This window comes from Manacus vitellinus, unplaced genomic scaffold (genome assembly GCF_001715985.3).
Source record: "Manacus vitellinus isolate BGI_N305 unplaced genomic scaffold, ASM171598v3 scaffold_17_pilon, whole genome shotgun sequence".
Lineage (NCBI taxonomy): Eukaryota > Metazoa > Chordata > Aves > Passeriformes > Pipridae > Manacus > Manacus vitellinus.
This window is the reverse complement of record NW_021939256.1, coordinates 1,871,183-2,015,361: the sequence shown is the minus strand read 5'-3', so window position 1 is coordinate 2,015,361 and position 144,179 is coordinate 1,871,183. Positions and strand designations below refer to the sequence as shown.

At 42.7% G+C, this 144,179-nt stretch overlaps 2 protein-coding genes across 4 annotated transcripts; one reads left to right on the top strand and one right to left on the bottom strand.

Annotated features, from left to right (window-relative positions):
• Positions 1-59,529: 59,529 nt before the first annotated feature.
• RIPOR2 (RHO family interacting cell polarization regulator 2) lies at positions 59,530-127,768 on the top strand. Its single transcript, XM_008919647.3, has 22 exons — positions 59,530-59,715; positions 92,998-93,124; positions 94,338-94,493; positions 95,132-95,210; positions 95,411-95,434; positions 96,541-96,594; positions 98,833-98,982; positions 99,933-99,996; positions 104,051-104,094; positions 105,380-105,505; positions 106,898-107,046; positions 108,072-108,201; positions 110,195-110,884; positions 113,508-113,692; positions 115,472-115,640; positions 117,041-117,176; positions 118,082-118,243; positions 119,226-119,384; positions 120,431-120,633; positions 122,163-122,246; positions 123,831-123,921; positions 126,145-127,768. Exons 1-22 carry the CDS (start codon positions 59,655-59,657, stop codon positions 126,243-126,245), a joined length of 3,144 nt encoding a protein of 1,047 aa, XP_008917895.3. The 5' UTR covers positions 59,530-59,654; the 3' UTR covers positions 126,246-127,768.
• Positions 127,769-130,099: 2,331 nt separating this feature from the next.
• On the bottom strand, positions 130,100-138,522 carry GMNN (geminin DNA replication inhibitor). 3 transcript variants are annotated; one of them, XR_001920331.2, is made up of 8 exons: positions 138,482-138,522; positions 137,819-137,883; positions 136,044-136,142; positions 135,535-135,667; positions 134,756-134,838; positions 134,572-134,682; positions 132,729-132,990; positions 130,100-130,235 (listed from the first exon to the last, which is right to left on the bottom strand). XR_001920331.2 is itself a non-coding variant. In XM_018070153.2 (7 exons), the coding sequence occupies exons 2-7, from the start codon at positions 137,873-137,875 to the stop codon at positions 132,805-132,807; spliced, it is 669 nt and encodes a 222-aa protein (XP_017925642.1). In that variant the 5' UTR covers positions 137,876-137,883; positions 138,482-138,522; the 3' UTR covers positions 132,521-132,804. The 3 variants fall into 3 exon arrangements, 2 of the variants coding, with proteins under 2 accessions (XP_017925642.1, XP_017925643.1); XM_018070153.2 differs by lacking the exon at positions 130,100-130,235 and having other exon boundaries at positions 132,521-132,990; XM_018070154.2 differs by lacking the exon at positions 130,100-130,235 and having other exon boundaries at positions 132,521-132,990; positions 135,535-135,664.
• Positions 138,523-144,179: the final 5,657 nt, after the last annotated feature.

The window sequence follows — 144,179 nt, the reverse complement described above, 5'->3', positions numbered from 1 at the left end:
TGGGGAACTACAGATCAGTCAGCCTGACCTTGATGGCAGAGAAGGTCATGGAGCAGATCATCCTGAATTCCATCATGTGGCACATGCAGGACAACCAGGGGATGAGATGCAGCCATCATGGGTTTATGAAAGGCAGGTCCTGCTTCATCCAACTGATCTCCATCTATGACAAAGTGACCAACTCAGTGAATGAGGGAAAGGCTGTGGATGTTATCTACCTGAACTTTAGTAAAGCCTCTGACACCATTTCCCAAAGCATTGAGAAACTGGCTGCTCATGGGATGGCACTGTTTCCTGGGTAAAAAACTGTATGGCCAGGAGAGTTGTGGTGAAGGGAACAGAAATAGTGTGGCCAGCAGGACTGATGAGGTCACACCTCAAATCCTGGGTTCAGTTTTGGGCCTCTCATGACAAGAAAGGCACTGAGGTACTCAGAAGAGCAACAAAGCTGGGGAAGGGGTTGCAAGAAAAATAGGATGAGGAGTGGCTGAGGGAGCTGGGGTTGTTTAGGCCAGAGAAACGGAGGTTCAGGGGGAATGTTATTGCTCTCTAGAACTATGTGAAAGGAAGCTGTGGTAAAGTAGGGGTGAGTCTCTTCTCCCAAGTAGCAAGCAACAGGATGAAAGGAAATAGCCTCAAGTTGTGCCAGGTGAGGTTTAGACTAATATTAGGAAAAATTTCTTCACCAAAAGGGTTGTCAAGAATTGAAACAGACTGCTCAGAGAAGTGGTGGAGTCACCATACCTGGAGTTATTTAAAAGATGTGTTATTATGGCACTTAGGGGATTGATTTACTGGTGGACTTGGCAATGCGGGGTTAACAGTTGCCCTTGATGATCTTGGAGGTCTTTTTCAACCTAAATGAATCTCAGATTCTCTGATTGTTTTATCATCTATTTCCTTATTCCTCTTCCCTAATTCATTTTTAGCAGGCATGTTTGTATAAAACCAGGGTCATTGTTGCATTGCTGCTTAGCTCTCACATGAAAGCATAATCCTCTGCATATCCCAACATATTTAGTTAGACACAATTTTTATAACTTCAGATGTTGAACTAGGGGCAAAAGCACATGATTCCTAAATATACAATCTGTACTAGTGTCCTTTTTTTCTCTGTTCATTACAAGCAAATAGCAACACATGGAACCCACTTACCAATATACTGAATGGAAATGTAACATTGTAAAACATTTAAAATAGGTATGTGAGTGTTGCAGCTCCTCGGGACACCTGTCACTAAGTCAAGCTACACCATTTTCCGGGTAAGTGAAATTTCATCTCTCCTCTACTGGAGACTTTCATCATGTCAGGTGCCTCAGCAAGCCTCTTTTTCTTGCCATTGACTCCAATTTAACCTATCAACATTCCTTAATTGGGTTTCTGTCAGCCCCGTGAGATTAAATAGTCCCCACAATCCCCATAAACATGCTCCACAGACATTATTTGTACTGGCTGAGATAACTGAAGGAGAACACAAATCTTTTTACCAGTGAGCCAGATGAAATGAACCTGTATAAAAATAAATCTGAAGTAGTTCTGACCTAAATTTCAAACTGAGCATGATTCTCTCTCCTTTTTAGAAGTTTGAGCTTCTCTCTCAGCCTTTACTATTCTAATAATTCTTACTTCTTTCCCCGCAGAAACTCCTAACAGCCTTTCCATCAATAACAATACCTTTCATTCAACCTAGCAACCTCTGCTGCAAAAAATATGTTCTTTAAATCTCAAAAAGCTTTCTCTGAATCAGAACATTCTGGAGAGGTTATTGACCACATGGTAAGTCAACAAGAACCTTTAAGAGAGCATGCTAAGCCTAAATGGTGAGACACATAACTCTTTGGCTCACACTGTGATAGCCAGAGAGAAAGGGAATGGAGGACAAAAAGTGTGGAGGACAAGACTTCTTGGACAAGTCTTCTTGGACTATACTGCTTTTGGACCAGACAAAGTTGAAGATATAAGTGACTAAAGAGAAGAATGGCAGCAAATACATGTGCATTTTAAATGCAAAAAAAGCTTTCTAGCTACATTGAACTATGAACCTTTTGAATGTCAGCCACCTTTAGGAAAAGTCTGGGATATGGCTAGAACATTCAAGAGTCTCCTCTTTCACAGACAAGACCTGAACTCTGATGTGGGCTGTGGCAGGAATATTTTGTATGGTACTTCTGCTCCCTCTGCGCAAGGTTTTTCCCATGGAGGAGCTTGCACAGAATAGTCTGAGAACCTGTGCACACTTCTGTTGGTAAACCATTTACAGAACTCTAGAAGGATGGTGTTCAAAACTAAAAATGTATTGGTCTTTTTCACAGACAGGAGTATTGCTAGGCTTGGTACAGTGCTCTTCTGGGGGACTAACTTTTTTTTGCACTCAGGCTTGCACTCACCTTGCAAAATCCACAGTTATCTCTAGCTTCAGGAGAACTCCATGCGAGGATGAGGTCTTTCTATAGGATTTCCTTGCCATTTCCATAGTGTACAGAATTGTCCTAGATGTTTTGTGAAACAAAGTAAGGAACATCTGTCATCCCTGGATAACATATGAAAGTTTTAAAAATAAAATATAGAAGATTTTGTAAGCAGGGAATGTATTGTGAGCAAACAGCATGAATGTCCTAGCTGCATGTTCATAATATAAAACAGCATCAGATGTGGTATTACAATGTAATAGGAATTTACTGGCAAAATGAGATTGCTCTTTCTGGGTTTTGCCATAACAGGATATTAATATAAGGGTTGACTAACCCAGTAAAGCTGGGGTCACATCAGGTTTTCTGGATGGATATATGTCACCAATTATTTCGAGTAAATTATCTAAAAAGTGCTACTTTTCATGTTCAAATCATCACTCTTCAGATCAGAAAGAAAATCCTGTGCAATAGGATTATTACTAACACACAAAACCTTCTTTCATCAGTGTACATGCATGTGTACGTGCATATGTTCCTCTGAGTAATTTTGCTTCCACATACAGCCATTTCAGTCTTACTAAAAAATAGTGTCTTTAGACTATTAATTCCAAGCCCTATTTCTTATTTCTAAAAGGGCTTTATCTGAGGACAAATGCCACCACTGAACCAAATGTGGTGAGAGGTTTTGGTTTGCTAAAGGGGCAAGCAACAGTTCTTGCCATTCACTGTGGCCCTCAGGGTACCATAGGGAAGCCCAGCATCTACTGAGGGGCCTCATTTCACATCCCAGTTAGGTGTTCTGTTCATGAGCAAAAAAGAGGTAAATTTCTCATCAGTAGCTTTAAAAAGCAGGAGGATCGTGGCTACACCACATGTGAGAAGAGAAAGGCTGTATTTCTATTAGTAAATTGAATGGCCCAGTGATGAGTACTGAGACCAGCTCTGTGTCCCCCAACATAGAAAGCATGGGGACCTGCTGGAGTCCACGTGGTCCAGAGGAGGACCGTGAAGATGATCAGAGGGCTGGAGCACCTCTCCTATGAAGACAGGCTGAGAGATTTGGGGCTGTTCAGCCTGAAGAAGAGAAGGCTCCAGGGAGACCTTATAGCAGCATGCCAGTACCTAAAGGAGGCTTGCAGGAAGGTCAGAAAGGGACCTTTTATAAGGGCATGTAGTGGGCATGTAGTATGACAGGAGGGGTGGCTTTAAACTGACAGATGGTAGGTTTAGATTAGATATTTGGAAGAAATTCTTTATGATGAGGTGGTGAGGCACTGGAACAGGTTGGCCAAAGAAGTTATGGATTCCTCATCCCTGGAATTGTTCAAGGCTAGGTGGATGGGGCTTTGAGCAACCTGGTCTACTGGTTGGCATCCTTGTACATTGCAGAGGGGTTGAACTAGATGATTTTTAGGGTGCCCAAATCATTCTGATTCTGTGTTGCTGGATGATAAGAATGATGAGCATGTTGCATCTGTGCTAATGAGCTCCCTTAGCCTTCAAAAGGGTATATGGATCATCTTAGTCACTATGCAGTAATGGAAAGTTGCTAGCTGGCATTTGGAAAACTCAAATGCAGGGGCAGCTTTTTAATGCAATGCTTGTTTTCCAGGGGCTGAATAGTGTTCCTGGCACGGTTTATTTCTGGAGTGTACACTAAGCCTAAGCATGCTCTGTCTCTCTCCCCCTACATGGTGAAGGGGGCTCAGAGAAATTCTCTAATGCAATGAAATCAGTGGACATTTTGCTGAAGAGGCAATGACCTCAAGACAGCAGCACCAAAGGAACACTTTGAGAACAGTAGAAGGAAAAACACTTGTAAAATTCCTGAGATAAGCCACAAATATGAGGAGGTTGCAGAAGGAAAGCCTGCCTTGAAGTTCTACGGCACGCCATCAGCAAAAACAACCTAAGACATTTTTGCTAACCCTATTATCACTTTTCATAGTTACTTATCTGGGTGTACTGGTTTTGGCTGAGACAGAATTAACTTTCTTTGTAGAACCCCTACAGTGCTATGTTTTGGGGTTTTGAAGAAAATTGTGTTGATAATAACATGGATATGTGTTAACTGTTGCTGAGCAGTGCTTACATAGCGTCACAGCTGCTTTCATTTCTCGCATTGACGCACCAGCGAGTGGGCTGGGGGTGGGCAGAAGGTTTGGAGGGGACAGAGATGGGGCAGATCTGAACCCTGTGAAGAAAGGGACTTCCCATACAGTACAATGTCATGATCAGCAATAAAAGCTGGGTAGGAGTTTGCTAGGGCTGCTATTGCTTGGGGACTGGCCAGGCATTAGTTGGCTCATGGAGAGCAATTGCTGTTTTCTGCATTGGTTGTTTTTCTTGGGTGTTTTTTCAGGGATTTTTTTTTTTTTTGGTGGGGCTCGTTTGTTTGTTTCCTTTTTTTTACTTATTAAACTGTGTTTATCTCAACCCCGATGTTTTCTCATTTTGCCCCTCCTATTCTCTCCCCCGTCCCACTGGGAGAGGGAGTAAACAGCTGTGTGGGGCTGAGCTGACCACCAGGGTTAAGCCACAATACCAGGTTGCTCCAGCTCTTTGCAGGCCTGTTCTGTAATCCAGGGACAAGGTCCACATGAAAAACAAGTCAGTATATCATGATATTGAGATCACACTCATAAAAAGCAGCTGCTCCAGAAAAATCACAGCTGATCTTTTAACTTGCTGTGAATGCTTTAGACCACTCTGCCATTTCTCTAATTTCAAATCACCATTGGAAAGACCATACACTAACTGAATGTATCTATTTTTAGGAAAGAACTGCCCACATACTTCTTCAGAATATAATCAGCAATCTGCAAAGCACAAGTTTATGAATAACTATTAGGCAGTTTCTAATCTCCAGCTAGTGTTTTGATCTCAATTACAGATGTCTCCCAGCTAGGGGAGCAGAAACAAGACTGCATTATTTAAGACAGGACATAAAGATTGCAAATTGGGAACTGTATGGTTGGCTGTAACATTCATGATTTGCAAACTGCGCTATTCAGTCAGTGATATGGGTCAAATGGTATTATTTTTGTTGCCCCTCTGGATAATTTACATAACAAACTAGGACGACAAGAACAGTTTATTTCACAATCAGACTGAAGTTTGCTTTTAGCATAGGAGCACACAGTTCTCATCAAGTTCAAGTGCTCAAATGATCTCTGAAAACAATTATGAAATGGTTACTTCCCAAGTGGAATCAAAATCTACTCATGAATTTCATTACAGATTTTTGGAAGCATTTTCCCCAGTCAACAAACCTTGACTATCATTTTCTGTAACATCTTTCTCAAAGCACAAATATATCATATTATTATGATTATGTGCAGTAAAATAAAACAGTGCCAAGGATGAGTTAATCTTTAATTTTTTGAATCTTCCTTTCAACAGAAAGGATCCATTTCGCAGTCTTCAGTCTGCACCTAAGTGGTTAATTTAGTGTTCAGAACAGGTTTTTATTACCCTTTCTTCCTTCACTGCCTCACTACACACATGCTCATCTTTTATTTTCCTTGCAACTTGATGCTTTTGGTTCCTTTCACTGTGTATTATCTGCTGCTGGCAGTAATCTTAGCTCTTCAACTGACAGCAAAATTATGAGGTGCTCAGTACAAGATGACAATTTTCCTTCCCTCATTCTAATTCATTTGCGCTGCCATCAAGGAATCAGCGTCATCTTTTCAACACATTAACAGCTCTCTGCTGATAGAAAGCATCAGCTCCCCATTCTTCAGCAAGAGGTCAAAAACGATTTTTGTTTTGTAACAACCCATTAAATTTTGTACTTTGGAAAATTCCATTGCTCTCTGATGTCAAATACTTAGGCCACTGTCTCAGATGGCAGAGAGGGAAGAGGGGGTTTGCTGTGAGATATGAAGTGACACAGGCAGCCTAGAGAGGATCGTGATCTACCATCAGCCTTGCTTGGTTGATTACTTTCTTTCTTTCTTTTTTTTTTTTACATACTCTTAAGAAAGTCTCTTTGTTTCAGTATGCACACAAAGGCTCCTGGCATTGTTTTACTAGCTTTAAAATAGTTCTTTAGCTAAATATTGCTGTAGGCTTTTTGAAAGAAAAAAGGATCTGGTTTTATACATTACCAGACAAATCGACACAAAATCCTATCAGAGAAAGACCTAACTAACTTTATGCAAATATTGAAGGTCACCTCTCTATCTTCCACAAGGTGTTCACTCTGACTTGATATAGCATCATGTGACCAGTAAAAACTTACAACATAATTGTGTGCCTCAATAGGAAAAGGTATGTACCTGCACTATTTCTGTATACATGGCATGACTTTATTCAGTTTTCTGTACAGATGAACTTATCTGGTTAGACAAGTGAGTTCCCTTATCCCCAGGTAGCTTTGTAATAGGAAACCTCGGTCAGTGTTACACACACTCCTTTACATTCAGTGTAAGAGAAGCTGAAAATCTATGTCAGACAACTGGCATTAAATTGTTCAGTGAACACAGTTGTGTTTCTGATGGGTGTACAGGTAGATTACAAATAGGACCTTAAGTAAGCCTGGCAGCAGATAGAAGAGTCGGTAGAGATTGAGAGGCTGTGCAGGGGACCCTGCCAAGGTCCCCAGGCACTGGAGCAAGCCCAGCTGACCAGTTTAGTTCAAGGACACATGAAGCTGCCAGTGCCATTCCTCATGCTGCAAGAAGACATATGGTCCTGGGTTTTCTTACCTCTCTTTTAATTGAAGCACATTTAAATATGAAGGGTAAAACTTGGAATAACTCAAAACCAAAATAAGGAGAATGAGAGAGAGAAGCAAACTGGTTAAAAATAACCCAAAGTGTGAGTACAAAGTGCGGTACAATAGACATACTGCAATATTTGCAGATAGGGCTGGGAGGAAGCAGAGGTGGAAAACTGTGGGTTTGGGTGAAAAGTTGAAGAACTAATTCAGCATTCACCTCAGCACTGTCAGAGCTCTGATAGAGAAACCAGCAGGACTCCTTGAAGTCTGCAGCAGTAATAGCTCCTGAAGGACAGGGTTTGGAAAAGAGAAGCCCGTACTTTTGGGGGAGAGGTGAATGACAGTAAAAAACCCCACCAATATCTTGAAAATATTGAGGAGATTCAGCTTTCTTCTACTCCAGCTATAAACAGAACAGCCCCCATTGTCATCATCGCTTCATGCCTCTTCAGGGCGTGTTGGGGGGTTCCTGGGGAGGGGTATGGGCACTTCTTCCCCCTGCTGAGCAGGAACAGTCTGACACAAACCAGGCTAACTGCTGCTTTCCAAGGGCAGTGTTGTAGGCACATTTCCCAGGAAACTAGGAGCTCCTTTATTTTATTGCTGCTACCCTGGGAATAGCTGTGTCTATTTCCAGTTTTACATCAGACAGCATCCAAAATTAATGTTCTTTAATAAACAGCAAAATGTGTGTTGTCAGTATCTCAGGGTGAACACACATACAATTAGACCTTTGGCAGACCTTATTTACATTTTGCACCTAAAAGTGATCTTCAGATTTTGTCCCATGGCTGTCCTGTATTGTTTGATTTATTGTTTTAGCCACGATTCAACAAAAAGAGGGAAAAAACCGCAACAAACACAAAGATTTCACTCCTCCTCACTCTTCCCAGCTGCACACACCCGATCGACTCATTTCCTTTCTCAGCAAAGGAATTAGGCCCCTGTGATGCTGTATTTCCAAAACAAGGATGTTCAGCCATAAAACTCTTGCCTCTGTGTCAGGGAAAATATGCCAGAAGTCCTTGCTGCACTGAGAGAGGGACTAGCCTGGACACTAGCACACAATGAACAGCAGTTAGTATGGGGAGGTGCAATACCTGCCAATGTACTTAGTGCAACACATGCCTGCACACGGAGTGCAGTATGTGCCAAAGCTGCTGGGCTGTGAGGGAGCAGGAGATGCACACCCCTCCAAGCATGGATGCTCTGGCCAGATAGGGGTAGAAGGATATGGCAGGGGATGGAAGCTGCTCAGTGAAGTCTTTTCAGTTCCCTATAGCATTTACACAAAGTAATATCTCCTGAAACAACCCCCTGCTTCATCCAACTTAGGATCCTCCTTTCTTTTTTTCGAAGGGCATTAAATTATCATTTGCTTCTCATTCCCTTGGAAGATACACGTAGTTTTTGCAATTCCTTTGTGAAGTGCAGCTTCTCCCTAGAGACCCTTCACAGAGCTTGCAATGTTTTCTGTCCAACAATGATTTCCCCATGAAATAGGCTTGATTTGAAAGGGAAAGTGTTTCCTTGAGCTGCCAACTCAGTCAAGTCTCCAGCAGCTGAGCTGGCTTTCTTCCATCTTAAGCATCATTGCTACTAATCGAGGGTCATGCTGACAAGCTCCAGACTCTAGCTGTGCCTGTGTGACCATGTGGCCATCAGCTGACGCTATCAGTGACAGCTTGCTGGATCTGGTGGCTCTGCTACAGTCACATGGGGGAACCTACTGCAACGAAGGTAGCAGAGCTGAGGATTGTGTGTGTTCAGAATGGTGCTAAAAGGCATAAAAATCACTAAGGACTAACAGATCAGGAGATACCTACCCAGGTAGAAATACAGCATCTTTAATCAATATTCAGAGCGTGGATGCACTAAGAGATTATTTTGCTGTGGATTGGACAGAAAGAAGTTTTTTCCCCTTTACAGCTTTTTCCAACTGTGGAAGAAATCCCTAAAGAAAGACCAAAATGCCTCCCTCCCTTCTAATCTGACACCATGGAGCATAAATTCATGCATATTCACACAGGATTTTACTCACAGGGGAAAAAAACAGCAGCACTGAAAGAGACAGTTCAGAATACCACTAAATTACATGTGCCATGTAATTCATATTTTTCCTCTTCAGCAAATCAACGCTATTCTCTCCTGCTAGTACTCAGTGTCAGTACTTGAATGCAGAACTGCCACTTGGAGCAAATAAAGTTTACCAAGGAAACCCAGCAGGAATTCAATGTCCAGTAGCTATGGTAAAAAGGAAAAATGTTTTTTATCATATTTCAGCTGGACTATTAGTGCCCTGTTAGGATTTCTGAGGACAAAAATGCTGTTTATACAGCATCAGTTGGCAAGAAGGTGCTTCATTACTAAAGCCCTGTTGAAAAATCTGGCTATTTATCAGATGTGTAAATGGTGCCGAGTTTTTTGAAAGCCTGGCTTTTCCTTTTCTCTTTTGTCACTTTTTTTTTCTTCTGTCACTTGTTATTCCAAAGTGTTAAGTGTTTCTGGATGTGTCTCTAGAGCTTTCTTGTTTTTTGCTGATCTTTTTCACATCTTCATGAAATAGACACATGTTGAGGACAGTGCCACTTTTTAACATATTAAAACTGAAATATTGCAGAAAAACAATAATGGAATTGAGTTTTGATTTAATCCATTAGCTATGCAGAGCTAGAGCTGTGTATCTAATACTACAAAGCATGTACGTGATCTCCTTACAAGATGAAAGGAGAAGACTTTGCAGTTGAGCTTTATGCTTGTCCTTTGCATTACTGTCTTTTCATTCTCTTTTTTCCTAACTATGATTGCCCCTGGAGGAGCTGTAAACTTTGTTTCAGCTCTGCCTGAGAACAATATACCAGCCACTAGTTCTTCTCATGAGTAAGGATTGACACCTTGTGGCCAGAAAGAGCAAAAGAAAAAATAATCCTATTACATTTTGAATCATCTAGCTGTTCCCTATTAGGCAAAGTTTTCTTTAAACATCATTTATTTAGCTCTTTAAGGAGCCTAAGAAATATCAGTACCAATATGGGCTTGTGCTCTTTTGCTTATGTTTTTATATGGTTAAGAATGATTAAACTTCTGGTCTCTAAGAGAGAGAAAACACCTTTGGAGGCTTTACTCCTCTAGGAGTCTAGGCCAGATAGGGGTTTTCTACTCCAGCCAGACTATCCTTCAGGGAGAAGATAGCTTAAGGATCATCTCACTGGGAGACTTAACTCCCAGTCTTTTGCCAGAGTTTGAGGAAGATGTTTTCCCCATGAAAGCATTTGCAAGAGCTGGGTGAGTAGTAGTAGTATGATCTCACAGTGGACTTTGCTGAGACTATTAGCCCTGGGTCCCCAACCCCTCGTCAGACTCTTCCAGGACAGACCTCGACCAAAGGAGCAGAAGAAATGTGTGAGAGAGCCATCATTATCTGGGAACAGGATGAGTTCTGGCTTCTTCGGGATGCTGTTTTCACTTCTGCCATAAAAGTTACCTATAAACTTTGAGATTCTCTTTAAATCTCTGGTTTCTTAGTTGTTGTGTTAGCAAAAAACAGGAGTCAAAGTCTTTTTAGTTCAACAAAGTGGAAGTCTAATGAGCTTGAAACACTCCTCACTCCGACCCAGCATTTCCTCCTATGTGGTGATTTATTGTTGTGGTTTAAATTGCTGTAACTCCCAGGAACTCAGTGTTCTCGTCTTTGTACTAACAAAGTATTCAAATGTAATTAGACATCACCTCATGTCCTCTGTGTCTACGTGGTGGACAAGAAGTGTCAGCTAGGCAAAGCAGGTTAAAGCCACTGATGTGAGCTGGGAAGACAAGACAATAAGACTGGAAAGGGGAAAAAACAGACATTCCTGCTCATTCATTGTGTTTAGGTGATGTTAGATGAGAATGATTTATACATCAGCATGGGAAAGGTGAATTTAGAGCAGAGATGCTAGAGAGGGTATATCTAACTTCAGATATTGGCTGAAAGCTTTTCCCAGGAAAAAAGGATAGTGAAGAAGACAATGCAAAAAGCATCTTCCCGATCTTGAGAAGTTCAGTGGGCTAGTCCACAGACTGGCAATGAAAGTGTTACCTGACTCAAGGTCAGTGTGTTTTGCCTGTGCAGAGTGCACAACTTCTCCCAAAGTACAACTGCCATCTCTTGAAGATGCCCAAGAAAAAAATAACTGACTTTTTCACAGGTGACCATTATAATGATGCAAATGACCATTTGACCACAGTGACAATGTCAGCCACTTTAACCTGTGCAATAGATGTCAGAGTGACACAGATTTCTCAGCTGTGTTGCTTTTTGGGTTTAAGATCACTTTCGAGTGAACCTTTATGAACTTAAGGGCTGAAAGACTCATCCAAACCTCCTTCCTAAGAGAAGAGCAATGCATGTTCTCAACTTCCCACTTTGGAAGTATTTGCTTTGCACAAACATTTAGCTTGTGCAGGAGCCCTTCTGGACATCACACATTGTCCCAAGATACACCAACCACATTTCAGGTCAGTAGCAGTAATATCTCTGTTTGTAGGTCTTATGTGCATTACATAGTACATTACTCTATTTTCTCTCTGTTAGTTGATGACAGCTCCTTCTCCACTCACATATCACATCAACCAAGTCAATTCTCCTGACTGGAGCCAGCTGTGCTCAGGATCCATTCAACATTTTGGAGCCCCTGAAAAAGGCTGATCCCAGCACTAGTCTATTCAACTGCAATGAACTGGATATTTCCAACACCGTGCGTATGCTTTCACATACGCTGAATCCCATGTCAGCGTAAAGCTGTGGGGCTTGCACGCACAGCTGTATGTCTGTCAGTCTGTCCAGAGGGTGTCAGATGGATTGATTCTCTGCCAAACTAGCTGGCAGCAGCAGGTGGCACTCGAGGCTATTCCACTGCGCACGTGTGGTGATGCTCCTAAAGGAGGACAAAGGGTGAAACACCTCTTGATGACCAGCTCAGGGAAAATGTACTGATGTGGGGTTTGTGTACAATTTTGGTTATGGCCAAACCTGAAGGGAGAGGAGCCTTAGCATTTCAGAAAATGGGTCTAGGACAAGAACCCGGAGTTGTTAATTTTCAGGACTGAAAGGGCCTTAGGTACATGGCACGGCTTTCTTAGCTTAATCCTTGGAAACCTTTGAAAGCACAGCTGGAGAGGGCCCTGAGGAACATCATTTGACCCTGATTTGAACATGGAGTTAGAGCAGGTGACTTGCAGAAGACCCTTCCAACCTTGATTTTTCTATCATTCTCTGAGCAAGCTGTGTGACATGTCAAAACAAGCCTCAGAACAGAAAGCTTTCAATAAAGCTGTGATCAGGGTCTTCACTTTGAGGAGAAGCTCAGGCCTAACTCACAGTTTATTTACATCATATTGTAAATGCTATCACTCTGCTGGAGACATGGGATGCCTCTTCTGGCAGTGTTGTTACAAATATTTGAAATGTAATTTTCAAGTTTCACCTTTTGAAACCTGTAAATGTCAGAATTTCAGGAGGAAATGAATGTGCCTATGGGGTGGAGGCAAACTATTTTTGAAAGTTGACTTTGCAGACTTAATGATTTGTTTGTATTTTCTGGATGACCACTGATGTGCCTTCACAGCAGTGTGCTGAGTTGAAGTCTTTGATTCCCTGCAATAAGCCTAAAAGGTTATTTTTATACAATCACTTGTTCTTGAGGGGGGCAAAGGTGAGGAAGAAACAATGCCCAGAAATTCTTCATCAGACATAGTTTTCTAGGGCAGTCAGTGCGTAAAAGCATTTGAGTCATGAGACAGCGTACGGAAAATTTTCTGTCAAACTGTAGAGTAGTTTGAATCCATTTGTCTCCTGCCAGGTCTCTTGTGCAACCTCAGTTTGGGAACACGACAGGTTAGAATACAGGTTTGGAGTTCTTTGGCTTTGAGTCATGACATTAGAATATCCATTAGATGTATGAAGTCAGAAATCATGAAGGCAAATGACTGCACTGAGGCTCCATATGATATTAGCTGCAATAGGTGTGGACCCTTTGTTTATGTCCATTCCAAGAGGTGAGCTGCACCTTCTGGCAGATTATTAATACAGATAATTTATCGTAAGAGGTAGTGGAAGGTAAATAACAACTCATCCTTAAAAATCCTATTATTTGTCTATGTGCTCCCTCTTTCTCTGGTTTAAGGTAGCCAGATATGTTATGATTATAGGAGATAATTAACCATTCCTTATTCTATGGGATATTATTAAAAATTCTTAAAGCATAGGAATAGTGTGAGCTTTCTTTGTGATATGGGATTATATACCAGTGTGCTTAAAAAGCATAATTGTACAATAGAAAGACATAAATTTCTGGCCTGCGAAGTTTCTGGAGTGCTGTGTTTGGTATTGGAGTCACAACTGCCAAAATGTAACTTTAAAGAGAAAAATACAGAATAATAAAAATATAGTCAGGGCTGGAGAAAGCAGTGATGTGTTAACAATCAGCACATATTTTAAAAGAATAAGAAGAGAAAAAAATAGGAGAATAGAGGGTACAGCTACAACCAGGAAATTTGAGATGAAATTAATAGAAGAGACAATTAAGAAAACTATCAGAAATTATACTTTAAAAAGTAAGTAAAGGATCAGGCTTCAAAGGAAAAGACAGAAAGCAGCTCAGTAAATTTGGGAATGGATATCACTTAAAAAGCATACTTATTCTTGATTAAGAGGCTTTTAGAGTGAAACCTACTTATCTAATAAAAGCATAGCTACAATATCATTGTAGTAAAGTGTTCTAAAGGTTCTTAACAGGCACAAATTTGCTGTATACTTTTTGGTGTTCTGCTTAAGTGCATCTTTTCAAGGAGGAAGACTACAGTACAGTCATATTGGGAGCTTCCATATGAGCTCCACTTTTATTTTTAGGCATCCTATTTTGCAGAAACGCAATTCTGTCCACCCTGAGTTTATCCATCTGAAAGGGTTTAGCAGCTGGTTTAGTTCTCACACCTGTGAAAGTCTGGATAGCCTGAAAGCCCAGCTTAATGAACTGGCTTCACTGCACTGGGTAGCTGTCTGCAAGTGGAAAAAAGGGAAGTTTGGGAAAAGATTAAGAAAACAACAGATTTTTGCCTTGAGTAGAATATTTATTTATTGACCCATAAGTGGTGCAGCTGTATTTTCAATGATTGATGAGAAAATGCTAAGATAAATATTTCAAGAGTTATGACTGTCTCCTGCTGTTATTCTGGGCCAGCAACCTATTTTGAAAGCTTTTTTTTTTTTGTCAGAGGTGAGCTTCCTACAGTGTTTCTGACTCAAATCTTTGTACGCAAGTGGGAAGCATCAGGTTATTTCTAAATCCTAAATGCTCGATGCTTTGTGTCTCGTAGGACAGCCGAGCACAGAACAAGAAATCTCTCATAGCTACCTAAAAAACCTTCTTTCTGTACAATGGTGTGCCAAGTTTATTGGCAGCAAAGTCGAAATGCTTGCCAATTTCTGACATCGTTTCTAAAAATATTTTGTATATACGTAATCATTCAGTTGAGATTTCTGGAATGATTAATCTAATTAATTTTAGAAGAAATTGCCCACAGGCCTACAAGTAAAATGCAAGGAAAAAATATTAATTAAGATCACATAGTGAACTTTAAATAATTAAAAAGAAAATGTTGTGTCCCCAAATACAAAATTTATCCATGGTCTCTTTGTCATCCCTTTTGAAGAGTATATGAAATTTCCATCATGCTTTAAGTTAGTGTGAATAAGCCTGCCATCTCATCTTCCCATTTTTACCTTTCCACTGAATAAAGAGTTGCAAGAGGCAGTCCATTTAGCAATGATGAAAACTGAAAGCTTATTTTCCACATATTTTTAAAAATACACATTGAGGTCATGGCCCCACTGAAATGTGCAGCTGGAGGAGAGCATGAGTGGGAGGTAGAAACTGCAGCTGGAAGCAATTTCTCCAGTGTCACACCCTGGCCTGGCCAAGGCTGCTTTGGCCCTGAAGAAAAATAGTCATTTAAAATCATAGGTAGAAAAGGGTGCCGCTTGGACCACCCCTTTCCTCGTGAGAAGCTCTAGAATTAGAAGCACCCACAACCCACTACAGCCTGCACGGTCCACTGATGATATTATTCTGGAGAAATTATTTATTGATGCCACAGTCATATACGATTCTCAGCCTTGTCCTATCCATGTGTTACTCTTCACAGGTTTCAGTCAGTCCTTCATGAGGGATGGAGTAACTCTTTCTACCCTGAACCCTTCAGAGGGTTAACTACCACAGTCAGAGTGAGGAAGACAAAGACTATCACAAACATTTGCAGAGCAATACTAATATTGAGCCTACTACGATTGTTGAAGCCACTGTTGCACCACTGGCAGAGCATCTCACAGTGTTAGGTCAATATGGGGTTTATCTACCCAAGATAGATGCAAACAGGTAGCTTTAGGCTAAACATATACAGGGTATGTGTTTTGCACTTTAAAGCACTCCAGAAATGTCCCAGGTGGGGGACATACATCTATTTAGCCATTGCCTTGACTTTTGATAAAAAAGTTGAAAGTATTTTCTTAATTTTGCAGAATAATTCCTAATTTCAGAGAGATGGAAAGCCAAAAGAAAAGCACTTCTCTATTAACACACACGGTAGGTAAGGACCTGAAGCCTGCACTTCAATACTTCCCCCTGATGTTGGAATGAGAAGTCATTCCTTGTCATAGCTCAGCTATGTTGTAGAAAGCACCTCTGGACAGAGAGCGAACTCTCCAGGTAAATTCTGATTTTGAACATCTGTGCAATCTCAGTGATTTCAGCAAGGAATTAAGTATTTAAGGAGAGAAAGCATTGTTGGACTTGACATGCTGGATAACACAGACCATCCCATCCCATCCCATCCCATCCCATCCCATCCCGTCCTGTCCCGTCCCGTCCCATCCCTTCTCCTTGTACCAAGCCAACTAGTGCAGAATAGGTTGGTTCAGCTCTAAATTAGAGCTTGTTATCAAAACCTGAAAACTGATTGCATTCATTAGCTAATAATTTCTTGGGCAAAATTCAACATCAAAGAGTTGCATTTAAAAATAAACTGGAAAAAGAATTCCTTTTCTGAATTGAAAACCAGAGGGAACTGGTCAGTAGGTGGCACAAGAAGAGCACAGGACTGCACTGCAGTATGAGAGCTGAGCAGCCGGGGTTGCATCCTGAGCCAGCAATGTGGCCTTTCCCCTGCTCCCTTAAGTACACTGAGTGAAGGGCTTAAGTGGAAGCTCTCCCTGAAATGCTACTTAGTCCATCCCTGAGCACACTGTGTGCTTTTGACATCCACTACCACCACTACATTGACTGCTTTCAAGCATTAACTAAGATTGAATGCCAGTGTACATCAAAATAGACACCTGACAAGCCAAAGTACAATGCTCTGACATTTAGCAAGTTTGGGGTTTGCTAGCTTGAAAAATTTTTGCTTATATCTCAATCAAAGCATCTCATAGTCTTTTAGAGTGATGGGGGAACACAGCCCCACAACAGATCCCTTCTGCTGAAGAAGAAGGTTCATTATCTGGTTTGTTTATCAGCAGCATGTTAAGGAAGCAATTAGTAGACCCACAAGTCAGGGCTTGAAGCACCAATTCGAGGCCATCATGATCTGCAGCAGGTCTCTGTCTTGCCAGAGAAATAGCAGCAGCTGCTAGAAAACCACATTGCACTGGGAGGTCAATGGTGAGCATCGGATTGAGCAATTATATTTAACCTTAGAAACGCTGTGATGACTGAAGGATGCTGCCTTTGTCGGCTGCCGCCTTCATTGACTGTTGCCAAGGTTTTTCTTGCTGTTTGCAGTTACAGGAGCAGCGTGACTGGGTGTAAACTGGCTCAGCAGTTCCTCTTTCTTCTGTGCAACTGCATGTGTCTTCCTCTCCACCAAGACTTTAAAGTAAAATGCAGAAAGACACATGTACTTGGTGTCCTGCCTTGTCACTCTGACATATCATCATTCATTTACAGAAAATGAGTTGGAGGAAAATTGAATGGGTAGTGGTGTTGAAAATGGTGTGTATAATTAAGCTTTTCTGAATGTCTCCTTTGCACTTTGGTGCCGGACGACTGCACACATATGACTCAGAATGTTATGAAGAAAATAATATTTAATTAGAACCAATCAAGTGTAAAAATTATGACTTCTGCCTACTCTTTTACTAAGGTAAAAATACATCTACAAACAGCTTATTCTCATCTTAGGTGTGTTTGTGATTAAAAAAGAAAAAAAAGGAGGAAGGCAAACATCAAACACTGAAGAAAACAAGCTATCATCAGCACAAATATACTTGTCATTGTAATGTATTTTCCTTAAACAAGCAAAATTGAATGCTACATAGCCCATCTCTTGTATTATTCTATTTGTCTGTACAATTCTAAAAAGACAATTATAAGCAGTATTTAAGCATAAAATACACCAAACCCATCATACCTTTCTCACTTCAAATCTAATTTCTCTTTTCAGCCCACACATACCTGCTGTTATATCTCATTTAATGCTGTAAATTATGTGCATCAGCATCAGTGTAAGTAACTGATGACACTGAGAACACAGCCGTACTGAATTCTAATCAAAAAGTGATTTTTCACCAGTTAAAACTCTCTTAACTCCTATTTCCTTCTTCCTCAAGTAAAAGAGGACAGGAAGCCTAATTCTGAGATATAATTTATTAAAGACTGGAAACATGCTGGGATTGCCAAAGCAGGTGAGACTGGACACGGTGACCCAGGAATCCCTTTCAGCCTGGTACAGCAATGATTTCAGCAGACCTGAAGCATCATATGAGTCCTTCTTGACAGGAACAGAAATAGGTGATGGTGCCCATTGAAATACTGGTGGAGAAAATAACCTGGGTCAGCTGCTCCCTGTTAACGCCAGCGGTGTTGTCCACCACAGTATATGGTCAATTCAGTCTGACCACTCTCCAAGCATCCAGCAATACAAGACTCAAAGCGAATTCTTCATATTTTTCAAAGTATTTCTGCACCACCCTTTACTTTCATTTCTGATGAGCTCCAAACAAATAATCTGACCTGACTGTTGCCTGGCAAAATGTAATGGATGTCTGTGGAATTTCTTATCTTGACTTGACAGTGATTTGTCGTTTTGGTTTTAAATCTCTAGACTGTTTGGGGTTGTCATATAGAATCTAGTGTGAATTCCCAGTGTGGATGAGCTATGCATGGGCATTAACACAGCCATCGGGTGCAAATAACAGTGAGTTTTTCATATTCCCCGTAGGGATTCAAAATCCTACATTTAGTCCAGATCAGGATGAATCAAAGAGCTTTAAAATGAAGCTCAAATACATCTGCTGGGTTTTATCTATCATTACAATGACAGCACAAGATTTACCTGCCTACATCAGAAGCAAAAAATCAACGATGGCCCTTTGGATGACCCTACTATGAGATTCAAATGGTAAGGAAACCTGAAACCCTGCCATCCACTGCTCTCCAGTTACACTGGCGCATGTGGCAGGGCTTGCTGTCCTGAGTCTAGCCTTTAGTGGTCTCAGTTGCATGTGGCAAGACCTGCCATGGGAAAAGCTTCAGGAGTCCTGCTGGGGAAGACACAGCTTATGTATTTGCAACATGGCTCATGGATTTGCAACACAGATCACATGCTCCAGACCTCTTAGCTTTGCTCTTCACTGGTAAAGGGTGTGCAGGGGGTGTGTGTTGTGACCTCTTTCTTGTGATATAGGAAACATTTGAGGTAAAACCTACAAATGTGTTTGCTGAGGCAAAGCTTATAGGTGTGAAAGCAGGGGCCCAAATTGTCAACTCATTGGAGAAGAGGCCAGTGATAGGATTGCGAATGGTACTCCAGGGATTACTGTAATAGCAAAACTGAAATTAGAATGTAATTGAGAAATGCTGACCACCCCTACCAGTGCAGCACTGACATGGACGTACTAAAGCTGTATTGCCCTCAAACACTCTTGGCTCCACTGTTTCCTCAGAAGGCAGCAGCGAGGTTGAGGTTTCAAACACAGGCCAGAGTGCACATGGGTTTATGCAGGGCTTTCTAACACCCTTGGATCCCTCCTCGTTCAGGGATCCACACAGCGCAACATCGACTTACAGACGGGTGAACTTCAGCCCATTCTGCAGAGGCTGGAAAAGGCCCCGTTCTTCCGACGGGCACCTTCTCTCATCCCAGGAGGGCTGCACACTCCTGGCCTCCCCCTTGAGCTCGCTCTCCCCAGGGACTGATGCCGTGGCTCCTCCACGTCGCAGGTGCTCACGTACACAGCGGGCGCGGAGAATCAGGATGAAATTACGTGCCATCACCTTCATGCATAAAACATGGCATGGCGACAGAGGGACGGCAGGGCCTCGGTGGCCGCCCGCCGCATCCTCTCCGGCGGCCCGGGGCTTGGCCCGGGGCTGCCGCAGGCTTGCCCAGCGGGGAGCGGGCCGTGCCAGGTGGCCCCGGGGACGGGCGGCCCCTCCAGCCATGGACCTGTCCCCGTGCCTGCACTGGATGCGGAAACGGCTCTGGCGATGCAGGGTCAGGCGGCGGCGGTTCTGCAGTAAGTGTCGCGTCTCATGGCCCCGCGCACCTTCCTCCTTTTCCACCCCCGCGCCCTTTCCCTCACTGCCTTGCACCCATCCCACCACGCAGATGGGCCAGCATGGAGGGAGACCCTGCGGCTAGGCCGAGGTCCACGGCCCTGGGCTTGGCACGACGGGAGGGTGGGGGAACAGCCATCTGTCCCCATCAGCCCTGAGTCGGAGGAGCCCCTGCTTAGCAAAACCCTACGGCTGGGGGACTTGGTTTGAAAGGGTCCCTTCCTAACACGGCTAAGAACTTTTTCACATTTGTAAGAGAGTTTTAAGAAGGGGTGGTTTGTGCGTTGGAAGGGGAATGTGGAAAAATGCAGAATAATACCCACCCCTCTTTTTTTGACAAGCTGCAGGAATCAAAAAGGTGTGATTGAAAGGAACAAAAGTGGATCAGTGACTTGTGAAATACCACAGTGGAGAAGATGTCCTGAACCTTCCCACTTCTTTGGCTGGTAGAAGCCATGCACACCCCTGATAAAAATGTAGGCACACACATATGTATCTATATATAGATATAGATATATAGATATCCTTACTGCAAGTTGCTGGGGTACATTGTCCACCATTCCACCATGGTTTTACTGGAGGTGGTTTGCTTGACTTCCTTGACAGACTACATATACAGAGATCCAAACACTTCTGGCTGATTTATTCAGGATCCCTTTCAGCTGGCACCTTGGAGAGAAATGCTGCCAGTGGTTCTGCAGAGACTCTGGAAGGGTAATGCATCTGTGATGAACTGGGGAAAGAGAGGGGATTTCTTTGGTTTGGTCAACTGCAGTGTCTAATCACCCCTGAGAAGATGCAATGCAATGGCTTGGGAAGATAGGCTGGGTTGGCTGGCCAAATGAAGCATCCTCTCTCCCATCAAGCATGCGACATATTGTGAAAGGGATCTTGGAATGAGAATGCCGTTCAGAACACAATGCAAGAGGATGAATATGATAAAATGAGCATACTGTCTGTCAACATCTCTGCCTTGAATTCATGTCATTTTACTATCCTAGTTTAGCTATGGAGATAACAAGGTCTGCTTGAATTTTTCTGACTCATAGCATTGCAGCGTAGACATGCAACTCTCACAGCTACCTTCTTAAATATTGTTTTGTCATGAGTTCAACTCCAGTTTCAGATGCAAAATATTACTGATAGATGTCAGAAAGACTGATTTTCCTAGTTGTCGGTTGACTGTACTCAGAGTTCACTGGTTTTAAATGCTTTTATCTTTGTTAGTATTTTGGTGTGCCACAGCTTTATGGTCAATTTTCTGGTTGCTGATGAAGTAGAAATATAGAAGCACTTTTGTTTCCTGTCCACTTAGAATTATGTTCACCTTTTCCATATGAAGTACCCTACTCTTCAAAAATATGTATTTGGCAGATAGTTTGTGCATATATATGGAAACTTCTTACCACAACATCCACTTTAAATAAAGTGGATAGATAATTAATTATCTTGTGAGTACATATGTTCCTTACTTGTGCTGTCCTCTGAGTTAGTAAGAACTACTGCCAAATGTATGCGGCACCACTTAGCTGGAGCTCTAAGAATGGGAAATTTGAGAAAGGCAGATGCTCTGAATAATTGAAGGAGGTTTCTTTAGTTGACAATGGTGCTATCTTTGCACATCTCTCAAAGCCTCTCTTTTTAGCTGTTCTCTGCCTTAGGGAAACATTGCAGCACTGAAAAAGAGAGGGATAAAAATTTTTTATTTTTATTTCTTAATGAGTCTGAAAAATGCTAATCGCTCAGAAGAGTGTTTGTTGGCTTTGTAACTAGAAATAACTTCTGTCATCTTTAATTGGATTGCTTTAGCCTACCTCAGTGAAGAAGCACAGCTTTCTGTGATCTGTGATGAGGCCAGTTGCAATGGCCTGCTCCTTGCAAGTTCCTTATCTCTGGACTCAGCTTGCCCTTCTTAGCTGCCTTCTGCTGAGGGACTGCAAGCAAAACTGCTGCAATTACAGGAGACATGCTGCTCTTCTGTTTTAAAATGTGCAGTTTAAAATTTTAAAAAAGAATTCTAGTAAGGAAACTACTGCTGGCTGGTTTCCAAAGTCCCTATGAGCACAGGCTGTCACTGTACCTTCTTGTTAAGGCAGTCATTCAAAGAAACAGCCGGTGGACTTTGCAGTCCTTCTGTACCTGCCCTTGTGGCCTCATTTTACAGCTGAGTCCCTGAAGAAAGCTCCCTGCAGGCACGTGTGCTCATGGCAAAAACAGTGCTTTGAACAAAGGCACTTTTTCAGATAGGGAGCAATACTTTCCTTATTTTCCTCACTGCCTGGCTGAATGTGGTTGTCCCTCCAACCAAGGGGAAGCAACTGCAGCTGGTGCCAGAGAAGCCCTCTGAGAGGCTTCTGACATTCACAAAATTTATTCTCTGTTTTCACCTCTCAGCAAGGGCTGGTTCCAATACTGTGTGAGACATTGGACAGAGATTGTAAGTTCATGATAATGCCGTAAAAAAAAACGATTCTAGATCTACCAAAATCTGCTTTACTGCTGGATGCTCCTGTGTCCATGCAGATGGAAAATGTTGTAAAGCTTTCCTGGAGCAGGGCATCTAGTCTCCCTGGGCCCTCTCAGGGTGACCTGCTTTTACTTTTATTTCCCTTGGCCCAGCTGCACATATGGTTCATGAACTTGGGGTCTCCAAGACTGCTGCCTGGCTGCTAGGCTTGATTGAAGCTGGCCAGTGGGTTAAAAAATGTTAATGATCACAGTGTCATCACGTGTACAATGTTTCTTTAGGAAAACAGGCTAAAAGGGCCTGCTCACGCCAAGGTTGGAAGCTGAATTTGGATCATGCTAGTAATAACTGCATGGAGCAAGTCTTAAAACTGTATTGGGAAGAGACTGAAAAGCAGCTGTTTGCTGCTACTCCCCAAAATGTACTTGGCTTCTGGCCACCAATGCATGTTAAAACCCTGGGGATCTGTGGGGAGGATGTTTCTCTGGGTTTTCCTGAAACCTAACAGATGGGGTTTGCACAGAAAACTCTAAGACTTCACACAGAGAAAAAGGATTGTATGTTCCTAATGCAGGACAGCAAATAGGGAAATTCAGCTGGCTGTGTGCTAAGGGGTGTTTTGGATGGCCTTTGCTGGCTGGCTGTGCCAGCCCAATGCTCAGAGTTTGCAAGGTCCCTGATCTTGAGTGGTCTCTGCAGCTCTGCTGGATTGGACCCATCCATACCGTTTCAAATACCCCTGAAAACATTTGGTAAAAGGAAAGAGCTGGGGAAGCTGCAGCAGAAATATTTAGTGACTTGTTTAGAACCATAATCCCAGCTGGGGCTGGGGGGGCAAGACACAGGGCATATCCATATGCTCATCCCATGAGTGCTGGCCACCCATGGCACTGTGCTGGGTCTGAGTCTGGGTCCAGTCCAGGTCCAAGTCTATGTCTGGGTCTAGCCCTTGCCAGCACTGACTGTCAGCCCCACAAACTCATCCTGAAGCACTGCCAGGTATCGGGGATCCAGCCAGAGCATCTACCCTGCAAGGGTGGGCCTAAAAAGCTGTATCCCCTGGTGCTAATGTAGCTTTCACAACCTGCAACATTTAGGGCAAGGAATCGATGGCAAGCTTCAATCAAATCTCATTAAGTATTCATCGTTAGGCACATTTTCTCCTCATCAGAAAGACCTACTAGAGTAATGCTGTGAACAGCCCCTTATTATTTCTGATCCAAACTGGCTGTGCAATTGAGACAGGAAAAGGTCTGCTGTGTACTTCAATTTGTTTCCAAGTGAAAAAAAAATCAGTTGCCACAAAAAAATCAGAGAAAAGCAAGAAACCAGGAGAAAAAATATAATCTGGAAAAAAAAATGGCAAAAGCATAACTTGTACATGAACTTCATAGCCTCACAATATGAAAGCCTACTTTATTTTGTGGTACATGCAATTGGTTCATAGGAAAAAAATCCCGTACAAGTCACTGGGGTTACGGAAAGCAGTCCAGAAATATTGTTGATATTCATAAATGGAAATAATCTATAAGCTAATAGGTGAGTCTGGATTTAGACTATACTTAAGTGGCAATAAAAAAAGTGTGTGCTGTTTGTCCTACTCATTCTTGGAAATAATGTAGTTTTAAATTATGTTTTCGTTATGGAAAGAGAGGAGGAGAATTGTTTTCCTGCAGATAAGTAGACTTTATGTAATACTGGATACAAGATCCATACTTTTCTTCTTACCTCAGGGAAATGTTCTTTGGAAAACATATGCTAACGTACCTGAAGGCATGTGCCCCGTGCAGTGCTGTGATACTTGTGTGGGCAAAAAGCCTTCCCACTCACAGGGATCCATTCAGGACTAGTGGAGATTGATGGATTTCAAAACCATCCAAGGCACAGCTCTTTGTCTTCTCAGACCTTTGACGTGTGGAAAGAAGAATATGCAAGTATGACTAATATTCACCCATTGCTGTGCAAAAACTCTTCCCACAGAGCTTTTGTTAGCTCTGTACCCATGCAATGCTTAGACTCAATCCTTCAGTGACTGGAAAATCTTAATGGGTTTCTAGGTACACTTTGAATAATAATTAAAGTACTGAGAATTTCACATCAATAAGTCATTCAAAACAACCTCAAGAACATTTGCGTGGTTTGGTTTGTTTTTCTTAATATCACCCCTCAACCATTCATTTTTTGATGTATTTCAGAAAAGCTGGAACTGCTTTGTCATTATTCATTACAACCAGGGAACCTGACAGCTTAATGGTGAGGGCAGTTGGTGATGAAGATGTAGTAGATAAGTTTGTATAACATGCAGTAGTTCACAGGTACCAATATTAAGAATATCCAAGGAAAAGGGTGATAATTGCAGTTACCTGAGGAAGACAGACAGAAACTTTTGTAACTTAAACCAGTAGCAATAGTTATTTTGTTTGTCATGTCTTACCCCTTTCTTTGAAGGGCTATACTCTGTCTTATTATTATATGCTTATTATATAAGCCATCCTCCATTTCATCCTTCTGGATACAACAAAACTTTAGTGCTTCTCAGCTGTATTATCAGCAAATCTGGTAACCCTCATGCAGAGTAATAGAGGTCTCATGCTCAGCATCAGTTACGAAGTATTGTGCTGATGCAATAGCTCTTATTGGGACAACACTACTGCTCCTCACTCTCATACGACATGAGCTTACAGATGTCCTGTGAAGCCTTGTCAGGGACACCTTGACCTTAGGAGACAACTACTGAATGAAAGGAAGGTGTTCAGTCACTAAACTTCTCCCAGCATTCATGGGACTTAGGATGAGTCTGGGCATAAAACCACACTTGCCAAACACTAGGGGCAGTGCAAGGAAATAACTGCCCAACAACCAAATATTTCCCTTTTTCTTTGCATTAAGACTTATATTCATGAAGTGAGAACTTCACTGTTCTGCTGAACATTCGTAAAACCCACAAGCCCTACATTTGCAGAGCAGGCTGCATTGCCTGATGCTTTGTGCCAAATAGCTTTTGTAAAATAAAATCCATACATAAATCCAAAGGAATTAAATTCCTCAGTGGGCCTAGGGCCAATGTCACTTAAATCCCACTTAGACTGTACTTAGAGGTGGTGTGTGAGCCTTGTGCTACGTGGGGGAGATAGGAACTGCCCCACAGCATCTTTTCCAAAGCAGAGGGCACAGCATGACCTCCAGGTCTGAGTATGACCCTTAGCTCCTGCCCTGAAGACAAAGGGAATGCAGCAATCTGGACATTTTGTACTGCCTGCTGAATTACCCCACTGACAAGCCCTAGTTCCTCCCCTCTCCTTCCTGAGAACTGTATTGGCTTAATCTAGTCCCAAAACTTTCAGATGACTAAAATTTTTTAGTCGAGATATATCCCTCTTGCAGTGATCTTCTAAAGAGGGTTTCAACCCTAACTTTTTTACAAAATAGGTAAGGATTTAGTAGTCACCTGAAAATAATACTGAGCTGTTCCAAAACTGGTCATTTAAACAGAGTGGTTACAGTGTCCACTGCATAGGCACTTGCAACCCTGTGCCAAATATAATGACTACTTTAGTTAAGCCTTTTAGCTCTGTTAATCCTTTCCATCTGAGTAAGGAGTGGCATATTGGAAAACTAAGCTGAAAAGCAAACAGAAATGATGAAAAGGAACAACAGATTATGCCTGCACAGAGTGGAGGACGTCAGGGCAAAAGAAATGCAAAAGACACCTAAGAGCCTTTAAAAGCATTAGTAGCATCACCAGGTATGGAGTGGTCACTATACTGAGCATCTAGTTTGAGAAGTCCAGATAAAAGCATGTAGTTTATATTTTAAAATATAGGAAATAAGTAAACTTAGCACTTGTCACATGAAGACTTAAACCCAAGCAGCATAAATTAACCATTGAGTTAGACGCTGTGGCATGGTGTTTATGATGAAATGGTTTGTAATACCTTGCGGGTTATGATCCAGTGCCACAGGCAGAAGTTGCATTTTTCAAAGCTTCTGAGTGTTGGTGGCAGCTTTCTAACAAAGCCACTGGATCCTGAAGTCCTCTTTACCAGTCATCCTCAAAAGCCAGCATGGGCTGTAGTTGCCCACAGCTGAGCTCTAGTGCCTCTGCAAGAACTGGGTGTTTCTCGTGAGGAGAATGCAAATTACAGAAGAACATATGTATTAAATAATGGAAAGCAGCTACTTTCTAAGTGATGGACAGCTTTAAGGAATATCCCTATATGTTATACAAATTCTGGGAGGAATACAGGCCTCCTGTGGAATATTACCATCACACTATTAAAATTGAAAAATACTTTTCATTTTACTTAGAGTTGCCAAATTTTTTGAAATGAACTCTTCACTTCTAGTTTTCATATCAGTTGTTCTTCAACATACTCAAGCAAAAGGTGCTCTCGTGTTTGTGGCAAGTAAAGCTCTCCACTTTCAAAAATGTTACACTGCTTGCTCTGATACAGAAGTCAAATTGCTGGGGTAAATTCTCTGGATGCAAACTGTTTGAAAACAACACAGAAACGAAGCTCAAATTTCCAGTTTTGCTTTCAACATACAGATTTTAGAACACCAAGACAAAACTGAAACAAGATTAACATATTCCAAGTATCAAGGAACCAGTCTGCAGTAAAATAATAGCAATAATCTTGCCGCCAAGTTTGTAAAAACGCTTAGTAGAAATATCCATTATATGCTTTTGCATAAGATGAACAGTCTTGTAATGTTTTCACACAACTATGCTTCAGTGAAGCTAGGCCTTTAAATTTAATATAAAATCTGAGATAAATCTTGAACCCTTATATTAAAACAACATCTGTTGCATTCACCAAATCTCAACAGAACAGCAGATAGACCCACAGTTATGGAGGAGAGCTCTGCAGTGCAGAAGTGTCTCCGTTTCCCGCTCCTGATCATCCACAGAGCACAAGAAGATTGGCATGTCCCAGCAGGAGAAAGCACAGACAGGGACCTGAGAGTCTGGCCAGGTCAGAGGATTCATCTTATGGAAAATATGGAAGATAAACTAACTCCCACAACCAGCTTTACCCTACTTACCCTTTCTATTTAAAACCTGTACTGAAGGGAGTTCAGTATCTGAGAGGGTTTAGTTTTGGGGAAGGGATGGGCTGATGCATAATTAAATTATTTCTAGTTTGGAGCGGCAGTACAAAGCCAGGCTCCTGCACTGGGTTCCTAAAGTCTAACCCAAAAATGTCAAATCATCTTGAAGCAGAAAAAATAAACTTCTAAGAAGAAGGTAGACAGAGCAATTCAGTTTGCCTGTAATTGCTTGTATTTCCTTTGCTTTTCTAGTGCAAGACTGCTGGATAAATCCAGTATAATTTAAAACAGAACTAATTAATATTTTACCTGCACATGCATATGGGGGCTTTTTAATATACCCATGCTCTTTAGAAACACTGAAGCATTGTACCAAGTTTTTCAGCAGGAATTGAGAAACTGCCAAATCTTGTCATAGACAAGGGACAGTCTTACAATATTCTGAGTTGAAAGGGAACCACAAGGATCACCAAGGATCATCCAACTCCTGGTCCTGACAGAACATCCCCAAGAACCACACCATGTGCCTGAGAGTGTTGTCCAAACACTTCTTGAACTCTGTCAGGTTTGGTGCTGCAACCACTTACCTGAAGAGCCTGTTCCAATGCCCAGCCACTCTCTGGATCAATCATTGAATGGTTTGTGTTGGAAGGGACCTAGTTACAACCCCCCTGACATCTTCTTGATGCTGAGATGGTGTCAGCTGGTCATATCTCTGTAATGAAAATTGGCAGTGTATTAGTCCTTTTTACATACATAAGTTCTTGAGTGAACTATTTATTGCTCATTAACACTGTTCCTGTGGTAGTAAGCTTCATTAAGCCATTTCCGTTTGCCCTTTATACAACTCATGAACTGGTCTGTCTGCTAACAGGGACTAATTTGGGAGCTTGACTCAGATGTGTACTTTCATGGTGCTTCCTTATGCACCTGTACTAGGAAAAAAATTAAATCATTGCAGCCTCAAGAAGACAGAGCTGCTTAATACTGAGAGGTGTGCTGCCATGGCCCTAGCGGAAGGAGCCTAGAGGAGGATTGCAGAAAAATGCCATTTCTGTGCAATATGTAGGTGAAATGCAGAACTAATCTGTCCAGCCCAGCCAGCCTGAGCTTCTTTTGACAGACATCTGAAAAACTGTAAACTGTCAAGGAGGATAAGGAGAAAAGCATCACGATGTTTTGCCAGCTACATGGACCCCCTCCCCTGCACAGTGACCAACAGCCACAGTGAAAGGCAGCAGATATGCAGGGAGAAGTTTCCACAGGAGATGCTTGGTTCACAGTCCAAAGCGATCCTATGTGAGCCTGCCATGCTGTCGTTCCCTCCAAGCTGATAGACAGTCGGTGGAAGGGAAGGATGGACTTTACTAGGAGGTGCCACTCCTCACTCCAAACTGAAATGTTATCTGCTCTGGTCATTTGCTTGGAAACGTTTTCAGGTGTATATGAGGTGATACTCTCTCTGTCTTCTCTATGGATTTCTGTGGGGCAGGGGAGAGAGGACTGGGAACTTCCTCAAGCAGCTCTTAGCTTGGGCAGATGTTGCTTGGTTACACTCTGAATAATTTTCAAAATTGTGTTAAAGTCACAAGGGTAAGAGATTTTAAATACATATATAAATTATAGCTGAGATTGCAGGGAATGAGCAAACAAATGCATACAAATGCATACAAATATGAGTCCTAGCTGACCTGACTAAGCTCCAGACATGAAAAAAATACTTGTAACTTCTTTAGTGAAATTTTCCACAGTTCCAGGTCCTGATGGCACAGGTTGGACCTGATAATACAGCTGAGCTGATCAAAGCCAACCACCCCTGGAAGCTGTGAAGAGAAATCACATTAGCAGGTTTAGACCCTCAAAAGATGTCAAAGTAACAAAATCCCTTTGCAAATACCAGCAGAAGGTACTTAAATACCTTTGATGAGCATGAGTTTGCATGCTTCCCCTTCTTGCAGCGCTCGCTAGTCTAGGCAGGTCCCACCAAGCATATGATGTGTATTTAACCTCATATTACGGGTGTCAGGAAGGACAGAGGTTTCCTTCCCTCTCAAACTGGGGACTGGCTTGTGTCCTGCTTATCCTGCTGAGTCCTCAACATGCTCAACTGCCCCTGCAGACGTCCATGCATGATATACATGTCATCCTCCCAGCCCTGGCTTAGGACAGGAGCCCAGGGAAGCTAAGGAGCTTCCAAAAAGCCGTAAATTCATCAGGAAGAGTTTTCCTTCAGGACAGAAGACTGTGGTGACTCACTTGCCATGGGACCGAGGGGCTCCTTCGCATCCACTGCCTTCCTCCTCTGTTATCAGCACATCAATAGTGTATATGAATACTCTGGAAGCGCAATGAAATGGTTATTTCTGAGACTACGAGAAATAGGCATTATCCAGCAAAGGAAGGGCAGTAAAAACACCTCCCTTTGCATCAAGTCTGCATGGCTTCTGAAGGTGGGCCAGAGCTGCATCAAGAGCTTGCCTGAATCAAGTCTGAAGGATCAAGCACCTACAAATCGTCCTCCTTGTTTCTCATTTGGGTATTTCATAACTATGCGTCTTTAGCGCAGCTATCTCCTGCCCCCAAACTCCATTTGAGTGGCAGAAATATCGACCCATGCTCCTTACATTTTTTATGTTGATTGGCAAAGTAAGGGCAGCTTAAGTTTATGTAAGCATTGGTAATATACATGCCCTTGGTTTGGTTTGCAAACACTGCATCAAATCCAGGTAAAACAGGAAGCTAACCCGATGACCTAAATAAAGTCCTACTGTGTTTTTTTCTACCCTTTCTAATAGTCCTTATCACCATGTTTGTTACACCTCATCATTATCTAAGGAGAACACAGTCTTATATTATTTGTGAGTCAGATCAGTCATTTGAGATCAGTCATTACTACTGACACTAACATTGCCACTATTCTAAAGGTACATTTGTTTAAAAATGCTTTGGTCTTTGTGGCATCTTTAACCCGTTGCAGTCAATGTGATAAATTAAAATTATGGGAATTTGGGTGCTATTGTAATATTGCCGTTTGTATTTGAATTTTTTCAATTCTACTGTTCATCAGCAGAGGCTCTGAAAAGGTCAGAGGGAGGTCTGGTAGACTAAAATCAATCATTTTCATGGTGCTACCCTGCTGAATTAATCAATTAGAAGTGTTTTCAAGGATCTTTCGTGCCGCTTCCAACTCTTGCGTATTGCTAGACTGTATATTCAAAGAGTCATGCTGCATTAATTAGCTTTTGTGGAGGACATGCCTTTCTTAAAAAAAGGACTGTTTAGTTGGTTGCAGGAAGTCAGTCTTGTCCAAAGACTGCTTCCCTGGATAAATGGTCAAAGGTGTCTATATGAAGGCACTAAGTAAAGAAAATCTATACCAACAAAATTACATTTTATACTTTATATATAGTATATATAATAGAAATATTAGATAGTGTATATATTTTAACATATAGAGAAGATTTGAAACCCAAAAAAAAGTGAGGAATGTGAGATCACTTGAAGCTGATTCTTTGGCTAATTGTGTTTCAACTCTAAGACAAGGGATAATTGTGATCTCTCCCTCCATCTTTATGTGACATAGTGTCCTGCCCATATATCAAAAATTACATAGTTCTCTCTCTCATTGAATTAAGCTGTGCAAAAATTATTAGTAAAGTATAATCTCTTCTGGAACTATGGCTGGAGATAATAATCATGTTTTTCTGGCACAGACACTTTTGAACTATGACACAATTGTTTTGGTATTGCTTTAATTAGCAACCATAATTGGTAATTAAAATGAAAACAAGGTACTTTATGTCTCAGGTATTTTCATTAAATGTAATTTACTTTAAAATAAATCAAACAGTGGCAATAACAGATTACATGTATCTTCTGAGCCTGAGTTTCTTCCACCATGGGCTCGGTGTGTGTGTATGACAATAATTTGAGCAAGGTGGCTGTGTGTGCACCAAGGGCTGGCAGGGTGCTCTGGTGGGCACACCCGTGGGAGGGGGTCATCTGGGAGGGTGCTTTACTCCCCATGGGAGAGGACTGGGAGAGATGCCCTTTGATGCAGCCACAAAAAACCCCTCTCCTGAGATTGCTCTCTACTCTGTAAAAGAGCCTGTCCTGCAGCACATGCACCTGTGGGAGGCTTGTGCTCTGATTTTTCATCTCTTTTGCAGGTTTTGCTCTTGCTGTTGTTGAAAAGCAGAAGCTTAAAACCCTCTTGCTGTGGTGGCAGATGGAATTTGGGGGGCATTGATTCCTTCAAGGCAAAAATGTGCGTTCAGCTTACGATTTCATTTGCATGGAAATCTTAAAATGTAGCTGGGGAAGAGATGCTGTGTTGTTTATGCCAGACCTCTCTCACCAACTTCTCCATAGAAAGTGCCAAAAATAAGAGGCCGTTTTTTTGTCTTGGTTACTTGATGAGAATTGTTCAGTAACAGTATGTCTGAACAGAAATATGCACACTGGTATTGCAAATATTCAATTGGAGGCAAGATAAGGCTCAATAAATGCAATAAATTTCATGCCTGATAAACTTATATGTGCTGCTAAATCCACTTGAATTACTAACACAATATAGAGCAAGTCCAGTGGTCATAGCTCTTCAGTGGCACATTTTTGATACAGCAAACAATCGTGGTCCAATTGAGTGGTCCATGACCCCTGCCCTTTGAGATAAACCTGCCACCTTTTCCTTCCACTCGCTGTGAGTCCCACCAGAGACTGTGACTGCTTATTTTCCCCAGGAAGGAGTGGAGGCCCGCAGCCTGTCCTGCCCAACCTGCAGCCATGCTATCCCTTATACAGGGCCCAACCCTGCTCTCCCAGGTGCTGGGAATGAGGATCACTGGGCTTGCAATCAGTTCATCACAGATGCAGCGCAGTCCTAAAGTCTCACAACAGAATGTTTCCCCTCTCTGCAGGAGAAGAGAAAAAGGTACTCCGGAGGCTGAGATTTTCAGCGTGATACATCTGGTGATCAGCCACCTCCAGATTATGTAGAATTAAGTACAATTTGTCCAGCATTTATGTCCTTGAAAGTGAAACAACCCAAAACAAACAAACCCCGTGAAACTGAGAAAGAGTGGTGTAATTCTCCCGTCCTTTGTTTAGCTGAGGCCATAAAAGGACTAAGGACTTTTAACATCCTGCTCTGTCTGCTGAAGGTTAAACTTGTTGTGACCTCCTTAGTAACAATCACAGTCAACTCCTTTGAGTGAGCCTGTGTATCAGGCCCACTGGGGGGAGATCAGATCTTCTCTCAGATGAAGCCAAATCCTGCCAGTTCTGTCTGCAGTCTGTTATTGCCGAGGTTTCTGCAGGTTTCTGCCGTTGACTGTATCTCCTGTGTGGCTGTATGAAACAAGAAATTACAAGGTAAAAATGCTTCTCAAAACTTGCACAGACTCTTCTTTCAGCTATAGATTTCTTTTAGCTATAGATTTCTGAAAGGAGTCACCAAAGTTCAGCTACTACAGAGGCCACTTTCGTTACAGTGGCTCACCCCCCCTTTGGGCTCCAAACTCATGCCCACCTCCTCACAGATGCTATGATCTTCTGCCCACTAATTCAAAAAGGAGAAGATTGTCTCTATGAGGCTCTTCCCAAGCCATTACATAGCATCTAGAGGAACATATTTGGGGAAAACAAGAGGACAAGACATCAGCAGCCTTACAAAAATGAGCTTCTAAGATACTGTGCCCAAGTGGACCAGTTCCAGCTCCCTTTCCTGACCCTGCAGAGAAAAAAGTCCTACCATGTTCCCAATGTCTTTATATTTGCTAGCTATAAGAAAGACAGCCAACCATAATCACAGTGGGATTTGCTCATAGTATTTATACAGCATTTCTCTAATACACATCATAATGTGACCACTTTTTGTCCCTAAGCATTACACTGCTTAATTTAGATGGAAAAATTAGCACAATTATCAACTGAAGCCAAAAAAAGCCATGCTGGGATGCTTCAGTACATAAAATTAAAATGCAAGATAGAATAATTGCATATATTTTTATTCAGATAATATGGCAGCCTATAAGCAAGGTATTTCTCATCTCATGTGAGATTTTTTTCTGAGAGTTATGATTTTTATGGGATAACAGCTCCCCAACAGAGTAGAGGCATGGCTACTGCTGGTAGCTGCTGGATGCTCTGTGCTGGTCCTGTACCCGTGCAGGCAGCCAGACCCACTGCCCAGGGGTGATTCATGTCCCAGAAATACCCATTTTCAGAAAGCAGAAAAGGATAAAAAGTGTGCAGGAAGCAAAGTAGATTGACTGGAGCAGTGAACAACATTGGGTACCAGGGAATGGTCTCTGGTCTCATGTTAGCACTGGCCTGATCCTGCTCAGGAAAGACCTTTATGCACAGGTGGAAAGTAAATGCACTGGGGTAGTGCTGAAGAGTTATTAATGCTGGTGCTCCTCCACATTAGTTCAGTTTCTATCTCCTTATTACTGTGGTCAAGGTTTGGCGTGATCTGGAGGAAGCTGACTTTGGTCTCATTACCTTCATTTCCTGATTTCATGCTAATTAGCCGCAATAGTTTAATGCAAGTCCTGTCTTTTTCTGTTAATAATTTACCGCTGATATTCCTTTGTTAAATACCCAGAGAGACTATAAATAGAGATGTTGATAAAAATTAATTCTTTAGCTTGTTTGAGTGAGGCTATACTAGACACTCATTAACACCCTGCTACATTTTCCCTTACAAGACGGGGCTTCTGGCACCATCCCGCCTTGTCTGTAGGCACCTATAGCTGTCATCTAGAAGCACTCAAAGTATTTTGGACATGTTGCTAATTAAAGCCCAGAGCTACAAGGGGATTTAGGTGGAACAGGCATCCCTGACAATTGTAAATGTTGAATAACGAAGTGATACAGCTGCTTTGTTCTGTGCCAAAACACATGCTGGTATGTGTGTGTTAAGAGCACCATGACCCACCCAGAAGAACCAGCTGCTAGGGGGAATTGTTTGTTGCTTAGGTTTTCCTGACTGAGCTCCATTAAAGGGCTCATGGTGGGAGTAGATGAATGCTGGTGTCAACAACAGGGTGGACGGGCCCACCACAAAGCCCATATAAATGGCTTTATCCTGTGAAAGAGCCTCCTCCTACTGCCTGGGAACATCAGGCTGCTGCACTGAAAATAGTCTCATGTCTGAGAGTTACTGAGATATTCAATAGCCTTTCTTGAAGTCAGTAGTGAAACTTTGTGGGGGTGTGCTTACTGGTGAAAATTTTGATGCCTGTGACTTGAAGAGCTTTGAGTAGTCTGAGTCTCAGTGCTGCCAATGGACTAAGGAGGTCAGGTTCCTTAGTGCAACCAAAGTTGCACTGTGGGTCAAACAGTTTTTGTTCTTTTTTGTTTGTGTTTGATGTTGGGTTTTTTTAGCCTTTCCATTATGCACAAGCACACAGGACCACGCAAGAAATCAGGAAATTTTGATTTAACAATACTTTTGAGATCTTTGTAATAGCTTTCCACTGCGCTTCACTCAGTTTGTTTTTATATGTCTAAACTGATGTTTGTAACAACTCTTGTAATTCTGAAAATAGTCCTTCCTCTTCGTTCCCTCTGCCACTCCATTAGCATTGCAGCAATAGTCATGAGGGATTCAGGAATGGTAAAATTAACTTTGAAGCCTCTTTCTCTTTGGAGGATGACAAAAAGACAGTGTAACTGGTAACCTCTGTATTATCTAGTGACCTATTGCAAAGAGACAGTTTTAAGGTGTCAAAAATAAGACCTAAGGTTTGGTTTGGGTTGGAAGGCCTCCTGCTGGGAATACATTTGTCTGTGAGTGGTTTTACTTGCTAGCTGATGACATTTAGTATTCAGCAATAGAAATAGTTAGGAAGGAGAACCTGGAAAAGCTATGAAGCTGTAGTGTGTTACTGAGATCTGTGGTAGGACTGGATTCCAGATACAAAGTATTAACTTTGTCATTGTGTCTAATTATATAAACTATATAATGGGGGGGACAGGAATATAACCCAGGTCTTCTTAATTTCAGCATCTTCTAAGTCTGTTCTGTCAATGTGAGGTAGTTGCTCTGTCTGAAAGAAGATTCCTTGCAGGAGATAAGGACATATACTCACTCCCTTGTTGAAACTGCTTAGAGTCAACAATGATGCTAGTTAATAAGTTCAAAGTATATAACTAATTGTTTCAGTGAGACAAGACCAAAGGGGACCTTCTCTTGTCAGCCTACAGATACAATTGGAAATGCAAAAAACGTGGGTTTGGGCACAGAAACTCTTCTTCAGGCTGGAAGCAACAGACTGACACCAAGTCATGTGTAATGGAGTTGAGTAATAGCTTCAGAAAACTGCAGAGTTTATCCCAACGATGCTAATCATTTAGATATCTCAAGGGAAGAGCATGTCTTGTAACTGTGGAGCAATGGGGAATGCTAGACAGAAAGAGGGTGATTAAGTCATTAGCCCCATCATACAGAGAACAATAGGTAGCCATTACATTAAGGGCTTAACTAGGATAAGACAAGGGAGAATCGTTTTGTGCAACGAAATCAATTTCTCAGTTACATTTATTCTTTTTAATAACAGTGGATTTATGAATTTTACTTCCCAGCCTAGTATTTGGAAATATTTTGTGGACTTACATTTGGTTTTTTATGTTTATGTCATGATATGCATCAAGAAAGACCCTGCAGGATGAAAACAGAACACAGATGCAGAGAGTGCTGATATTGCAGTGTTGTAAAGAATAGCACACCACCTTCCTGCTGTGCCCTGTGCAGACACGTGGCCTTTGGGACATTTTTCTATTTTAGATGATGTGGTGGGCACTCGTGTGAGAGGAACTGATAGTGCTATTTAACACCTAGCAACCTGGTTTCAATAACAAGTCAGCCCACGAAGCAAGAAAATATTCCTGTTATGGCTACGTCTTAAACCTCAGTCTCAAATGTCCTCAACCCCAAAACGATCACAAGCGGATCATTGTAGCTAAGTTGCCCTCTCTGCATGTCAATGTGTGAGAGCCTGGAGCCAGTGAAAGGTGTGTGTTATGTTAATGAGATTGATGAGAAATTAAGAATACTGAGAATTTATATGAAAGGGGAGGAAAGACTGTTAGACTAGTTAGATCCCAAAGAAACCCTCACTGGCTGCAGCAGACTGACAGATGAGTTTTTCTGCTTGGCTACAACTGGGTTTTTATAAACATGTTTGATAGGTTCAAGGAGGAAAAGGGTGGTAAGGGAAGGAGTGCCTGTAAATGCCTTCTCCAAGCATTGACTTCTACCCCTATGTATATTCTAGCAGTGGGATGATTTCCTTTTCCCCCACCTTTTTTCTCCTTCTTTTTTTCTTTAAAGAGGGTGTTGCCAAGGGGTGTGCTATGACAGCAGGATCCTGCAGCATGTTATTTGCTTCCTTCCTAATCAAAATATTATGGAGTTGTTATTGCATATCCCTGCTGTAATTTTGGAAATGTAATCCTCAGCATTTGGGGGATCACACTCCTCCCTGCCATGTAAACTTCCTAAGCAAATTCTCTGCCAAGTTTTCAAGTGTTCCAATTTCAAGTTATTTTGATCTTATCTCTGTTGTGTTTCCTTAGTGTATTTTGCTGTTAAAGATTCTTTATCACAGTCAGAAATTACGTACAATTACACTCTGGATCTGTGAACGCAGGCCATGCAGTCCAGAGCTCTCTCATTTAGGAAGACTGAGCAAAAAGTTACCTCTGCTGCTCCGGGAACTCACTTTGAGAAGAGGCACAGACTTTATAGCTTTGGTTTGAACTGCTGGAATTTGGCTCACCTAAATTTAATATTCCACATATTACATACAAAGGTGACCCCTTTAACTTCAGCTAGTTTGGAGTTTAAGTCTTACTAAAGATTGCTAGAATTTTCTAGTCTAAAAGCTACAACGTTCTTTCGATAGAGCCAAGCTGACAGGGGCATAAAAATAAAGATGTTTTGAGTTGTGACTAGTGCCCCTAAATGATACAATAACAGAAATGGGTAATAAATCTCACTTTGCAATTCCTAAAATCTTTCTGTAGAGGGAGGGCATCCTGAGGGAGTTCCCCCAGCAGCTGCTTTTCAGTGGCTGTTGAAATGCCTGCCATGTGTAGCAAGGGCGTAGCTGGTTTGAGACCCCTTCACACAGACTTGCCTGTCAGTTGTCAGCTGTGCTGCTAAAGATGGCTCCCCTTGGTGCCTGCCAGCTACACGGCTTGGAAACTCCAGCAGCAGCTCTGGCACAGCTGCACTGCCTTTGCTGCTGGCACATAGATTAATGCAAAGATGGAGAACATCATGTAACAGCCCAAATCTTTATGCTGATCCTGGGGCTCTTCCTCCATACTGGGGAAGAACTTTGTGTACTTTAGGATGATTACATATCTGATGATTTTTTTTTAAAACATCTTTTCTTAACTGCTTGCTGTTCTGCCCTCTTTCTTGGATGTCCAGGCTCTTGCAGCCTGGTGCTCCTACAGCAGCACAGAGTACTGGGGAGCAACGAAAGACACATTCATCCTGGTGAGACTCAAGTGGTGTAACCCAGGCATTCATTTGCACTCACACTCAGAGACCTATTTCCACAGTCTGAGTTAAATTCAGGGAGTGGCATACAAGATAGGAAGCATACCTTCTAGTATGGCTGTTTGGAAACCTCCATAGCATATCTTGGGTTAATGAAACACTTCACACACTAAAATGATGCACTATGCACGAAGTGTACTTGCTTCGATATGCTGAGGTAGATGGGGGCAGAGACTATAATTGATAAAGCAATGAAAAACTGGCTTTAGGAGAAGAGCTTTGACAACTCTGAGCATCCCATGGAGCAGGCAGGAATATGAGGTGCTAAGGTCGCAGACAAAAGCACACAGTAAAGCACAAAAGCACAAGTAAAAGCACAGACAAAAGCACAAGTAAAACCAGAGGGCTTAACTTTTGTACCTTGGAAGCAGCTAAACTTGCTGCTCCAGAGCTGATTGCACTTTGCCCCATGACAAGGTGAGCACTGCATTATCCACAGGTCACCGAATGAGAGGCTAAAGAAGATACTCATACGCAGTAGGACATCAGTAGCTCCACTGTACCACATGCTAGTGAGGAATGACTACTCCCATCTCCCACTAAAACTGAGCTTCACACCTCCGTGAAGCAAGCCAGCAGCCATGAGGTCCACATGGTGATTCTGAGTCCTGCCTCATCTTACCATGCAGGAATGGCTTTTAAAAAGCTTTAACAAACATTTTACATCAGCCACAGTCTTGATAATGCACAGAAAGGCTTTGTTTGTGTCAAAAGCTCCCTGTGATACTGTTGAGACAAGTAGAACGTTCATTTATGAGCATTTTTCTCCTCTAGGGGCTGCTGGGGTTGCTGGACCATACTTTGCAACCTTGAGTGAGCGTTCCCTGGTTTATATTGTGTTCTTTCTGGGATCTCAGACCTCATGCAAACCAGCATTCTCCTGCTGGGACAGTCATGCAAATAAACAACTCACTGTTATTTTATGACTCTCCTTGATTTTCTCAGCGAGACATTTCTAAGCAGCAAATAATGAAAGCAATACCGCATAGCATCATCTCTCTGTGCTAAGCTGGAGTGCTCTAGCACTTGCAGCTGGGCATTGCACATCCCTGAATGTTGGGCTGGCTTAGATATGAACCATCCTGCCTTCCAATTTCTTTATTACTAGTTTTAAAAAGCCTTTACTTACGTAAAGTATTTCCTTTGCATATGAAAACTACCAGCAACAGCTGATGCATGATGTTATTCAGCTGAATCAACCCATTCATTCCCCACCACAAATAGCACATGTTTTGCCCCTCTATGTCATATACAAAGAGAGTTTTCCCACCAACTCAAAGCTACTTCATCTGGACACAGTTGCTCTCTGCCTTGCCCTGTACCTCTGTACCTCCCAGCAGCTTGTGTGCTTGTTACATCTCATGTACAGTGTGATATCAGATGCTTGCTAGCTGGAGTGGCCAGCAACAAGCAGAGCTGAAACAGTGCCAAGCATGAGGGCTGAGGCAACACTTAAGCATCCGAAACTTCCCCTGCTGGCAGCAACAAGTATCAGGTGTGGTTTGGGTTTTTTTTTGTGCAGACCCAGCTGTGAGGTCAGGGCAGGACAACAGGGGACAATTCTCTATCAGGGCATGGGAGGCAGGGAAAGAGGTGCTTGGGGGGTGCCAAGTAGCACTGGGCTTGGGGGACTGGGAGCAGCTATGCCTTGGTTTCATCAAGGGGGCTGCTCACCCATAGCAGTCATCCTGCTGCCCACCTGGTTGAGATCCCAGACCCTGCGGCAAATCTGTCAGACCAACCCATAGGATCAACCCCTTGGCACAAACCCAGCAGATTCTGCTCTGCAGTCCATTACTATTATAAAATTGAGAGTATGATATGAAACTACAGCATTCATTTCACTTTAGAAAGGGGATGTTGGACTCAAAACCATAACTCTTCTGGACAAGTACGTATTTTTGTTTCTTGAATCAATCAATCTTTGCCCGTGTTATCCCTCTGACAAGTGATCCAATAAAATTCAGGAAAAGGCTTGGCGTTATTGCAAATAAAGGCTTCCTAAATATCTTGCTCAAGAAAAACAAGGAGAAAAATCCCTAATCAATATATTTCCTTTAAAATGTACATAAATTCAAAGTATTTGCTAAAAGTAAATGTTGTGTTGATGTTTAATATTGAATTGCAGCAGGGCAGAACAGGGTTAGACTTTAGGCAACATTTTTTAACGGTTCAGATCACAGAGCAGTGGGACAGGCTTCTGGGAAAGGCCAAGATCCCCATCACTCGAGCTCTTAGGGACCAACTTAGCCAATATCTGTCTAGAGTGGTCTTGCCTTGAGGCAGAAGAATTAATTTCTGCAGGTCGCTTCCAGCCCTATTTAATTTTCTGTACTTCTAGATTTTTCCTCTGTATCTCTGCCCTTTACTGATGTCCCCAGCTAGTGTTGGGTGGCAGCCACCAACAGCTCACAACATGGTGCCAAGGCAGGAAGCGGATGCCCTGTGGGGTACAGGGGGAACAAGGAGGGAAGCTTCCAGGTGCTCACCTCCTCCCTGAGCCGAAGGAATGGTGATGGAGGCAGTAACACTGTCTCCTGCTCAGGAGATATGGCTGCTCCACTTCACACATCACAGATGGGGACCCCATCCCAGTCAGCACCGAACAACATCTTCGCTGCCTGGGTGTACTGCTTTTATAATCAGGCATTTTCTGTGTTTAGAAAAACAAACAAAAATACTGAAGTGTTCTCCTTTTAAGTTATTCTATGAATGAGATGCTTATCTTTTAGTGCACTTTATTTTTCTGGATTGCCAAAAATCTGCTGACGAGGAAAATTGCTGAGGGTTTATTTTGTGATGAGAGGACACACGATGTAGAACACACCCTGAGATTTGCACAGGGTGACTGAGCAGCAGCTGCAGTAATTTGCAATTATTTTATTGTGTCATCTCTAACCATTTTTCCTGCTCTTTAAAGACTGACTTACTGTCAGGAGGAGTAAAGTGTTTTCCATGCAGCAGCGAACTTGCTGTCAGGCAGTGACCTCCTGGCAATTGCACCACCATGCTCAGTTTCTGCCCTGAAAGGACATTTTGCAATGTAGTTTCAGCAAGAAATCACTCTCTTCCATTCACTGCCACAGATTTGTTTGATGATTGTGGGTAAACATTTTCCTGGTCTGTGCCTGAGTTTTCTCAATTCTCAAATGTTCATGAGACAGTTATGTGGCTACTGAGTGTTTGCTGCTGAAACAGGATTTACCAAGGCCACATAATTTTCAAATCAAGTGGAAATTATAATTGATGATCATTTCTGCCTTTACCAGAATGTTGCTTAACTTCACTGAGATGGTTTTGTAAGGTTCAAAATGTCTTGTCAGAAAGTTACTGGGGATCTACTCTGAGACAGGGATTTTCAACTTCAGGTTAACTTTCAGTTAGGATTTCAGCATCTCCTTCTGTAAGGAAGTGTTTCTCTGAGGTCTCCTACACAGCTGCTGAGGCTTATCTGGGCCAGGGACTTTATTTAGGTGATGCTACTTGACTTCTCCAAACTCCTTGCTTCCTTGTTCCTTTTCTCCTCCTCCTTTCCTTCAGTGGAAAAATTTGGCACAGATGTACCCAGTTTAGCTGGTGTACCCATGAGTCTGTCCCACTCTGCTTCTCTCCTTCTGCAGTCCCATCACTTATCTACAAATTAAAAATAGTCTGCTCGAGATCCATGTTTCCAGTCCATAACCAGATTAAGTGATTGCATAGCCAGTATGAACTGGTGTTTGGCTAACAGCAATTTCATGGGATTTGTGTTTGCTCTGTTACTTGACCTTTTTCAAAGAGAAAATATGTCTTCTCTGCCTAGATAAAAATATTAACTGTATACCGAAAAGTTGTACAGCTCTGTATTCTCACCATGGGCATTTTGGGCATTCTTTTTTCTGTTCTTCGTTGTTGATTTTTTTGTTTGCATCCTTTCAAAGTATAGCAATTGAAAATTTGTCTTTGGAGCTCAATTCCTGCCACCAAAGTAAAAAAAAACCTCCCACTGTTTGATAGCAGGGGAGAGAATTTGCACCAGCAAAGATGTGCTCAGAAAGCAATAGCAATATATTTTTTTTCTCACGTAGCTTGTAACTTCGCTCCTTTTCGTAGGGCTGATCCCCCAGGCGTCAATTCCCAATTACTCTGGAGTGATTAAAGATACATGTAAGCCAACTCCTTCTGCTCTCCCTCATCCCTTCCCATCATATTGAAAGCCATAAGAGGAAAAGCTGTTTCTCCACCCACCTTCAGTCCGTTGTTGATCACGAAGCTGTTTTGTACCCAGTGGTTGTGGATGCTGCTGTCAAGGTTGTGATGCTGTAGCTTTCCACAAATTCCTCTGAAAGCAGCTGAGATGGATGGAGGCCATCATGCTGGACTGCTCTGAGGAATGTCACTGAGACCTTGTTGAAAACCTCTGGCTGAGGCACTTGTTTGCTGGTTACATTTTGCACAGTGTCTGCAAGCTCCAGGATGGGCTTGGGGCAAAAGCAGAGGGTGGGAGACTAGAACTGCTTCCTCATCCTGAAAAAAAGCCAGGAGGGTAGCCCAAAACCAAAATGCTGACAAGCGTGTGCGTGGTGCACACTTATATTGGTGGGATTAGTGTTTGCTCAAGTCTCGTTTCTATCTACAGTGTTTTGTGTCTGATGATTTTTTGGCTCGTGCATGGCTTGGTAGCAGAGGAAAGCCTCTAACTCCAGCAGCCCACATTGACTTTTGGTGCATCGGGCCATTAAAAGCAGGTCTTTTTGTGCAGCTTGGGATGCCAAACTTTGATGCTTCCTAGCCTCCAGGGACAACTGAAAAAAGGGTATGTTCTACTCATAGATCTTCCTGTTCCAGCCCTTTCCTCAGGTCTAAGACACTCCACAAAAGAGCCATGCTAGTAGTATTTTGAGAAACAAAGTGCCACAATTAATTAAGGGGAACATTATGAACACGATCAGAAGTGAAACCATGCAAGCAAAGCAGAGAAAAGCTCCAGGCAGAAATGACTAATGCTGAGTTCTTGGGCCTGGGAGTGTGCTTCTGTCTGGGGCAGGTGACGGTAGAGCTATGGGGCCCAGGCAGAGAGGTGTGTGGAGCAGAGGGAGAGCCCAGGGCTGAGCATAGAGGGGCTGAGCAAGCAGTGAAGGCATTCAGGGCATTTTCTAGCCGTGCTTTCAGGCAATACATTCATATAGCCTTGTGGCCCGGGACACAGGTGTGTAACACCTCCAGTGCCTCCAAGTGCCACTGGAACTGACCACTGAATCACCGTGAGTGCATCGGCCATTTCAAAGAGGACTGTCTTCTGCCTAAGAGTGTTGTCATCTCTTGGCTATTTGGGCCATGCCCATCTGCCTTTTCCTCCCATCTCTGTGGTTTTGAACTACTGTGCAGGTCCTGGTGGTGCTCCGAGCAGCACCATCTTTTTTATCCTCTATTCCATGTCCAGGCAAAGTCTTGGTACTGCTTGCAGGTACCTATAATCCTCCTTGCTGAAGAATACTAGTCCTATTATTGTGTGTCTGTCCTCCTGCAGTTCCTGAGTGCCATCCCCATGCTCACCTTTAGTAAGGGCTGGCTTTCTTTTCAAGTGGCTGGGGTTTGTGGGTTTTTGGTTTGGGGTCTCTTGCAGGAAGGGTGAGGTGAAAATGTAGGACTAGAAAGAAACCAAAAAGACACGTCTTCATTTATCCGCTTTTAAACCTGCATGGAACCTCTGACCATTTCACCTGGTTGTTAAGCCCTGTACTTCTGTCATAGACAGAAACAAAACCCTGAGTGACAACATTTCTGAACCAGGAAACTTTGAACTCTGTATTGCCTGTACCCAAACATAATGTCTTCTAACACTTCATTTGAATTTGGGCAGCAGATAGTAGACAGGAAAACAAACACTGCTCTTTAAGGTAAAGCTCAGATTAAATCTTTCATTTTACCCTCTGTGCAGATTTTATCTCCTAAATATTTGATGTTATCCCTTAAATGCCTACTTCCTGGCTCTTCATTTTGCAAGTGATGAGAACAGATCTAGTCTAGCAACTCTGTATCTTCTGAACAGATCACACTGTATACTTGTGCTGGCAGTCATTGTTTCCTTGATGGAGGAAATGAAAGGAATCAAGTTTTTCACTATCTTGGTGATAAGAGAAATTCAATACCTTCATTGCCTACGCAAGCAGAGTCTCTTTTTAATCACATAGTACTAAAAGCAAATGAGTTTACCTCTAGATCTCCTACCATGGATTCATAACATGGCCTACATTCATCACACAGAATAATGAATAAATAATGTATGAAAAATGCCTCCTGGCATCGTTATTACAGGAACACGTAGCATTTCAGACTCAAGAAATCTGAGGAAACTCACTGAAATGAGTTCTAAAATAGATGCCATAAAAATTCACAGAAGGCGGGTATGAAATAGTGATGGCTTCTTCTCACCAGAAATATTGACAGGCTATTAGCAACTGGAAGAAACCAGAAACAGCAGGAGTAAGAGCCAGAAGGTGCTGCAAAAGCACCTCACACCCAGTGCTGCCAGTGGGTTTGCTGGCTGATGGGTACAAGTTCACCCAGTTCGCGTAGACACTTCAGTCCTTGCTGTGAGGCAGCAACCCAGCTGCTGGATAAGTCACACAGTAGTTAGGTCTTTATTACTGCATTCTAATTACAGCATTCTCAGAAAAGGAGAACCTCCTTACCTCTAATATCCACATCCGCTGGATAAATCAGTGAGGGAACACCAACCTCACATGAAATGTCCCTTGCTTTAACCTCAACAGTGGCACCAGGAGGTGGTGTGCCTGGCTTGTATTGCTATTTTGAGGTTGTGATCTGGTGGCTACATAGCCATTTCAGCTTTCTTGTGCCTCTCTTAGCCCCTTAGATGACAAGCAGGTCTGTCCCTTGAACTTACTGCTGGCAGCTGGTCCTGTGGCAGAGCCCAGGAAGGGTGGTGTAAGGAGCTGCTGCCTGTGCAAGGAAGGACTACTGTGTGGGCTGCCCCTGTCAGCCTGCTGCTGAGCTGATGCCTTGGCAAGGCTTGCCAGGGATGACAGACAAAGTAACATAGTGGAAGTACTAAAAACCCCAGTCACAAAAGAAACTACATTAATGCACTGCATGGAGTTAGTAATTTGTCTGCTGTTGGGTTTTGAGCGGTAAAATGAATAAAGGCAATAAATAACCAGTGAAATTTAGTGTGTTTGTAAGTCATTCAATCAGAATCCTATACACCTTTGTATGCAGGAAAGCACTCATAGTAAATAGCTTTGTAGCAGTTCCCTTGCTCATGAAGGTTTTGTGTGTCTTCAGCAAATCTCATGTCTTTTGTTGGTTATCTTAAACTAGCTGTGGCATGCAGGCATCTTTCTGATACAAGCAGAGCTGCCTCACTGCCTTCTGCTCCCCAGAATGCTGGTGAAAAGAGTTATTTGTCCCCAGCTAAGTTATTTGAGTCAGTTTTCCCAAGAGACCGAATCCTTCACAAGCTTCTATTTGTATTTGGGTAATTAATCAAAGGAATTATTTAGCTGTTCCAAACACATACAAAGTATTAACAATATCATATGTCAACCATTCCTGCTTTAATACACTTTAAATACTCAATTTTCCAACTACCAGTTAACTGTATGTGAAAATGAAGCAATACCACATATAAGCAGAGAGTTCACTTCCAGTGGAAACGAGTGTGATGATCCTCTGGGATGCTGCAATTCTGGCACTTTGAAAGACCTGGAAGACCATTCCTAGTTGCAAAATAAGAGGAAAGGACTGAAAAGGAATCTGATCCTTGGTGTATTTTGTACATCTATTACTGACAAGTAGCTCAGAAAATTGCATTGCTGCCAAATGGAGTCAGGGTGTCAATGCATGGGATTGGGTCATGTTGTCTGACCTTTTTTCACAACAGTCTTTGGATTGAATCCCCTCAGCTTTTCACTTACAGACTGTGAGATTCCAAAAGGCTTTTTATGTCGTTCCAGTTGAAATAATATCTCCTCCTTGCTGAAAATTAATTATTGAGCATTCTACCACTTTATAATATATTTATGTGCTCTTGGGAACCTCTCTCTGGTAGAGCACAGAAAGCATCATCTTAAACACAGCTCAAGCAAGACAAGTGCCCAGCTCTGCTTTGTGATGCCTTTCCTGCAAGTAGATCAGGAGGTACTGCAGTCCACAGGCAGTGGGTAGTGCCCACAGTGGGTATGTCCATTACTGGATCTTCTGAGCACTGGTTATGAAATGGAAGATAAAGAGAACCCTGATGTTCAGGATGGGCTGCTACTTTTATGCAAAGTGCTTTGCTCAATGGGTTTTCCTCAAATTCAGTTTAAATGAGCACTGTGCAAGCCTGCAAGGATCTGTATTCCATATTCTGCTGAGTTTCACAGCTGAGCTCATGCCCATGGCAAGTGTAGCTTCCAGGGGCATGCCAGGCACCACAACTGGCATCTGCCATAGCCCACTTATTCTCCTGATCCCAAAGGACAAATGTGGGCAGTGAGGTATTTTAGTGACTTGTTTGCTTCTGGTTTGTGAGAGTTTTTTAAACAAATATAATTTTACTGTCACATATGTGTTAGGTAAGGCCAGCTAACAAAGAGCGGTCTGGGCTGGGGACTGGAAGCTCGCCAGTTCTTGCAGTAGTGCTCTCCACCAGCATGAGCCAGACACTGAGGGAGTGCATCCCTATCTCAGGTGGCTTTGCTCCTCTCACTGGGCTGTGAAGCAAGAAACTGAGGGATGAGAACACACCCACAGTCAGGTCTGACAAATGGAGGCTGTTCTGTGCAACACAGCTTTGTTCCACCTTCCCTGTTCTCAGAAAAGAGGGTTTGAGCAAACAGGGGTTCCTCACCCCTGCTTACTTGAGCTCACTAGTGCCAGGCAGAGTCATTTGGCTATGGATGAAGGTGAGAAATGAAGAAACAGGAGAGCATGGACTGAAAGTTCAGTATATTGCTTCCCTGGTAGCTCTCTCTCTTTGTCTCTCAAAAAGCCATTAAGAAGGTAAAACCCACAAACTCACAGTGTTGGGTCAGTCCTTCTGTTGCTGTTATGCCGTTAACATATTTTGTGATCCTCCTACGCTGAGTTTCTATCTTCTTATACTTGACCTTGACCACTGGAGGAAAAAAAATATCTGGCAACTTCAAATTCAGAGATTCATTTCATAAGTTATTGTATCTTCTAAAATGCGTTCTCCTCTAAAGTCTTAATTGCAGGCTTATCACCTGCCTCAAAAGTTTACTTTTGGCCTTGAAAACAGAAACAGTTGTGTTCAGGCAGACTTACAGGCACAGGGACACTTACAGGCAAACTTCAGAGACCCACTGAGACCCACTTGGGCCTGCAAACACAGTGGTGATGGATTGCTTACCTAACTGCTAAAGTGAAGTGGAGACCAGAGGGGATTTCATTAAAACCTTGAAGATAAGACCATTTGCCTTGCTTTAATCAATCACAAGTCCCCAGACATGGTACAGGGACAAGTGGGCACACTGGGAAGTGATGTTTGGATGAGCTGGTGTTCAGTAGTGTCCCAGCCTTTTTGGAGCAAGGAGAGAAGAAAAAGAGTCAGGCTGTTAGTCAAACAAGGCGCTCAAAGAGAAAATCTCAAAAAATGGGAAAAAAATTAAGATTAAAACTTTATGGAAATCTCAGCTTCCTAAGCTCCTGTGTGAGGAGGCTTACAGGGGTTTCCTTCCCACCTCCAGCTTCCCTGCTGCCTGCAGTCACAGCCTCCCTGTACTGTGATGCCTCATTTTCTCTTCTCTGTTCATTGGCTGCATGTTGGAACAGCAAACTCTTTGGGTAGAAATAACATTGCTTGAATGTTAAGAGGAAAAAAAAATCATGATTTGCTTTTAGAAAGAAAAACTGCAAAACCAAAGGGCTTGGATCCACTCAGTCCTTTATTCAAGATGCAAGCCCTGAATATCAGCTCAGGAGTGTAACCATATTTGGTTCATGGCCAGCTGCATAGGCCTGGCTTGGGGGGGCTTTGCCAGCTCACCCTGCATAAAGGAGGTATGCAGTGCTGGAGGAGATCCCCCCACATTTCCCATAGCAGCCTCCATTTTTACAAACAGCTTCCCAGGGACTGCTGGCAACACCTGGAAACCCTAACATAAACTTGTCTGCCTAGTATCTTTCTTTAGTCTCTTCTAAGTCTTAAATTTACCAGAAAACTTGCCAGCAAGATTCAGAGACCAGATTGAGATTAATTTAAAATCTGGCTGATGAAAGAAGGCTCAGACGGAGCCGACGCTGCACTGAATATGTCACCAGCTGCCTTTCTTCTCTGCTCTCTGCTCCAAAAGACAACCTATCTACTTCAAACAGGCAGCCTCCCTTTTCCACCTTTCTCAGATGTTTTTAAGCAACCTAGTTTCGCTGGAGAGCAGTCCATGGGGGTTGGGGTTCCTTACTTTGAAAATGTGAGATCTTCTGGGCATCAGCTACCAGGAGAGTGCCAGTCACCAAAAGCAGGCGGTTTTGGACAGTTACCAAAGCCGCTGCAGAGGCAATTATCCACGGGGAGGGGAAAGGTTCAGGAATTGTTCTCAAGCAGCTTTGTCCACACTGTGAAACCCTTGTGAAAAGGAAATGGTCTTCCTACTTGTCAGTTTTGACATTGCCATCCTGTTTCTTGCTTGTATTTCGGCATGCTAATTGCTTGGAAAGGTGGGGGGTAAAAGATCTTATACTTAGATCTTTGCGTAGGTGCTGTTGCTAAGATGTTATGACGGGGAAAAAAGAAAAATCCTTTTTTCTTTTGACTTTGTATTTTATACCCACCCTGGCCAGACTATGAAGAGGAGCAGGAAGGAGGAATACCATCCCCATTGCCCACTAGCCTGGGGTCTGGCAGGAGGAAAGGGTGCTGTGGCAGGGGGCAGACACCCAGTGAGAGGTGGGGAGAGGCTCTTCCCAGGGCTCTGCCTCAAACCGTAGTGATGGCAAAGATGAGCTGCTATGCCCTGGGCAGGGTCTGCTGCTGCCCACCAAGCCAGCCCTTGCCTGGGCTCCTCCATCCCTGCCACCCTCCCTGGGCAGTATCATGTCTCCCTGCACATCTCCAGGACTGGATGGACAATGTGAAGTCAAATTGAGATAGAATATACTTTACCACTCCCCCCGACCCTGAATTTTCTTCAGGGTTTTTTTGTAGCAGTGTACAGAGAGCATGAAGTAGGGCATGCTGGTGTGTCTTTCATAATAGCTGCTTTGTCACTCATGGTAGATCACTACTTTGCTATCACCAATTTCTTGTCTCTTCTGCAGTTTTGAAGCCTGTGTTGAGGCTATTAGATCAATCATGCTGTTCTGTCCTAGAAGAAAGAGCCAGCCTTATCCTGCTTGGGATATGCTAGTTTGTTTCTAGTTTTCCTTTTGACCAGCTTATTTTCTATCAGCCATGAATATTTTTTCTGAATTGCCTGTTGTGTAAAATACTAAAACTCATTAACACCAGACTGAGCCATTTTTTCTTTACTTAGAAAAACTAGCTCCATGGCCCACTGATGTTTAGGAGAGCTTCACACTAGCTTCAGTACGCGCATGTGTGTGTGTGTGTGTTTGGTCTCTACACAAGAGTTAAACTTGCTAGAAAAAGAAAATTCAGGAGATGCAAACAGGAAGAAAAGTAATTGCATGAAGTGCCACATTTTGCAGAAACTCTTGTTGCTATTTTTACTTTTCTGTGTTGTACTGCTCTCTCTGAAGTTGCTCTCTCAGCAAACAAGGCCAGGATGAAAGACAGGCTGATTAACAAAATCAAGGCTGCTGAAGAATCACTGATGCAGTGGGTGGTGATCTTTCCCTGAGCCAGCTAAGTATTAATGCAGCAATGCAGCAGGAGAGACTCAAAACTGTCTCTATGTACAGTCAGTGGAAGGATTTAGGTATGTTCTATGAGTAAAATTTGTTCAGGATACCATGGTCAAAAGTAATCATTTAAAGGTGGAAAAGCTGCTCTCTCCATCTCAAACTACTTTATCTTTTGGGGGTAGATATTGCAGATGCATCTAAATGTTTGCAGGGATTTCCTCATTCTAAGATACTCTACAAATACTGTCATTGTTTGCCCACCCAGTTGCCAGAATTTCTTCCTGAAAGAGGGAAAGATGGATGTGACTTTTGACTACTTTCTTTTGAGGTCCCTAAATCCAGATCCATTCTATTGGGCACCTGTGCTTTGCAGGGGAAGGAGAAATGTTACTCTTCAGTTAAAAGCAAACAAAATGACAAATGACAAATAGATCTGCTGTGGTCATTACACTGTTTCTGAGCTGCTAATCACTTCAACAAATTGCAAAAAGTGAGACACTGTGCTAAAAAAAAAAGCTTAAAAATCCTCTTTTCTGTCCTGCTTCATAGGAGTAAAAATGAAGCAATCCCTTCAGGAGAGCTATTACCAGCCATGTGCCCATCCAGCCCCCATGTATGCCCTGTGCCACTTGCTCAAGGAGGAAGGCAAGCAGGGTGGGGATGCCTTGTGGTGAGATTTCCTTTACCACAGGTTCCGTTCTCAGCTATGCTTTTATTCTAGGGCTTAAAAAAATGGAGAAGTAAATCCTGCTGTTGCAATTATTCAGAGAACTTGATCCCAGAGTGGTACCAATGTACCAAGAGGTTGCAAATACAAAGTGGGGACATTTTTCAGAACAAGTTCTCAAAAAGCCACCTGAAATACAAAACAGAATAGGCTGATCTCAATTTAACCTTTTTTGTCCTTAACAAAAGTGTTCTCCTCTGCTACCACATGCACAACAAGTAATATGAGAGCTTTTCCATCCTTTGGAACCTACTGTTTGTTTTTCTAAGCCCAAGATGCTCCAGCTTTAAGATAACATTACTGACTGTGCCGTGGTCACCTGCAGTGCATGGGTTGGAACAAGTAACTGGGAAAGCATAAAAGCTTGAGTGCTGGCACTGCCACTAAGTTTAGACTTAAATGATCAGATTCCCTGTGACGAGATGTCAGGGACAAATGGCCTGGGAGAGACCACCTAAGTCAGGATCAGCGAAGGTTTCACAGAAAACAGACTGGTCTAAAACTGAGCTACCTCACTGGTGTCTCCAGCCTGGGGTGAAGCTGATGCCACACTGTCTTTGCTGTTACTAGTGTGAACTAAACTGAAGTTTAGAAAGATGCCTTTCTATAAAACAGAGGAAGTTCAAGGTTTGGGGCTGTTCCAGCTCCTGAAGATATAAAGTCTGTGTTAATGAATCTTTCCCACTTGACCATTCAGATGCCACTCTGACAGTCACACTCCCATCACCTGAGACTTTAACTGCTGAGACCAAAGTCCCTTCACAGGGGTAAGTTCCAGTGAACCAAGGGATCCCCCATTTGACTCCTTACACACACCACACTCACACAGACAAGTTTCCCTTGCCTCTCAATCCTGGGTTTCCCATAGCAGAGTCCCAGATGTCTTTCTTCTTTAGGTAATTTAATTGCGGTGCAGTGACGCAGTAACAGCTCAAGCTGGCTAAGAGGGATCCCAAACAAAGGAATCCCTGGGCTTTTATACCCTTACAGTCTATGCACCTGCTCTTCAAGCACCTTTTGGCCCAATGGTGATTTATGGTCTAGGGTCTTCTTACTGGGTTCTGCAGAGTCTTTGTGGGACTGGCCACCCCCCAGCCAGCCAGTACCGCAGGTCTGGCTTGCCCTTTCTTAGGATTAAATGTCAGTGCCTCTGACATTTTCCACCACCCAGGGCGCAATGTGCAGCTTGCACACCAAGCTCCCTGCACTAAGTATATTCCCCAACATTTGGCAGAGAAAATCCTGCCAGAAATAACCTGTGGTTACCTTTCTGTAACACCATTTGGAAGCAAAGGCACTCCCTGAATTTCATACTCCTGCCTGCAACATTATTTGCAGCAGCAATTCCTTATGTCCACCAGTCCCTGCTAAGTGATGCTCTGCAAGAAAGCCACAGAATCTTGTTAAACAGTAATTTATAGCATTTTAGGAACTGATCAAAAGAATGCATTGTAGGTGAGGGGGAAATGCTGAGACTTGGCAGTGTGCTGGGAATGGAAGCAACTAAGTCAAACTGCCTTAGAGAAATGCGTGCATGCTCCTTTGGGAGCTGCTCTAGACACGTCCAAGCCATCTCACAACTAAAGCTACCCATCTCACCCACAATTTGCCGGAATAGGAGAGAATGTCTTTGAAAAATGCCTTGGGCAGAGGGAAAAAAACCACATTGTCTTTCAAAATATTTGGTATCAGTACTGTCAAGATTCATCTCAGACCAGCAGAAAAAAACACTGCTGATTGGAGCTGGAAGAAGTAGAGAAGACTAGGGGAGGAGGCCAACTCCTGAACTCTTTCCAGCAGCTGGAGAAACTGGAAACATGGTTTACATACTGAAGATCACTTAAGTCCCCCAAACTGAATAGTCTACAAGTAGAATTATTAATGTGAAGGAGAGGCATTTATCTACAGACATCATCTGTTTGACAGTGTGACCTGAGAGTCTAAAATAAATGACCCAGGGCTTTTACTCCATTTCTAATAGTCTACCTAAAGGGAAAAAAAGGGATTTCATATCTTTATGGAAATATTACTAAAATATTGTTGTGAATCATCTTGTGATATCCTTCGCCTGGGATGGAAGACATATAGCTGAACAATGAGATGAGTTTCTTCCCTGTATTTCCTCCAACATTTAAGAAAATTATTACTGGGGAAAAAGTACTTGATTAACAAGAGCTACGGTAGAGAAAATTGGAAAGGTCTTGTGACTTTGGCATAGGCATTAGAATGCTGTATACATCTATTTGATCAATCTTACAATTTGTTCACGTTGATAAAAATATTATATAATTGATGTGTAACCTATAGTAAGACATAAGGTTTTGATCCTTAGCAGGATTGAGCATATTTGTTGGTTATGCTGGGGATAACATGAGATAGCTTCCATGTTATTGTGGTATGCAGATTGCTTCTCTTTAACAATTTATGGTAACAATCTGAAATACTTCTGAGAGAAACCCATGGGATTTAATCATCAAAGGATAAAAAACCCATCATCTATTCTTTGCTGATGACAATGACCTCACTGGATCACAGAGGAATAGGTGTGAAAATAACTAGGAAGAAAGAATGAAGGCACAAGCAACCAGACATGAAGATTTCTTATAGAAGGAGAAAGCTGGTAGGGATATTGAAATCAGTTGAAACTGCAAAAATATTCCCATCCCAGTCAAGAGCTGCTGGAATGTGCTGGACCCCTCAAGCAGTGGGAAAATTTAGCACTCAGCTATGTGTCACTGAGAAATAAATCTAAAAAGTAGAAATCCAGCATTACTCAATAGCTGCTCCAGCAAAACAACATTGGAGTCTAACCTCAAGAGACCCCTACTCCCACTGCCCTCCCCTAAGGCAGAATCAACTATTCTTATATTATTCCCAATAGCTACTTGTCTACTCTGTTCTTCAAAAGATTTACATATGCTTTGTAAGTTAAAGCAGCACTCTAATTCACTCAGTGCTGACTCACCCAAGCACTCTTTCGCTGCTTCATTGTCTTGACTGTTGCAAAGTGGGTTTTTCCTAACTTGCTTCTTCCTAGTTTCTGCTAGTTTGCCACCTAATCTGCTTCCTAATTTGCTTCCTCCATTCTGCAGTCTAAATTCATGACACCTTGTGCACCACAAAGGTGGAGAAGAGGACTTGAGTACTGCTCTTACATATTCATCCTCTCCCTCAAATGAAGTAGTTCCAGTTTCTCCAATCTCTTCCTTATTTTCCTGTTTCCTAGCCCTCAGAGCAGTTTGGTCGCTCTCCTCAGGACTGTAACCAAACAGTCTCTATCCTCCTTGAACCGAGATGCCTCAAGACCCTGTTGTGCCCTGGCAGAGGCCTTATTAACCTCAAACACAGTGCCTGAATTACTTTCTGTCTCTCCCTTTGATCACACCTGATGGCAAGCTGCCATCCAGCTGCCTCCAGCCTCCTTTCTGAAAATGTGATATTAAGCAGCCATTGCTCAGCCTGTCTTTGTGAGGATTATTCTTGCTAGAGCGTAGAACTTCACATCTCACTCTCTTGCATTTAATTGTTTCCAGACTGTTTCTCCAGTTTGTCCCTATTAGCTTGAATTTTGATTCTGTCTTCCAGTGTATGTACACTCCTTGGAAGCCTGGCATCTGCAATTGTAATGAGCGTGATCATATCCACTGTAGGATATTAAATACTATCTAGGATATTAAAGTATATGTTGAATAATACCAGATCCAAGGCCAAGCCCTGCAAAATCATGTTTGACCATTTTCTTATCTTTTGATAACAAACCACTTGGAAACTACACGACTGAGCACAATTTTCAAAATTATATTCATTCTGTAGGAGTTTCATCCAGGATGGTTTGCTTCCTCCCTATGAATTGAAATAATATTTTGCTATGAGAAGGTAATGATTTATTTTCATAGGCCAAGTATTACTGAAATGGAAAAAGGCTGTCTTAGGAGAGGCCAAAATCACCTTTGATGGGCTGGTGGGATGTGCTAAGTATTGTAGATTGCAGTGACACACCATAATGGACAAAGATACAGCTTACCTTTATGGCATACAATGGATTTACTGCTCATAACTGTGGCAGGGAACATGAAAAGAGATCACTAGGGCGTCAACAACGTGTGCTGTGGTTCCTGCAATGTGTGTGTGTACCGGGGAATTGAGTACAATGCTGTGTGCAGAGCTCTCCCCAAGCCCCCAAACCAAGGTGTCCGGGATAGAAGTGGACAAGAGCTGGGCTTGGGAAGCACCCTGTGGTTCTTTAGCCATCATGCCTTTTGAATAGCTCAAGTGCATCGAGCTACATCCCAAACTGGCACTGCAACCTGCCTGGCACAAGAGTGCAGTTTTCCCACAGGCCAGCTGCTACACTACCTCATCTCCACTGTCTAATGTAATACAGGGGTCCTCAGAAAATACTGTCATCTCTGCTGGGTGAACAGTTCCTGGAGCCTTCCTTCTTTTTAGCTCTCCAAAATACATGGTGTGTATTTTATAGCCTTGTGAAGATTTGTGCACAGGGCTTCTAATGGCTGTGAAGCTGTGTAGAGTGAGTCATATCTTCTACTGGCCTGGCCTGCTGACTCTCCTTCTGGACAGTAAAAGAGAGAATTTCTCCCAAGTTTTCTCTGGAACTGAATATCTCTATTAAAAAAACAAAAACAAAAACAAAAACAACAACAAAAAAAAAAACAAAAAAAAACAAAAAAAAAACACCAAAAAAAAAACCAAAAAAAAACCAAACAAAAAAAACCAAACAAAAACCCAACAAAACTGTTTAACTTTTTGGCAAAAGTTTCAAGAGTTGGAAAGAAAAAATTACACTAAGCTCAGTCAGAGACTGACACAGACTGTCTAAACATAATCTAAGTCCCTGGAGTTTCTGTAACTTGCAAATGAGTTAACAACTAGAAAAGTTATTGTAATTCCATTCTTCAGGTTTCTGAGGTGCATGTTTTGCAGGAGGACTGAAACTGCAGCAATATCTAGAGCAAAACTTTTACAACTAGTCCAAATCCACGGGAACACTCACTTTCCCAAACTGATCAGTGTCAACCACCTTTTCCTAGGTTCTCTTTCATACTATCTCCACCTCAGGGTCATTTGCCCTTCCTTTACCTCTTTTTTTTTTCCTTCTTGTTTTCCACGTAGATTATCCCCCCAAATGGAATCTCCACCATCAAAATTGCCCCAGAACAAAGCAAGGGATTGACTACCCCCTCTGACACACAACTTTCCATATCTTGAGAATCCTTCTTGCGCTGGAACAGAAGGAGATGTGAATAGGGCAAAACAGTTTCGGACACCTCCCTGATGCACCAGCACAGCAGGGCAGAAAATGGTCAGCTTGTCTCTCCTGCTGCTTGTGGAGATGTTGGTAATTTAGGGTAGGGATGAATTAAAACAACCCCATCCAACATTTCAAAATGGCACAATTTTTTACACTTCTTTTTCATTAGGAATGCCCTGTATCTGAAGATAAAACATCAGAACACTTGACTTTTCTACTGGATCAGACATTCTAATAAAGTAAGTTGCAGGGGAAGAAGAGTAAGGTTAGAGTAATTTAAAGAAGCTGCTCTGAAAGTTATCTCCTCTTGCTTGATCCACCCTTGTTTTTAACATTTCCCCAGGCTCCCCCACTTTTTGTTGACAGGTTATGAGAGGATGGGTGGTGGCTTTTTCCGAGAGAGCATCAGATGTGGTTACATGAAAAATATGCACGTGAGAGCTCTGCAGTGGGTGCAAAACTGATTAGGGGCTTTTTTTGCTCTGAAGTGGGGCTTCATTAGCCAACAGGCAAAAAGAAAAATTACTGTGTTTTAGAACAAAAAGCTCAATAAGAAAAAAAATACGTTTTGATGCAAAAATGTGGCTTTGTTTGTTTCATGGAACATTCTGAGTTGGAAGGAACACCCAAGGATCATCGAGTCCAACTCCTAAGTGAATGGCCTGTATGGGGATTAAACCCATGACCTTGACGGTATTAGCACTATGCTCTAACCAACTGAGCTAATGTCAGGGGTTTCTTCTGGAGACAGAGAGAAAAAAAAACCCAGAGATGCTACAAAACAAAGCAAGGAGGAAGGCACTTTGTTAGGCTGGGTGGTTGAGATCAGTAAGCAGCAAAGGCACAGGCACACAGACTTCCAGGGCAAAATTATGCTGCCCCAAAGGCAAACATGGAGCAAGGAGGAGGGGGGCCTGGGTATCCATGTGAGGTGGAGTGGTTTTGTCCATGTTAAATTATCCTGTCTTGAGGGAAAGAGCACCGTGCTCCCTGGGGGACAGGTTTCTGGAGGAACATCACATGCTGCGAGCAATGTAGGTAAGGCTGCCGTCAAGGGACGATGTGGCAAACAGGAACGAATCAAAGCGACTCCTCTTTGTGCATCTGCAATGGAGGCTGAGTCATTACCATTCATCACCAGCCCGACTGGTGTGTTCATTCTGGTGACAGTTGTTTTCGGGAGAGAGGACAGCTTTTGATGCCTTTTAATTCCTGAAAATAAAAGAAAAAGGGCTGTCAAGGTAACAGGCATCCGGAGAGGCTGACTGAAAACAGTGGGTAAGGAAATAACTTTAAGTCCCAGGGAAATGCAGCACAAAAGGGAGCTGCCACAATAACCAGGACAGTGTGGCTTGCTCCTTCACTTTTATGCAGGAAGCAGTAAATGGCTAAAACTTCCCATGCTCAGTTTGCAAATAAGCTTCAATCACAGGACAACACAGGAAAGTTAGCATTGCTGTTGTGGGGTATTTTCTCTGTGATTCTTCCTAATAGGCTGTCTGTCTGGTTTGAGTGTTCACATCTGTATTTGTAGCATCATTCATCTTGCAACTTATCCAAATCAAGCCCAAAAATCTTTCTCAGCAGACCAGGAGCCTCTTTTGGCTCACCCCAGTCCTCAGAGACTGACATGCTCCTCCGCACCCCAGAGCAGTTTAGCACTTGACTTTAGAGGGGTTCAAAATTTCTGCCAACCACCTCCTACTGTTTCCAGGAAACCATACAGCAGTGGCTGTCCACTGCCAGGAGTGGCTTTTGCCGGGAAGCTTTAAGGCAAGATACACCCTGTGGCTGTCTTTCCTTCAGCACTTCTTTCCTTCACCCCCAGCACCCATTTCACGTGCTGGTCCCACAAGGCTTTGCAAGCTCAGCAGTTCCCAGCTCTGAGCCTGGGACGCAGCGTCTGGAGAGGTGCCGACCTCCTGTGCTGGCATCCCCTCCCTCTGAATTAATTCTTTTCCTCTGCAGCTTTCATGTCTCCATCTCTTCTCACGCCTCTCTCATTTTTCTCTGCTTCTCCTCATCACCCCATAATGCTGTTTCTCTCTTTTTATGACTGTTTCCATCTACTCAGCACTGTGGCAGGACGGCCTTACTGAGGCAGAGGGATGCTCCCAAGAGCACAATAGGGAGCAGCTCTAATTAGAGGTGAAGAAATCACTTCAAATAAGCAGAGCAGGAAAAAGAGTGAGGGAGGAAGTGTAGAAAGAAGTGACTTCCCCAAGCCTGTCCAGTGGGGCCAGAAACAAGTCCTCTCCCTTACCTATTGGTCCAAACTGTCATCTTTACTCTGTGGGGAAATAGCCAAGGGTAATTTTAAAGCAAAGCAAAGATCACGGGGACCCTCCTAGAAACAGAGTTCCTCAAGAAGTCTTGCTGATGAGGCAGGGAAACAACTGGGGCAGTCAAGCCATACTACCCTACCAAACAGATGCCCTAGGATGCTCTTGGCTTCTACCACATTCACCTAGGAAAATACAGCTTTCCTACCCTGGCAAGGCAGCAACTCCCAGGTTGTGCAGCCAAGGCACCTGATGTGACAGTGAGGGGGAGGCACAAGATCCATGGGTTGCAGCACCACCTTCCAGGGACCTCACATCCAGAGGAAGGCTGTGCTTGAATTGGTAAGGGGATTTTCACTTTCCTGTGATGATCAAAGTGCTGCCACAGGATTTGCTAATGAACATGGCCTGGGCCGAGGTTAGGTTAGATGCTCCAAATGGACTAGTCCCATCTTTTGTCTTGTCTTCTCCATCAGGAGTAGTTCAACTTGTGCACTGCCGCGCAGAAACCCACTGCTAGAGCTATTAAAAAACCCAGTATAATAACTAGAGATGAGCTCATGATATCTGCTTGTGATTCATCATCCGGAAGCTGCAGTGAACACGACTGCTGTGCTGGGAGTCTCACTTCCAAGGGTGTGGCGACACATGCAATTACTAGACTGACTAATCACAGCTTAGTAGAGGTTTACTGTCATTACATTCTAACTTCTGGTAGCAGTGATATGAGGGACTACCTGTGCTAGGCTCCACAGCTATATGTGGACAGACATACACATGAAATATCCTTGAGTGGACTGATGAAGACAGCAGGGCTATGCAAGGCTCAGACACTACACCTGAAGGCCAAATGTATTTTTGTGAGAGTTTGGATTAAGTTTGTTTGTAGAGAAGGTCCTCTCATAAACTGAGAGACCTGACACAAAGGAGTCAACTTGATATATAAAGGTCAGGAAACACAGTGACTGAATGGACCAGTGTGATGACAAATTAGTAGTGACAGAGACACTCAAATTATATGCCTATTATTGGCAGACAGTGAGTTTTACTTTGGTGTCGTTCTGTTGTACACCTGATCAGGAAGGTCCCTAGGTTTGGTAATGCACCACAGACTGGGATAAGTCTAACTGCAAGAATCATGTCCCTGCTAAGGCATCTGCCCAAGGGACAATTGCCATCACCTTGGCTTTCCAGCTTGTCCAGATGTCCATTGCCCTGGGTCACCCCAGCATAGGTGAGAATGTGCTGTCACTGCTGCTGTGCTAAATAAAAAGTTAGTCCCCTGAACACATGGCACTGAGAGAGATGGGGGGTTTCCTGTTGTGAAAACTAGTTGTTCTGCAGACCCAGCACGGTGAGTGGTTCCCTGGCTCTATCTCTACGACCAGAAAACATTCACATTCATATGCAAAACCCTTACACGGGCTGACAGGGCTTCACTGCTGCAGCATTCAGCAACAGGGCAGGGTGCGTTTTAAGCCTGCCCTGCCTGTCACTGCTCTCAAAATCAACTTCTCTCTCAACAGTAAAGACACTCGACCTCAAAACTCATCTCTAAGACTGGCTGTAAAAAGAAGAGGCGTTGTTTGTATGAATGAGATTGTTTTCATAAGTGCAGATGCGGAAGCTGTTACCACCAAAATGTTTAGGCAGCTGGTAAAAGGAAATAGTCGAGCTGTAGTGTAGGAACCAGTTCAAGCACTCAGCTCTGGCTGCTCCCTGAGCTGTGTCCTTTCCACGATGCAGCACGCCCAGGAAGATTTGACTGCACCCGGAGAAGAAGATGATGCCTTTGAGGAAGGTAAAGTCATCTTTTATTAAACTAATCCTTCTCCTACTCAGACTAGAGGCTGGTTTCTAGCCTGGGTGGTATTTCTTGAGTAAATCTGAAGTTGTCTATGGGCTCCAAGGTCACAGGGTGACCAGACTTTCTTTTTCTCCTGAGAGAATGGAGAACAAAAGGACTACAGATACAATAAAAATACTTTTCCTCAGAAAGGAAGTTACTGCAGAAGAAAGCTGGGGGGCACCCAGTGTGTTTGCTACAGTGGCTGCACTGTGCAAAGCAGCCCGTTGGGCATTCGACACCACAGGTGCAGCTGTCATTAAAGTAGTAGGAGCTCTTTGCAGGGGCTAAAGGTGATTTGCTACTTAAATGATCTGAGCAGAATTAGCGTCCTCCTCTCCGACTACCATAACCTGGGGTACTAAGCCAGTTCCTTATCCCTAAAACTGCTTCTGCTGGTGCTTGATTCCTCACTGCTTGCATCCTGTGCCACCGTTTACATGTGTACTCAGTGCTACCAGGTCAAAATAGCAGAGATGCAGGTAAGAGGACTCAAAGAAGGAGAAAGAATCTGGCCCACAGTGTCTAATTTCTGCCCCTGCTCACTGCTTTGCACTTGAGCAGGGGCCAGGGGGAGAACTTGCTCATGCAAATCTTCTCCCGGCCCCCAGCCCTCCGCAGTTTCCAAGGGAGTTGAAGGCACAAAGAGCTGCCTGGATCCACTCCAAAGACTGTGAACCTTTAAACTCACTTTCAGCACAGCTTCAGCAAGCCTCATTTAAACAAAGCTCAGCTGCGGTTGGTATGGAAAACTTAGCAGTGAATAGTGCCAAATCAAGTTATCTGAGCCCCAGTGAAAGGCACCAACTCTGAAAAGAAAGCAGTTTCAGTGATGTACTGTCTGTACTCAAATACATTTCTCACGTCTATATGCCCCCACTCTTCACCCTGTGTCCCAGTCTGGGCTCAGAAGGGCAACGAATTTGCAGAAAGAAGAGGGCAGAAGCATTTGCATTATGGAAAAAGTGCTGATAGTCCAGGGAACACCTGATGCCATTGGGCAAATCAACTAGCATTGAATGTACCCTGTTGCATTCCCTGCATTCTGCACTCAACACAGGTGGATACTGCTTCCCAGGATAATCATCCACATGCTCTTACTTGATATGGACATTTTCAAGTGCTCTGAAGAGCCAGTGGGACTTAGGCTTCATTACTGTTTCTGAAACCTTTAGCCTATGTTCTTAATTAGAAATGTAGGAAGGAGAGAAATGTGTTTGAGTTATTTGACACATATATTGTGTTATCTGAAGGGAATGATACACCATTTAAAAAATCCTTTCCAGGCTCTCAGCTAAGTTGTTTCTGGCAGGGCTGATCCTGCAATAGCTAGAGGCTGATCCTGCTTTTCAAAGGCAAGAACATTTTAAAAACCTCTCTATGACCCTGCTTGGAACAGAAGGTTGGAACAGATGACCTCCTGAGGTCCCTTCCCACCTGAGTTATCCTACGAGGCTATGAGTTGGTGACAGCCTCTTCAACTCACCTACATGTAACTGGGAAAAAATGTACCCCAGCTTCTCTCTCAGACAGAGGGTCTGTTGGCTCCCAAATCTGCCAGCCGGAGAGCCGAGACAACACAGGCACAGTGATGGCCTTCCCCTTCACCGCCCTCTCCTCTTTTTTGAGCAGGTTAGTAGGGAAACATTAACTTTTTGGCTGCTATTTTGGGAGCGCTGTTGACCCTGGACAACCCAGCTCTCTCCCCCGGGCTGGGTGGGATCTGAGTGGGGAGGAGCAATGCCTGTTTCACTCACAGGGCAACCCTCGCCTGCTCATGTTGCAGAAACCCAGGCGCCAGCCAAAACTTAGTCACAGGTTTTTAGACCAGATGGAGGCATTTGTCAGATGTTGAACTCCCAGCTCAGTGCAGACCACAGCTCTTAGAGCATGCGCTATTTTTTATTATTTTCCACATCCAGATTGGTATTGAAAACGGTGATGGCAGATCTCTCTCTACCTTTTGAACTTGTCCCAATGCTTAGCTACTGTCACAGTTAAAGACAGCTGCATCTTATTTCTTCTAGCACTGATTGGTCTAGTCTTTTGAAGTTAGTTTTCCTTCTTGTCCAGGGAGAGCTAAGATCTCACTATTTTTTGTGAATATAAATATCTCATTTACTATCTACAGAATGTATTCAGACCACTCCTATCCTTTGCCAAGCAGACTGTTATCATGACAGTTTCCTTATAAAGTTTTAATCTTTTAAGCATTTTCATGTTCTTGAGACCAGTTCCTTGGTGGACACCAGCATGGAGCCTAGTGCTCCCAAACTGTTAGACCAGGGAGAAATCCAGAATTTATGTGATCTGTTCACTCATACTTTATAAATATATATATATATCAGGATCAGTTCAAGGGTCTGCTTAAGTCTTTCCAGGTGCCAGCATCATGTGAGGGTCTGTTCTTCACCAGACTTTTCTCTATAATCTCCAAGTCTTTCAGAGTCAAATTTCTCAGGACATAGTCAATGCTATAACTATGGCTTATCTCCTTTGCTCCCAGCTATGCCCATACAGAGCCAGATGAATTATCTCACTTTCTTAAGTAGCCTGTTCTTGATTTACCACTTCTCCAGACATCTGTGCCACCTACATATTCAGTCAATCACTGTTTAAAATTCCCTTTCAGGTCACTGAAGTGAAAAGAGTTCAATCCCATAGGGAAGAACCAATCTTTGTATGTCCTCACTAGAAACTGGCATCCCTGATGGTTTCTCAGCTGTGTTACATCTGTCAAGATCTCATGCAGTACCAAGTCTTATTTCTTACAGAAGTCCAAGTACACTATCAATGCAATTATTTTCTTGAAAATTCTAACAAGTGCAACTGATTGTATTCCATCTCCTTTAATTTTGCTTATATGACTCTTACATCAGGTATCCATAAGAAGGCCAGGACCACTGCCAGGCTATCACATCATTGGTGACACAACATGAACTCATAGCTCTCTGGAATTCCTGTAGTGTTTTAAGTTTTTTGAAAAATCAACAAGAAGTTCCTTGAATAACTCTTCTCAAAACTACAGTTTAAAATTCTCCTTTGGGAAAGATAAAGGGGGAAATATTTTCTCATTGATATAGACTGTAAGCTGGCACTGATATTTTCCCACATGCAAACCAAAACATTTGTTGAAAACTTCTGTATTTTCTTCAGCATAATTGATAATTCCAACATTTTCATATACTTATGCTCCAGGAGGAAATAATTTTTCCCTATTATACATTGAAATGGCGAGTCACAGGGCTGGTTGTGACCAAGTATGCTAGAACTATTTTCAGAAAAAATCAGGTTGACTCTTGCAACAGATATTCAAGGCTTTGAAACGTTTGTCCTCAAAGAAACTTTGTTAGCTAACTCTTGTTTTCTAATAACAGCCTTGCACTGACATTGTGCTCTCTCCTTCAGAGGATCTGCAGAGGCTTTGCAAGTGACTGTGCTTAGGTTCAGTGAAGCACAACTCCCTCTTCTCTGCAACCTGGCCAGTGTTTAGCAGAGCACAGCTGTAGTATGCAAAAGTTTTGAGAAGAAACTCTTTTAGCCTCTTGAAAGCACAGTCAGTGATATGTGTTGTTTCTTTTATGGCCCTACTCACTATGTTAACACAAGGCAAGTGTCTTCAGTTAGTCTTACATTTTTCTTAGGTCAAAACTCCTACTCTGGGGAAAATGTTGTTTAAATTTTAGTGACTCTAAGTGCCTTTAGATTCTGAAGTTACATTTCATTAAAAAGAAATCCCTTCCTCTAGCAGAAGGTTTCCCCTCATCACTGCAGCCAAACAGGCATGGATTTTCCCTGGCTCTGTCTAAGATGAGGAGCCAGGAATGCTCCTGTGGCTCCCGGGCCCAGAGAGGGAGGAAGATTTGGGCACGAGTCAGCTCTGTTGACAGATTCTGGTTTCCGCGGGAGAGCTGAGGACTCACACAGAGGCATGATGCCATCGCCCCAGCACAGCCTCTGACTGGGACTAGAGGCTTGGCACAGCAGGAGCTCCTAGGTCAAGGAGACACATCTATGCACAGAATTTGCAAGCACTCAGCAAACACAGCAAGCGTATGGGTCCAAGTATCTCGTTAGCAGTGATCAACATATTCAAACTGAGAATGAACAGGAAAAGTAGAAATTAGGCTGTGTTTTGTCACAGATCTTTTCATGCACCTGCTCTAGACTGATCTCTCTTCACATCTCTACTTCTCACCTCCTTTATGTGCCCTCTGGTTGCACCTGGGGTAACCATGGCTGGCCTCTCAGACCATAGCTGATGCAAAATCCCATGCATGTTTTCAAGGTGTGACGGAAGAAATCAAAACTGTCCTTTTCCTTGTGTTCAGTAAGAAAGCCCATGCTCTAGTTCAGTAGACCTGAGCCCCACTTTAGATGGTGTCCTGCAAAGTCTCAGAGTCACAGGGCCCTTTCCTTGCCCAGGACTGATGTGCTGTTATGGCACAGAAATACATTCCAGCACTGCTGTCCATCAAGGCTCCCAGCAGGACAGTAACTGCATCAAACTTTTATGGTGTGCTTTAAAAATGTGCCAGATGCCTTTACATCCTTGTAAAGCCTGCCTGCTCTTATAGGAGAGAAAGGAGTTCTAGCTCTGGGGTTTGGGATCAGCATTGAGGTTTAGCTGAAACGAAAGATAGCTGATGTACAGGGTTGTATGCACTGCCTACACATAATGAGGTTAGAGGTACTGGAGAAAAATGAGGATAAAGCCTTGGATGTTGACTTAAAGTTGAGACATACTCTTTGTTCAGCAACAATTCAGGTTAAGCCACTTTTCTCTTCCCCTAAAGCAATACAAGACACTATGCTTCTCTTGGGCATACAACTGCAGTGACTTGTCAAAACGTCACGCAGGGACATCCATGTCACAGCTTGTCTGTGACCCATGGGACCAGGTTTCTTTCCATGCCTTATCTAGCTCTGCTTTCATGAGCCCCATCAGGCATGACCCCTCCCCACAGAGCACATCAAACTGGTGCAGCTATAAGAGAAACATGTCTTCCTAGAATATTCATGTGTGCATATCATTACGGGTATTCCAGCAGATGCCTCCCTCAGAGATATACAGAGATACAGTTTTTCCTGTGTTTTCATCCCAAAGAGTGGCTACTTTTTATCCAGCATACAAGTGCCTAATATCTCAGAAGGCTATTGTAAGGATGAGCAACCTTGCAATGTATCAAGCATGGGAGCTCCTCCTTCCTGACTGCTGGGAGAAAGTGGATCAGTGTCCTGAAAACGTTTACAGGTCCCACCAGCCCTACTTGTCCTTTCGGCTTATCTCACGTTCCTGAACGTGGAGAACACGTGTGCTGTCCTTGCTGCAGCTCAGAGGATAAGTCCCATCACCAAGGCAACAGTGTCTGCTTCATCCAGATAGATAGACTGTGGAGATATTTGGCCTATAAACTCAGATTGAAGCACCTTTCTCCAAGAGCATGATCAGACTTATTTAACACACAGTACAAGGCCATCAAGGAAAAGAAGGTGCTCTCTTACGGAGCATTTTTTCTTATTCCTGTTTACACTGAATACTCCGCTCACCTGCTCCTTGCAGCTGCTTCTTTTTGGTTGTGATCCACGGGCAGACACAGAGTTATGCGAACTGGGGAGAGAGCTTTTTTTGGTTGGAGGAGTCAGTGCAAGACACCCATCCCCACCCTAGGCACCCCCACACTGACCCACCCCCAGTGCTCCGACCCGTCGGCACTTCCAGCTGTCCTGGGCAGCTGGAGGGCTATTTTTAACAGGGCATCCTGCTCCATCTATGAAGCAGGAAATTTTGAGTCCATGAGGCCCGAAATGAAAAAAAAAAAAAAATATTGAAATGAGAGACACTTTCTGCTTTGTTCTCTCTCTATTTTTTAATTAAAGATCTTTGATCTTCTTGGTGTTTCCTTCTCTGTTTCTTGAAGACAATACTTTTGGTTCATATCCGTTGACAATATTTCTAGATCACTAATAATAACAACAGTGAGGGGAAAAAACAAGTCAAATAAACAAGTGGCATTTAACCAGCCCTCAGAGAAAAGAGGAAGGTATGTACGAGCCAGAGAGAAACCACTGATCAGGTGTGCTTGGGGCATCTTCTAAGCTTGCAAAACAAGTGTCTTACTAAAGTCTGAAGCAAAATTGCCTTCTTTTTCACACATTTTTCCCCTCCTGTTTTTACATAGTGTCTTTAAAAAGCTCTGTGAAACACAAGCTTTTTGTCACTCAGTCCCATCATTAAATTCACAAAATAAATGTAGCTTGGCTAACATGAGCAGGTGGCGTAAACAACTTCACCCCTTTAATAATTCGAGGCACAGCTCAGCTGCCTGTGAAATGAGCTTCCGCCTGCCAGGATGCTAAAACCAAAGACTTGTGGTTGGTGTACCAAGGGTGTGACAGGCACAAAACAACTGGGTCAGGAAGTGCAGAGTTAAAAGACAAGGAGTGAAAACAGTCTGAGAGCATATATTAGAGAGAAAGAGAGAGAAAAGAGCAGTCAAGTACTTGACAATGTCGCAGAGGCACTAAAAAGTTAGTGGTGGGAAGATTTCCCAACAGTAGGGAAATATATATATTTCAGCATTGCTTGTGAGGGTGAGGGGTGTTGTCAGGCCTCACAGAATTTTAAGCAGTATGTTCTTGATCTGGCATCCAAGAGTGGAGAAATAGTTTGAAGTAGGGGTTTATGTTGTGAAGAGTCACTGGTATTCCTGTGTCTTTGGCAACTGGAAAACAGGTGAAGAAAAACCGCTATGGAAATCCTGAGCATAATAGGCTTAACTCTGCATAACTTCCAAAGGCTGACATTGGCTTACTCTGGTTTAATTGTGGACAGTCTGGGAATTGGAAAGTTAAGAGACCCAGAGCTTGGAAATGATACCTAGAGTTCAAATGGTTGGTAAAAAGATAGAAAGAAAAAAAGTGAGGTAGAAAGAAAGGAAGCCACAAAGAGTGAGAAAATAAAGGGGTATTTTGGGGAAACCCCTGGCCTTTACTGCCTATGTCACAGCATTGCATAAGCCTGGCTAAAATTAGTCACAACCCATCTCTCAGAGAGGAAAATACACTCAAAGTAGCCCAGCTCAATAAATGCTTAATCCCATAATCCCAGGTGAAATGACCACCCTGGGAAGCAAAACCCAAAACTGCCCCCAAAACTCAGAGCTCTCTGAAGTGCCTATAGCACTGTACACAAGAGCTTGCAACAGCTCTCCTTTCATCACACCCGGCTGCTCCCCGGGCCACCCCTGCCTTCCTGCCCACCCCATGCCCAACCCTAGGGGAAGTCACACGCAATGATGAGCTTTTGTGCAATACCAGAGTGAAAAGCCCTCTGGTGGCCCCTGAGGAGTGTGCCTATGGTTCAGGTATGGCAGCAGCCAAGCAGCGATCCAGGAGCTTTCCTGTAGGGGAGTCACAACCACCTGTGGCGGAAGAGAGAGGGATAGCCTTTCTTGGGGAGCTCAGTAGGATAGCTAAAAGCTCTGTGACTTTATTTTCATTGACATAGACATTAAGTTTTCAGGGACTCCTGCAGGACCTCAGGGAGATGAAGTTATAAAATCTCACATATTAGCCCTACGGCTCTCTGAAGTTTGTGATTAAGATGCCAGTGGCTAGCAAGGCTGGCCAGTGTTCAGGCTCTACAGCATAAGTGAAGCTTTGCTCACATCCTTCTCACTACATGGTAGCTCAGGGCAGTGGAAGGGCTCTGTTGTGAACATGGATGTAACTTACTTGACACTGTGTTCATTTTAGCAGGGTGGTTGTGACTGTGTAGAAGTGCAGTTTGCCAACTGAGAGCTCCTGAAAGTTTTGAAGTCCCACTCACTGTGTTTTCTCCTGCAACCAGGAAGAAGAAAAAGTAAGGACAGGGCCCAGGTAATGGCACAGAGCTAACAGAGGTAGCACCAAGCAAATAAGACTTTTTTCTGCCTTGAACGTCACCAGCAGACCAGAGGTCACTGTGGTTTCTTAATGCTGGTAATGTAAAGAGCGGAGCGAGCATAACCTGCTTCTTCTGGGGAACCTGTGAGTTCTGGAGTGTCGTGTGCAGAATCTGTCCAATTTATGAGTTGAATGATCCAGGAACTTAGGCTTACATGAGGAATGAAGGATTGGGCCTTCACACTGAACTAACAGATTTCCTTTTCTTGAATGTCTTGGAGAAAAGAGAGAGTTTATAGATGTAGATAGATTTGAAACTAGATAGCATTTCTGAGGTCCTCCTACAAACACATGCAAGGAGTGCCACACTAGCAGTTGTTGGTTTTTTTTTTGAGAGAGGGGTGGGAATGTTGAAAAGAATCCATATAAAAATATTCTCAAAGAAAAATGAAGCCACAGGAGGAGCAGAGCACTCCAGCACTGCTGAGCTCAGCTCTGGAGTTGGATGTCTGTAGCTTTTTTTTTTTTAATTTCCCTGTTGAAAAGCAAGCAGCTCGGGAGGTCCTGATGTGCTCTGCCTCTTCTGGCACTCTGGGGAGCTTCCTGCCCACTCTATTCCTGATGCCTGTTGTGAGCCAAGGAAGAGTTAGCTTAATCAGCAACACCAGCCCCTGATTAGTGCCAAGTTTTTGTCATTAATCACTTCAAAAATCACTGCACCAAAAATAGTTCCCAGGGTCAGATGTTCAAAAACTGACGAGGTTTCTCTGGTGTCATTTAACTTCAGCTGCAAAGCTAGACCACACCCCTAAAGAAACACTTCTTGTTTGTTTTACATTACATATTGTTTGTAAATTCTTTTAATTCAAATCCACTCACAGCCCTAGTGACATGGTATGAAAAGCTGCTCTTCACCTTTCCTAGAGGAAAAGATTTCTCCAAGCAGTTAAACACCTCCAGGTGAAGGCAGGCTGGACCAACAAGCAACCTGTATTCCCTCAAGACATGAGTGGGCGTACTGGTCTCAGGGTTTAGTCATGAGCTTCTCTGTGTTGTGGACCACCCTCTCTCCTTTGGAATCTCAGTCCAAATACTTGGCAGATGCACTTGGGGCTCATTACATTACAGAGGCAGTATGTTCACTGCGCTCCCCCGAATGGCATTTTGTGTGTGCTGCACTTGTTTTACATTTGCTATATTTAAGCCACAGAAATATGCGCTGATGAGGAAAAGAGGGAAGTGGCGGTATCTGGGGGGCAGAAAGGGAATTAAAATCATTTCTCAATGCTGCAATCATCTGTGCAGAACCACGGACCAGGAGAAGGAAAGAGGAGCGTGGTCTCTGACTGCACCAAGGACCTTGCTGGGTCACCCATACTGCTGTGTATCTGGGAATGGTTTCAGGGCAAGTCTGGTGTTACATTAGTGTAACTGAGGGTGGAAATTGCCTGGAGCCTGTGCCCCAGAGCTTCCTCCTGGGTTTCTATCGTGAAACTGCCATGTTAGGGACATGCAGGAACACAGGTGCACAGCACTGCAGGATTCATGCACGGGGCCTGATTTTTAAGTTGTCTGGCATTATTTGTTCCTTTTCCCCCGCTCTCAGACTTTGCAGCCTTCTCCTACCTGACGACCATTTTTCCCAGACCATACCCATCACCTCTGCAACTTCTCCCTTCTTAACCATGACCTGTGGAACAACTACTGAGCAGGAAGAAGGCAGTCTCTGTTTCTACACTGCTGCTGGAGGTCACAGCAAGGCACGCCAAAGTCCTGAGTGCTCCTGACCTACTTTTTCAGTCATGGACTTAGGATACCTTTGGTGGTTGTTGACATGTCCCGTAGTGTCTTGTCCCATATGATACAATCCTTTCAGGCCTGCTATCTGCTTCATGGCATGGGGCAGACAAGTATGGGGCTGGAACAGCCATGTCTGAGACTACTAACCAGAATGTGCTTGGACATGTACAAAGAAAGATTTTCTCCTCCTCTGTGCTTCAGAGCTTGCCCCAAATTTACCTCACAAGTGCAGGTGAGAGTACAAGGGGAATCTGGAGATGAACATGGGCTGGGGCCACATTTTAACTGCAGTCCTGATGTAACCAGCAGGTTTCAGCAGCAGGCATTACTGTCTGGTAGCATGGGTAGAGATGGCTTCAGTTCCTAAGAACCCCAAACACAGCCGGGATCTCAGCCTGTTGTCATGTTGGAAGATGAAGGTTGTGGCAGGGAGCCAGGTCTGGGCACTTGAGAGCCAAGAAACAAGAAGGAGGCAAGAGACTACCTAGAAATTCAAGAAGATCCCAATGAGGAAGCTAGGAACATATTGACTTTCTGTCTACAAAGCCAAATCCATTCCTGGAGATGGCCTTCTTGATCATGTTGGTTATACTGGGACAGGCTGTCCTGAGCAGGTATCTCACATGCTGCAGACCCATGGAAAGCACTGGGTTCTGCTCTCTACTCTCCTCTGGGGGAAGTGGTTTCACAGCTGTCCAGCAGCAGGACTTTAAGCCAGCCCATCACCAACCTTGTCTGACAGTCAGGCTCCCAAAAAGTAGGCTAACAGCATCATACTTGTCTCTTCAGATCTCTGATCCCTCCTGTAGCTTTGATCATTGCATAGCATAGCTGACTTCCAGCTGTCCAGGAAAGCAAAAATTAGTTTCCAGCAGTTTTTCATGTGCCTTAACTAGAAAACAAGGAATGCTCTTGAAAAACAAGAGAGGGAGAAAAAATAAGGCTAGAGCTGCTGTACTAGACAAGCCATCCACACACTTGGTGTGCACTTAAGAGCGGCTCAGCCAGCTCTGGTTGCTAAGCAGTCTGAGAAACTGGAATGTGCTTCTCCCTCCAACCCTGCATGAACATTGCCACACAAAGTCTGCACAGAAGAGGCATTGGGGATGATTTTGAAACAGGTTCTGGGGAAAAAAAAAATGCAATTGGTGGCTCATTTGTCCTGCTCCCTCAAGTTATGTATGTGAGGGCAGGTAGGGTGTATGCTTGTGCATACTCCTTTGGAACTTCAAATGATGCCACAGGCACACACCATGGGTGGGAAGTATTTTTGATCTGAAGGCAGCTATCTCAGACCACCACAAATTCAGCAAGGTGGGACAAAGAAGAGATAAAAGAAGGATTACTTGTGGGAAGGGTTATCTCGTGTAGTGTATCAAAAGATAAAGGTGACTCCCCTTTCTGTCCCTAGCCCTCTTTGTCTGCATCCATAGCTGTTCCTCAGTATACCAAGTGTGTCCTGACCACCATGCTACAGGACACAACCACTGCATTATTCATTGGTCATTCCCAAAGAGCATCTGGCCAGAGGTCCCAGAAGACTGAATTTGTTCCTGAATCACTGCAGGGGATCAGTGCTCATAACTTTTTCCCACAAAGTGCCCTGGAGCAGCAGGTGGAAATCTTTGCAAAAGCAACATCATGAGAAATTAGGAACTTGAGGGTGGAGCAGCAACACTGTGATGGGAAGTAAAAGGGGGGAAATGGTTGCACGGTGGTTAGAGGATGTCAGCAGTGGAAAACAACTGGGTATCAAACTCTTTTAAAAGGAGAGCAAGTGTTACAGGATGACAATGAATGCAAGCTAAATGTACTGGGCAAGCTCGGCTGACAAAGAAGGTATAAAAACTGAAACAGAGTCAATACAAAGAGCAGCACAGGCAGGGTGTAGCAGAATTGTGGCAACACTTCATTATGTTTAGTTGGAAAAGTAATGGTGAACTTGGTTATGATCAGTAATGATCAGCAACTTAAAGTTCACATTTTGCCCAGATTTCTCATGGCAGGCGTCAGACTCCTGTCTCTTACCTCTCCCCTAAAAGCTTTTCCAAGTGATGGCTCCAGTACCTGCCATGTTCCCCAACCTCAAATATGATCATTCACCTCTGGTTTTTGACCAAGGTCCCCAGGTGAGAGCAGTAAGGTTTGCACCCTGTGTTCCCACAGAAGGCTTGCCTGGGGATGATAGCTGCTGGAGATGTCCTATGGGATGTTCATCAGCAATATGAAGATGCCTTGTGCATCCCTTATGAGCGTGGGAGATACACAGAAACACAGCATAAAGGAGTTACAACAGAAAAATATATAAATTGTCTTCCTTAAAGGCTTGATCAGGCCTGATCTACCTCAAACAACCAAAACTCAGAGTTGTGGTCTGCCCACCCATCCCCCCACTTCCTTTGGCCTCTTGCTCGTCCAAACATGCTAATGAGAAACCTCCGTGTGAATTCCTGTCTGCATGGTCTGCTGAGCACTGCCACCCACCACCAGCCCTTGCTTTCAGGTGAATGAAGTCACCCAGGACTGAGCTAAGTCTTTGTATCTGCATAATAGACATACATCCCCACAGCAAGCAGGAAAAGTGCAACAATGTCGCACATTTTCGAGTGGGTCCACATAGAGTCCTCCCACAGAGTATTTTACGGGGGAAAGAGAATTTCCTGCGGACCGCTGTCCAGACTACTGGGTCCTGCTCCCCTTTCCAACTTTGTCTAGACACATCTGCAACAGATCTGAAAGCCTCCTGTTCTGTTGATTCACGGTATTCAGTGGGCTGGAGCCTGTGCGCCGTCGATGGGAAAAGTGAAGTACTTCTTGTTACATCCACCCCCCAGAGCGAGGTGTAACTGATGCGTATCAGCCAGAAAATCCTGCTCAGCCCCTTCAAGAAGCCTTCTGGGTGCCTGGGAGGGGCAGAGCATTTAGATGTCCTCTGACTATAATCTCTTCTCTGATAATCCTGATTTACTCTTCGGCCTGGAAGCAAAGGCTAATAGAAAGCAAAGTGCTACGGCAAAGCTCAATAGGTAATTTAGTAGCTCTGGCTTAGTTGTCTCAAGTGTAATGTGGGGTTACTATCGCTGAGAATTAGTGTTTGTGAAGGTGCACTGGAGCTGGCAGAGAGATGGAAATGCAGCCTAATTGGCAATTATTGCTTTGCAAAGGTCACTGTTTTCTGGAAACAAAGCTAGAATCAGCTGTTGTCACTTAGAAATTTCACTGGGGACACTCATGATGACCTATTTTTAACATAACAGAAGATCACACTGCAATAGTGAATAATTTATAGGAGTAGTAGCATGATCACAGCCACAATACAATGGCAGCTTCGGTTCCTGCTTGATGATGGAGGGAGACAGAGCTCTCTGGCAATTTCCACTGAATTAGCAAAACAAGACACACGTGGAATGACTGACCCGAACCTTTCAAAAGCATGTATGTCAGGATGAATATATGTCCAGAAGGCCTAAGTGGGGCAAAGATTTTATCTAGAGCATCCTTAAATCTACTCAGTCTCCCAGCTGTTACAACAAGGTACAGCGCTGGGAGCAGGGAAGTGGGAATGTGTGTAGGGTTTGTGGTGATGGAGAGGAGGAGATTAGCTTTCTGTGTTTGCTATGCAAAACTGTATTGAGAAAACAAGAGAAACAGCTCATACGTATTTGCATAGGATAGAGGATATTTCCTTGAAAGAAGACCTGCAAAATGAATGAGGTATTTGCATCTGCAACCTTAAGTTCAAAGAATCTTTTGCAAGATAAGACCAAAAGGTCCAGAGGGAATTAGTAACAATTGCCCTGAACTGTAGAAGCCTCAAGGTTAATGTAAGATGCTGCAATTTGTCTATGGCACAGAAAATCTTTAACAAATTAACCAGGCTTCCACAGTGAGAGCTGCCACCCCCTAAAAGGCTGAAAGGGACTCAAGCGCATATTAAGTATGCATGATGAGACATTTATAGCTTTCAGCATTGCCACAAATATTTCCTCTCCTCTTCCCCTGGCATTCCATAGCCCAAAGCGCACAGCTGCTTTTTCCAGAAAGCAACTTCTCTGCCTTAGCCTCAGAGTTTACATCCGAAGTGACATATATGAAATGGGTGAATAGTTGATTCAGTCAGAGACATAGAAAGGTCACCCTTAAAATTTTGCCTTGGAGCTACAGCAATGGCAGTGTTGGCAGAAGCCCCTACACTTTTTCTAGTGGAGAAGTGGGTTCCTCTGGAAATGCCACATCCATGGTTGCTGTACAACACATTTGAACTCAGAAACCTTGGAAACAGCCTGTAGGCCCCAGGGGTCTGCACACCAGTGTGAAGAGCATCCTTTTCTGCTTTTACTGAATCTGGAGTAATTTTCTTTCATTTCTTCTTTTTAAGGCTATGGGGTGCTTTTTATTTTCAGCATACAATATAAATAACTCATCTTCATTGTTACTGCTGAAAATCATTCAAGATGATAGGTCAGATTGGATTTTTTATTCAGGGACAGCCTTGGTTTGTTGTCTTTTTTTTCCCCATGCACAATGCTCCGTGAAAACCTAACTCTTTCTTGTAATTTCCTTAACTTCTCCATGCAGTATCATTCTCTGTGTGACAGGTCTGTGTACTCCATGAAAAACCTTTGCATTTGGAAGGGTAAGTCTGACTATCCTGACCCAAATGGGGAAAGACACAGGCATATAGGGAGGGCATCAGTATTGCCTCCTCAAGCCACCTTCCAAATTGTGTCTATTTACCAACCCATAGATCTGCCAGGGATTCCCTCTGTCCTCCAACCCACAAAAAAAAAAAAAGGCACTTTCAGCTATCCAAGAAGCACAAGGGAGAGCTTGTTGAAGGACCCTATAACAGCCTTAAATGTTGGCAGAGGAACAGCAAATAGTACAGAAAATACAACATGTGTGTTCGGTACTTCTGTTGGTTGATGTAAAGTCTAGCGTGTAAAAAAGTCGCAAAAGAGAAATTAAGAAGTCCTAAGGACAGCAGTAAATACAGAATACTGACACCTACAGAGAGATGTATTTATAGTAAAAAGGACTATACATTTTGGAAGGACGACTAAATTTGAAGAAAATACTCCACAGTCTCTGGGAAAATGTGGTATTCCTGCCTCTTTTTTCTCAGGGTAACAGAGGAAAGATGTTCAAAGGAAGAAATGCAAGATCCGTTCATTGCAACGTTTTTTCATTTATAGTCGCCTTTAACTGCTGTGTTCAGCCCGCCCAATATCCAAATTTAGAGCTCTCACACACACCCTGCTGAAGGCAAGGGAGGATACGGAGAGTGGCCCACGGGCCACGAGGAAGGCAAGCGGCGGCAGCCCGTTCCCTGTACTATTCCACGGGGGAGTGGTATTTTGTGGATGTCCCACCTTTGGGACAAACCGCCCGAGAGGCCAGGCGCGTGGAATGGAAAAATGGAAGAGCCCCACCACCGGCCGCCGCTCCCAAAAAGGTGCGGAGCCACCAGCAGCGCCAGCTCCCACATCCCGCCGGGACGAGCCACAGCCGCTCCGCACCCTCCGCCCGCCCGCGGGGCGGGCCGCGGCCGCGCAGCGCCGAGCAGCAGCACCGCCTCCGCCTCCTCCTCCTCATCCCTCCCGCAGCTCCGAAGGAAAAGCCGGCAGCGGCTGCACTGGCTGCCAAAGCGGCTGTGCGCGGTGACTGCCGGCGGGTTGTTCTCCGCTCCTCCTCGGTTTTATTATTTTAAAACTTTAAATTTTTTAGGTTTTTTTGTTTTTTTTTTTTTTTTTTTTTTTTTTTTTTTTTTTTTTTAGAAATTATTATTCGCTGTTAAAATTTTTGCGGCTGGCGGACGCTGCCGCCCGGGATGGGGCACCGCGGTGCCCGAGGAGCGCTGGCGGCGGGCGAGCGGCGTCCCGAAGCGGGCTGTGAGCACCGCCGGCAGCAACAGGTACCCGGCAGGGCTCCGACACGGGTGGAGGTCGAGGAACCCGCGTGGGGAGGAGGGGGCGCTGCCTGTGCCGAGCATGGACGTGGCCGAGCGGAGCCCGAGGGCTGCGGGGCTGAAGAGCCGCTGTCACAGGAGCGGCTCCCGACCCCTCTCATCCGCCGGTGGCGGGGAGTTAGGCGGCGGCAGGGTTTTGAGGAGGACAGAGGGGCTTCTGGAGGGCTTCCCGTGCGTGGTTTTAGGCTGTGAATGTGAAGAAAACGTTGGTTGTGGGTGCTCGCTGAGGGACACGAAACTGGTTTCATGTTTTCTCACAGCGTGTGGAAGTGCTTAGCCCTGTTTCCATAAAAAAAAAATCTCAGCGTTTCCTTAGGTCTTGTCTTTCTATTTCCAGTGAGGTTTTATGGTATTACTGGTTGGAGGAGAGCTTAGAACCTCTTAAGTTCCCCTTTCTGTCTCTGGCTCATTCCCAAGGATTGATGCAAACACATTACACACTGGCATTGCTCTTCAGTTTACCTTTGAATGCCCTGGTTACAAAAGGTCATCCTAATCCTGTGACTGGTCTTTCTATTGCTGTGTTAACCGGGCATTTTGCTGTCTCTCATTCAAAGTTTCAAAAAGCTTTCTGGAAACTGTGTGCTTGTGGCCATTCTGCCTCTGCACCCTTTCATCCATCTCCCCGGGAAGAGCTGAATGTATTTCTAGTGTAGTTTCAGCATTCATTAATCTGGCCGTGCATTCAGCCACGCTCATCTTAATTACCGTGTTTGAGCTGCTGTCACGCAGCTGGAGCCCGGGGCAGGGAACACGCTTTCCAACAGAAACATTATCTTCATCTTCTCCAGTGGCTAATTAGGTTTCACAAACATCCTTCTCCTGCATAAACAAAAGTAGGAACATACCCAAACAGGGAGCTTGAGGAAGGAGACATGAAAGGTGTCTTTCCTGGAAGATTTCTGTGCTGGCTGCCCAGCTGTCTTCGAGGTCTTCACACACTGGGAAGAGATACTGTGGGATCGGGTTTATAGTGACCAGACTCAGGAAGGTATCCATTGGGATAGGTTAGGAGCCCTGCTTTATAAACATAATGGGCAAATGTGACAGATTGTTCCACATTTAAATGTGGGTGGGTATATCTGTTACACAGTGGGAGCCTAAAGGCAGCAAAGTTTATCTTTTTTACCATAAATTGAACATTTCTCAGCTAGTAACTGAAAGCTCTAGTACACTCACTTAAGATGGTGTCTGCTGCTTGCAAGTGCAGATAAGCACTTGTGCAGTGTGGACTTTTACAATCACAGCATCCATAACCTGATGCTGGTTTAACTTTTCGCATCCAAACAGCACTTCCTTGACAAGGTGTGAGCTTTGGGGGTTTTGTTTGTTTGTTTTTGTTTTTAAGAAGAAGCATATTGAATTTATTTCCAGGATCCTGCCTAAGAAGCAGAGCACTTAGCTTTTTCATGTCTCTATTCCTCTCTAGAGTGACAGTACAGTTGTATCTTAGAGGTTTTTCTCTATTCTCCATTTTTCTCTAGAATTCAGCAGAATTAATATTTCTTAAGTGCTTGGAAATGTGTAAGGGGAGAAGTGTGTGGTTTGTGAAGAAGCATCCATAAGTGAGAAAGGTGCTTTGCTTCCCTTGAGCTCTCAAGGCACATGACAATTTATTCACCTGTATCACAGAACAAACACTCGAGGTAAGACTGTTGTGAAGAATGGCCTCAAAACTCACAGCAGCATGTTTACAGGCTGTGCAGGGTTACCTTTTGCTCTTTGATATTTTTAAGCCTGGACAGGCAGAAAGATAACTTCCAGACAAAGCATACTGCTGAAAATGGTCCGATTCTGGGGGAAGCTGCTTTGCTTCCCCACTGGGAAGAAGTGGGAGTGAGAACTAAAGGCAGCATTGGCTTTTTCCAAAAAAGGGATGACTGGTCTGACTTTTTTTTTTTTTTTTTTTTTTTTTTTTGTCCTCATGCTGTACATGTGGCACTGACAAGCTACTCCCAGACAACCACTTTACTGGGGTAGTTTTCATCAGGCAAGTTAAGCTGCAAGCAGCAGGGACATAGACAGCTTGTGTCTGTGGCCATTCAGCCAGCACAGAGCATCAGCTGAAAGCAGAAGGGCAAGGAAGTGAGGAGAGTGAGTGATGCCTGAATGCACGCTCCTGGCACGGGCTTGTTAGAGAGGACCAGGACATGAATTAGTATCAAATAGGGGCCTGTCACATCACTTTCAAGCTGTGTGGTTCCTGGACCACTCTATTAACAGAATGGGGAAAAAAATTGTTATTGTCTCACCTGGCAGGAGCTTGGAGGTCATTGTTCTGTTCACTCAGCTTTCAGTGCTCATTGCTTTTCTGGCAGGGAGGTTGTTAAAAGAAGTTTCTTAGTAAGAGATTCTCAACGTTAATCAGCAAGAACACACGGACAATTTTTTTTGCCTGCTACTTTTGCACAGTTCGTGCCACTGGTTCCAAGATGTGCTTGCCCTTTTAAAAGGCAGAGGGAAAGAACTGGGCCCACTGAATTTAAGGTCAAATGTAAAGTCTTTTGACAGCTGAAGTGATTTTGCTCTGGAGGACTTTACAAACCATGGTGGCTGCATTTTGGAAGTGTAACAGTGTCAATGAGAATTTAAGTTGCCAACATCTTTGTTTCCTGTGCTGTCCTCCAGACAGTTTACTTATACCAGAGCAAAGACAAGAGGGCAGTCTGTGAGCAGAGGAGCCAGGCAGCTGGAGGAGGAATGGCAAGATGGGCTTTGCCAACTCCCCATGAGAGAGCTGGAAGGAGAGAGGCAGCCAACACTGGATGCAATAAACTGGATCATATTATATCTCTCTGACTAATGTCAGGAATGGCTTAGCTAAGGCTGGGCAGCCAGCTCACTTTGAGCCCCACGACCGTCTTTCCCTACATACCCCAAATCAAAGCAGAAACTCTGCCTTTTCCTGGCTATAGCTGTTCTGCAGCTTTATTTCTGCTCCTCAGTGCAAATGCTGTTCATACCCTCGCTTATCTACACCCAAGTGGGCTGTGTGGCTAGCCAAGGGCTGGCTTAATCCTGTCCTGTCCCGTCCCATCTCGAAAAGCTGGTGCTCTGGCTCTTGCTCCAGGCAGGTATTTCAAGGGCAAAGAAAGAAGTGGGTACCAGGTAATCCTCTGTAGGAGCTGGCTTTATCCCTGTTTGGCAACCTAGGGACAGCTGCTATGCCAAAACCTGGTCTGCTTCCTGGGACACCTTGAACTCTTGTTTTACAGCAAGTGGGCAACAATTTTATTTCAACTTTCATAGAATCGTAGAATGGTTTAGGTTGGAAGGGACCTTTGAAGGTCATCTAGTCCAACACTCCTGCAAGAAGCAAGAACATCTTCAACTAGATCAGGTTGCTCAGAGATCTGTCCAGCCTGACCTTAAATGTTTCTAGGGATGGGACATCTACCACCTCTCTGGGCAACCTGTGCCAGTGTTTCACCACCCTCACTGTAAAAAAAATTCTTACGTCTATCCTGAGTCTTCCTTTTTATAGTTTAAAACCATTACTACTTCCCCTATCACTACAGGTCTGCATCCAGGGGATTTGGATTCAATCCCCTGAGTTTTTGCTCTCAGCTCTAGCTTTGAAGTGCCTTTGCTACTGCGTCTGGTGCTGTTGGGAAGAAAGAGGATCCCCCTCACCCCCCGGTCATATTCAGGTTAATTAGGGAGCTGCAGCGAGGCCCCAGGAACTGGGTGTATCCCAACCATGATCAAAAAGCTGGTCCCAGTACACACTGCCCCACAGGATCTGGAAGGTGTGAAGAAGGGCAGGTTCATCAGTGGTCTTGAATTGCTTTTTGTCAGCCACAAATACAGACCTTGCCTTGGTCTTTGCCTCCAGATTCTGCACCCAGTGGCCTCAAGAAGCAGTGAGTCCCCTAAGCATGACACAAGAGTAACTGGCTTTTTTTCCTAAAGTTATCTTTTTCTTATGTCTTTTTATGTTACAAGGGTATCCTGTAATTTTTACTTCCCAACCAGCACAAAAGAAATGACGGATTAGCACAGAAGTACGTGAGCATCTTCTTTTCAATGGGAGTAACAAATTGAAGCTGACAGTTCCCTGGAACCAGTGCAACACATGAAGTAGTGACAATAATACATTTTATCTTCCAGCCCTTTTAAAGCATCAGAAGCTCTCTGGTCCCTGATGCCTCTAGTAAGCTGACCTTGGCTAGCAGAGCCAGCTACCTCATTACTGCTGTCCCACTGCTCACAGCCTGCCCTCTCTCCTGGCCCTCCAACAGCCCTATTAGCTGCAGTAGCTATAGCTTCTGGGGTTGTGTGGCCTGCTGGTAACCCTTCAGTGACACCAGAACTGTTTCAAATAATCCCTTCTGCAAAAAACTTTTGGGTTTTTTAACTGAAAAAAAACCCCACATTTAACTGCAACACCGAGAGATTTGTCAGAGATGATTTTGTCCTGGAAAGCTCACCAACAGGAAAACTTCACAGCAGAGAAAATCTATCTGATCATCACTGAGGTTCTGTTTTAGCTTGTGCCTTCACCTCTACAGAACACCAGGCTAGACTGACCCTATCTTTTACTATTTAGACCTTTCTACTTGAGCTGACAAAAGGAAGGAACTAATTTACAGTGAAATCTCTCGGAGACAGGCAAATAAGCACCTGTAATAGCTACAGAAAGTTCATGTTTCCATAGACAGGCAAGGTTGAACACCACAGCTTCCTTTCTTTTTCCCCAAATTAACATCTTGCTGTCTGAGCAGACAAAACAGATTGATTTTTTCCTCAATGAGGTGTCTTTCTTCTTTGTCAAATTTATGCTAGGAGATTGAAGCTAAACAGAGGGAAAAAAAATCTTGCTTGTAGCAAATGCACTCCTTGAAGATGCCTCAGAAGTTCTGGGAGGCAGGGCTTTTGCTTGGGGTTGAGGTGGTGGCACTGGTCTGTGGTACTGCTGCAGGCAGGCAGGTAGGGTGGACAGTGTAGCTCTATATTCAAAGTCTGATGGGCATTTTCTAGTTGTATAACATTAGGAAAAAGGCCTCTTCCATAATTAAGCAACTTGACATGCTCTGTTGGTGTTTAACTTCAAAATGTTTGGTTTTAAAACTTCAATTGTGGTACAGAAGTAGGGTCATATGTTACAGCTTTGTGTAATAATATCCCTGCAAGTAGCCTTTGGCAAGGAGTCCCCTTGGGTATGGACACACCTTTTTCTCCGCTCATCCCTGCAGGCATGGCTGGATCATGGTATCGACAGCTATCCTTGTGCACTTTCCTGACCATACAGGCACATCAGTGGGTGATGATGCTGTTGAAAAGATGCCAATGCTCAATTAAGTGTATAATGTGTCATCCTGCATGACTGACTGCCCTTTCCTTGTCGTTCAGTACATCTGCAAAATAGTGCTAGCTCAAAGGAGGACTTGGGTTTTCACACAGATTTGATTGTGGGATAGGAAGCAATTGGCTCTGAGGCGCTCTTTGATCCATGAGGCTTTTTTCCCTGAATTCAGTGTGACATTTACAGGCCACATCTACTTAGATATACACAAAATCCTATGAATAAGAATAGATGTCTGCTAAAGTAAACAGAAATGAATGTTTAGGTTATTAGATGTTCAGACTAATAAAGCCAAGAGCTGGAAATGCTCACTAAGTCATCTGTGCTTCACAAAACCAAACCAAAGCTATATTAAAAATGCTAAGACTCAGCTGAGGGTAGAGAATAATCAGCTTAAAATTCTGCCTGCATATACTAAGATTTGCTTTCTTTGAAATCAGAGGGAGACATTGGCATCATCTCCCCAGATGGCAGCTGGACCACAAAGCCTTGTTTCCATCGTGCAGGTGCTGAATTGGAAGTGCTTGCAATACATTTGATTTCCATACTCTATGCTGAAAACATAAGCTCCCTGAAGGGATGGCTCTTCATCTGCAGTTATCCAGCAAGAGGTTGCTTTCCCTCCTATTCTTTCCTAGCTCTAACCTTAAAAAGAAAATCTTCCTTACTGGTAGAGAAGGTGGCAGCAGTGGATCCAGTGTAACAGCTCCTATGTTAAACTGAACATTGTATGCAGGATTTCTCCAGCCACTGTATTTCTTGCTGCATGTCATGCTACCACCAGGTGAGGAAGATAGTTGGCAAAACAACAAAATAGTCTCCCATCTTCATGACAATCCATGATATCCTCCTTTTCCTGTACCCTGAACGTTGGTCCATTAGTGACTTGGAAAATGCAGAAATCTCAACAGAGAAGGAAAGGAGAAAGGAAGGGCAATGGAGGCCAAGGGTCTCTCCTATAAGCTTGTCCTTAGCCTGTGATGACCCTGGTAAGTCTTTCTTTTAAACGGCAGACTGTGGATTAATAGGGATGTACCAAGATGTGCTGCCTTAATTTGTGCAATGAAAAATTACCCAAGATAATTACCTTGTAGTTCAGTGACAATTAATGCTGTCAGATCTGTTCAATTCATGCTCTGTTTGTTGGTAATGTCTCTGTGTCTAGAAGACTCAAATGGTGACTAATCCTGTAGCAAGGCTGGAGCGTACGAGATTTTAAACTCAAGATTTCCTTTTTTTAATGTCCACTACAGATTAAATTTACCAGTTTAACCTGACTAGATCTACGTACCATAGATTTAAAAGTTTCATCAGGTTTTCATTGCCTTTGGCTGTGACAGTAAATAACAGGCATTTGGGAATGTTCTTGGAAAGTAATGGCAACAGGCAAAGACCAGCCTGGGTCCGTAGCATTAAAATCCCCTGTCCTTCAAAAGAGGAAAGCACACCAAGACTGCTTTGGGAATGGTCCTTGGTCCATGCTGCTTCCCAAAATATGCACAGTAGTTGTGTGAGAGCGTGAACTGGCCCAAGACAAATCTGTGCCAGTGACTGCTCAGTGTAACCTCCTTTGTCCCAAGGAGCAGAAAGCTCTTGCAGAGTCAGAAGAGAATAGTTTTTCTGTACTGAGAAACTTAGAGTCATGGAATGGTTTGGGTCAGAAGGGACCTTTAGAGGCCATCTCGTTCCAACCCCACCCCTGTCATGGGTGGGGACACCTTCCAATAGACCAGGTTGCTCAAAGGCCAATCCAAGTCAACCTTCGATGTTTCCAGTAATGGGGCACCTACAACCTCTCTGTTGTAGATGTTCCAGTGTTTCAATACCCTCATTGTAAAAACTTTCTTCCTTGTATCTAGTCTAAATTTACCCTCTTTTAAAAACATTGCCTCTTGTCCTGTCGCTACAGGCCTCACTAAGAAGTTTGATCCCATCTGTCTTACAAGCCCCCTTCAAGTACAGAAAGGCTACAATCAAATCTCCCTGTAGCCTTCTCCAGCTGAACAATCCCAACTCTCTGAGCCTGTCTTTGTAGGAGAAGTGCCAGGATTTGTTCCAATAGATTCAGGACTTGTTCCGATAGGTTCATGTCTTTCCTGTGCTGAAGGCTCCTAGACACAGGCACAATACTTGATGTGGGGTCGCACCAGAGTGGAGTAGAGGGGCAGAACCGTGTCCCTTGACCTGTTGGCCACACTGCTTTTGATGCAGCCCAGGGTACAGTTGGCTTTCTGGGCTGCAAGTGCACATTGTCAAGTCATCTTGAGAGGTTCTGAAATGAAATGTGGTTTCAGAAAGCAGTGGCAAGGAGAGCAATTCTCCCTAAATTCTAGATATTTTTTTCAAGTGGTTCCTGTAAACACTTGTGTGTCTGTAAAGCTGTCCTGCTTCTTTTGTGCTGGTAGGCTGCAACTGCTTGGTGTAAGAAAACAGTGGGAGATAGGGCTGGAATAGCTGTGCCTTTTAAACATCTGCATGTAGCAATCACCTTTTTGGTTTTGCTGAGCTGCCCCATTGGTCATCAAATCTTTTCTCCAGTACCAATGTCATTAACAAAGCTTTTTCAAGAGGGACTGTCTCCCTAGCATAGATTTCCCTTATCCCTTTATCCTCTTTCAGATGCTTCTTACAGATCCTTTAATGATTCTGGCCTGAGAAGATGGTGTTTTGGGGGAAGTTTAGGCAGTTTGGTGGTATTAGATATGTACTCTTATCTCCTGTACCTTCAAGAGTTTTTAAAGCTTAAAATGCTGTAGCCAAAAGAATAATAACCTCTGCCATAACTTTAAATAAACTTGCTAAAAGTCATATATGTAAGAAGAGTCAAGTTTTGAATTTAAATGAACTGAAACCAAGAAAGGAGTTGCATCAGAGCACACAGCCTCTCTGGGTTGAGCATGGACAGTGTTCAGCCAGCTACTTGATGTACTAGAAGAGAACTTCAGATGTATGCTATAGCCAAATATAAATTAAGTAACTCGGGACTTTTATGGCAATGCTCTTGAAATGGTCACACTTGTATGGTGTAAAAAAGATTAAATGAATCTGTTTCTGCAATGCTTGTCCAGCTTTTAAGATCTGTTCTAAGACATGTAACGGTGTATCTTCAACTATATTTTGTGAGCATTGTGCCATTATGACACACCTTGAAATAGAATGATCACATAAACATCCAGGGAGTTTTAAGTCACCCTAATCCCACATACTTAAGTAGGAGCAGCAAAGCATTTTTATCTCATTAGAGACTGAAAGGATTTGACAACAATGATGTTTTACTTTCCTTTCAGGGATGGAAAGCCTGTCTTACTTGTTTAATTTAGCTCACTCATGCTTACATTAGAGCGCACCTGGAGTGGATACCAAGTACAGCTACAGTTTCTCTGCCTTGGCTGAAGCAAAACAAATAATCTCTAGAGCAGCCCACTGGTTACCCAAATCATCCTGCATGCGTTTACTTTGATGCATTTACTTTGCTGCAGATGCAAAGAGATGGTATCCTTAGCTTGCTGTCCTTGCCCATGCTGCTACAATCTGCGTTAAATGAGGTTGTAAGCAGCAAAAATATTGGTGCGAAGTAATTAAAGAAAGAAGCACTCTTAAGGATGATTTTCTGTTAAATGCTGCTGGGTCATTACTTTTCTCTCCTGCCACTGGGAAGATTTTTATGTTCGTTCCTTACACAGTCCGAGAAAGTGAAGCCACTCTGCTGCTTATACTTGACACGCAAATTTAGGTCACTGCTCAGTCATCATGGATTTTGCCAGAGGACTCCCACAGGAGTTGCATCTGTTGGCATCAGGGCTGACTTACCCGCTTGTGCTCAGATGTTACTCATGGGCTTGCCCAGGCATTATTGTCAGTCAGTAAAGTACAAGGGAGACCACCAGCAGCACTCATGGGTTTCTAGTCATCCCCTAATGTTAATGCTTGCAAAAGTGGGCAATAGGTTGGCCGCTCTTTGTGACATGAGAAATTAAAATTCCACCCAATGTATGTGGTCAACCAGGCAGTGTTTAGTGGCATATGTCAAAAGAGACAGAGAAGTAGCCAGGCTATTGCTAGATGGACATGTTTCCACAGCCTGTTTTGCATCCTGCTGGTCTTTATACTGCTCACAAGACTGCTCCTTGTAGGTTATCTCCTAATATAGGGGTAGATAACAGAGCAGCACAAAGCCTTCCGCCTTTACTACTGTGTAGCACTGCTGAAATGAGAGCATGATTAATTGTGTGCGCAGGTCACTCGTGCTGAACTGCTTGTTAGAGATTTTGTGCAAGGTGGATTTAAAGCACGAGAAGATCGTTGTCAGTTGGGTTTCAGAAGTGCTTTTTCTTTAGATTATTTGCCAGCACTTGAATGACAGTGGGACTTTGTTTTTAATTAAATCTTACATTGACATAAAGAGTTATCGATGATGAGTAGAATTAGAGATGACTTCTAATCAAAGATAATTCCGCATACTGGGGTGGGTTTGAAATTAATGAATGTCAAATCTAATTAGATGGTCAGACTCTGATCCCTCAGCCACACTCATATGTACTGTTATAGACCAAATTTTGCTTATTTGCACTAATTCCAGCTGAATATGATTGCGCTGTGTCTCCAGTGCTCCGGTGTCTCCAGTACGAGAGCAGCATTAGTGAGGGTTCCACGTGGGTTCCTGCGCACGCTCGCCCCAGCCATCTGCATGAAACAAATCTTGGAACTGAAAAAAAAAAAGGAGGTCAGCTGCCATGAACCCATCTGTTGTGTGCAGGAGCCATTTAGAATCAAATTTATTTTCCTTGGGTTTATTACAGTGAAATAACTCATTTGCATTTCCTTAGGTTTCCGGCACATGCTCTACCAAGGGGAAGGAGCAGTGTAGGTCTTTCTCTGAGGAGAGCTTAAGGGGAGAAAAAGGCAGTTTGTGGCTCCCCTGGCAACAAAAATGGGGAAATGGGGCATGTGCTGAGAGTTCTGGTAAAGGAGTAGCTGTAAAAAGGGGAGGAAAAAAGATAACCATAGTATGAGACAAAAAGGGTGCTGCTTTCACCTTAGCCGCTGCCAATCCTTATTTCTGCATTCTAGTGAGATGATGAGAATTGGAGCCAAAGGCATGTTTTGCAGTAAAAATAAAAGAGAAAGTTAAAAGTCTCCACACTGACTTTGGCACCTAGACTAGTGTGAAAGATGACTTACTGAATTTATGGAGCTATGTTGCACTGAGAGCATAAGGTATCAGGCCCTAGAGATTTACAGCCTCATGTACTTTACCATTTTGCTCTTGACCTGTATTGTTAGATTTTTTTCTTACTGTTACTATTGGTTTTTGGTTTATGTACATCATCTAGTTTGGGTAGGAGGAGCAGAACAAACACAAGCTATTCCAGATGGTAGACAATTTGTGTTTCTGCTCAGGATGTCTAGTGATGAGCTAGCAAATACTGTAACATTTGAGTTGAAAATGTCCTTACCTGCAACATTTAAAATGTTCTTATAGAAATGAGACCATAAAATACAAGTGTTGCTATTAGTATCAAGTTTTGGGAAAAATATTATTTGAAACAAAAGCTAGAATTTGAAATACTAACATTTTCTAGCTAACATTTTCATTTATTAGAAACAGGTAATAAGCACCTTGTGCTCACTGGCAGAGATTTCTGCATAAGAAACTAAAGCTCACAGCTTTGTGCTCAAGAAGAGCTTTAAAAAATGCATGAGTTGCATAAACATTTCTTTGTGAATTGTAAAAACTGAATCCACCCAAACTGAAGGTATTAAAATATGGCTAATAAAACAATCACTGCAGGTGTCACTGATGGAGATAAAGTCATCAGTGAAAAATGCATGCAAGCCTGCAGAGAGATCCTGCTGGATAGCCAGTGCCAAGGCTTGGATGTCCATAATGGGGGAAGAGACCTGCCTCAGCAAAGACAGAATGAGCTGCAATGGGCTAAACTAAGATTCTTGTTGCTACAAGAGGTAGGGCAGAAGTTTGCCTCCTTGTGCTGGGGCAGGAATATGTGGCTGCCAATGGCTTTGATGCCCACCCAAGCATGTCCCAGGGTGGCACATCTCCCATTTGAAGGAGAGGGATTGGCTGTGTGTCCTCTGTGCAATACTGCTCTCCTCAGCCGTGCTGGTAAGCCCACGTGGCTCTTTCTGTACACTAAAATTAACATCTGAAGCTCACAGATCTGCTGGCCTTTCACCGGCTGATATAGACTTGGGAAGTGTTCTTGTTGGTATAGCCATATGCTACTGTTTAGGAATATCTCTTAGCCTTGGACTTTGATGGAACGAATGCACATGATTTTATTCTGGTAACCAAGAATAGTTCTTCAGATGGAGCTCACGTGTTTGTACAACTCTGGCAAATGCTACCCTGCACAAAAAAGAAGCAGCCCAATCACTAGGAGAATAAAAAATGCCATGAAAGTCATAATTTGTGTAATCAAATGACCAACAGAAAACACCTTTCTACAGGTGCTTCCAGGAGATCCCATCCCACAGAAATGTTCCTGACACATACAGAAATTATGAGCCCAGTCACTAATGCCTAAAAGCTTTTGTCCTGAAAATGCAAAAACTCTTGTGCAAGAATTAAATTTCTTGTACAAGTATTTATAATGCTCCTGAGTGCCCTTACCTGCATATTGTCAAATTTTTGTATTAAAAAACTTCCAAGAATGTCTACATTCTCATCCAAGATACATGCCTCTGTACCTTCTAGGAGCCTAGGGAACATGGAAACCATAAATTCCAGGTGGTTATTTGGGCTACTGGCCATGCTGGCCTCATATTGCCAAGGTGATTCAACTGAATCAGAAGGAAGGAGTTGGAAAATAAATAATAAAAACGACTAGACTTTAGACTACAAAAGCAAGTGACACCAGCTGAAGGTGCACTGAATGAGCTTAGCATTGAACGGAGCTGGCACAATTTTAGACTTGGATTGTGCTCTTTGGGTTTATGAGTGCAAAGCAGAAAGAATTGGTTGTCTGGGAGGAGGACATGACTTCTAGGGTATAATTGGTTTCTTCCCTTATTTAGGTTATTCTTTAGGAAATGCATGCTCCTAAATGTCATCTTATTGCATTTAAGAGTTATTACCTTTGTAGGCTGGCCAGTCAGCCCAATAAGCAGAAGCTAGACCTTGACATAAATGATGATATCTTCTTTTGTTAGTCAAGGAGATATCAGCTTATTTGTCAGGCATACCCTGGGTTTGCAGATAAGAAATGTTCCTAGCATGCAAAACACCATCAGTTGACTTCTGCAGCCATCCACTCACATTAATTAGTGGACCCTCTCAGTTTCCCTTAACCTAAATAATTATCACCAATTTTTTATGGACAGAAGAATCAACATACCATCTAACTGAAGGGATTACAGCTTCTTGGATACATAATGGACCTTGAACCATGAAAATAGGAAAAAATTATTATCAAGGATCCTTTCAGTCATCGAGACCTACCCCACATTCTCATTTAATCAGGGATTATGTATAATCCCCAAGTGTCCTCGAAGCCTTTATTCCTTGAACCCTCAGCTGCAGACAGCTCCCTAACAACCTACGGCAAGCCCTAGACCCATAACTGTAGCTGGGGGGAGGGAGGGAGCAGGAGGAATCAAGAGCATCATCACCACTAGTATATTGCAGCTTTATATGGTTGCTAGTGCCTGTCTAGCAAAACCAACTTCCTCTCATTTATGTGGTGAACAAAAAATATCTTTGCTAGATTGGTCTTGGGGGGAAAAAGCAAATAGAAAAGGACTGGACAGAAAGTCAGTCTAGATTTAGCAAATGTGTTTCTGATGGAATTTTCCTTCTCTCAGCTTAGTTCAAAGTCCACACTGTTTATCAAATATTTCAGCATTGTGGGAGGTAGAGTTCTGTGCTGAGGGTGATGAAGAGAGGGCAGCTCTGTGGAAGTGATGGGCCTGATGGTCCCATCCCCTCTAATTAGCTCAGGCTCAGCTGTTTCCCTGTTTCCAGACTGAAAGGAGAGCTGAGAGAGGGGACTTTTATTTCCTCAGGGACAGAGACATCATCAATTATCTGCCATTCCCTGCTGCAAGCTGTCAGTGAATAGGGCAGAAGAGAACTGATAGGATTTCACCTTATCCCTTGACTCACTGATGGGCTCATCATTCAACTGCCATGCACTTAGCACGAGCAGTGCTAATTACATTAATTATACTTTTACACAGGGCCTGCTTATATTAGCAATAAGGAGACTGGTGTCTTTTTAAAATGTAGCATCACTGGTTCATTAGCTACATAGATTTAAAAGTGTAAGAATACTCATTGCATCCACTTCTGAAGTGGATCTCAAATCTCAAAAGCATTTAATACCATTTTAGATGTGCAACATGCTTTATATTGAGAGCAAAATTTATACTGTATCTAGAAAACAGTAGCATTATATCATGTAACTGCTAAATGTAGACTTAGAAACTTGATCTCTGCGTTGGCATACCACCAAAATCCCTTAGTAGTGTTCAACTGTGGGGATACCAGTCAGGTCAGTTCAGCTGTGGGTAAGTCCTTGTGGGCCGAGCCTTACTGAAATTATACTAGCAACTACATCCACGCATGTAATCAGGATAAAACTATTATTAAATTCAGAGGTAGGTTTATTTAGTCAGTAGCACAGAGCCCTGTGAATGGTTTAAGAGGTAGGAAAATAAATCTCCCTCAACAAAGTATATCACAACAATGTGACCAATACTAATCACTCAAAGTGTATTTGCTGGATGTAGGTATCATAAATAACTCATCAATGCTGTGCCCACATGCAGCCATTGTCTATGTGAATCTGGGCTGAGGGGCTGCTGCTGCGAGGCAGAGTCAGTGCAATTTTGTGAGGTTGGTTGGAAATATCTGAGATGTCAGCAATATAAGTTTAAATCTTAAGAACAGATTGGTTTTGTACAATAGAGTTAATATCTAACCTGACCAATGGAAAATAACTGAACAGAACTGGGTGATTTCATCAGTTCTGAGTCTGTTACCTCCTTTTATATCAGTTTTGTTCTGTACAGAAATTAAACATACATTATTCACCAAGATTATGTATAATATATAGGGAGAGGCCACAAGCCTATCTGGGCTCTTAGTTCTGACCATTTTATGCAAAAGCAAAGCAAAAGTAGCTCCAGGCAGGTCTTTAATTTGCATTTGAATTGCACTTCTTGAACATTTCTTTCTGGTATTTTGAGGAAAGTCTTAGCTACTAAAGCCTTGCAAAGCCATTTGAGTGCTTGAGCAAAATAAAGAAAATAAATAAGCGCATTCCTTTTCAAAAATTATTTATTTTTTAAGTTTTCCCAAAGGAAAACTGAAACAGTTCAGTTGTGTATGCACACAGTCACACATGGACACTAAGATTTTGTTCAGAGTGAAATACATTCATCTTCTGTTCACTTTAATACAGAAGAGACTCATCCTGCACAAGATGTTAGAATTTTGACAACAGTTTTGAATCTAAAGTAATTATGTTTTATAGTTAATGCAGTCATGATTAACACCCAACTTCAAGTTTTGTTTTATTCCTCTTATTTGTTAAGGAATGGATGATGTTCATGCAGTTAAATCTCCTCTGACTGTCAGTGTTGTTTAGCTTCTACCCTCATAGGTCTCCAGATGCTGTCAGGGGGTGTGTGTGTTAATCATCCTGTCAAGCCATGCAAGTGCTGAACACTTGCAAGGGATTTTCTGCTCCTTGGTTCTCTGGACCTGACTTTTAATGCAAATCCTTGTGTGTAAGTGGGAATGTACAGATTGCAGCCTGACTATCTTAAGGTTATTTGCAAAACCAAAGGGAAATTGCTGCACAGACCCTCAGAGGACTGTGATCATGTTATTTCTGTTGTGTCTCTCAGGAGCTAGTTCTCAGTGGAGTTCGAGCTGTTAGGCATGAGCTGGCACAGGGAGACCCTGTGCCACCTACAGGGACATGAGGTTTGACCCTGGAAGCTGAAAAATGCTTTCGGGCAAGTGCTGTGCCAGATATCAGCAAGCCTGAGCAGAGCTCAGTCCTGCAGAGGTGTGCTGAGAACCTTACAGAGCTAGGGCTGAGTGTAGGGCCAGATGTGGGTTCTCATTGACCAGACACAAGTATCTCCAGCTGTGGCTGCAGCATGTTTATCCCTGTGTGAGTTAGCCAAAGCACGTCCTCACTGTGGTTTCTTCTGAACTTCTGAGGAGCAGCTGCTCCTGAGCTTCTCTGGCTCCCACTCTCTCCCCGGTCTCTCCTGCATGTGGATTTCTGCCCAGTACATGTGCTTGTGGTCCTGGTCTGCCTGAGAGGGACTTCTCTGTCCCAGGGTTTATCTCTGCTGTGGTTAAACTGAGCCCTGAGCTGGATGGGCTGTATCCAGGCTAGGCCGGTGACACGAATGGTGGAGTACTGTTATCTGCTGACCATAGTGGAGGAGAAAACTGCCCTTGACTGCACACCCAGGTGATATCTCTGAGGCTGTCCGGGGTGGCAGCCCTCACTTCTGAAACAGAAAGATATGTGCTAGTTTGGTTGTGCAATAGAGAAAACATCTCAATAGCAGTAGCACTGGCAATGCTGAAACTGAAGAAGTGTTCCTGACAGAGCTCTTGCAGAAATATTCCTGACAAAGGCAATGCAGTCTCCTCCACAGAGAAGCAGTAGCTCTCCATGGCACATATTACCACCTCAAAGAGTATTTGCCCAGCTCAACACTGCATATTAAATGTAACTCATCTGTGCACAATGTTTTCCCATGTATTTGCTTTCTGCAGTGAGTGTTTGCCATGCAAGCACCACGTAGCTCTGGTGCTTATCTTTAATAAATATGTTCCGTTGTGAAGGCTTACATTGCAAATTTGTGGCCTTCACAAGTGGCTTCTTTTTTGGACACTCCTCTGTGGGGATGAGAGGGTGGTTTCGACTCACTGTCACCTCGTCAGCCCTGTAGGTCACAGTTTCACAGAACATCAGCTCTGTGTAACCCCCGCCACACTCTACTGCTTCGGCACCAGCTGTTGGAGTGAAATGAACTGGGGCCATGGGGCAGGCTGGGTCCAGCTTTTAAAATAGATTGAAAAAAACTATAAAAAGCCCCCTTTTTCATTTTCTGTCAGGTTATTTTTAAGCTGGCCTAGTTTTTCAGTCCATTTCACTGCATAATGGCGTCAGCAGCCGTGCTGACATCCCAGGAAGGATGGAGACGGTGAGAAGATGGGTCATGTGGGATGGGGGAGCCAGTGTCTGGCAGCACCTGCTGACCAGTGTCCTCTTCCCCACCATCTCCCTTCCCCTTCTGTTCCCTACCCTGGTGCCTAGCCTCTGCTGGCCATGGTACTCCTCACACTGATCGGTGAGGCCATTCCTCTTGCCAGAGAAGCACAAAAACAAGTCAGCAGAAAAATCAACTTAATTGTCTGCTGAGGGCAGAGACAAAGAAAACAGTGCATTAAGGAGGAAAGGAAGAGGGAGGCATCCCCCTTCCCCTTGTGGTAGGTGATGGAGCTGCTGTGAGCCATAGCACTTTGCTATTTATTTGTGGGTGGATTGAAATCACCTTGCTTTGGTGCAGATTGTAAGCTGGGCATTGGAAATGAGCACACACGCAGGGCTTCCTCTCTGATGAGGCTCCACTGGACACATGAAATGCAGAGCATACAGTGCCTGGAGCTTATTTACTCATCTCTCTTCCCAGTGGAGAGCATCCCTCTCTCATCACAGCACATCATGGCTGTGCATACAGCCACTGCATCTTCCTTCTCAGCAGCCAAGTGGGAACAGCCATGGGGAAGACAAGCAAGGATCAAAAGTAGCTGCAGGATTTGATTCATGCTGAATGAACCCTGTTTTTTTTTATTACTATACATTATCACACTTTGCAGTGATGATGAGTGCCCCCTAAGAGCGCTGCATGCTCCCAAAATGACTTCCAGGACACCCTGATGTAGCAAATGGAGATGCTGGGGCTGGGGGTGAAGCATGCCAGGCATGGCAGAAATCAAGGGGTTATCACGCTGAAGTTGTTTCTAGTGCCACGTCCAGACCCTCTTTGTGTCTCTGGCACATTTTCAGTAGATGCTGTGCTGTAAGTCAGAATTAAAATAGGACCAATTTGTTTTTGAGCTACAGGGATGATTTGGCGATTCAAAAAGATTCATGCCCTGGCTCCTCGCAGAACCTCGTGGGGTTCAGTTACCCCTCACCTTCACCGATGGACACCAGGCTATCCCATGCTCACTGCCTATCTCTTACTTTCCATTGTTACTGACATGCTTTCTGTTGTTTTTCAGGAATATCTTCCAGGCTCCCTGAAATCATGTCAATAGGATCACATTCATTCTCCCCAGGAGGTCCTAATGGGATTATTAGAAGCCAGTCCTTTGCTGGCTTCAGTGGGCTTCAGGAAAGACGGTCCAGGCAAGTGCTCTTTTTCTCTAAGGGGAATTTCAAAATCAGGCCCTAAGGGAACCCTGGGGTTTAGGGGCTGAAGGTGGAAAAGAGGTGAGAGAGGACTTCTTTCTCTCTGACTTGCCAAATAAAGTGTCCTAAGCTTAAATGTCTCTATATATTGTTTGTATAACTAAGCTATAACCCTCTGCCTGAACTACCAAGCGCCTGTTTGCCTCTCCACCATTAATGCAGGGCTTCCTCACATGCCTCAGAGCTGTGAGAGAATTTTAGAGAATCAATTTAACTTAACTAACTTAGGCAGTGATCTTTTCAACATATGAAATGTGCAGAAACATGAAACATTTCCCACTGCCCCCAGTTTAAGACCACTGCTACCTAAAAGATGGTTTTCTCCTTGCTGCGTTGCTATGAATTCAAAACAATGGTGTTTCCCTCAGCTTGGCTGTGGAGCCTTTACATGCATCACCCTTTAGTTAGACAGGACTTATGGCTTTGAGTCAGGCACCTACCAAGTCATTCAATCCCTGATGCCCTCAGAGGCTGCTTTACAATTAATTTTAACTTGTGTAGTCTCCCAGTGCCAGACCACCACTTAGTAACTGAGGAGGAGTGGCGGGCAAAGGGTTGCCTCCCATTGAGGGCCCAAGTAGTCATGGTTGTTAAATGCTGACCTACCCCCTAGTAAAGTCACCAAAGAGGCACCTACATGCCACACAAGTGTCCTTCCTTTGCCATACAGAGCTACCTGTGGTCCATACTGAAGATGAGTGGTCTGATACTATCTTCCAGAAGCGCTCTTAACCAAGTTCCAGTCTTTCTTAGGAGTCCACAGGCTTTACACCTGAGATTATCTGGGCTCCCCTTTCTTTTTAGCAGCTGGTTGTAGCTCAGCCCTCTCATGGCTTTGGCTAAGCAATGTGAGTTAGGACAGGCACGGTATAAGACAGAGAAATATCTGATGAGCCTCAGACTCAGCCTGGCATTTCCAGATGAGCATTTGTGTCTTGGAAAGGCAATGGGCACATTAAAGGCTGACAGCGCATGTCCCAGGCTACTCAGGCTCTTAAAGAGTAAACAAATGCAGTCCTTTAACTGGCAGACACAGAAGCAGATTCCTTTCTGCTGGCAGATATAATATCAGAAGATTTCTTCAAGCTATGCTACTTTGAAATTTCTATGATTTATAGGGATTTCTTCCTCTTTGATGTTCATTTTGCAGGTGTAATTCCTTTATTGAAAATTCCTCTGCGCTCAAGAAGCCCCAAGCAAAGGTGAAGAAAATGCATAATTTGGGCCATAAGAACAGCACCACACCCAAAGAGCCCCAGCCTAAAAGGATGGAAGAGGTCTACCAAGCCTTGAAGAGTGGCCTGGAGTAAGAACCTTTACCCTGCTTGTTGATTGAAGCTTTCTGTGGCATTTTAGAGTCTGGAGAAGCATATCACAAGAACAGGAATCCTTCCTCATGGGAGAGGAACATACACCTCTTGAAGCCTGGATTGTAACACTTAGGATCTGAAATATTTGTATGGGAAGCAGGAATACAGGAGGCAGAATCCCATTTCCATTCACATTTCATGTAAAGCTCCCAAAGTCTGTGATTTCAACATTAGATTTTTTTTGCCCTCTGAATTTCCTAGCATCCTATCAAAGGCTTATATCACCTTTGGGATAACATCCCAGATAACAGGGCTTTTATTAGCCAGATACAAGGGCAGTGACTGGAAGGCACCAGCCCATAAACTAAGCAACAGATTAACTTACTTGAAACTGGTTGTTCAGTGTAAAGAAAACACCAAGCTCTTATACACAGTTAAATAAGTGGCTCCTGTTTATTCCCAAAAAGGCAGCAGGGAGCTGCTTTTAAGACAGATCAATGTAAATGAGTTTTTGTCTGTAAACACATCCAGTGAGGAAAACCATTTGTTGGGAAGATTTTCTTTTAGGATGGTCATCAGCCAGCTTGGTATGTGCTGCAGAGCTCATACCTCTTTCTCTGGTTTGTGTTTGCAGTGAGTATCTGGAAGTTCACCAGACAGAGCTGGATAAGTTGACTACTCAGTTAAAAGACATGAAAAGAAACTCACGCCTGGTACGTGTCATGCTTTGTCATCGTGTAGATGCACAGTGACCTTCTTGAGGTGCTGGAGCAGCCAGGGGATGGGAGTGGGATATAGGGAATTTGTACTGGTTCTCTTCTAGCCATGGTTGTTTGTAATTTCTATTGACTGGCAAACATTACTTTTTTGTGATGTTGCAAAATTAATAACAGTTTCGTGTTTTCTGTTGCAGGGAGTCCTGTATGATTTAGATAAGGTATGTTACTCCCTTTGACACTCGTTTTGCAAGGAAACATTAGGAACCATACAGTGTACATAGCTGGCATGGGAAACCTCTCTCAGGCAGATCTACCAGCCATGCCAACCAACACTGTTGAGGGAGAAGTTACCTGGTTATTTGCACTTTCAAAGGAAGAAGCCCTACTCCCCTTCTCTTCCCAGGGGCTCTGATATTGCCCAGTATCTCCACCAGCCAGCTGTGCTCACTAACCCGGCATCAAATGTACCCCATCGACCTTTTTTCTGAGGACTGCTGGGTCAAACTGGCTCTGAAATGGGCACAGGGAAAGAGGCAGATCCTAGCCAGGGAAGGAAGGAAGTGGAGGAGTAAGACCTCCTATTTCTGTCATCTGATAGACTTTAAATCCATTGCCTTGTGCAACCTTGCCCAGCCAGCTCCAGGTGGATGGGGGCTGGCAAGGGCACACTGTGGGGCCTTGGGAGCTGGGTCAGACCCCAGTTTGTTCCTGCTTCTGTCATTTCTGAGGAGGGAAAAATTGAAAATATTTTTTCCCTGTAGGAAAATTTGGGTGAGAGAAAAGGAAAATTTTCAAAAATATTTTTTCCCTGCAGGAAAATTTGGGTGAGAGAAAAGGAAAACTTTCAAAAATATTTCCTTAACAAGTCTGACTTTTTTTTTTTTTTTTTTTCAGTCAAAATGCCAAACTTGGGTTTACGGTCAAAACCAGTTTGCTAAGGATGAGAATGGATTTTGAAATGCAGAACCTGATCAATTTTAATACAGGTTTTCAGAGTATTGAAAATGTTATTTTTTAGGCTAAAAAAAAAGCTCTGATTTTTTAAATTTTCTTTTTTTTTTTTAATAATTAGAAAAACCTAGAGAAATCCCACCAAACTAAAACTCTTTTTTGTTTAAAAATATATGTTAGGTATAGAAGTCAGGGAGCTCCATTGTCTGCAGCAGCTTAACACTAGTAAGGTGGGACAACTGATTCAGACTCGTGGTCTGGTGTGTTTTAAGGAGGAGTTTCTCAGATCCATGGGGACTAGCAGATCTAGCCTGTCAGTGTCTTACTGATTTATTTAAATGTGCCTCACCATCAGCCTTTTTCTTTCTTTCAGCAAATCAAAGCAGTCGAAAGATACATGAGAAGGCTGGAGTTCCACATTAGCAAGGTAATGAGCTCTCCTATCATCTTGCTTCTGCATCTGTTCCTATGTTATTAGGAAAACAAACCCTTGGCCTCCTGCTACCCCTCTGCACTGAGGAGGCTGTCTTGACAAAACCTCTCCCAGATTTGGTATTTTTTCCATGATAGGCTGGTGGTTGGAGCCAAAGAAAGGGTTTCCACATGGTTTGTAAACCCCAAGGTCCAGCCATGCCCCGAGACACTCCTGCATGCTTTTAGCTACAGAGAGAACACAGGGTTGGAGACTTGCTGGGAAAAATCTATCTCACTGCATGCATATAGGTAGAAAGAGAGTTGCATCTGAAAGTAATTTAATTCAGCAGTTATCTCTAGCACACACAGCAGCTAGTTTGGATTTATTCCTGGATTCACTGCTAATGCTTTTGCTGCATGGTTTGGGGTCCACGTCCATTTGAATATATCGGTGAGAATATTCGGTAGAGGTACTCATGATTTACACTAATACGTTTTAAAGCTGGACAAAATCCATGGCATGTATTCTCTTATTATAAACATATCTGCTAGCAATTAGTTACTTTTCTGAGCCTGACAAAGGAATGAATTATTTTTGACAGATGAAATATCTTTTGAGAGTCATTTGAAAAGCGTTTGCACAGCTTGAAGTGCTCCAATTATGACAACCTATCCAAACCTTTTCACTTCAGTCTTCTCTTACTCTTGGAGCCGAAAATAAAAATATAAATCATAAGGTGATAGACTAAAATTTTGTTCCCCAAGCCACCTACTCTCTTGCTGGCAACATGAATGGCAAAAATTAGTACTTGAAGAACATTTCCATTCAAGTCCTTCCCACTCCAGCCCCTGCTCAGAGCTAATGGTTTCTCAGCTTATAATAAGACTGAAAAGCTCCACACACAAGAGGTAATACTGGTCAGTATTACTCAAGCTTGCTGAGTACATTAGTTCACTTTCTGTAACCCACAGCAACAGAGACAAAAGGAACCGAGCTGTGTGGTATTAAAGCTTATAGGCTTGGGCAGATGAAGAAATGTCTTTCTTTCTAATGATAGAGACGATCTCTTTTAGCAGTATGTTTTCAAGGCCACAGAAATGCCTTCTGCCTTCTACCTGCTGCTGCTCTGTAGAGGAAGGAAAGTGAGGAGAATGGGATGCACAGCAGCAGATCCCACATATTTGGAGAGCAGATGAGCCTGTCCTAGCCATGCTCACATGGGTGGGAGCAGGATATCAATCCCAGGCTAATGCTCCACTCTGATGGCGGAAGTAAATACCAAGTGATAGCTATTTATAGTAGCTGTTTTTAGCTTGCTGACTTGCAAGAGAAATAAGAGTGGGTATGACTGCAGAACTTTTTATAACTTCAAAATGGCAAAATACTATGTGTGCCTCCATTACCTTCTGCTGAACTCTTTCACTTTGCAAAGCATTCCCTGTTTTGGTTAGGGTGCCCTCAAGTCAGAGGCTTCAGCTACTGGGTATCCAAGATTGCCTTGTAAAAATCAACCTAAGGCTTTGAAGCCATCAGGAAGACAAGTCCTGTTCCAAACAAATCAGCAACAGCACTTTTGTTAGTGGTTAAGCAGGCTTGGAAAATGGGATTTGGAACATGTCTGGATTGTCACATCAGGTCCATCTCTAATGCAGCAACACAAAGTCATAGACTGATGAAGCCAAGGTGCTGGATTTCACAGGGAGAAATGCTGATATGAAAATCCACTACTGAACAGAAGCATCACGGGACGCAGGGTGATCTCTTGATGTCAGAGATAACAAGGGAAAAAGGTTATTTTGGGTAAAAAATATCATCTTGTTTTAGCAGGGACATTGGAAGCAGAAAAAAGAGACAGCTTCTTCCATTCCTGTCCTTCTCCTCACCCTGATATTTGAGAAGCTTGCTTGCACGCCTGCTGTCCCGTACAATTGTACAGGAAGCACAATTGTACTCTACCGGAGTGGGAGATGGGGAGTAGCAATACTTAAAGGCATGCAGGGCAAGCAGGTGAATTGCTGGCAACATCTACTGTTGCTGTATTGAGATTTTGCAGGGGAAGTTATTTTTATCTTGTGTTTCTTTCACATAGACTGAAACAGTATTACACCTTCATTTCCTCAGCCCCTCCATTGGATCTAACGGTTTGGCTGAGTTTCCTTTTAATGCAAATTACTTCATTGCATTGGCTTTATTTTGCTGGGTTTTATGCTTCTTTTTTTTTTTTTAATGCACTTTCCTTGTTCCCGCTAGGTGGATGAGCTTTATGAAGCCTATTGTATCCAAAAGCGTCTCTGTGATGGTGCCAGCAAAATGAAGCAAGCCTTTGCGATGTCTCCTGCCAGCAAAGCAGCTCGAGAGAGTTTAACAGAAATCAACAGGAGCTACAAGGAGTACACAGAGGTACATCCTCATCAGTTTATTCTTTTTACTCTCACAGTGTTTGAAAGCCATGGGAACTTTGTCACTGATTTCAGGGAGAGTTTCATCCACGTAGAAGAATTAAAAGCAAAGCAAGTGAAGAAGAATAATTACTATTCGTTTGTCTTCAGGTGAATACCTGATGACTTACAAAGACAGGTTACACGGGCCTGAAGAGTTGCTTGAAATAACAGTTTATGCTCTACGAGTGCTGGGTTATACCCGGGAACTGCAGCACAAGAACAAAAGCGTAAATCTGCACCAAACCCACTTACACTCCAACTAGCTCCTTCCCACCCGCAGATTTAGGGATGGACTGAAACCCATGTGTATACAGACATGTGCTGCATCCTACCTGTTTTACTTGCTGTGATCAAGATTTATTTTATTAAACAGGCGGGAGATTAACAACAGGACAACAGTCTAATAGTGTTGCAAACATCCCACGCTGTCAATGCTGTCACGCTGTGACAACCTTCCAAAATCTGAAGGAAAAACTGGAAAGGGTCCGATACCCGTCTCCCATAGTCTTTTTTCTTAATGTAGTCCATATTTCTTGAGAGATTAAATCGTGCTGGGAGCCAGTTTGGCATGGAGCTGCTGCTGGCACTTGTCCTAGCTGGAGAGGGCCAGGACAATGACCAGGTTATGCTCCAAGGGCCACAGCTTCCCTCTGCCAACAGGAGGATTAGTATGCAGCAGCAGAAGAGCACGGGATTGTATTCAGTGTCAGTGCAAGCAAGCATAGCTCAGCTGCCATTTTTAGGGTCAGACCTAGCTAAACAGCAAAGATAGCTCTGAGATTGATTTTATTGTAGAATATCTTTCATTTGTATAACAGAATCTATCCTTCCAAATAGACCTTAAAAAAGGAAAAAAAAAAAGGCCCAAAGAGAGTTTGTCTGACCTCACTGTTCTCCTATCCAACACAGAACATGTGTACCATAGAAGCAGAGCTGGAAAATCTATTGGGCGAATTTTGCATCAAGATGAAAGGTAAACGCCTTTTCAACTTCCCCTTCTTTCCCCATAAGCAGTAGCAGTTGCTGCATATTTGTGAGAGTATCAACACATGCTGTGTGACATGTATTTATGACAGGTGAGGTTTCCCCTGCACACATCCATTGCTGAGACTTCAAACCCCCAACTTATGCCCTTGTTCACTGAAAAGGATCACAGAAACAGGAACACCAAAGCTTACAAAGAGACTTTCTGATATGCTGCTGCTTGTTTTCTAGGCTAATTGCCTCCCACTCCTCCCAACAGCCAAAGCAATTCAGTTTCGAAGGCTGATGTACTTTTTGCCTCTATTTCAGTAATCCTTTAAGAAGATGACTGGGAAATTCCATGAAATTCCATGGAGCTGAAGTTCAGAATACTTTCTTAATTTGAAATCAGCTGTTTCTAAGTCCTTTACTTTTGCTAATTGCGACTAATATTATTTTCAACCAAATGTAAAAAACCCAAAAAGCTGGGGGTAGTTTACCTGGGTAACTCAATGGTGGCATTTACCTTTCCATTTTATTCCTTGTCTTTATGACAGGAGATTTTATGGGTTTGAATACAATGGAATCAGTTCTACCTGAAGCCTCAGTGGATCATCGGGTATTGCTAATGCTGTTATCCCTTTAAGACTCAATGTCTTAAAGAAGAAATTGTGGGGAGATATCTTTTTTGGATCTTCAATCACTGGCATGAAAATAGTTCTGTAAAACAAAACCAGCATCTAAATATTCATGAACTCTTAATTCTTCACTTGAAATCTTACCATTTAAAACATCCACAGTACTGCTGGTGGAGCTTTTAGAGCTCACAAATGTCATACAGGGTTTTGATTCTGCCTACCCTGTCACAGTTGTGTCCCATGGTTGCACTGCATAAGATTAAGATTAATCTTAGATTAAGTTAAAATAGCTACTCTGTGCTCTTATGTTAGAGAAGACAAATGCAGCAGCTGTTGGAGTTTCTCCTAGCTCCATCCCTCAGGTTTTAAAGCCCCCACTCTTCAGTGCTGAAAAGGCAGTCAAAGACACATAGATGTAAAGTTACAAGATGGACACGCAAAAACTGAGCCAGATATTTCTGTAAAGAAACCCAAAGCAGAACCACAGCATGGGCTGAAGGAAACACAATGTCATGGAATGTATAAAGGGAATTGCATCAGGTCAGGTCCCTTGGAGCATTTCTTTATTTTCTATAAATGCAATGCACAGTTCCTGATAGCAGGACATGTTGCAGAAAGTGCCACAGTGTCATAAATGGCTGGGCCCCTTCTTTTTTGTATGCCCAAGTCCTCCAGCAAAACTCAAGGGCTCTCTAGAAGGCAGGTACTGCACTCATGTGGGGGAGCAGAGCACAAACCACAAACAGCAGCTGCTTCTGAACACAGTTTGCACAGCATAAAGAAGCCCAAATTAGAAAACAGCAAAGAGAAATGGCATATCATTAAGTATTCTCTAATTAGGGCATCTAAGATTTCCATCTAGATAGTTTTCCCTAGGAATAGGAATTCAGTAGGACAATCGACCCATTCCTATTGTTAAGGCTCACAAAAGCTCTCGCACAAAACCCTGCAGATCACACAGCAAGTTTCCCCCTTAAGTTATACTGCAGCATATCCAGCTAACTTTAGGATCTAATTTAAAATCAAAGCATTCCTCTCCCCAAAGCTTATCTGTTCCTAGCCATTCCAGTGAAAGTTATTTTTATTTTGTGCCCTCTGTCACTTACACTGAAAGCAAGCCAACCTACACAGTGCTGTCAGGAAACAGGGGAGCTGCACTGTGTTTTTATGACTGATATTCAAAGAAAAAAAAAACCTAATCATTTTTCAAAATTAAGATAATAAACTTGCCAGCAGGCTTGGATTACTGCTCAGGATTAGTAGGTTATTGAAATTAAACAGGGAAACCCAATGTGGAAATTCCTGTATGGAATCAGGTGTCCTGTTGTGATGTACAGGAAAGCACCCCTGTACATGTAAGAAGTGCCCCTATACCTGTTTGAAGTGCCAGGACAGCAGAAGGTGGAATGCCCGTCCTGTTTCACACAGGAAGAGCAGTATGCTGGCCTGACACATGGAGGGCTCTGTAACAGGGAGCCCAGCACCAGCAACCCCAGTCCATGAGTCCAGCATCCTGCACACCAGCAGACCTGTACTTGCTGCATGAACGGCAGGTGGCCCTGTCAACTTTTCACAGCCACATACTGGCCCTGTCCCCTAATTACTTATGCTGACACACTGGGGAGCTATCTCCCGTTCTGTCTGCATTTTCAAGCCCAGTGCTTTTACAAAGGTATGATATTTGAAAGTGTATGATAGGGCCATTGGTTCCTAATATTTGTTTACTCCCCATAAGCCATTTAGTCACCAAAAAGCTGTTATCTGTGAAAGTACTTATCCCCTGTTGTCAAGTCAGCACTAAGCCCCCTCTTCATCAGGCTGAAAGTATTTGGCCAGCCTGGTTGGGCCAGTCATTTTTCAAGACCTCGACTTCAGAGAACATCCATAAGGAGTTTTAAGCTGTTTCCTCACCCTCCCACCCCATCCACTGGGCAAAGAAAGGACCTTTTATTTTCCTCAGATACTTTTGGAGATGGGTCCCAGCAGAGATCAAATTCACTTATAAAAGCATGCCTAGGGAGAGAGAAGCAGTAGTGGAGTGCTAGTAATCTTAAATTATTTATAAACAGTAAATAAATTAGGAAGGAATTGGTAATATGAGCTCCATGTGGGGGCCTCTCTGCTCTGCTACACAGTAAGATGAGCAAAGAAAACTGTTTTCTGGTCAAAGAAATGGAAGAGGTGGATAAGCAGATCACAGGGACAGTCCGTGACTGAATGCAGGGATCTAGTTGCTTCTGCAGTTCAACTAGCAGGACTAATTCATCAAAAAGTAAAGACAACACTAGGGTTCCTCGTACTTGCCTTGATTTTAACACACCCATGTATGTTCACTCAGGGCATTTTAGGATAAATGCAGCCCAAAAGCCCCAGCAGCTTTGTTTTCATTCCTTTCTCTACCACAGGCTTTGTACGTGTCCTCAAGGTGGTTTCTTTGGGCACTGCAACACTAGAGCATAGTTCAGGTTCACCCAGGCAAAGCTGGGTAAATTTTTATATCAAAACAAGTGCAATAGCTACCTACTGAGGGGATTTGTGAGAAAGGAGAGGTTCCTTCTCTGAGAAAAACAACCAGTTAAATCCCGCAGAAGAGCAGGTCAGCAGGCCAGGAGAGGGATGGTAACTTCCCTAGGATTTCAGCGTGGTCCCTCAGAAAACTTTCATTTCATATGCATGGTGCCAATATAGAAAGAGAATCATCATGTCCTACATTAAAAAACCACCCCAAAATACCAAAAGCAAACATATATCACAAGTGCTTTGCTGTGCTCTTTGTCCCCCTATGCAGAAAAATGGGATAAATCTCATATTACAGATGTCAGTCATGATATGTGATGCACTTACTATTGAAAGCTGTTATGAGAATGATAATGTTATGGAAATGCCAAGCAGGAGGAGCCCCTCTCACTTGCTGTGTCTCTATGAAGATGCACTAAAAAAGGAATCTGTGTTGAAGTGTGTAACTTGGTCGGATTAGTGTTAAGCAGCAAGCACTACATGGTGATCCACAGCTCGCCTACACTCATGATAGTAAGAGCTTTGAGCTGAGTTTCTGAAGGTACATGACATCAGGAATCTGTTCTTTTTCTATAATTACTATATAAAAGGAAACTGAGCTCTTGAAGGAAAAAAAGCTGGCAAGTATAAATCTTCCATACACAAGAAACCACAGTCCAATGAATTTTATACTAAATAAAAAAGAAAATAGAAAATTAGGATGGAGAGGCTGTCCTGGTTTGGAGGGTGTGAAGGCAGCACTAAGAGAGAGGATATAAGCAACAGCTGGGGGCTGCAGGGGGCAGTTCCTCTCTTCTGTCCAAGTATGGCAGTGGTGGCCCTGGGCACTCCACTGCACCCCATTCCTGGGTACAGCTGTGCTTGGCAGCCCCGGCCCTCCCACAGCCTCTCCCTCTCTTTCCTTCTCAGGTCTGGCTGGCTTCGCTCGGCTCTGCCCAGGAGATCAATACGAGGTATGTCTGCTTTGGTTTATCATGTACTTAATAGCAAAAGAATCAAAAGGAAGGCAGATTTATGCTGCTTTTTACATTGTGATGAATAAAACCTTTTCACATCAGCACACCAACTAACAGCTGTTATTTTTCATGTATGTGCTCTGAAAAAACCTTGCAGTTCTCTGTATGCCTGTTTTTGTCAGGGCATCTGTCTGAAGACCTGGAAATTATATTCAGAGCACTGGGCGATGGCTATTCAAAGAAATACAAGCTTTTTTTTTTTTTTTAACTTTTAAAAATCATATTTCTGACAAACATTTCTAATTCCCCAGGAAGAAAGCCTAAGCCCCATCTCATGCATGTAGAAAAAACTGAAAACATTCTTGTAAGCATCCTTTAGTGGATGCTTAGGCTCTACTTCATCATAAAGCAGAGTAGCAGAAAGACGTTGAATAACCATTTCCTGAGACCCAGATGTTACCTGCTGTAAGGCTGTGTCACGATCTGCGGTCACTGCAATGTTTCAGTAGAGAACATCAGGAGCAGCTTAGTTAGAGATGGATTAAAATAAAAGCCTCCCACTCTGTCCAGAACAGAACTAGCTCTGAAGAAATTTACAGTGTCTTGAATAATGGATCCCCCAAACCAGTACTTCCCAGCTGTCTTGATCATAGATTCATTTGTTGCCACTCTTGTTCCCTGTGATGAATGTCTCCTGCTGCTCTTACACCTGCAATAGCATGTGCTTCCTCTGTGGGGCTGGTTAGTTGGAGCAGGTCTCTCCGAACCAGCCCTTCAGCCCAAAGTGGCTTGCTGCTCTTATGTTACTGCACTGTGGGTATCATTCATTTCCATCACCAGCCAGCCAAAAAATTGCAGGTGGGGAGGCATCTGATGGGAAATGGCCAAAAGCTCATCTACCTTCTCTCCTGCCTGGGAAGACAGGTGATCCAGCCAGTTGTAGATATTAGGAAAGACCATGGGAGCTTTCATCCTGCCCTCACAAATCTCCCTTCCCCTGCCACTTTCCCTATAAATAGAGTTAAATGTCTTGCAGCTTTGTTATGAGTCATCTAGTTACATGAAGGGGAAAGCTTGAGTGAGGGGTACACTACCAAAGGGAGCAACTAGGAGAACTGAGAGACAGACTTTTTCCTCTGACTCAACAGGAAGCAGAACAGCAGCACCTACGCCACTAACTCTTCCAACCTTTTTCAGACCCTCTTTCCCCAGTTTTGTTTGTGATATTAGTGCTTTGTGAGAGCAGATTTCTCAAGAAAATAAGAGAATTTTTCTGTTTTAGATTTTCATGCGTTACGGTCGCCAGCGATGGAAACTGAAAGGGAAAATAGAAGTGAATGGCAAGCAAAGCTGGGATGGAGAAGAAATGGTTTTCCTCCCTCTCATTGTCGGACTGATCTCCATTAAGGTATGTATGCTGACTTCTTTGCCTGCAAGCAAGGCAGCAGTCAAGAACCTGTCTTTTCATGCACCTTCAGCAAAAACAAAGAAGCAGATCATTTAACTCTTTAGAAATGAGCCATCATTAGTGTTTCTGACACAGCTACTAAAGTAAAGTGCTACAGTATTGTTCAGTTTCGATACAAGTCAAATCAGTTTGTCAGCGTCGTGGTAGAGATTCTCCTCCCAAACTGGAGTTTGGGAGCAGTTCTGCCACTGCTCCATCCCTTCGTTACCTCTGGCCTCCCAACACACTTTTCTCCTAGCTGAAAGTCCATATGCTTTCCTTCCAACAAGCCTCTAACCTAGAGATACCCATTCTCTGACCCCTGTCTAGAAATTGCTGCTAAAAACTATTCCAGGTGACCCTGGTTAGGCAGCTTAAACAGAGGAGTGCCTTGAAAGTCTTATGGGAAATGGCCTACTTAGACACTGCAAAGACTTTATGAAAAAAATGCACATGATTACAAAACCCCCAACAAAATAATTCCAAATGTGTGAGACTGTAGGTTTTCATAGAAAGGCAAGTTGTGACACAAGGTGAGTCACTCTCCCCAGTTTAACAACACGGGTGGAAAGTTAGGAGAGAACCTGTTCTGATAGTGCACAAGAGTCCCAGTATTATTAAGGTTAATGTGTATATTCTCTCCCCTTTTTGGATTCTCTCCAAACACTTTCACATAAAAGGTTCAAGAACTGACTTTAAAGCAAACAGCCAAAAGCTGGTTTGTGTAGGAGCTGCATATGTAACTGTTGCTCTGAATTTTTAGGCAAGTGTATCTTTAATTATGAATAGCACTGTACTCTTACTATAACAACATATATGGATGTAGCTCCTCACCACTGAATCTGTGGAAGTCTTCACAAAAGGCCAGCATTGTTGTAAACAATTACATGACTTCAGAGTTACAAGAGATGAATACCGGGAAGAGAGCTCCCTTGGGAATTATTAAGAGGGCAAATCATATCAGGAGATTCCCAGTCAGGAAAATTGTCAGCTTCTGAGAGACTATATGCTCTCCTTGTTCTCATTCTTCCCTCAGGCTCTGCTTATGGTTACTGCAAGAGATCAAATACAAGATTGGATAGCCCCTTAGTCTGAGCCAGTATGGTTGTCCTCTTCTGACACCCATAAAGAAACATAAAGAAAACTATAGAATCATGATCATATTCAACTATGAATTTATTAAGAGAAAAAAAACCAAACCCCAACTTTTCCCTTAAGTCATGCAACAGACAAAATCATATCTTAGAAGCCTTTTAGCAAGGAGTCCAGGCCAGAAAATCAAAACTATTGCCTTGTGATTAAGGATTCCAATGCCATGTATGGTATTACATGTCCTGGTTTTGTCTCTTACAGGTCACAGAAGTTAAAGGACTTGCTACTCATATCCTTGTGGGAAGTGTAACCTGTGAGACAAAAGACCTCTTTGCAGCTCGGCCTCAGGTGGTTGCAGTAGACATCAATGACCTTGGCACAGTAAAGCTGAACCTTGAAATCACCTGGTAGTAAGTAGAACTTAATCAACCAATCGGTCAATCAATCAGCTGTAAAACCTCAACCAAAGAGAAAATGTCCATTCATGGGTGCTGTTCTCTCCATTTTGCTCCCTCCTGAGGCAGACTGGGAAGGAATTGTGGCCCAAGTTTGGTGTATGAGAAATAGTTCATGGTCAGCCACAGGTTGCCTGTGTTACCTGTGGGAAAGGGGGTTGTGCCTAGTTTCAGCTGTTAAATTAGGCATGGTAAGTACTGTCATTATGAGGCATGGGAAACAAATAGTGACAAGAGATCTCAGAATTTCCTAAAGCTTATACTTCTTCCCCAAAATTAAAAAGGGGGCATAACTGTGTGTTCATATATTCATTAATCTTTTTTAATATTAGTCTAAAAATCCGTGTTGGATTTATGGATTTATGCTAGCATAGTGAAGTTCAGAAGTTGGCCCATCTTTAAAAGCTGGCTTCTAAGGGCTTTATACAACACAAGGGTGGCGGGAAACCTCCTAGTGATCTCTACCCATATTGGTGAGTTGATGGCATTAGGATCCAAATCCAATTCTCACTGCATTTTAATGAAATAGGTAAATGTCATTGAAGAAGTGTTGATGCATTTAACTTTTACAATCGTGTATGCTGTTTCTTGTAATGCAATAAACACGAAGTCAGCAATAACAGCTCCTGGTTTCCTTTATAATGCAACAGTTCTATTAATAGTAGAGCACCTTTCTCATTAGTATGTGTGACACTTGGCAACTCAAATCCAAGAATACTTTTCATGTGAGAAGAATAACATCAGACTACACACAAATGATTTCTGAGTGAATGCTTTTATCAGAACTGAGAACCACACTTCTGAGACTGCTGTCTAATTAACAACATTTTTTTTTAAACAGTTCTGTTAAAAAAACTTGCTATACCTCTGGGTTTTGATGTGCTAATAAGCCACCTTTTCAAAAAGCCTTTCTATGGACCTGAAAGACCTTCTCACTCAGCCTAACAACCTTTTTTTTTCTTCTGCTTGTGTGTCCATAGCCCCTTTGATGTTGAAGATTTGACCCCATCCACAGGAAATGTGAGCAAGGCATCTGCTCTCCAGAGGAGAATGTCCATGTACAGCCAAGGCACTCCTGAAACACCAACCTTCAAGGACCACTCATTCTTTGTAAGCTCTGTTCAGTTTCATGTTTATGTAATGAGAAGCCCTAGAGCAGTTCAAACACTGCAAACACTTCATTGCTTTACACGTCTAAGCTTTTCTTCCCTGGTTCCAGCAGGTTACCCTTATAAATGCTTATAAATCAAGTGCATTCCTAGCTGCTAATCCTAAAAGAAGGTGACTGTGATCCTAGCATCTTTGAAACTATGTGGCCAATTATTGCATACCTCTTCTTCTTGCCTGACTGCTATAATACTTGATTAATCTTTATAAAATGTGTTTTCATTTTGTAACAGTAGTTAAACAACCATTATAGCACAAGTATTTTTAAGTATCCTGTGATAAAATTTGCCCCTATACCAAAGATATTCACAGGGTACTCCTACATTTTGCATGAATTGAATTCTGAATGCCTAATCAGGCCATCTGTACAGAGATTAATTTTACAAGTGCTGCATCCCATGCCTGTAACTTAATACACTGCTACAAAGCATTCATTTAACTTGCCCTTCCTCACACCCTCTTTGCTTTAACTGTTGAAGAAATGGCTGCATCCTCTGCAAGACAGGCCAAAGTTGACAATCTTAGATGCTCTGCAGGACACTTTCTTTGACAAGCTTCGTCGCAGTCGCTCTTTTAGTGACCTGCCATCGCTCAGGCTAAGCCCAAAAGCAGGGCTAGAGCTATATGTGAGTCTTGGTTTTTGTTTGGTGAAGGATTTTTTCAGTCTCTATGTGGCATCTCCATTCCCACGCATGCTTCGTGTGTTGCTCTCCGTTGCAACTCACTCATTTTGCTGACTGATTAGAGGGGAGGACATAACTGTCAGCCCATGCAGCTCACATTCAATCAAATTCCTCTTGGTTTCTACAGAGATAATGATCAGAAGTCAACTATCTGTGGGCAGAGAGCAGGGCAGGAATACAAGACAACAGCGTTCTTAAAAATTACCTGCTATATATTTGCCTAGTAACATGACTTTCAGATGCTAAAAACATACCCATGTTAAGGGAAAGAAGAAATAAATCTTTGAATGTAATTATGTTTAGGGGAAAAAAAGCTGCTAATAGTACTGGAAAAAAAAGATGCAAGTTTTGGACATTTTAACCTTTTGCAGCTTAACAACATGTGAATGCCTACAGTTCTTTCCAGCAAATTGTCAGCAAAATAGTAGTTGCTTTCCATCTATGCTGTGAATTTCCATGAGTTAGCCACATAACAAAGGAAGCTCTGTAGGTCAGATAGGCAGATGATTTTTCCCCATAGGTCAGTCAAAATGAACATATATATATATATATGCTGTGATTGTTCTGGAATCTGTATAGGCTGGTTTTGCTTCTTAAATGATCGATGTCCTGCTCAATACACCACCACACAATTTTGCTGCTTCATTTCAGAAGAAACTCACATTGGATGTGACTCCTGTATAACTCTGGTTCAACAATTCTTACAGAGATCCATGCCACAGGCAGAGCATACTTTCAACAGAAAAGAAATTGCACAGTAATATCACCATTAAAACACCATGACACTAGATAAACTTTTGGAGCAAACTGTTACAGTTTAGGGATTGCCACTTTAGAAGTCAGAAAACAGAACAGAAATGTATAATGGATAGAAAAATGCAGACAAGATGGCTTAAGTACGACCCTATTAAAAAGAGCCATGCTTCAGGAACCAGAGCAGTGCACTAGAAATGCTGTCTGAGGAAATCTAGTAGGGCGAGTGGAATTCATGTCTCTCTTCTGGGGCTTATCTCCTAGAGCTCTCTGCTTAACAGAGAGATGCTAAGCCCAGGTTTTCCAGCAGTTTTCCTGCTGAAATGAGGAACCATGCCAGATGAAAGCAGAAGTTGGTTTTGAAATATTTTTCCTATCTCTCAAGTCTTGAATGCCTATTTAATCTTTTTGCTTGCCTTTTTCTTTCAAGGGCACATACTTAATTTTTTTCTTCTTTCCAATGCTGCATGAAAAACATTTTCTCTCTGTTATCTTTTTAGTCGAATTTGCCAGATGATGTCTTTGAAAATGGAGCAGTGACCACCGAGAAGCGGCCTCTTTCCTTCACTTTTGGTGACCTGCCTTATGAAGACTCCGTGCCCCCTGCCAACTCAGCGGAGTCCTCTTCTGCACATGTCAGCTCCAGCCCTGACATCAGTGTGATGCCCACCCAGCACCAAGCTCTGGAGTCCTCCAAGAGCTCAAGCCTAGACTGTAGCAGCAGTGACTCCCGCAGAGACTCTGTTGCTGAGCCAAAGGACCTGCCATCCCAGGGAGAGGTAGCAGTGGCTGAGAACAAGGCCATGCCAAGGGCAGCTCCTGAAGTTTGCCAAAAAACCTCTGATGCTGGAAGCGATCATGTCTTTATAGAAACAAGTGTCCCGGTGTCTCTCCTGCAGGACACGGATGAAGTTTCAGAGCTCAAGCCTGTGGAGCTGGATACCTATGAAGGCAACATCACAAAGCAGCTGGTTAAAAGGCTTACATCAGCAGAGACACCCCTGACTCCAGAGAGGCTGACATGTGAGGGATCAATTAGTGGGGAATCAGAAGGATATAAATCTTATCTTGATGGAAGCATTGAAGAAGCCTTGCAAGGGCTTCTCTTAGCTCTTGAGCCACATAAAGAGCAGTATAAAGAGTTTCAGGACCTGGACCAAGAAGTGATGCATCTAGATGACATCCTAAAAGTGAGTACATTTTCAGAAAATACTACCCTAAAGAAAATCTGAGCAGTAGAATCTCCTCCCCTGACTCACAAACATCAAAGTAGGCTTTTTGGAGAATAGTAAAATTCCCCCAGTAGCAGTAGGCTTGCTCCTACTTGGAACATCCTTTCACAGTATTGCATTTTTAAACTTTTGTTGGCAATGATGTGCTTATCATAGCCTTGTATCCTCAAGCAATGGATCTTCTATCAAAACTTGGGGGAAAGAGAAAAAGGTGCTGTGGCAGAGGTATAATTAAATTATACCCTTCTCTGAAGAATCCACTTGTGAACCCATTGTTTGTGCCATACTAGAGATCAAACATAGCCAGGCACCTGCCTTTGAAATCTATGAGTCACAGCCTCAGTGGGTGCACATTAGCATATTACCCCTGAACTCCACGGAGCTGTGCAAAACTGTACCAGCTGAGGATCAGGCCTTGTAGCCATAGAAGCCGAATTTTCTAAATTGCCAAAGGGATTTAAAAGAACAAGTCTCACTGAAGCTTGCCATCCCCACATCACCTATGCTTCTTCCAAGCCTTTTCCTTTTTCCCCCATCCATTTTTATAATGAGAGATATCCTGTCATTACACCAAGATGGACAAAAATGCTGAAAATCAGAAGAAAAGGGATTTGCATGTGTGTTGTTGATATGTTTACAATGGATCACTGTGACTCATATCTCCCCCACGAATAATAACTCATGATGCATTACTGTGCAAAGAGTATTATATGGGAAATAATCATTTCAAATGCTTCATATTCATATGCAACTTGCCCTGAGAGTTATTTAAGCCTCATCATTCAAAAAACATGGCTGAAGAGGAAGGAAGGAAACATTTATTCTTCTCCATTACCTTTTTACAAAGAAACTCTGTAACCTCCTTATTTCCATTGATATTCAAAGCCACATGGTACTTTCCCAAGTTGAGTGCTTTTTTTGACAGCCTGCAGCCCCTGTTTCATGCATTATTTATTTCCCAAGGAGGTTCAAGCAGACAAAGGTACCATTACTATCACTTTCTAGCTTCATGGCTGCTCTGCAGCCTATACAAAGAGGTCAACTATCCAAACAGCAGAGGGACAATGGAGACTGTTTCTTTAGACTCCTTCAATCAGAAATGACAAACAGATGGATATGGGATGGGGGGCAGAGAGGATGGATGTATGCAGGCAGGATTCATGCACACTTGGGACGGACGCCTCTTCCAGATCTGTTAAAGTGTGTTTGCCGCCTATTGTTCAGCTTGCAGACTGACATTCAGCATCACCAGCAGCCGTGCTGGGCTCCCCATGAAAAAAGGTTGAGCTGTGGCAGAAGAAATCTCTCTTGACCATATAGAGAAAAGGAGAAGCCCACATGTTGCTGTTTGCTTTTGCTTGAAGAAGCTGCACTACCAGCCCTAAAGGAAATGGTAGCTAAACCCATCAGTGCTGCACAGGAAGTGGGATACAGCAGCCACCCATGTCATAGATGTGTTGGGAGGTGTGTTTGATCAGCTAATGACTGTACAGTCAGTTTAAGGAGTCAAGTATTGTAAGTGCAAATGTATGACCATCACTGCATTTGTATTGTGTGCAAATGAATTGGAAATAGAGCTCCAACCCTCTTCAGCTCCACGTAGTGCTGAATCTGAACTCAGAGGCCAATGCATTTCTTTCTACAAGCTGAAACAAAGTCATGGCTCCTGCCTGGGACTGGAGGATGCAGCTTATACAATGGCATTGTTGGCTCATGGCTGCTTCTGATCGAATAATCACATCGTGTGAAAGATGTTGAAGTCATTGAACCAACCAATGGAGATGACCCCTCAAGCCACATCTGATCCTGCAGGGTGACCCTGAAAGCAACTCTGTGGACATATCTGGATGAATTGCCACATGGGGCCAGGGCCTTTGGTATTTCCTACAGCAACTGCAAGGTTTCCTTTGCATTTCTTCCTAGCAGCAAGGTGGAATGGTTTCCCCCCTCTCTAGCACTGTTAATTTCTGAATTACAATATTGCCTTTCTCTGTCACCTAGGAATCTGATACCTAATTGGCTTTTCTTTGATTAGCCATTTGGCTTCAAAGGCCACAAAAGTCCTCTCATTCCGTTAATAAATCTGCAGATATGGGACCAAATTAATTCCTGGCTAAGGTCTGTTGGAGTTTCATCTGGAATAAATCAGATAGTGCCATTGGATATGTAAAAAACTGGCTTCTGTAGCTAGGACAGCAATTATGGAATGTACCTTCCCCTTTCAACTTCCATTGCATTAATTGCCACCTCTTCTTTTGGAGAACACTGAAAGCTGCAAAACTTGGATTCAAGATGTACTTCACATTTCTATGAAACACACTGAATTTTGCCTTTGAGGGTTTTCCTTTGGGGTAGAGAGTGGGTAGGATGGGGAGGGGAGGAGGAACGGAAGGGTTTTCCCACTTCTCAGGCTTTAATTGTATATGCTATGAATATGAAGTCTTGAAATGAAACACTCAATAAAATGAAGTTTTAAAAATAAAATTAAGAATATGAAAGTTTTAAGCTTTATAATTTTTTTTCTTATCTTTCAGTAGTAGCTAATATCTGGGGTTTTCATTGGTTCGTTCTGCCTTTGCAGTGCAAGCCAGCAGTAAGCCGAAGCAGGTCCTCCAGTTTAAGTCTAACAGTTGAAAGTGCTTTAGAAAGCTTTGATTTCCTGAACACCTCTGACTTTGATGATGAGGAAGGTGGTGGTGTGGAGGTTTGTAATGGTGGAGGAGGTGCAGACTCAGTATTTTCAGATACTGAGATTGAGAAGAATAGGTAAGTTTGTAGTAACAGCCAGCTGTGCTTATGCCAAACTGATACCCTAGCTCTTTGTCACTAACAGGGGATCCTGGTGCACAATTTATTCAAGGAAGACTGACTAATCCTTGATGAGTTTATAGGTCAGAGGGTTCCCTGTGGCTGCTGCATACAAAATCTTTAGCTTCCAGGACCATTTCTTTCTCTGTTCAAATATATGCAATTTGTCCTTCAAAGGAAAAGGGTAAATTAAATTAAGCTGACATCAATACTGGCAGAGCCTCTTCCTTGACATAGGTTTGGACCTGGCCTTCCTTGGATGTAATTACTAATTCCTTTGTGGTTTCCCCCCCCCCCTTTGTCTTTTCTCTCTAGCCGAATGAGTCTTTGCAGTGGATTAAGCTTGTCAGTAACAATAACACAGGGCCAGATTTAAGCAGCATGATGTAGGTTTCCTTTGGAATGTAAGAGTGATGACTGGTACCCTGTTCATGGCCCTGCGTGTTACCTGCCCTTCTTGCATCACTTTTGGTCTTTCTGAGGAAAAAAGAAAAAGCAAAAAAAGAAAAAAAAAGAACAAAAAAGCTGTGGTGTTTGTGCCGTGGCCTGCCGTTGTTGTGTGACTTCAAGATGCTGTGCTTCAATCATTAGATCCTAAAAGCATGTTTGCATACTTTGAGCTGACACGATGCCCAGCAGGCATGTGAGCGGCACTAGAGCTGGAAAAAAGAAAAGAACGTGATTCCATCACACCCTGCAATTTCCAACCAGGGAGCAATACTACTCTCAGCTTGCTTAAAGCAATTTTGAGTGTAACAAGCAACTACCATGCAGTTCCCCTCATCTCATGTTCTCTTTCCAGAATAAGACTTGGTGGGAAGAAAAATTTTGGAAATTGCGTTGCTTGCTAAACTGGCACTCTGAGCTCAGTCCAGTCTGTCCTGATTTAAGGATCCAGCTTTAACCAGTTAGAGTAGAAATGAAAATTTCTTTTTTCCCTCTCTGGCTCATCCCCAGACAGTACAGATTCCCACTTCCATTTTTAGATGTGTAAGTGTGTGACTCAGTGTAAAGATTGCAAGTGTTGAAACTTCTGAACTTGGAGCCAAATACACTTGCCATCTTGGGACTGACCTCAGGCTTTGCATTTAAACATGGGGAGGACCATTTGTACAGCAAGACAATCTTGGAAATAATGATTTAAAACACAGTGAGACTAACTCTACACTCTTACAGAAACAATTGGCAAAGTAAGCTGTACACATTATGTCTAAAACAGCATAAGAAGACATCATGCCTCTTACTTCAGCAGTGGTTTTCCTTCCTTCTGCAATGAGCCTTAAATCTGGCAGCAGGAGAACACGGAAAGCACAGAGCTGTTCTTAGCAGCTCAGTGCTTGGGGTGGCACAAATTGTCATGGTGCTTAATCCACAGTGACTGGGCAGGTGATTCATTAACAGATGGGAGAAAGCTGTCACCACCAAGGGACAGGTTAACAAGGCTTGCTTGGGCATCACATGACTCAAGGCAAACCAGTCAGGGGACGGGTCTGTCCCCTTGGTGGGTTTATCCCTCCTGCACCCAGCCAGGGCAGCACTGCTCCTTTGCGATATGAAGGTGTTAATCACCAGGCTTCTGCCTGCTTTCAGCTCTTCTGCCGTGCTCTTTGCTCATCACCCTGTGTGAGCGTGGTGTGCTTGTGCGTGTGTGTGTGTGTGTGTGTGTGCGTGCGTGTGCGTTTGTCTGCTGTGGCAGCAGTCAACCCTGCACTGACCTCCTCCTTCCTCCCTCCTCAGTTACAGGACAGAGCACCCAGAAGCCAGAGGCCACCTGAGCGAAGCTCTCACCGAGGACACGGGTGTGGGCACCAGCGTGGCCGGCAGCCCTCTGCCCCTGACCACAGGGAACGACAGCCTTGATATAACCATAGTTAAGCACTTGCAGTATTGCACACAGCTCATTCAGGTACCAGGCCTGCCTCATTTGGGGCATATGTTTTAAAATGATCCCTGCCTGCAACATGGGGACAAGCAGGCTGGCAAGGTCAGCACTGCACCGGGGAGGCAGCAGGAGCTCAGGGCTGGGACAGGTGCCATGCTTAGATAGGATGGTGACTACCCCCAGCCAAAAGAGCCTCTGTCTTTTCCATCCTGGCCCATTTTTGAGCACATCTGACATATGAACTGTGGGGCACTTTGCAGAAGCTGCCCAGGAGGACTGAGGGGCAGTGCAGCAGATGACAGAGGCATCCTATGGTCTGGGTTACAAATGCCTGCTGGCTTCAGTGAGGTTGGTTTCCAGTTAAGGCAGCCCATGTCTTCAGAGGTAAAACAGAAGCCCCTGTCCCCACTGTTTAACTGAGTCCTAGCTGAGGCTGCAGTGTTCAAGAATAGAAATTAATTTCTACATGTGAGGCAGAGAGATTGTCTGCAACAGACATGGTGAGGGCAGCATGTAGCAGCCCCTCTGGGACATCAGACTTGTCAGTTCATGCTCACAACTTACTGGAGGTGAGTTTTTGTAGCTTTTTTTCAGAGACCACGCACAGCAAATGTGACTTTAAACTTCCAGTAAGAGAGGGCATCAGGGTTTTCCTGATGAATCAAAACATGCTGCAACACTGCTTTACAGTTATTCACTCTTCCATCTTAGATATAATTCACTTTATTTTCCCAAAGGCCCATTGAAGCAATACAGAGTAAGCCTGATTCCAGCACTCTTAGTGTTGTTCTGGACACTCTACTGACTCACAAGTATGAAAAAAAGGGAGGGTTTTGGTTTAAATGCAAGAGTACACTGTAAGTATGCATCTGAGGGAGTCAAGCTTGAACTATGTCCACACACAGAGCAGATTTGGTATGAACAATATTTACAAGAACTGCTGAAGAAAATGCAGATGTCAGCACTAGGGAGTATTAGCAAGGAGAAAGCACATTAACAAAGGCACCTGAGTAGCTAATCAGAGCTGAAATGTACTGGAAAAAGAGCAACCTGTGGTCTTCCATGGCCTATGTTATGCAAAATTCAGACTAATATTCTTTTGTGGCTTTAAGGCTTTTGATGATGGATTTCTTTAGCATTGTAGAGTGGGTAAATCAGAAATTACTCATGCAAATGGGTGCTTGGATACTCAGGCATCTGGATCTGGATGTAGATGTTAAAGTTATAAGCAACAATGCGTATCAACCAGGACCATAAAATATTCCAGAGACAAAAAACTTTGAAAGTTAAGGAGATCTCATGGTTCCAGGCAATGGATTTGCTATTTCACATCAGGTGTTTTGGAGTTTTTTGTTTTCTTCTGAGGCTGGGGTTTTTTTTGGTTCAATGACTTATTTTCCTCTCTTCCCATTTGTCTTCGCCAGCAAATTGTGTTCTCCAGTAAAACACCATTTGTGACAAGAGACCTCCTGGATAAGCTATCCAGGCAGATCCTCGTGATGGAGAATATTGCAGAGATCAGCACTGAGAACTTGGGAAACATCACCTCTCTTACTGATGGTAAGAGACAGTTTAGGGGATTTCCTTCTGAAAAGAGTTTGGGCACACATGCCTGCTGAAATAGTCGCTGTGCAGAGCTCACCATTGCTGCAGAGCTGCCACTCTAGGAAGGGCAGACCCAGGATTACCAGTAGATGTAGCAGTCACCACAGCCAGGCAGGTGCCATCTACATGTGTCTTCAACACTGGTGTCTGGAAATAAGCAGGTGAGAAGAGAAAGGACTTCTTATCCTGCTTGATATGCAGAGGATGGATAGATGTCATTGGTGGGGTGGGGATGTTGCCACCTCTGAAAAGCCAAATTCCTCCACCTTCCTTTCCTGAGGAAAGGCAGGATCTGCATTACACTATCGGAGGCAACTCCTTGAAAATTTTCATTTTTAGTCATCTCTATGTTGAATTATTTAGTTATTTTTCTTGTTGTTGCATCTATTTTAATACTTGGAAGAGTCTGACAAACACATAGTTACTCACCCTCGTGAGCACTTTGGCAGGGTAGGTAAATACACAGGGTGTATTTACTTTATCAGAAAACTGAGACAAAATTGAGTGATTTACACAAGGCCACAGAGCAATGCTAGAACAGGGATCAATCTTGTGCAGACCGTTTGCAGTATTCCCCTAGTATTTTGTGGTATTTAAAAAGATGGGACATCAGTGCCAAGAACTGGATCAGGAACAAATTTTCTCATGTACCATGGGAAAGAAAAAAAATGTGTTACAAACCTGAGGTGGGCACACAGTCATGCTCTGTGAAGGTAATGGCATGGGCTGACCAAGCAAACAGTAACTGTCCATCAGTGGGCTAGGGTGAAATTTCCTCCACTCTTACCATCTTTTCTCTTCTGGAAGTCAATGCTTTCAGCATGACTTTGTTTTATCATTCATTTTGTCTTCTCCTTCAGCAATTCCGGAGTTCCACAAGAAACTGTCACTGCTGGCTTTCTGGATGAAGTGTACTGGCCCTTCAGGAGTGTATCACACATCTGCAGACAAGATGATGAAGCAGTTGGATATCAATTTTGCCACCACTGTGAATGAGGAGTGTCCAGGACTTGCAGAAACAGGTACTAACTGCTGCAAAAAATTGTATCACTCACCAAAAAGGGGAACACTTGTGTGCTGGACTTTATTCAATCTCCACTGTTTTGTTTTCCAACCCCTTGGAGGTCTGTTGGGGCATAGCTCCAAGATCTCATTTCAAAACTGTTGAAACAGTTTTGGCCCAAAATAATCAGATCATAATAGGAGAAAAAGGCAGAAACAGAAAAGTAAATACTGTTTAAGGTTTATGACTTAGTCAGAAAGTAAGTCTATTCACAAATACAGGTTTGTAAGTGATTCAGTGAAGTAGGAATCCTCACATTTAAATTTTTTGTATATACATAATGTCCATGCCCTATTACAGTGCACTAGGATGAAATTAATCCACATTCAAGTGAGTTTATCTGAGCACAGGTTTCTGTCTGGAGTGGGAAGTGCTACATCTCAAACTCCAGCTATACTGACTAGCTGTCCTTGGGACAGAGCGGGGATATAGGCTGACCTGCTTGGGTGTGGGCACCTGCATTGCAGATACTTACCCAAGACAGTGTTCTCCTTCCTGCTCCATGCTCCAGCTCTCACAGACAGTGCCTCAGACTTGCTTTCTGTATGCCATATGCTCACGTAGGAACAAAAAAACCAGCAAAGCCAAATCCTATCTCTGTGCACATCTCCCTACCTCAGTGGCATTGCAGAGATGTAACTGGCGGTGCATGTGGGTAGGTATTTAGTGATTCAGGATATCATTTGGGTAGAAATGATGTTGTATGAATTGGATAGAAAGCTGCACTAGCCATCCATAAACTGCAGAGGTTATAAGATATCCTCTGGTTATGAAACCTAGACAGGGAGAAGGTCTGCCTAGCTTCTCACCTAACCACAGCTGTGGTTAGAAACATTGGGAAGTATCTGGATTTGCAGATACAGTTCTTTCTTTCTGGCTTTGAAGTGTACTGTGGCATTTTGCTCCTACTAACCTGACCCTTTGTCCATGGCTGCCTGCAGTCTTCAGGATCCTAGTGTCTCAGATCCTGGACCGGACGGAACCTGTCCTCTACTCCAGCATGTCCTCCGAGATCATTACCGTCTTTCAGTATTACAACTATTTTGCCTGCCACAGTGTTAATGACCTTGGAAGCTATTTACTACAGCTTGCAAAAGAAGGTAGGGTATATAAATTCTGCTGGCTAATTGGGAAGTACATCCGTGTACTTCTGAGCGCGACACAAAGCAGTTCAGCTCTGAGACTGATTTTACAAAAGGAGGAGGAAAAGGCACACAGGCACCAAGAAGTGCCCTGGCTACTAAGTGTGAATGCACCTGAATGGTTGTACGTGTCAAGGGAAAGGAGCTGATGCAGATAGAGCCTCAGTCGTTTCTATTTCCATATTCAAATGGGAAAAAAACTATGTTGAAAGCATTGATTTTTAGGAAACGGTTGATAGTGGTGGTCTGGGAAGTTTTCTGTGCCCACAGCTTGCGTGATGGTTTGGTCTTTCACCATCTGTTATGGAGACACCTTCTGAAGTGCTGAGCAATTCTCAGGAGCCAGGGGATCATAGCACCTCAGAGTTTTGCAGGCTCTGCCACCAAGAGCTAAAGAGAGAAGCAGACACTCCACAAAGTATGCTAGACTGAAGCCCCTAGCAAGCCAAGTTTTCTTCTCTTTTTAAGAGGGAGTTTGAGGAACCTTGCCTAGCTTTCCTTTTTATTTGGGCATACTGTAGAGCTTTTACTCAAAAACATGGAAGGAACAAGGTATTTCAGCCCACCTCTGAAACACATTAGCCCTGGCTCTTGGTGGCAGACATCAATATGCCTAGGAAAAGCTCCCACGAACATGCTCTGGAAGTCAATACACTGACAAGGATATTAAGTTTCACTTGTTATAGGGAGAATTTACATCTTCCAGCAGAAAGTAGTGAAGATTTGATAGGCAGACTCTTAGCTCTGGGTAGATGTAAGTGCTGCACTGTCCCACAGAGCTCATCTATTCATCTCCTCCTCCTCTGATCATCTGAGAAACCAGCCCAACTTAAAGCCCAGACAATTCCCTATGCGGACACACTGCAATGTTACAGTTGATCAGATGGGGATTTTTTTCATGTCTTCTGTGTGTATAGTGTAAATTGAGGATTGCTAGTGAGAAAAGGAGCAATCAAAAATACTGAGAGGATAAAGTAACAAGGACCTTTCTCTTGCACTTCTAGCGTCTGTGGTTCAGGTACTGCAGTCAGTGAAAGATGGAAAACTGCAGCAAAATGTGTCCAAAATAAACTCCAATAACCTTCCACCACAGCAGGAAGTTTTGAGAGCCTTGGCTTTACTTCTCAATGAAAATAAAAATGAAGTCAGCGAGGCTGTGGCATCACTTCTGACAGCAACTGCAGAAAATAGGCATTTCAGGGAGAAGGTAAGTGGCAGAAAATCTCCTGTTGCATGAGAGACCTGTATCATCATGACTTTTTTCCTACCTGTGTGTCTCAAATATCTATGCATATAAAATAACTGCTCCGAACTTGATTTAAACTGATCCAGAGGGATATCCTCTCTAATTTTTCTGCAAATATGCAGGTCTGTTTCTGTCTTTATGCCAGTCTGCTTCTGCCTGTCATTACACTAAACAGGTACTAACCAAAACCGCAAATACTTACTGAGTGCTGTGCTCTCCAGCTATCTTCCTCACTTCAGCATTTCTGCTGCCCTGTCTCAGACTTGGCTTCAGTCCAAGGCTTCAAGGTAACAGTTTCCAGCATCATCAACATGCAAAGACATAGGTCTCAGATTTTTATTTTTTCTCCCGAAGGAGGCTGCCATCTGTGGGACTTACCACCATTTCTGGAGGGGCTGGATTGCCTTGGGCAAACGCAGCTCAGCTGTGAGATCTAAGATTTGAGTCTACCACAGGTACCAAAAATAACAAGCAGGGCCAGGTTAAACACAGAAATTAGATAGAAGAGAGAAGAGGAGTAAGAAGAAATTAAGAGTTGGCTTCTGCCCCTTCATGGCAGATCTTTCCCTACTATCCTTCTTGTTCTCTGTCAGGAAAGAGCGAAAGAAAATGCAGTTGGAAGAGAAAGAGTAGAAGGAGTAGAAGAGTAGAAGAGGAAGACTAGAAGGAAGGTAGAAGGAGGAGAAAAAGGAGCTCACTTTTTACTTCTGCTTTGCTCTGTCAATCTAGTCCCCTCTTTGCCTGCCCTCCCTCTTCATCTTCCATTTTTGCAGCCTCTTAGTATCTCATACCAGCCTTCTCCATCCCCAGCTTCATGGAGGCAGCATCTCAGGGAAAATATAACCACCTCCTGGAAATGGTATGGGTAGCTGATACCTGGTTCACTGCCTGCAGGAAGGACCACAGCATGCCTTCTATGAGGGTATTGTGCAGCTTTATGCTGCAGATGAGTTCACTGCACAGCCGACTGCCACTGAGATTTGCTGCTCAGCAGTACCTACTAATTTTTGGGGCTAAGCAGTACACTGGTCTAGCAGCTCATGTTAAACTTGTAATCATTATTTTAAGGCTCCCTGGGGTACATCCGCACCTGTTCATTACTATCCCTATGTCAGAGAGACCATCTCAACAGTCATCTCTTGAGATTTTTAGACTCCTAGGCCCATGTAAAGCTCTTTGGCGATGTATGGTGAAAGGCCTTCAAGAGTGACAGATTGAGCATCTCACTTTAACATGAACTTTTCCTCACCAAAAGCTGGCCTGAGACTACTAAGCTATGACTACTGGCCTGGCCTGAATCTGCTGGAGGGAGTTATCCTGCCCTGTTAACTGTAGCAGGGACTGTCCCCCTCCATCCCACATACTCACTGTCAGGGAGGCAGGCTGCAATTGTTCACCTTTTAGTAGGGTAAGAATACCTCCATGCTCCATCCTTCTGCTCCACAGAGGCACAGACATTCTCATCGGTATTCTCCTTTATCTGCTTTCAGGCCTTGATTTATTACTGTGAAGCACTAACCCAGCCCAACCTCCAGCTGCAGAAAGCGGCTTGCTTGGCTCTAAGATACCTCAAGGTAAGAGACAAGGAATTCACTGTGGCACTTGGCTTTACTTTAAAGAAAGGACATTTGATAGGTACAAACATCAAAATAGAAATTGCAATGACAGCAGCAGTAGTGTTTGTGGTTTGCATTGCTGCATTTCTCAGATACCATGCTCTTTGGGACTGGTTTAGAAGCTTCGTTGCACAAAGACCTGGGCTCTGTGACAATGGCCGAATTTATCTTTCACATACCACCTTTTCCTCCCTCTCATATTGACTTGAGGAGACTTAGTTCCACACCACAGAGAAAAAAATATTCATCCATAGAGTACTGACTGAGAAGGACAAAAAACGTCCTTTCCCAGGATAAAATTATAAAGCATGTGTATTGCAATAGCAGAAGAGAGAGACAGGTCACAGCTTGTTTTATGACAAATAACTGGCACTACAGCTTCAACTAGCATCTGGTACTATCTTTGCACTCCCACCTAAAATGCACTTCTGTTTTGGCTGTATAGAGCCATAGGAAACAGCAGCCACCTACGCCTGACTGGTACGGGACACTGGGGCAAAAAAATGGGTTCCATGAGACAGACCCACTGTGGACTGAGTATTTCTCCCTCTAATCTGTCCCCTGGAGAAGACAGCTCCAAAATGTAACTTCATCCCAGTCACAACTGGTGCCATCCAATACCTAATCCGGTATTGTTTAAATATATGAAAAAACTTTTCCCTTAAATGAGATGCTGACAGGCATCCCTGAGAGGCAGTGGTGAGGCACATTACACATTTGCTGCATGCAGGTTGCAGTGGGGTTTTTGACCACTCAGGAAAAGTCGAGAATAGAAATCAGTGGTGGTGGGAACTGGAGCTAGACACTTTTTAACTTGAGCAGTGTGGCTCTGATGTGTCTTGAACAGTGAGAATGGCAACTGCCGTGGAAAAAAAGCTGCTGAGGGGAAGTATCATCATTTGCCCTTTCTTTCACTCATCTCTCTTCTTGTTGTATTAAATAGCCTGCCAGAGACACTATGACAGCCGCTCTCCCTAAAGACCTGACATTTTTGTAGCAGAGAACAGGATTATTCCTTGCTTTCTACCCAAAATAGCAAAGGCAAGGCAAAAGTGTGGAAATGTTGGTGAGCGCAGGTGTTGGTGAGGAGCCTGCACTGAAGTGACTGGGCTGGCCAGCCAACATGTCCCTGTAGACAGCTGGGATGCCAAAAGCAGCCTTCTCAGACCTACCAGGTTTGACATGTTCTATGTGAAACTCATTCCCTAGATCCCTGTCTCCTCTTTGTCTCCTTGCTACATCCTTGCCTTGGCAGTTTTATGGCCTTGGCCCAAAGCCCATCACCCATCCCACAGTCAGAAGCTGCAGAACAGAGCTGGTCAGGGAAGGAAAATTAGAAAGGCTCCACATTGACAGCAGAAAATATGCCTTCTCCACATGCTTCCCCTTATGGAAACCCCATTACTTGTGTCTCCACCAAGGCCCCCTTCCCATGGAGTAGGAAGGGCAATGCAGAGGATGGTTATTATTTCCATGCAAGGCTGTGAAAAAAAACTGGAGTGTACTGTGTGGTGCTAATGTGGTTCTTTTTGCACTTTCCAGGCTACTGAGAGCATTAAAATGCTGGTCACGCTCTGCCAGTCTGACAATGAAGAGATCAGAAAAGTGGCGTCTGAAACCCTGCTCTCCCTTGGTGAGTTGCCTGGTTTGGAGCAGTATTTAATTTCATTTTTTAACAGAGCAACATGTAAGACACCTGAGTTATGCAAATGTGATAGTCTAAATTGAAACAAAACTTTACACAGAGACTCGAACAGGTAAGAAAATATAAATTCTTAAAAATCATTCATTTTGAAAACAAAGCAAAAACCAGAAATTGAATTGTGTGAGTCTGGAGGCGGAAGTAGAAAAGGAAGACTAGCAAAGGAGAAGTTGAGAAACAGAAAAAAATTGATAATGAATTTGAAAACATAACAGCCTTGAGGAGTCAAGACCAGCACACTGCCTGCTGTGTCTTATACACCCTTCTTTTGGGGATACCGTCCCTATCACCCCTGTATTGCCATAGTCATACTCTCATGTGCCATTAGCACTGTGAATTGTTCATTAAATTATTTTTATATGTTTGTTTGGACAGTCTGCAAGTCCTCCTTCACAGAGTATCTCCAGCACCTTGCGCTGACCCTCATTTGTCTTTGAGACTACAGAACACCCTGTTCATTTACCTGTACTTTAGCTGTATTAGCAGTATGTGACTGCAAGTGTGGCTGCACAGTTTCAGGGCACCAGTACCTCGGTGGCACAGAAAAATTGTATTTTTCTGGCCTTTAGGCTAGGCATGAATTTCTATTCCATGGGGGGTGCATCCATGTGTGATTTTAGTTATGCAAACTCAAATATACTCTCTTTCATTCACCAGTTCAGCAGGAATTCACTCTGCTGTTGGGCATGTTATTGCTCAGGTTATAAAACAACTGACCCAGGGACACTTCGTTTGAAATCTCTGAGAGATTTATCTGTCATTCTTTTAGACAACATATAGAGACCATTTTGGTTCCTAATGGCTAATTCAACAAGACTCAATGCTATCTTCATGAAGATGCGTATAGATGACAGTACCTAAAAGAAAAGGATTTGAGAGATACAAACATTTAGCAAATATACTGTTTCCTCTTTTTCAGCAGTATATAAGTAAAGATGAGGATAGACTCACTTCTTTAAAGTGCCAGGAAGTAAAAAGTGGATAAACTTTTGTTATGATCCAGTAAATAATGTTACTAGAAATGCCTCTGCCTGAACTAAGGTGCAAATGAGACCATATGCCAAAGCCAATAGTATGGATTTTATTTAATAGTAGATGTGAGGCAGAGAGAGATAGAAAGAAATAGATAAAAAGAAGGGGGGGGAGGGGAGAAAGAAAGTGAGAGATTAAAATAGAAAATGTATCACCACTCTGTGAACCAGGTGGCTTCTCGTGGGTCTACTTCTAGTCTTCTTAGTGGTGAGGGTCCTGCAAAGCATAGTGTCCAATGGATTAATATACGTTCAGGAGATGCCCAGGCACCTCCCCTGGTGGGGGGAAGCTTTGCACTCTCTTGCAACAGGCTCTGGATTTGTTGCCTCACTTGGGTCACCTGCAGTCCTCTGGTGGTAGAAGGCCCCAGGAATGAGTCTGGGGAGTGCTTTGAGGGTCTCTGATGGTTATGACCCTTCTCAGCTGCCTCTCACATGAATGTCCTGTGTGTATGTGGTCTTTCTGGTGGTGGGGTGGGCAGTTTACTGTGTTTAGTGTGGAGAGATTTTGCCATCACACACCCAAACCCCTTCTCCTCCACCACCTGATGAGCCTTGTTTATTTTTCTTCAGACCTGAGATAATTAGACAATAGTCTTATCTCAAGTTTCCTGTCACAGTCCAAGTTCCAGTCAGGAGGCATATTCAGAGGGTGGGGATGGCGGGAGTGGGCTTCTTGCGTTTGACAAAAAGGCTTTTTATAATTTTGACAATGTTTAAAACATTAACATTTAGTCCCTCACAGCTTTGAATTGTCCAAGGCAGAAGTGGTTAAATATCATCTGCCTCAAGTATATCATAACTGAGTTGACACAAGTACCTTAGGTCATTCAGGAAGACAAGTGTACAGATACTGTCTTCTAATCATACAAGCCACGTGTGCTGCTGTTTTGCTTTAGACAACCAAGCAAATTACATGACAAAATAATAAAAAAAAAATTGAACAATCAGGGCATATTTAATTTTCCAAGTAATTTCTGAAATTGCTTTCCACAAGATAAATTTTAAGAAGGGCAAGAAGTTACTGGCAAATCACTACTTTCTAACAGCAGAAAACTCAGTATTTAAAATGCTGTAGGGCAATGAAGTAATACATTATTATGCTTTAACATTTTGCATTCAGGTGAAGATGGGAGACTGGCATATGAACAGCTGGACAAATTTCCCAGGGAATTTGTTAAAGTTGGAAGCCGCCGTGGAACTGAAGCTGCCACAGCTTTTTAGATGGAAAAGAACCTGCTTATATTCAACAGGCATTAAAGTAGGATGGAGCTGCACTTCAGTGTGGGGAGCAGGAGGAAAACTTTGAAGTATTCTAAAAGTGTTTCCAAACGTAGCAATTTACAGACTTCTTAAGGAAAAGCAAAATCTAAAATCCAGCTTAAGGGTTCCTATTGGCTCCTCATCGCAGCTCATGATGGAACAGTTAGTTGGATGCTGAGGAAAAATACCTTCTTGACTGATTCATAACAAATAATGTAATTGCAGTTATTCAGCCTCAACAAACTTCTGCGAGGTTTTTAGAATTTGGCATCTTCATATATTCTCCTATTATATTTACTTCCTTGAAGTTGTTGTGAAAACCTGAGACATGCGATACTGTATCTAACAAGGACAACCAAGAGGCCACCTGAGCAGGACTGCAAAGCAGCTTCCCCTTCAAGAGTGTTCCCTGCAACACTCCAGTGGCAGGAAATGCTGCTCAGCTTTCTCAGTTGCGTCTCAGTAATGAAATAGAGAGCAAGTTTCTTCAAGTTTTGCCTCCACAAACAGCATGATGTAAACCCTGGGAGGTGTCACTTTGGTGACTCATTCGAAATGCCTCCACGGGTCTTTTATTCCCTTTCTCTTGCCCTCTAGCAACAAACCATCATTAATCCAGAGATTTGTGAGGGGGAACCAAACAATCATGTAGGTTTCTAAAAATTAAATGAAAAGGTAAAGTGCATTTATTTATTCTGAGAAGGAGTGAATACAGCTAATTGCACGAGTTCCCCAAGCCATTTTGTCCTGTAAATTGCAGGCAGGATTGGATTTCATATACTCTAATTAGTGGATCATAGTTTCTATAGAGTGATTTCAATATAAAGAACTAGAACAAACTAAAGTGGACCTGGGAGGCAGTAAGAAACAGAGGGAGAAGTGAATGCATCTCTCCTCCCTGCACTGCAAGGATAAAAGGCAGTGAGTGTTTCAAACTCTTGATTACAAGCCTTAAGTTAACAGAGGAGGTGAATAGAATTTAACAGAAGAGTGTTCCTGTACTGTGTTCATTATGCATGAAATGCTATTTAGATGTCAATTGAAGTATCCAAATTTGCATAGACGACATAGAAAATATTGCAAACAATTCACATCAAAAGGAAACCTTGTGAGCCAAACACATTGGCAGGCAGGGGTCATTTTTGTTTTGGTTTGTTTACTGTGAATGTTACAAAAGTGTACATATCTGTATATTTATAAATATATATATTCTTCCTTTAATTAAAGAAGTACATTTTGTACAGTGCAAAATGTTTACTTGTTTACTGAGCGATATAAACTCTTTTTGCAGAAGGTGAAATAGCCATGTTATGGTTTTTATATCACACTTGTCCCACCAGTTGAATCCCTTCAACATGTCTTTTTGTATCAACTTCTGCTTTTTTTTTTTAAATTTTTTTTCTTTTAGTTTTGTGGCATTTGTACTCACCATATTTCCTATCACATTTAAGTTATAATAAAGATTATTTTTTAATTACTAAGCACATCAGTCCATATGTATAGTCACTCTTTCCATAAGCAGCCTCTCCACTGTCACACTCATAGTTTAGGTTCAGAGCATTCAAGATACTTATCAAAAAAGGCTCCACAGGGTCTAGCAGAAAATATGCTGAAGAGGTTTATTACCAAACTTCTGCTGATTACTCTTCCCTTTTGTGAAGACAGACTCTCCTCTGACAGAAGACGTTCCTTTTCCTCTTACAAACATCGAGGTTTACGGCACACACTTCAGGGAATGCAGAACTGCGTATGGAGCACAGAGTCAAAGCTGCAGAGAGCATGGGGCAGCTCACATATAGAGGTACCGTGCCAAAAGGAGTTTATATGTCATTTCATTGTGGTTTAAAGCCACCCTCAGGGAAGTTCATTAGCCTAAAGCTGATATCCTACACCGTTATGACTATTAAAAACCATGGATATAGCTCCTAAGAACCAGATAGGAAGGAGAAAATCCTGCTCTCAATAAAGTCAGTAAGGGAATCCACAGGAATTTTAGTAAGACAAGGTTGAACCTGGGATACAGATGCATAGGGGCTAAATTTCACTTTGAGATTAATACTGTTTTAGAAAACTAAATAAAACTATCATTTTCTAACATGATTCATTACAACCGTCAGAAAGTTAACAGACCTTAAAACTTCCAAAACCTGAAGGCAAATAAAAAGGAACAAACCATGTATTTGTCTCATAACATGTATGTTTTTATGCTCACAGAGCTGACAACGCTGCCTTTTCCTAGCACATTAATGCAAGAGCTCTCCTTTGTGGAGTAGGAAAAATCAGATGCATAGAGATGATTGTCACAAGACGGATGCTTACCTACTAGCAAAGAAGGAACCAGCAGGCAGTAATTACCAAACCTTTTTCTTAGGGCTGCAGCAGGTTGACTCAAACAAACTTAAAGGTTTGGGCCACCCAAGAAAAGTATGTTAGGAAAACGTTCCTGTACCAAAGTAGCTCAGTGCAGATGGAACAGATGGGGAACTCGCCAGAAGCACACTTGGGAAAGGGGCTTACCTGGTGGTGGCTTATCCTCACCTGATGCTTTTCATGAGCTATAGTGGTTTTCACTACCACTGCTATGTTCTCACTGTCTCTCTGCATTTTGCCCATTATATAGAAACCCATAGTACCTCTATACTGCTCTAGCTACAGGAGCAGCATAAGTTAGGCTGCACAGTTTCACACTGATTTTGGCAAGATTCCTCCTGTGCCTGCTATACCTTCAGAAAAGGTATCCTCTATAGCTTGACCCTATCCCTGCAGCCCATTTTGTACAGATTAATGCTGACTTTAAGCACTGAAAATTAGGAGTCAGTAGAACTGCCAGACTCTGTATGGCTCCCTGCTTTGCTGATTTGCAATGGAATTATCCTGAGGATAGGATCTGCAGCACCCCACTTCAAATGGCTGTAGTGCCCCTGGGGGTATGATAGGGGTACTCTCACACCCAAGGGTTTGACCTTGAACATGGCCCAGTCACATTTCATTACAGGCAGCTGCTGGCAGATCAACAAACAGCAGCAAACCAAGGTTCCTCAGAATACCATTGTCATTTGCTGAACTACTTTGTGATAAGAATAGAAAGAGAAATAACACACAATAAACATTTTCTGCTGAAGAAAATGCTGATGGTAACAATACAATAGTCTTAATAACAGTGGGAGCACAGGAAACACATGGCCTTGGCAGATTTGCACATCTTCTGCTCAAATCCAGTTCTGAGACCAACCTGACATGGCCTTTGAGGAAAAGTAAATGAATATGCATCATGCTTCCTTGGGAAAAAAAAAAAAATGACCAACTTCATTACTTATGCAGAGGCTGCAACACACAGCAATGCTGCAGGCACTCACATAAGCAATCCAGTGCCATACACCAACTGAGTTTCAGCTGCTCAGCCAAGCAGTTGTGGTCTAATTCACTTGTCCACACGATGTCTTCACTACAATAGGTGTTTACAATAAAATTGTTATTTTTGCAAAATCAATTATGAATTTTTCCTCACATAAACCATCCACCCACCCCATGGTTTGCTTGCCCCTACTAGTACTTGCACAGCTGTTCCTTTTTGAAACATCTGACACCTGCAAACAGCCCATCTCCCCACACTTTACTCTTCCATGTCTGAAATTGTCCTGTTTAGACTTGCACATTTTATAGAAGTGCTAGGACGTAGTAGATGCAGCCTTAGGATACTTCAATGAAAGAGAAGGTTGTGTCCATATCCTCTGGAATGAAAAGGAGTCAGCATGCTGATTAAACACTGGTGTACAAAAGCATGATGACCTCTCAGAAAGAATCACATTCTGCAGTTAGGTTCTAGAACTGATAACTTTATTGTGCTAGATAGAACATTCTCTGTAATTCAGCTGGATATGAAATCTGTCTTTAGTGATGTTGATTTTCACCTGTTACATAGCTATGTTGCAGTGGTAAATGAGAGTTTCCCTACAAATAAAAATAAAATGTCAAATAGTTGTAAGAGAACTAATCACACAAATCTCTGTATAATTTTTACAGTTGACATGCCTTTCACACGTGAATACAAAATTCCTAGACTTACTATGTAACAATGCTACTGCTTGCATGTTTAAAAAGCACTCTGGAATTTTTAGAACAATAAACAAAACTTGACCCTTTTAGAACATTTTTAAACAGCAATTAACGCAGTATCATAAAACTTCTGACACCACTTTCATACATTACTGTAACTGATATGATAGGCATAGACAGTGTTTCATCAAGGTTTGTGACAAAGACAAAGCACACATATGGGGTTTATTACTATGGCACAGTTTGGCTCTCCTGCTTAGCCTTCTCCTGCAGCATGGTTTTTTTTCAGGAGTTTATACAGCAAACTATTCTCTCTGCTAACAAGTTACATTTAATAAAACCCTGGTAGTCTTGGTTTGAAGCACTAGGATGTATTACTGAATGGTACATGCCTTTTTGATGTAAGAAGTTATTCTATTGCAGGTGGACCAAATGCTGCAATAAATCCATAAGCCTACTTGAAGAACTCCCATGATTTATTCCTTACAACAGAAGTAAGGGTCCAGCTTCTCAAGGGACTGTCTTGTTTGTTACTTAAATAAAATCAATCCAGAAAAAGCACAAGATTTAAACTTAATAAGCGTTCTTCTTGAGCAACCTGAAGATAAGACAGATACACATACTGCACACAAATTCTGGATCAGTTGTTTTCTGGTAGTTCTGTGTTCCAACAAAAGCACCTGTATTATAGCAATTCACAGAGCAAGAGGTGAGATAGTGGAAGAGTTGCACTTGCTGTCTCTGTTGTATTGGTCTGCCTGGCCTGCTAGTTATGCCACAGTGCTTCCTTCCCTTCTACAGTCTCTGCAAATGCAATATCCCTGATGTTTAAAAATAAAGGCACCTCTGAAAAAAGTTACACTTAACTGTGAACAACCTAAACTAAATTGAACTGCATAAAAACAATTATATCAAGATAAAATTTATGTTTCCTTATCTACTATTGTTGAACTACTTTGTCAAGGAGGTTGCTTAGAATCTGAGACAGGAGAGGTCTAAGTCACTTCACAAGTATTATTCACTTCTCTTGAAGAGATAACCCAGGGTTCCCTACAAAGCAATTACCAAGCATTCAGTTGTTTTTCTTAAAGAAAACATAAATGCAAGTTAAAGGACACACCTTTATCACCTTTTCTGATCTGTGGTGGAAAGGAATATATCTAAGCACCCTCTAGAGCACAAACTGGAAGGTGCAATCTTTCATTTACCAAGTTCCTAAGAAAACATGATGCCTCATTTTCTAGTTACCATACTTGAGGTGAAATGGAAGCCAAAAAGGAATATTACTTCCTACAATGGTTTTGACATTCCCTGGATGTCACAACTGAAATCAGTTGCAAAACATCTGTTAAGTTACAATCAGCCACAGGGAGCAGGACAGAAGGAACCCAAAGGTGCCAATCTGGTAGCTCCAAAGACTCATTCATACATACCCTGAAGCAACCATCTTTGGCAAGGCCAGATAGCTCCACGAACCAGGATCTCCCTCTGCCTCCTGAAAGCCACTCAACTTTAAGCTATGGCAATGGCCACCATATCCTTAGAAGACCTTGTTACAGAACAACTGCAATTGGAAAACTTGTATCCAACCAACTCTCCAGCCACACCCCATGCAGGTGCCAGATAAGGTGCTCAAGATTTTAAAGACTGCTTTTTATTCATGTAAATTCTTCAGAACCTAACTACCTTGGTAATAAGGTGTCTCATCTCTGGGTAAATATCAGGCATTGACTTTGCTTCCACCATAGCTCTCAAGTTTAGGCTGCTTTGTCTCTACCTAATTTTCAGCACAGCTGCTACTGTGATCAATAACACTTCACCTTCTCTTTATAAGCCAATGAATGTACTAGTAAAAGAGATGGTCTAATACTTTCTACTTAAGCTCTCATCTCTACAACTTGCAAAATACTCCTTTAAAAGGCAGAGGAAATTATTTAAGACACCTGAAAAGCATAAATCTAACTAAACTTGAAATTTTGACTCTTAGTACTCATTCTTGTCTTTCTGAAGCCTCACCAAAAAAGCATACAAGTCTTTGCTTCCCCCCCATCCACCAAAAGTCACTCTGTTCTCCAGAATTCTGCAAATCTAAAGAGTTAAAAACTACCCAGGCACTCCCTAAAAAACTTGAAAGTTTCCAACTACAGGCCATTCCCCACTCAATTAAGAGGCTGTTTTGGTAAGGCAAAGATTTATTTATCAATGTTCATGAATTATGTCAGATAAGGTATTTACACAACAGTTGAAATTCACAGTATGTGCATTTCATACAAGTAACTAGGTGCAGCCTGTAGTAAGTTTTCCATGCAGCATCCAGATACTCCCACTGCCACATAATGCCAGTTAAAAATACCAACACCTGTAACACTTCCACAAGAGTGTCTATACCTGAGAAGGTGTAGTATATCCTTTTAAGAGGAAGTCTGCAATTAAAAGCCACATACATAAGCCTATTTAAAGGCTGTCATTCCAGTTGCAAATGGTTTGCTTCCTTTGAAGCAAGATCTGATCTATTCTCCCCTAAGCCAGATGATACTTGTGACAGCCCTTCCTCATCTCCACAGTTATGCTCTTCATTTTTTCGTCTGGATTCCTCCAGAGTCAGATTCTCCAGTGTCTCAAGATTCTCAGGTCCTTGACCAGTTAGCCTCTACAAAGAAACAGAGGACAGTGAACTTAATACTTTTTCTACTTAATAACCAGTGAAATAAGACTCTGCATACTGAATTAAGCAAGCTAATCATTTTCATTTGGAGGTTGTTGATATAATTAAAAACACTCGTCACTTACAAAAATCTTCATACAATTTCAACTCAAATTACTACCTCTAACTTGCAGACCACATTTGCTTTGTTGACTGTTAAGTTTTTCTTAGGTTCTTCAGTAGGATGGGTTACCTTAGGCAACTTAAAATATGGGAAGCTGCTTCCCAAGTTAAATATTTATTATAGTACCATATAGGTTTAATTGCAGAAAAAATTACTGTACAACCAATTAACTCCATAATTTTTAATCAGGGATAATGAAGCTACATTAAGACTAGATGAACTATAAGACTCAGCAGTTTGTAGCACTTCAAACTAAAAGTTCTTCACCCAACCTGATCTAAGGAAGATAAACTGGACTTTTACAGGCTGTTTTTGAAGCTCAGAAGTGAACTTAGCTGTTGAAGAACTGTACAGATGTTTCTAATTACATTAGTTCAAGTTTTCAAGTAATGTAATTTCAGCCCATAGGTTTATCACTAAAAAGCAGTACTCCCTGAATAGAAAAAAATTTTCAAGTGTAGCAAATAAGCAGTCTTTCAAGGCTGATCTAAATAACTGCATTAATTGCAAATTAATTTGACGAAGTTTACTTCTTGATTAATCAAGTTGCTTTCAATAATATTTCATTTTGTTTCCACCTCCCCAGTCTAGCCATCAGAGAATCAAAATATTTGCCTAGCTTTACATCCCAGTTGAGAGCTGCAACCCTGCAAAAATAAGCTAGCTGATAGCCATGGAACCTTGATGTTCAAGTTATCTATGTATTTATTACAGCTTCAGAGGCTGTTACAGAGAATCCATTCCTGATAGAGGAGCCATGGAATTAGTGACACAACTACCTATTCCCAAGGAATTCTCAGAGGGAACTCGAGATTTACACATTTAAGAACCTTACAGACTTTATGCATAGCCTTTTTTGGGCCATAAAACTGGCAATGCCTCAGTGAAACCTTGACTTTAAAGAACATAGTGTTCCTTTCTCCCTCTCACTGCTCTACTTGGTGTTCCTGTTTCAAGTTCAGTTCCTTAAAGGATACAGTACATACAGGCACTTCATTTAGCCAGCAGTCTCATACAACCTACTAAGTATATCTTATATATATATATATATATATAAGCATATTTAAGTCATCTCAAAAAAGTGAAGATGAACCCTTCCTTCCCTTGTCACCATCTCCAATATGCAAATGCTGTTAAAAGTAGATTGAATCCCCCCTTCAGAAAGCATCAATCTTAGTACTTTGCCATTACTCCTGTAGGTTCTAAAGTGGGAAAAACTCATCCCCTAGAAGGAGCTTTATGACTCTAGAATTAGAGCAATCCTGCAAGAAACAGGTCAGGCAGCATTTTAAAATGAAGAGTCACAAGAGCACACAAAACAGAAGTCATGATTCATTACAAAAACCTTTGCTGGTCTTTCACTTTTTCATTCTACAACATTAACTGAAAATTGCTTTAAGTACCTCAATCACACTGGTCATGTAATGCACATGTTCAGCAAGAGACATGAGTTCTTCATTTTCTTCTTTTAGGCGGGCAATTTCACCATCCTTCTGTTCGATTTCTTTGTGCAACTGGTTCAAATAACAAAATGTTAGAAGAGGAAGACAATAGCCAGTAGTGAAGTAGTTATCTTTCAGAAGCTACCTTTTCATTTTCTTGAAGCACTTCATACAGAGCCTTCCTCCTTTCTTCAGCCACTTCTTTCCAATACTGAGGTGAAGGACTTCCTGAAGTTATAGGCTACAGTAAGTCTGTGCTAAGACTGAAATTCTTGAGAACACCTGACAATATCTAACACACACAAGTATCCTATGAGCTGTGATACTAAGAACTCACTCCATATAGCATTTTCAGATCTTAGCTGTAAAACTACAACTAATTACATAACCTTACAGGAAATAGATGCTACACTGCATTAATGGCTATACAGACAGTGCCTTCACAAAGCTGCCTCAAGCATGGTAGCAGGCTCTGCAAGATTTGCAAATGTTGGTCTTACTGTGTACTTTGTGGGAGACAGAAGTCTTATTCCCAAGTTGCTGTCCATGCTGGGCATAATGGTTCTGAGAAACTGCACACACAGCACACTGTGCCAGAACAGGCCTTCATTTCAACTTAATTATTAGTCACTTGAAAGCTTATAGCCCAGCCAAGGTAACAAACTACAAGACTTCTTAATACTGCTGCACACAATGGTTCTTAGCTACTAGTTGCCATAAACTCAAATATTAGATATCTTAACTTTATTATACTACAGAGGATAAGTATTATCAATTCCTGCTAGGCATTACAAAAAGCCAAAAAGCTCTTATCTAAATGACAAAGAAATTGTTTCAATTGTACTCCAACAGCAGCATAGCACTTAAAGTGCAAGAAAACATTTCAGAAGTTACTACATACCTTTCATCATGAGATCTACATACCTTTCATCATGAGATCTACAGCTTGAATGACACCATCCTCATTTTCTTGCTCCTTGTCCACAGACACCTCAGCATTACAAGCCTTTGAGGCAAACTTGTTATTCCAGAGTTTCCTTTTGACTGAAGATTTCTTCTGTATAAAACACAGGCAGGTTTAGCTTCAGAGCAACATTTCAGCTTCTATGGAAATACAAACTTCTAAGTCTGCTCAATCATGACTGCAAATAAGTCTCTACAAGTCCTGCTTTCTTCACGTTATAGGTCTAGTTTACCAACATGCTCCTTGATATCGATAGATTTAACAAAACAAATGCCTCAGAAATTTTCCCAAAGTACTGGGAAGTTGCTAGTTTTTAATATAATTTATTACTAAAATAATAGAAAGCTTAAGCTGTGCCACACTAGTTAGCAGATTACACTTTTTCAGATATTTTTCAGCTAAAAGCTCAAAAGCATTTCACCATGGGTCAAAATAATTACACATCTACAGATTATCTTTTAGTTCATACCTCATTATATCTGCCAACCAGGCTACCTGCTGCTGAAGGCTGAATCATTTTAAGAGTCCGTCTTGGGGAAGCAGTGCATGTGGTATCTGTGAGGTATTTCTAAAAAGACAAATATGGTTCAGACAGTTGCCATTCCTCTTTATATAAACTGAAAATTAGGAATTACTCATGCTTCCATTATGATAACCCATGGGTATTCTTTTCAAGACAAAGATATGACACTCTGGTCTATGTTAATGTTTTTGTAAATAAGGGGATCTAGTTATTTGTAGCAGAGAGAGATCTTAATCTCATGAAGCAATGCTCAGTCCCTGCCTCTTAGAAAACACCCTTCATAACAGAACTTGAACAGGTCTTACAGCAGAAATATTCTGACTATATTTGAAGGTCAGTTACAGTGTTGAACTTCAGCTAAAACTCTGAAACTTGCATTTGAGAGCAGCAGCATTAGTCTTTTGGAGACAGAGAAAAAAGTGACTGCAGTTGCATGTTTAGGTGGTGAAGTTACACACATCACTTCAGGCAGTAACTGATTTTGTTACCCGAGAACACACCATCAAGTGGTGCTCACTTAAATAGCTGTGTTACTTTGATTATCCATTAAAATGGATCAAAAGTTTCCCTGCTTTGATCCAGACTATTGCTTTGTCTAAACCGTATGATTATCACCCCTCCTATCATGCATAAATACTTCTTTCCTGCATTAAGGTTTTCTGACTGGGTTGGTTACACTGCCACCATGGGATAGCAAACAATGGCAGACAACCAAGCAAGAATAGCCAGAACACAATGCCACACCAGCGTGAGAAAGTTACGATTCACACCGCACTTCGTATGACACAAGCTCGCCTTTCCCACGGTAGTTTCTGCCACCAATTATCCTACTGTTCAACTCAAGGACAAACATTAACTGCTGTGGGAACAAGAATCACACTGTGTGTCAGACACCACTCGCTGCTATTGAAGGTTAGTTAAGTACACTCTGCCAAGAAGTTATTGACCAATTCTGGAGTTAACCCATTGAAAGTGCAAAAAGCCACACCGAAGAATTTATACAGTAGAGACGCTACGGGACAAGACTGCTGTGTGTGTAAGTCAGACTTATCAATTGGCAATTTTCATTAATACCAGAGGTTTTCATTACAATCAATATGCCTCCTGGACTACTAGCCTCTATTACACATTGTATTTGTACAATTCTTATTAGGGCCTACGTTAAAAGGTTTACACAAGAATAGGTACAAACTTTAGTAACTTATCACTCAACCCTCAAAAACTTAAATCTTATAAGCATTTCCACCAATTCCAAGGTAACCACGATTCAGGAGGGTGACTTTAGAAACCAATCTGCCTGCTTGAATACTTCAGCTAAAGCATGCTCAAGTCAAGAGAGATTTAACTCTTTGTGAGTTCATCCCTATAAAGGACAGACTACAGAACCTACTCTACAACCCCTAACCAAACAGACAAATTCAGAAGGCAAAGGCACATAGCCAGTACCAAATAAACCCTGGAAAAATCACATGGAGAGACAGTAAGCTGAGTGTCAAAGTAAAAAGGACTTGCTGAGCAACAGGAAAAAAAGTAGTCATAAGCACATATGCCCAAGAAGGACAGCATGTTCCCAAGCCACACAAACGGCCAGGAGGCTACTCAAGCCAACTAAACATAAGTCAGGTAGAAGCACATTGCAACAGATTCCTTTGTATTTCTTCGGTGGATATAAAGCTTGCATCAGACAGCAGGTACTAGCTTCAAGGCCTTAAAGCCCATACCTGCAGAGATCCTGATGATTTTTCTGCAGGCAGTTTCTGTTTCATTTTGGAATGCATAGGATCAACTGCAAAACAACAAAAAGAGGTAAAAAAATAATATAACTTTCGGCTGCAGCCGAAGTTCGGGGGACACTAGTTACAGAACATTACAATTTCGGTTTATCAGCTTTTATGGCAGCATTAAGTACTCAGTCGTGGTGACGAGGCTCTTCTAGAGCCTCTCCTGGAGTTCCTCACCGAGATACGAGCTGGGAAGGCAGCGCCCCGCGTCGCCCTTACCGGCGCTGCCGCATGACCCTTCACGGACGGGCCTTCCCGCAGGGTTGGCGGGGGCAGGCCCAGCCGCACACCCAAAACGACCGGGAGTGGGGACATGGGGGACACACGAGACATCCCTGCCCCCCCGTCCCGTCCCGTCCCGCTCCCGCCAGCGGGGCGCGCACCACCCCTCCCTCCGCGCGCGCCGCCGCGGCCAATGGGAGCAGCCAGGCAGGAGCGCGCCAACACCCAAATGCGGCCGTGAAAGCCCGAGCGCCCGCTCCCCCCGCCCCCGCGGCTCAAGCAAGACGGAGAGCCCTGTCCCTCCCTCCCACTCGTCTCCCGATCCCGATCCCAGCGCCCACCACCGCCATTTCCCTCCCTCGCTCCGTCCATCCCGCTCACCGGCGGCCGCTCCCGCACAGACGCCCAAGCGCGCGCTCCCACCACCAGCACTCTTCGCGCGCCCGGCCCTCCCCTATAAGGAGCGCCGCGGTCACGTGAGCCGCCGGCCGCTTTCCGAGCCAATCACGGGCCACGCTCCCCCCCCGCTCCGCCGGCGGAGCCCCGCCCCGCGGGCCGTGGCGGGGGCTGAGGGCGGTGAGGGTTGTGAGGGGGAGCGCTGAGCAGTTCGTGGTCTTTTGGATTTTCGTTGGGTTGTTTTCTCTTTGTTTGTTTTTTTAATAAAGAAGTTGTACCAAAGCAAATTTAATCACCTCTCCGCTTTATTGTCATCACAATCTAAACACAGCACAATCTGCAAAACCGGGGAAGAAAATTTAAGAGTGTTAAGCCGCCATGCCTGATACACAGTAATAATTTTATACATGATACAGGCTACAGCTTTTATTAATTATGCCTGAAGTATGCCGTTAACTTTGTTAGAGGCCACTTGACACTAATGTTCCTGCAAGTATTTGCACATTTATCTTTTATTTATGTTAATAGTATCTTTTGCTAACTCCTGAGTAAACATTTGTAGAGTTAGGACTTTCCTTGTGATCAAGGTCTCGTAGAGCAGCTATCAACATTTTTCCCAAGCAATACGATGGAGCTATTAGAAATTAGGATAATTTCAGAGGGAAGTATTTATTTAGCATGCCACACTGTTAATCTTCTGTTTGGATTTAAACTGTATGGTACTTATCAAAATGTATTAAGCACGATGAAAGATGAAAAGCAGAACATAAAAAATTATGCATTAGGAAATCTTTAAACAAGAATAAGGAAATAAAGCTGATCTCTCTTTCATAAACTTGTGTAGTCTCCCATTGACCCATTTAAATTTGCATTGTCCACAATATCCTTTGGCAAGTACTTCTAGAGCTCAAATAACCAGTGTCTGAAGAACACCTTCCTTTTTTTTTTTTTTTCTCTTTGAACCTGATTCCTGTATTGGCTCTTAATGTCCCCTGTCCTTGGACTGGAAGAGACAACAAACAATCTGTCCTTATCTAGGCCACAATTACACAGTCTGCCCTCCAGTTCTCTCTCCCAGGTCTACTTACATATCCCTTACACGAAAGCTGTTCCATCTTCCTGCTCTTTTGTGAACTGTATGCCATTTGATTTGCCTTTTTAAACACTGCTGAACACTGGGCCGCACTCTTGTGGAAAAATCTGCCGTAACTCAGATCCTGTTCTTGAGTGATGGTCGGTTCAAAGTCATTTGATATGTGAAATTAAGATTCTTTTTCTTATGCTTTGATATATTCTTTGTTTATCTACATTGAATTTCATTGCTTTATTCATATGCTACCCAATTCCATAATGCCCTTCCGCAGTTTTCGTCAGGTTCGTTCCTACTATCTTGAATACAATAGTGTCATCAGCAAGCTGTCACCTCAGTTAGCTTTGTCTTCTATCAAGAAAATGAAAATAACACATACAGAATGTCTATCTAAATTAATATTTTTCTGCTACAGTACTAAAAAAAAGCTCAGGCTCCTAAGTTAGTTAAATTCTTGTGGATTCTGGAAGAAAATTTGAAATTTCCATATTTCAAAATACTAGCAGATATGCTAAACTCTAGTTAAATATATGCATAAAATCTTACAAGCATTAAATTTCCTTTCAGAAAAATCTGGATACAGGTAATGTGTACATAAACACAACATAAAAACATTCCTTTTTTAAATTTTATGTATTTTTATACAGAAATATAAAAATGCAATAAAACATCATATGAAACTTTTAAATTAGATGCAAGCATAGATTTATATGCACTGTGTGTATTTTATGGCTGCGATACAACTTTTCTAAATACTATGTTTTCAAGTGAAACTTTCTCAAATAATACCTTTTCAAGATTCGGATTTAATTCACAGAAAGTTTTCCAGTGGATTTACAGTTCAGAAATGGAATAACTGTTTTTAGAAATGTTGGTAATAGGAAAGGGCCAAGGTAATGGGATATGGTTCTGATGTGACAGTTCTGATTGTTTTTCCTTTTAATTTGTTCCTTGCTGGAGGCATACAGTCTGGAGGTTTATTACAAAGCTGTCACTCCTTCAATTTATCCATCTGAAGAACATGTCCTCTTATGAACCACTGTGTCTCTGAGTTCAGTTTCTTCAGTTCAAAAGGGTTGTAAAGAACCCTGTCACCATCTCAAAAAGAACACTGAGAGTTTATTATTAGCAGCCTATTATCTTAATTGTGAGAAACCAGTATAATTATATAAAAATCTCACAAAAAAAAAGTTACTTTATTGTAATAATTCCCATTTTGGTGGCCCAAGGTTAAATTTAAATAGGGATTAGGGCATTTTTACATGCAAAAATCTGTCAGCCCAATGCTAGCAGAATATATTTTTCTTGATTGAATGCAATATAATGCATTTCAGCTTGTTTGTTTCATAAAAAATAAAACTCTCTATCATGAATACTTATGACTATTTGCACTTCAAGTGAGCCTAAGCAAATACCCCGAGGTTTCCCACAGAGCTCAGCCAATTTGTTAGATTATTCATGGTAGCAGAGAATGTGTACTTTTTAAAGCTTTTATACTCCATTGCTACTGATAAATGTTATCAGTGCTTATAGCAAATGACAACTGGAAAAAAAGCCTTCTTGGATGACTTCACATGCCTGGGAACATAGGAATAGGTGGGAAGGCATTATCCGGTCTCCAGGTCCTGTCTTGCTTAGATGCCAGTGTGTGGAAACTTCCTAAGCATTGCACAGAGGGAGTCTGGACTTGGCTATTAGAATCAAGTGCTGGCAAAACTGTATTTCTTCTTGACAGTCACACTGTGACTTTTGCCAAGGCCTTTATTGTACTCTGCAGATAATGATCTCTCTCTGGGGTGCTTAAGGACTCTTTATTTCTACCTTCCACATTAAGGACAGCTAAACGACATCGGAACTTTTTTTGTGTGTGTATGTTAAATTATTACATAAATATCATGTAAGCAACGACTATAACTTTGAGATGCAGAAAACCACCATGGAGAGGGCCAGGAGAGCCAGTGCAGTGCTGAGCCTCTGACACACATGAACGTCTCTTCTCAGTCCTGCTCTGGGTTCAAGCCCTGCAACAAGGTCTGGGGAATGTCTGAAGATGGCTTTGGGCTCTCTGAATCAATAAAAAAGGCCTGTGGCTCTCACTGTCCCTCGCTGCTGTTTCTCTTGGCCCTTCTGTTCAATATTTATTTAAGGGATGAAAGGGCTCCCAGCCATCCACCGGGTGACAGTAGATGGCAGCGTGGCATCATGCTTCCCCTCCCTTAGCCTCTTGTTTCTGGGGTGTTTCATCGTACAGAAGTGTGTTACCGACAAGAAATTAAAGATTTACCTCCTTTTCACTAGGTTAATCAGTATGGATGGCTGCATGCTAATGAAACTCTGCATAAAGAAACTATTATATGCAGAGCACAATCTAGGTACAATTCATAATGCAAACCCATTTTAATTATATCCAGAGAGTACACAATTTTCTTGTATTAGAATGAAAGATTGTCCTGTGAATACTGATCCTTAGTGCTCTGGAGGTGAAAGGTTAAAAGAAATATCTACATCTCACCTAGTGATTTTTTTCCCTAGTTAATAACCTTGTGAGTCACTAAGACATCCCTTAAACACTGTTAGGTCCTAACCTACTCAGCAACGGATTTACCTTGAAAAAAACATCATTTATGTAGTGTTTTAAGATTTAAAAATTAAAAATTCTCTATAAAGGCTAGGATTTAATAATCTAAAACCACTTCCAAATCTGTTGACTACAAGTAAATAGAATATTATTTACAGACTGAACAAATAAAACAAGTTGTTTCAAATTTTACCCTTACTCTTGCAAGCACCTGCTGACAAACACAAAACCTACTTCGGAACATCACTATTTTTGTTTTTTATAGAACAAACCAGTCTAAAAAAGACAAATACATTTGCACACCACTAACTGAGAACATAAGTTAAAGGTGACACAGCACAGTGAAAAGAGCCAATAGTGTTTCAGATACCAAAAACTTCGTCCAATGGAAGTTGAATCACAAATTTATGTACAAAGCACAGGCAGGGATCCTTGTTTTTAATGTATATTTCAGACATTTTTAAAATAAATGTAAAGTTTTAGAGATGGAACATGCATTTGTTACACAAAAAAAATGGCCAAGCTATTAAAGAAATCATAACTTCAATACTCAAAAGTGGCAATTGGTTTGATATCTTGTTTGTGGAAGTTATTATCTCAGCAAAGGCACTGAGAACCTTTAGTTCATTTTAGTTATACTCCTAAGTGTCAGGAAAGCACAAGATGGACAAGCAGAAAATGAAAACACAGATAGTCAAGCATATTTAAGTGTGTATGTATATACATACACAGACACATAATTATTAAGATGTAACAAATCCAGTAAGATAGTAGGTAAACTTTAACCAAAGTTTAGGATCAATACCTCACGTGTCCAAGAACGTGTATCCCATTTCATGACCGAGAACCCCGCAACTATAAGGTGGGACACAGGGAAGTTGTGAATGAAACTTAATATTCACTGCAACAGCTGTGCAGTGGTGTGCTAGTTTTGGCTGGGATAGAGTTAATTTTCTTCTATCCATGGCTGTCCACCACAACAGTTGGTGGACAGTGGTGGACAACCCAAACCATTCTATGATTCTGTGATTCTCATTGGATATATAGTTGTTCAGAACATGACGTAAGGAATGTTGTACTCATTAAACACTGACATTTCTTTACACAAAAGCATTCCTGTTATGCCTTAGAAACGAATGTTTTCTCTGAAGGCAGAAAAGAGTTATTATTTTCTAAAGTACATGAAAGAGTTTTAATTACCACCTAATTTGTCTTGTTTAAATTTAAAAAGAATACTAATTTATTTTTGTCTGATGCATAAATATTTGGCACTGAATTAATCAGAGTACTGTTTTTGAAGCAAGTAGCTTCAGGGCTGTTACTCCTTATAACATATGCAGCCAGTACAATATGCGTGGAAAGTATAAACAGAAAGATAACAGAATCCATCTCACCTCTTCCTACCTATGTCTGTAACATCCATACCAATTTGCTACAATCTCTTACAAACTAATTATTAACTAGAAATCATTAATCTTGAAGTAACTAATTATTAAGTCAGAAATTAAGAGCAGAGGCATTACAGTACAATCTTGCCTACATACTTATGAGTAAACATTTAATTCTGAAAACAGGAATTAGATTCTGAATTACACACATTTAAAAAACACAAACAAACAAACCAAAAAGATGTTTCTATAAAGTTACCAATCCTTTTTAATTTAGAGAAAAAAAGCCACACGCTATTATGTAATCAAGTATTTTATGACACTGAAAACAGCAAGGAAATGATAAAATGGTGACTAGAAAATGCAAGTTTTTCAGAGCAGAAAAGGAAAAATACACCAGCAATGACGTATTCTAAACTTGCACTGCTTCTCAAAACATGACTCACTTTCTATCCCAAGGAATGTATTTTTGTGACAAGGTCTTTCCTACCTTCACACGGAATGTTGCCCATGCTGCTTGATTCTTTATTTCTCCAGGATGACAGCTGGAGAGTATCATCCCCCACTGCTGAGACCCAAATCCTTACAGGTCTGTATGCATCTGACTCCTCAAAGACTACAGGACTG

Bases quoted from the DNA above. Each gene is read 5' to 3' on its own strand.
- RIPOR2 (XM_008919647.3), top strand. From the start codon at position 59,655: ATGCAGCACGCCCAGGAAGATTTGACTGCACCCGGAGAAGAAGATGAT. The intron at 99,997-104,050 runs GTAAACGCCTTT...TTTCCTTCTCAG, and splicing joins ATTTTGCATCAAGATGAAAG to GTCTGGCTGGCTTCGCTCGG. The intron at 115,641-117,040 runs GTACCAGGCCTG...TGTCTTCGCCAG, and splicing joins ATTGCACACAGCTCATTCAG to CAAATTGTGTTCTCCAGTAA.
- GMNN (XM_018070153.2), bottom strand. From the start codon at position 137,875: ATGCATTCCAAAATGAAACAGAAACTGCCTGCAGAAAAATCATCAGGA. The intron at 135,668-136,043 runs GTATGAACTAAA...TGTTTTATACAG, and splicing joins TGGTTGGCAGATATAATGAG to AAGAAATCTTCAGTCAAAAG. The intron at 132,991-134,571 runs GTACTTAAAGCA...GTTTCTTTGTAG, and splicing joins ACATGACCAGTGTGATTGAG to AGGCTAACTGGTCAAGGACC.